The 144,179-nt window shown below is 39.8% G+C and overlaps 4 protein-coding genes across 4 annotated transcripts; all 4 read right to left on the reverse strand.

The window, feature by feature from the left end:
* Positions 1–695: 695 nt before the first annotated feature.
* si:dkey-34e4.1 (carboxyl-terminal PDZ ligand of neuronal nitric oxide synthase protein) lies at positions 696–59,546 on the reverse strand. Its single transcript, XM_034122658.1, has 11 exons — positions 59,081–59,546; positions 57,661–57,732; positions 31,240–31,332; positions 30,960–31,018; positions 29,111–29,219; positions 27,556–27,697; positions 25,758–25,933; positions 19,659–19,820; positions 16,093–16,285; positions 13,701–14,028; positions 696–2,779 (listed from the first exon to the last, which is right to left on the reverse strand). The coding sequence occupies exons 1-11, from the start codon at positions 59,183–59,185 to the stop codon at positions 2,257–2,259; spliced, it is 1,962 nt and encodes a 653-aa protein (XP_033978549.1). The 5' UTR covers positions 59,186–59,546; the 3' UTR covers positions 696–2,256.
* An 11,723-nt stretch (positions 59,547–71,269) lies between these two features.
* cacfd1 (calcium channel flower domain containing 1) lies at positions 71,270–77,380 on the reverse strand. The gene is made up of 5 exons (XM_034123525.1): positions 77,011–77,380; positions 74,914–74,986; positions 74,062–74,187; positions 73,791–73,898; positions 71,270–73,343 (listed from the first exon to the last, which is right to left on the reverse strand). Exons 1-5 carry the CDS (start codon positions 77,120–77,122, stop codon positions 73,253–73,255), a joined length of 510 nt encoding a protein of 169 aa, XP_033979416.1. The 5' UTR covers positions 77,123–77,380; the 3' UTR covers positions 71,270–73,252.
* A 631-nt stretch (positions 77,381–78,011) lies between these two features.
* ptcd2 (pentatricopeptide repeat domain 2) lies at positions 78,012–81,831 on the reverse strand. Its single transcript, XM_034122691.1, has 10 exons — positions 81,688–81,831; positions 80,715–80,807; positions 80,489–80,618; positions 79,843–79,960; positions 79,628–79,706; positions 79,452–79,543; positions 79,206–79,319; positions 79,028–79,102; positions 78,826–78,939; positions 78,012–78,606 (listed from the first exon to the last, which is right to left on the reverse strand). The coding sequence occupies exons 1-10, from the start codon at positions 81,797–81,799 to the stop codon at positions 78,385–78,387; spliced, it is 1,149 nt and encodes a 382-aa protein (XP_033978582.1). The 5' UTR covers positions 81,800–81,831; the 3' UTR covers positions 78,012–78,384.
* A 14,103-nt stretch (positions 81,832–95,934) lies between these two features.
* map1b (microtubule-associated protein 1B) lies at positions 95,935–115,649 on the reverse strand. The gene is made up of 7 exons (XM_034123261.1): positions 115,287–115,649; positions 113,287–113,388; positions 105,955–106,037; positions 104,671–104,811; positions 99,216–104,358; positions 98,895–99,133; positions 95,935–98,151 (listed from the first exon to the last, which is right to left on the reverse strand). The coding sequence occupies exons 1-7, from the start codon at positions 115,468–115,470 to the stop codon at positions 97,996–97,998; spliced, it is 6,048 nt and encodes a 2,015-aa protein (XP_033979152.1). The 5' UTR covers positions 115,471–115,649; the 3' UTR covers positions 95,935–97,995.
* Positions 115,650–144,179: the final 28,530 nt, after the last annotated feature.

A 144,179-nucleotide genomic window follows, 5' to 3' on the forward strand; every position in this document is an offset into this window, starting at 1 on the left:
GCAGCATTAATAGGCGCATAAATGGACGATGGCCATCTTCTTAAAGAATCGATGTAAAGCCAAGTCTGAGTCAAGCTGTGATCTGGGTTGATGGCAGATCACAGGTTGGCATCGAAGGCCACGTCTCTCCTGAGAGAAAGAACAAGAGAGCAGGGGAGACGCTCTGCTTTCCTCAACTGCACGGACATCTTGCATTATTGATGATCCAGTGGGAGAAGTTGAAAGAGGGCGTGAAGTACCACGCACTTCAACAACTCTCCCGTTTAGCCTGTGCCTCGGGTGGTGTTTACACTCCTGAGATCTCGGAGTCTTCTTGGAGCTGGAGGATTTCCTTTTTTTCCGTTTCTCATTACTGCTTCCCACTAAACACATTGAGCTTGCAGTCACCTGAGAGAGCCTCTACGCTCGGGGAGAAACAGCTCGGCTTCAAAAGACACATTGGAGCAGAACAACTCGGAGAGAGTGACAGAAAGTCTCTACAATGTTACGCATGTGGGAAATACATGAATATCTAATGCCAATGTGATAATGAATGCAGAGTAAAGGGAAAGAGGAGGAGAGCGTGTTCCCATTCAGATTTAAATACTTTAGAATTTTCTCCATATCCAGCAGAAAACACCAGAGTGTGATTTTGCAAATATACTCTGGATTCAGTTTAGTAGCAAGAAAGAAAACAAGTGCGAAAGTACTTCAACTATTCCTCTTTATTATTATTTTCTTCCACGTGTTATTGCTGTTTTAGCTTCCTGCCTCATGCGATGGTGAGAAAAGCCGCGTTTCTGGGTGTTAAAAGCTTGGCCTCTGGGCGTTTAACACCTGCACCGTCACACCGGCCCTCTTATCTCCTGCACTGCTTTTCCTCTCCTATCCATTTATTATTTCTTCTACCTGTCAAGGGTTAGACCTGCGCTCAATTGACTAAAACACTTTACAGTCAAATCTTGCCACATGCATGTACATTCAAATAAAATAGCTTATTTGATCAAACACAAGCAGTAAATGATTACTTTCATTATCTGCCAATCATTTTCTTGTGGTTTTTTAACACTTAATCCATGAAATATATTCAGAGAAAATAAAAAATTAGCCAAAAATTCAAGTAATTTTGACATTTGAAAAGCTAAAACTAGTATGTTTTGGGGCATTTGTGCCTAAAGTCGGACTTTAATCCGACCAATTTGTCTTACAGTAGATTAATTGTCTTTAATAACGACTTATTGACTAATAGTTGTAGCTCTATACCGATATACGTATATATAAAATGTCAGCTTAATTGATCCCTCTTAATGAAACATTTAGCTGGTGCTTCAGGATTTCTCAAATTGAGGCAGTGCGAGAAAATCTATCTGCCAAGCTGTCTTTCTCCAAGGCCCTCTGTGATTGCCCAATTATCGTCCCATTGTGTGTGGGGGTGCATTTAATAACCCACTCTCCACACTGACACATGTGCAATACAAAGCTTTCCTGCATGATTTTTGAGGGTTTGTCTTCCCACTTTGTTGTTTCTCACAACTAAAATATCATAAATTAAATGCTTTTGAAGGATTACAACCATCCTAAATACAAAATCTATTCGTATATGGCATTTATTTTCTGATTTAAAGCATGCAAGTCAAAATCAAATTAAAATACAAGTAGCTCAAAACATTCCTAAACCATCTCAACTCTGAATGAAAACTAAACACCCACACAGCCACAAATTGATGTGCATAAATAAAAACACTGCTTACTTCTATCCTCTCTTTTTCTTTTATCCTGACTTTCTGTTTCTTTTCTTTCCCTCCATACTCGGGTCCGGTGCTTTTCAGAAGGCGAGGCTTATCCCAACATCCCTGTGATCACTCTGTGAAATCTGCAGAAAACAATATTTCCCACAATAGTTTGCACCACAGCAGAAGCATCATACAAAATAACACTAAGGTAGACTACTAGCAAAAATAAAATGTGTTCCCTTTACTTTCTAACGTACATGTGACCTTAACAGTGCAAGAATTGCTACATGTATTCTGCTTAACATTCTAGTCACTAAAAAGTAAAATAAGATTAGAATTCATTACAAAAATACTAAATCTGTCCATTGGCTAATAATTTATACAATAGATTATTCATCATTAACTGGTATATGCTATGTTTGGACTGTGTCAAAGTGGACGGAATAATGAAAGGTCCTGATGTGGAGCCCAGTGCAAAGAGAAGAGGGTCTGACAGGAAGTATTGCATTAAGAGTTGATTGATACGTGAGGGGTCTTGGTCCTCCTAACTCCTCTGAGGGACGCTGAGCTCCTCCTGGCTGATGTCCAGCAGCTCGTCCTCGGAGAAGCTGATGTGAAGGCAGGTGTCGTTCATGGGGGGGGAGAAGGGCGGAAGGTGGTCGTTAGTGTCCGGGTGTGAGGTGGGATCAGCAGGGTACGACTCTGAGGAGAAGAGATCATTTCTGTCCTCCAGGGGACTGTCGCAGCCGCTCGAGGCCGTTAGAAACGTCCCGCGGTCACCGAACAAGTCGTCGTCGTCGCGTAAAGGAGACAGCAGCGACTTGGTTTCGGACCGGACCCCCGAGTCCTCGCTGGCCGAGCAGGAGCTGCTCTCGCCGTTACAGAGGGAGTGGAAGTCTGCGGAGCACAGGGAGCTGGGGGTGATGTCCGGGAAGGAGAGGCTGCTGCTGCTGCTAGGGGCCCCGTCGTTAGCCGTGACCTCCCCGGAGCCCGGAGAGAAGGTCCTGCTGGAGCGCTTCCGGATCATGGAGGGCGGAGGGTCCAGTTTAGGGATCGTCTGTTTATATCTGCCAGAGAGGGAACAGAGGGGGGAGGGTTAGGGAAGTCGGACAAGATGCCACAAATTCAAATCAGTGGCATGATCATATTGGAACACAGCATGGCTAAGGAACATTGAACAAGAAGCCTGGAATAGGGGCCCCTTCAACCCCCCTTTTATGGATGTTTACGGGATCATAATTATGTCATTGGATTGTAAAGACACCCAACAAATAAGCAAAGATACTGTAGCTTAATATTGCTGTTTGACATAATTTCAGACTACACCAAATATATTAAAAAGGTCTGTCTTAAAGTGTGTCTCAGTTGTTGTCTCGGGGAGACTGGTAAAAACGGTTGAATTAGCCAAAACGACATTATCTTTGAACACCATCTTTAACAATATCACACACATTTACACACATTATTAATGATTCAATCTTCAGAATTGACTGTATTTCCAATGTTGATTCATTGGAAATACATCACCTTGGTTTGCTAAATAAATAAATGTACCTCATCTATCCACTTCCATTCTGAGCCTCTCTTTAAACTGTTTGGCTGAGATCGACTGCAACACGTCTTTCGGTTTATTAAAAGCAATATTTATTCTACAGTATTGCCGTTTGTATTATTCCTTATTTAATACAAGAGCATAATAACAGCTTGTCAGACTTTTCCCCATCATGGATAAATGATATAGCTATATAAATGCTTATATTAAAAGGCTTTGAATCTGCGATTAGGCCTGACAAAGTGCTTTGAAAACACAAGCGCAGGTGATATATACTTATATAACGTAAATACTGTAAGAAAGAAATCTGATTCTGAATATTTATATATATGTATATTCAGGTCTAGCACTATAAACTCCTTCGTTGTCCACGTTATAATAATACAGATTTCTCTCCACTGTACATGAGAATCAGTCTACAGCCAGTTTTCCTCTCCATCAATCACATTATTACCCCATTAACCTGAGACGTTCTGTGACGCGAGCTGTTACTAGACAAAGCAGAAACTCTCTCCTTCTCCCTGCTCCTGCTGTTCCTGCTGTCTGAGGACTTATCTACATCCCACAGCTCCCCCAATGAGAAAGAGAGAGGAGCGAGGGAAGAAAGGGAGCCACAGAGTGTGGGGGTAAGGAAGCGATTAAAGAGCTGCAGGCTTTCCCCTCCTCACACCAGAAATAGCTACACTGCAGTGTCTCTGAATGCAACACAGAAAATCCACGACAAGCACCAGCTCCCACAACCACACACAATTACAGTCATTGTGTTGGCAATGAGGCCCAACACACATTTGCTAACAAGCCTCACTTCCTCCCGGACTCCACCCATCTACATTATATTGCTAGATGCTAACTTTGTTCCCCCGTGAAATCCAGTCTGCGGCTGAATCCTGCTCTCTAATGAACTTATGCGATGTGCCGATGTCTCTACTGTCTCTGTTTCTGTACGGATGGGTGTTGATAGCTGCAGTAATGACAGACTCGTTATAATGGCGCAGGGAAACCATCACCAGAGATAATCATACACTATTTCCCCGGCGAACAAAAGGAGAAGCACAGAGCATTGTGGGGGAGAAGTCAAGTTCACTAACTCCAAGGTCACCGGAAGCATCAGTGGTTTTTATTAGCCTCGGCCCTTAGGATGACAATGTGATACAACACTGTGGTGCAAACTGAAATATGGCAACCACTACTGTTTGGATTTTAATTAAATGTTGTTCAGACATTCATTGTTCCTACTGACTTCCTGGACTTCATGAGGCGGATGTTTTTGATTTTAAATTCAAAATCTTTTGGATGGATTAACATAAATCAATGGTGCGAAATCCACATTTCTTTCATGATTCCTGTGATTTCCCCTCTAGTGCCTTCAGCAGATCAAAGTTTCCCTTTTCCTGAGAAATACTTTAAAAGGCTCTATTGTATTTTTGGGGATTATTTCTTTACTGTAGTGTGCTATATAGGTTTCTGTGCATGTAAATGTCTAACTGGAATATTTTAGCGCACTGACACACTGTGTTGCATAACTAATGAGGTATGTAAGAATATTTGGCATTGCATTTTAGAGCTAATTAATGTCAATTACACGTGTGCTTTTAAAGCCAACGCCTGTGAAAACAGACTGAAATATAAAAATATTCAACAGCTAGTACATACTAGCAAAGATGCTTCTTGATAAATGAAAATATACTCTTTTAAATATTACAATTTATGGCCCACAGTCTGCATTATGACAGCCTTGGATACATGTACTGTTTTCTCCGCTGGAGCAACTGTTTCTTTGAGGCTTTCAAAGATAAACCGCCCAGTCTGAATTGTGATGCAGCTTTGGTTTCTTGTGCTGTTCTCTCTCTGTGTGTGCTGCCAGGTTTGAGGATGAATTTGCAGCTGGATCAAGGAGCAGGCTGCTCTCATTATCATAACTTTGACTCAGCACTCCTCTCTCTGTCACACTGACACCCCACACACCTCCCTGCCTTATCTCTCTCGTCTGTGTCTTCCCTTAGTGTTCTACCTCTGCCTTTTATAACTTCATAGTTGTCTTTCCATCCATCTCTCTTTTCCCTTTGGTTTTACGTCCCACATTCTTTTATTATCACACAGATATTTGACAAACAAGAAGGCAACTTGACAAAAAGGTAGATAATACCTACTTTCTTTAAGAATTTAAACCATACTTGTGAAATTGTGGATGTCTTTCCAAGAGATTAAGAGTATGCATGATCATAAAAGCCATACAATCCCAGACATATTGGATTTCTTGCTGTGACTGGGTGATTTTATGTTGCCTACAAACTTTATTAAACCCCTGTCTGTCTTCTGATAGAACTGAATATTTCCTCAGTAAATGTACAAGCAGCTCTCTTACTGCCAGTGTGGGACTGATAGGAACGACCCACAGTGCTCATTAGTCCCTCATCTTGTGCTCACTGTAGCAGGTTGTCAGACTAAAAGAGATGATTAGGCCATTTTACGACAGCTGCTCACGTACACTTTACATTACTGCTGAGGAATGTCTAAATGGCCCGTGGCTTCAGTTCATTTCAGCGCGGAATACAAAATGGACTTCCAGAGACTTGACATTTACTAGAAATACTGTATGCAATCCATCAGGGAGAAATGTATGGGGTTTTCTTGCTCAAAGTAAGATTATTTTGTTTAGTGGAAATGCAGTTTAAGATACATTATTTCATGTCTTTCAGGTTTTTAAGTTATAATTTTGTTTCAAAATACAGTCACTAAATGTACTCAAAGCAGTGTTCATTTCTAAAGAAGAATGTTGACTCATCGGGTCATCACTTACGACTCTTAAATAACTAAAATAGGGCAATGACATGTCAAGACAAAACTCGATTCAACACCAACTGTGTACTATTGTAGATAGCTTTAAGTTATAGTTTATAATATGATAACAGAGCATGGGATAACGAAAAACAAAGGGATCATTTTAACTACATTAAAATGAACCGAAATGTTCAATATAATCTGATGACTAAGTATACTAAAATAGCTACTAACTAAGGAACTAATAAGGCAAAGACTTGTAGTCAAATGTAACTAGAATGGATGAGTTTGATTGAATAAGATAAAAACTGACAAGGACATCTAACTCAGGACTAAGACTTGGTAAATGTGAGATCTCTGATGGCGTTTGCCTGAGGCTGTAAAACGTTTGCCTGAGGCTGTAAAACTGTCATTTGGTCAGACTCAGTAAAGAAACACATGCACATGACACCAAACACACACTCACACTTAAATACAACAAAACCTCCCGTGTAACACAGTGAGAGCAGACAGGTGCATCCTAGGTATTCTCCTCTGCCTCTGAAGTGACAGCTTTACTGTTCAGGTGGAACCTCCACTGACAAGATAATAGCAAATACTGACAGGAATATTTCTCCTAAGTGTGCGAAACAAAACAAGTGCTCACAGTCTTGCAAAAGTGCATAAATCACAGACAGAGCTGCCGTGCATTACACATGTGTGGCTCCCTGATTACCTCCTAAATGGAGGAGAGATTATGCAGTCATTAGCAGAGAGAATCACGGGTGAGCCCTGAACATGAACCAGCAAACACCCACACTGTTCACCACCACATGCCCAGTACACAGTCCACATGCTGGATGTCATGAAAATACTCACATAGAGGGAGGAGAAGGGGCAGAAAGAGGAAGAGGAGGAGAGGAAGGGGCTTAGGCAGTGGCAGAGCTCTAGGGACAAGTAGGCTGGTGCATGGGAGTGGGCAATGAGCTATGCACTGACAAAACTAAACCGTTGACTTTAATTAAAAGTATAATGCCAGCAGATTTCTCATAACTGTATTAGGTTAGTTGAGAGCAATAATATTAGGTTTGAATACAAATGTTAGGTTCAACTTAATAACATTGCTTTGATCTAACCTAATACAGTTATGTGAAATCTGTTGACATAATACATTGAATTAAAGTCAACGTTTCAGCTTTTCAGTGTGGGTTTAAGAAAGCCTGTCGTGTGGGAGTTATTTAGGTTTTTTTTTTTTTGTGTGTTTGACTGACGGGGAAATGAGGGGTGGTTAGAGGAGGAAGAGGAAGAGCAGGAGAGGGTCCTCACACCTGTACCGAAGAGAGGCAACAGTTAGAGTACAGAGGAGCACCACACTATGTCAGGGAAAAGGGAATTAAAAAGCTTACTGTATGTCAGTCATTCTGCACATTTTAGCACATTTAAATTACTATGTGTAGGATTTTATACAACTAAAACAGATTTGACAATTGAATACTACAAGGTGACGCAGTTGCAATGGAGAAATCGGCAGTATGAGGATGAAATTGAAGTGGTATACACAATTCAAAATGCTGTGAAGGTGTATACAAAACACTATGCTAGTGCTACAAAAACATAGGGCTGCAATCTGACAATTGCTTTGTACATTATTAGTTATAGTTTCCTCTATTAAGTGTCCACCCCAGTTTCTCAAAGTCCATGGAGAAGTCTTTACAAGTCTTGTTTCGTTAGTCCTACCAAATTCTAACCAAATTATACTCAGTTTAATATGATCGAAAGAAATAAGCAGCAAACCTCAATATTTGATAGGTAGAAAACCACATTTGTGCCATTTTTACATGAAGAACTACTTTAATCATCATGTATCATCATTACAGCTCATCAACAATCTTTTAAAATATAACAACATTGTTAATGCAAATTCTTTTTTTGTTTTGTTAAAACCACAAAATCTTAAGCTGCTGCTTCCAATATTACCATACATTATTATTGACATAAGATAATTGGTATGTGGTTGTTTTGATTGAAAAGGGACACAGGCCCTTGTTTTATAACAACAAGTTTTTTAAATGAAATAACCAGATATATCGAAGCTTGATTACGACTAAGATGAATCAAACCAGGGCTTTCAAAAATTGGAAAATATTCAGCAGAACGTAGTTAATTGGCGAAAACATAATTATTTACGGTCATTGATGTCATTGCTTCACTTTCTTTGTTAGAGATGTGTCAGACTACACTGCCAGAACGTATTCAATGTTGCATGAAAATCAATAAAGAGGCAAACGCGGCAAAGGTGTTAAGGAAAATTAAAAAGGAACCCCCCTCTGTGTCTGCAAAACAAATGACTCATAATCACAGCATGCTGATTTACTTCAACATTCAACACATAGGAATAACTCAGGCAATCAGGACGCTAGCAGGAAATAACAGCACAACACTTTCTTATTTAAATAACAACCAGTGGGAGCTGATCAACAGGTGGAGAAAAAAGGGAACATCTCTGTGTTCCTGTTTAGTCATGTCTAAAATCATTTCCACTGTGAGATAGACATAAGTAGGAGGTTTGATCTCAGGAGAGACACTGGGCCTTTGGGAAAGCGTCTTGCTTTGGTAAAGAAATGAACACAGCACATTAGAGAGATGTGTGTGTGGGATGGTTAAGTGTGTGGATGAACATGAGAGTATACCAGGACCCGCAAAGTGACTACAAAACCTTTTTTTAAATCAAACAATTGAATCCTAAAGCCTGACAAAGTCCCTGTCGAACATGCAGTGTAGCAGAGTCAGGCTTGCAGACGCCTGCAAACATGGTCAATTAAACTCATATCACATCGCTGCAATCAAATTACGACGATCTCTCATGATGTTGATGATGAAGATGGAAAACAATGAAGCATACGGGGGAGGAAGAAGACTGGCAGATAGGTCAGGAAATGTGATTATGCAACATACAATACTGTCAGAGAGAAGGAGAGCAGTCCATAGCATAGCAGAGGAAAGCATGACTCACTGGTGAATAATTTATAGTCCGGTGTTCTTATAGTCACCATATGTGTTTGTTTTTGCCCTGTGTGGGCACGCTGCTGGTTTAAGATACAAGTCTCTGAGGATTGCCATGTTGGTAAAGACAGAAATATCTCAATGAATACTGGATACATCGCTCTGCAACACATTTATACAGATATTTATGTGAATAGGATTTCTCTGACAGATTTTATTTATAGAAGGACAATTCTGAATATATGTAGCGTAGCTTTGAATGAAATATCTCAATAACTTCTGGATAAATTGCCTTAAAATTAGGAAAATACATTTACGTCCCCCTCAGGACTTCACCTTTCCTTTATTGCCATCATCAGGTCAACCTTTTAAATTGTCCAAAACCTTTGTTTATGACCAAAACTAGTATAGTATTTGCAGAGGATAAAGAGGGGTGATGACTTAAAAAAGCTGCAGATTCCATAGTCGAATGCTCTGCCCACAATGTGTATTTTAACTGTTACACCACGTTTGATTCTGCCTTGCCTGTTAGTCGTGTAAAGTGTGACTCACTACATGGTTAGCTTTAGCGTTGTAAGGAAACATACCATATGCAGTGTTCATATAGCACTCGACTCAGCGAGCCAGCTGGAGAGCACACACGGATGTGAACCATGTCGGGCGTAATAACTGTGTGATTTAGAGCTAAATTGCACTAATAATGTGAAATGAATGGATTCCATCGCCCTGCATCAACAGCTCTTGACCCAGAGCGGAGGTCAGCTCATGGAGGAGGAGAGAGAGAGAGAGAGAGAGGATGGCAGAAGAGTGTCTGTCTGCTTTCCAGAACATAAAATAAGGCCACTCAGGCTGTAAACATCGATTCCGTGGAGAAATCCGGAAAGCAAAAGCAAATAGAAGTAATAAAATGTGCCGTGTTGCGGGGGAGGGAGGGAGACTGACGAAGGTAATGCAGAGGAGATTCATGTGGAGACAAAATAACATAATGAAGTTCCCATTTACATAACCTTCATTTTGTGTTGTTGTCCCTAGGATTCACTGTGATTGAAGATGTAGAATTGAGTCACTTAAGTAGCATAAAATACAAATTATGACCATCGAAAGGTCACATCAGGAAATAAGTTATTTAGTTCAGCAGGAACATTTTTAGACAAACAACATCCAATAAAAACGAGGGGGAGGATGGCAGGGAAGGGGAAGTCCCTTTGAAAAAATAAACAACTGTCCCGCTGGTATTTTTCTAAGCTATTAAATCTTCTGTTAAGCGTTCGAGACAGATAATTGAAAATGTGGTGCTCAGAAAGAAGAGTTATAGGCAGAAAAAGTAAGGCAGGGGAAATTGGGGGTTTCAGCCGGGCACACAAAACATTCCCAGATGAAACTGATTTTCCCATGGAAATGTAGGGTCACAAAATGCCTCTCTTCGGAGGAGATCTGAAGTTCCCTTTTGTTCCCTCTCCCTCACATGCAAAAGTAAAAAAGATATTCTGACGTGGACTGGGGTAGAGTTTCAGGCTGTGAAGGGCTGGGAGTCTGTGCTGCAGGAAACCACAGGATGTGAGTCTGGGAGGAAAGCCTCACACACAACAAAGCAGACCAACAACATCCACAAGCACGCCAAATACACACTACACCACTGAGTCAACTCCTTACTTTTCTCACTGTCTGCTCTAAAATCTACTTTAACCTGCCCTCCTTGGAGAATTAGTTGGGGATTGCTTTCAGAGGGAGAGCAAAAATGGAGAGGAGAGACAAATTAAGTGCGAGGATGAGAGCGGGGGGATAAATAAGAAAGGACTTAAGAGTTCGTCCTGCTGGATCTAACGTAGTAAATCTGTTCTTTTTATTTGGATGTTTGCTATTTCTGGTCTTTGCGATGGCTTTAATGAGATGAAAAGCTCATTAAAAAGTGATTAGATGCTGTGGCTCCTATATATGCATTCAAGGTAAGAGCTGCTTGTGTTTGTTTCAGACATTACATCTAAAGTACAGAAGGGGAAGCACTTTGCAAGATAACAGTGACAAATTAAAACTCACTAGAAATTATGCCTAAGAATACGTATTTTCTCTGTCAACGCGTGTTTGAATGGCTTTTCAAAATGAGTTATTCCATGAAATAGAAACAGTGGGAGTTAAAGCTGATAGAGTTTCTGTTTTTCTCTTAAATCTCATCCTCTCTCACAAGCTTCTCTGATTCCCTTTCTCTTTCAACCTCAAACCTGATCCCCTCTTTGTTTGTCCGACCTCGAGCCTTTTTCTCCTGTGTTCTGTAATCCCCTGATTACAGTCACACTTTCATTAGCTGCAGGCTGTTTCTGCTGAGTGTAGCAGTTCTCCACTAATAACACTAAAAGCTACAGGCTGTGTGTCACTGTCATCTCAAATACAAACTGACTGCTACCACATTAGGAACATGTTTGCACACTAAAAGGAATAGTTCGTTCATTTTCAGACTTATTTGCCTTCAAGCTAAGAGTAAGATGGAAAAACATTGATTCTACTTCCATGTTTATCCATAAAAAATGAAGATATGGCCAGCAGGCACTTTTCTTAGCACAAACAGTGTAATCATGGGGATAGCGTTAGCCTGGCTCTGTTCAAATGTATCAAAATGTAAGCTATCTGCCCCTTAAAGGTTTACTTGGTTATCTTTTTTTTGTTTTGTTTTTGGGTTCATAACTCAAACTCTAAACACAAAGATGAAACACACAGATTTTTAGAATCAGTGTGACTTACAGTTTAAATGTATTATTCTATTTTTTTCAGTATTTAAGTTACCCAGTGAAAGTGTCTGTTCATCCCAGGTTATATAGAGTGGTGCAGGGATGACGTTTTTACCCGAAAATAAGCTGCGCATGGGTTCCCTCGACAAAAAAGCAATGGGATTTCTCCATAGGATTTTGGAAAATAGCTCGAAATAAGGTCTGTGGAAAACGAACCTGTTAGATAAATGCATGTTTTGTTCAGCCGGATAATATCCACATGTCTACCTGACTTTTATAATTTTCGAATCATAAATCGAATCGCCAGAAGCAAAATGCTAACGTTATGCTATAAACGAACTACAGCAGGGTCGCTGCTTCAACGTCACGCCAACTTAAGATCCATATTCAAAAATACAGATTCAAAATTGTACAAGTTGAAGCGTTTGTTTGAACAGTTTGCAGGAGGCAGGTACTTGCTTTCAAGCAGAACAGGGAAAACAAACTTAGCGGGAGTGTTTATGTGTTCGGTCTTCGGTGTAATGACGTACAACGTCCTCGACAACTTCTGTAGTCCTATTCAGCCACTTGTTAACAACCATCGTTTTTCAGACACGTAAACTCTTCAAAAATCACCAGTGCACTGCTGGTGTATTTAGGCCGCCGTCCACACAGAGACGAAAACGAAAATGAACCGAATTCAATATCAAAAAAGTCTTCCGTCCACACGGAATCGGCTCAAGAAACGTGTCCGTCCACACTAGACCGCTCGACCCGCTGGAGAAGCTGTAGTACATATGCCGGGCCTGTAAGTGGCGCTGTACTTCCGCAACAAAATACACCCAAAGCAACGAATAAGACCGATGACGATTATTATTATTATTATTATATTATTTCATTATTGTTGCTGATGGTTGTGGTAGAGGAGCTGTAAATGTTGCACTAAAATCTGTATCATGGTCAGTAGCGTCTGGAGCACGAACGCAACCCTGTGATCCGCCATTGTTGTTGTTGTTGGCGAAACGCATCAGCAATGACGCGGGTGACGCGGGAGTGAGCAGGAGAGGTGGGGAGAGGCGGGGCTATGGCGTCATCGTTTTCAGGGAATGATCGTATAGGGCGCACACGGAGCCGCAAGCATTTCGTCCTCAGATCTACCCACTTTTTGGGAGCCGTAATCAAAGGGTATCGGATTCGGGCTCTGAACGAACCGTCTATACGATAGAGAACGTTAGCGGATTCAACTGATATCGTCTCCGTGTGGACGGGGCCTTAATGTCATAGAACAAAACGTGATCCGTCTCTTAAATGTGTCTCAACCACAGACCTTATTTCCAGCTATTTTCCAAAATGCTATGGAGAAAGCCCATTGGCTCTGAGACGAGGGAACCGGTAGTGGTCAAATGCTAACTCACTTCCGGGTTTTAGGACTCGTCACTGCACCACTCTATTGCAGACAGGATATGCCAATAGCTGATTCAGTATACATTTAATGGTGCCAATTTTCAAAAAACATTCAACAAATAAAAGGCATAAAATTCCTCAGGGCTCAAGTTGTAGCCAAGAGCTAGCTAACAGCTAGCTAACTGCATTGCAACATTAAAGTTCCTGTTTATATCCCCTCCCATCATCCCATCATGCAAACTTAAGAAAAACCTCCCAAATAGAAGTAAAACTAAGAATAATATGGAGGTAGAAAAAGGAGTAACAAACTAATTTACACTGAATGTTTAAATGTTGCATTTTCAGTTTTTTGGGCAGTACTGACACCAGAATATACCATCAATATGTTTCTTATAGACATAAGAGAAACTCTCTACCAGAAAAAAAGGCCTATTTTTCAAAATGTTGAACTATTCCTTTGACGTATAATGGCTTTGTTACAAAATGTTCTTCATCTTCATTGGACTCACTTAGTTCTGGTACAGTACTTTATATTCTATTCTAAATAAAAAAGCAAAGTGGTATTACTTTTCATCTATGTTGGCAGAGTTCCTCAGGGTGAATGGGACGATCTCATTGCACGAGCCCTCCTTGTTCTCTGCGCTCCCATTGGCCCTGATGAAGAGGTCAGCGTCTCCGTTCACCAGTACTGCAGGCTCGCTGCTGTTCTCCAGGTTGAGCAGGTTCAGGTAGGACTCAGCACTGTCCACAGTGGAGGGGGAGAGGGGGGAGGCTTGGAGAGGCCATGCAGGTGTGGAGGTGATGAGCTGGTCCAGCGTCTGGATGTAGTTCTTCCTCAGATTCAGAGTCAGAGCCTTTGCTGATGTTACTGCGCCGCACAGGGACTGAGGACCATCTGGAATAAGCAGAAGATAAATCAACAAAACGCCACTATAATAAAACATGCAACTGCTGAGCATTTAAGAGTTAACCATACGGCTGCACTATTTGGAAAGAAACTCATTTTGCAATTGCGATATGTATCACAATTTTGGGGGGATTGATCATTTTTGTGTCATTATTTTCATTATCATTCAAAGATATATAGCATAATAGGGCCTCTTTCAATTCAAATTAATAGTGCAGCCCTAGTCGACCAAAAGTAAAAAAAAAAGTATATTTCTTTTTTTTCTGAAGATCTCTCATAGCCCTGCCTCTCATTACAGAATGGAGAAGTTGGCTCTGTGCCAGAGGAAGATTTAAGTCCAGCCATGTCTGAGATTAGCATTTTTTATCAGAGGGACTAACATGATTAAAACCAGCATTAAATATAATGTGGCATTTTTAAAATGTACACACTTCAAAACTCACACAGCTCTGCCCACTGTGTGTCTCATTATGATTTTGGCAAGAATGGTCGTTCTTTTCGCTCCTGTAAATACGTGCCTCCTCCAAAAATCCTCCCTTGGGACAGTGTGTGTATGAATGTGTGTGTGTGTACCAAAAATAAAGGTTTTTACACAATGGAAACTCTCAGTGAGAACACAGTCTGAAAGTGTGAGATAATGTTGACAGAATGTGGTTTTAAATCCACTCTGATTATGTAATCTGCTCTTAGTTTAATATTGAGATGCTATTGTTTGTAAGAATGTTGTTTTTACACTTTGTGTTGCAAAAAGTGATATGGGTGGGGGGAGAAATCAATATAGTTGGCAGTAGTGTTTAACAGGACTGCCATTCTTTGGCAATTAATGAGCAGTGGTTTAAATGTTTTTCACAACCACATTAAAAACATCTGGGAGAAAGCTCATTCAAAAAACATTTCAACACAATGCAGCTAGTACAACAACACCACTAACACTTCAGTAATAAACATATAGTTAAATGAACACATCGGTAACAGTGTAAACTTTCGAATATTCTTAATTTCAAATGTTATAATGGATAAATGTTAATTGGCAAAGCAAATAATGTAGCTTCATGCATCTGTTTGTTGGACGGTCCAGTGCTTTGGTGCAGACTTATTAATCCAAAAAATATTCCTCTAATGTCCTGACCACTATTTTACGAGGTTAGACCGGAGCACTCTTCAGTGCACTAGCCAATCCTCAAATTGAATGCAGAGTTAGATCCCAGGTCAAATGTCTAGTCTAGAGGGTCTTGAGCATGTTGTCTTCAGTGATCGTAATGTTATGTTTCCTTGTTTCTTGTCTTGGAATATGTTCTTGTTGATGTAGCAAGTGGAGCTCCTGTGACGCAAGAACATTTTCAGATTTTAACTGACAATAAAGTATTATCGGATCAAAAATAGCTGCAAACTAATGTCTTTCACATTAGCCTAAGCTATAATTTGTATTACCGGTACTTATTATCCAATTAACTAATGTTGGCATGCTAAACTGCTTCACCTTTTGCTACTACTATTATATACATTGAGTGAGTGAATTAAACCTTTTTTACACAAATGTGAAAACTCATATGCTTATGTAAAAATGAAAGAATCATCTCTAAAAACCATGTTTGAGCACCAACTCTCTCCCATTTCACCTCATTCTTTCTCATTAACAATATCAAGGGCTTTTAATCAGTCTTCATTAACCATGACAAAAAAGCCTCCTTTGATACTGTGATCAAGAAATCTCAGCAAGAAAATAACTCACTAGAATTTACACACTGCTTAAACCGTTTTAGCTCACACCAGGAGGATAATCTTATTTTAGATAAAGGCAACAATGCTCAATTACAGCTGCCCAGATAGCACAAAGGGAACAACTTCACCTGCAGGGCGGGGGTTGGATCCCCGGCAGCTGTGCTTCTGCCTCGTCAAACACAGCTGAGGGTGTTTGCAGGCGGGAGGCCATGTGTGTCATGAGTGACTGCACTGTCCCCGGGCCAGCAGAGGAGCGAGCAAAGACCCGGACTGCAGAACCCGGGGGAACCTGACCTGACATCAGTTCATCTGTTCCCAGCGGTCACTTACCGAGTCCATTAGCCTGCAGCTCCGGTCCTGCTGGTGTTGTTGGGGCGTCGGCCTCCAGCTCCTTCAGCTGCTGCACCAGCAGAGCCAGGTGCTGCAGCAGGTCCCGGTTCTGCAGCAGCAGCTGGCGGACCCGGGCCTGAGCCTCCAGACGGGCTGCCGACTCTGCAGCCATCTGATCCTTCAACAGCTGCACCTGGAGAGGAAACACGGAGAGAGGGGGGGGGTGATGCATTATGGATTGAACTGTTAGAATTAGAGCATATGGATAAAATAAAATATAATTGTGATTTAGACTAATGTTTTTATCGCAATATGATTTCAATATTTTAGGGAATGATCATAGACATTTTTTTTTTTCAGGAACTGTACTAAGAAAATATGTTTTATTATGTTTGGATAATAAAAATGTTAGGGCGACACTACTTTCACACCACAATGCAATATTCAAATCACAGAAAGGAATCTGAATTAGGATTCAAATTGCAAAACAGAGAAATATTGCACTTCCTGTTATTTTAATATTACACTAATCAATATTGTGATTTGGATAAATGACCAATTAATTGTACGGCAAGAGTTTTGAAATACTTTTTTTTCTGTCTCTTTAATTCCACTTACCTCCCATCAGAGATATTATGTGATTTTGATTAATTATATTATTTGGATTACATCTAATTCATCATTTCCCATTGCTATGATTTCAAGACTGAAACTCAAATGAATAATGGGATGGCTCTTTAGGTGCATCATTAACTTGCGGGTCGATTTGGCTGTGGCATTGCAATAGACCACATCAGACTTTAAATACTGAAGTAAATATGCATTTGTGTTGTAGTTCCTCAGATTACGCTATAAATGAGGGTTAATGAATCACTTGAGATGCTCAAATGTTGAACCACATGTATTTCATTCTGCTACACTTATTGCCCTTCCATTACTTTGTTGGTGCTGCCCCCTAGTGGAAACCATAGGTAAAAGACACATATTTGGTTGAGGGAGCGATAACTCAAGATGAAGATCATCTCTATAGGACTGCTTAACTGTGCTAAAATATTTTCCATATAATTCCTGCTGATGTGTGATTGTGTGCAACATAATAGAGTGAATTAGCCTCAAGCTACAAAAAAGTGTGTGAAAGCGGACAACACTACTAATAATAAAATAAATGCTTTGCCAATTAGTAATTTGGAGGACAAATAGATAGATGAAAGTAAAATAGGACAACAATTAAAAATTGCTTGGAAAATTGACATGATGCTCCAAGATATACCAAAAATCATATCAAAATATGTTGAATTTTCCTGTTAATATTAGCACTATTTGTGGGTGGTTTGTTTGATTTTTTATTTCTATTAGTCATTTAGCTTGAACACATAATAATATTTAAATGTGGCAGGATGAATGACGAAGACAAAACTGACAATAATAAATAAATAAAATGTGATGATCTGTGGAGCAAAAGCCTCACAAGTCTCTTTTACTAAATAATTCCATTTTTATTTCATGACATAGTGCAGGTTTTCAAAAGCTTACTGAAATAAATATGAGGCAGAGTGAGAGAGAAAGATGTCATCAATGTCAATGAATGAGCAGAATGATATGAAATATTTCATGACACGCTGGATGAGCTAAATCCACAGCGTGAGTCAGGATCAATCCGACGAGCTCAGCTGGGCCAACAAAGTCAATTAGAAAAATAAGAGGCACATGCTACAGGCTTTTACTGAAAACAGGCGAGCATCAAATGTAATTTATGCCGTACTGATTATTGTGTTCCCCTTTCTAAAAAGAGACTATTGATTTTGATTTAGCCCTTAATCAATAAAAGATTGTACAAAGGGCATAGACTAGAAGAAATGTTAATCTCATTCATTGAAATGCTTAATAGGAATGGCTGTGCAGTTAGAGAGAAGAACCAATCAGAGTGGAGATGCAACGACTATTGGAAAAAAACGATTACATTTAAATCAGTCAGTAAATGTTAAAGCAAAACATTCTCTCTGGTTTCATGTGTTTAAATCTACGATTTTCTTCCTGTCTTTGCAATAAATTAATTACATATACTTAGTTTGCTGCCTTTTTCTAAATGTACCAAAGGTGGAAACTACCTGGCGGGATCAGGAATATTTATTTTTTAAAGTATCAGCTTTAAAATATGGATTTAAACTTGATCTTAACGTAGGGTTGTAGAGAAAAGTTAAAGGAGAGGTGTCATGGCCATTTCCACTGATCATAATTCCATTGTTGAGGTCTACTAAAATAGATTTATATTGTGCAATTTTCCAAACTCACATTGGTTTCTCATACAGCATCTCTGTAAACTACGTGTATTCACTGAATTTCACTCTCTGCCTTTAACGGCTCGTTGTAGCTCCAATAGCTCCAGCCCCCACCCTCCCTGTGAGCACAGTGTGCTCTGATTGGTCGGGACGTTGTGAATCGCGCTGAGCTCCGTGGAGGTGTTGTTTCCTTGTTAGCGATACACAGCGAAACACAGCGAAACTCATCCTGAGCACACACAAAGTCACAACCGAATTAAAAACAATAAGTGTGGCTTGATATTGAGTAAGAAAAAGGTTGATAAACGCTGTGAGAATGGGTCTGCAGAGAGAATTTTGCCGCGATCCCAACTGTCTGTTATCAGCCTGCAGCCAGGGAGGAGAAATCAGCAGAGCTCCCTGCACACAGATGTGCGTGTGAGGAAGTCCGTGGATTGGTCAATTTGGACCAATCAGCGGGGGCTTAACGTAACGGCTCCGCCAACGTAACGTAACGGCTCCACGGATTGGTCAATTTCGTTCCGGGTACGGCATGACATCATCCCGTACCCGGAAGAATCAAATGGACAATGACGTATCTTCAACGAGGCGTTTTGGGGAGGTATTTTCTGTGTTAGAGTTTTACTCGCTACAGGGTGTACTTTGAGGGTTTTGACTCTGCACACCGTTTACATGCAAAAAAACCTTCATAACACACAAGGGGACGGGTAATAACCGGAAAAGCATGACACCTCTCCTTTAAATGTAATTTTATTGATACAAGAGTAATGTAAAGGGAAAATGAGTTCAGAGCAATATGAAAAATAACTATATATATATATATATACATATATAAAAGAAAAGACAAATAATAATAATTATATCATATTAAGTCGTTGAATATCAAAAAATAAAGTTAATACGAAAATGAAAAGGAAAAAATGTTCAGAGCAATACAAACATATATATGTTTTTTATTAAATTATAATAATGAAAATAATATAATAGTAAAAACTGAAATAATACAAATTATACCATATTTGGACTTTGAATATCACAAACTGTTAAGACTTTGAGGGGATCGTGTTATCAAATCAAATTAATCCATAATGAAAATACATTAGATGCGTTAGATGCAGCCCTAAATCTGAGGCTGTAGGTGTAATAGAGTAGATATTTTACAATTGGTCATTATGACCTTCTGCCGTGTTTACCCAACCTGCACACTGTGTATGAGTTTGTGTGTGTGTGTGCGTGTGTGTGTGTGTGCGTGCGCGTGCGTGTGCGTGTGCGTGTGTGTTTCCTTACCTGTGCGACGGCCACCTGTGTGTGCTGCTGCTGCTGCTGCAGCTGCTGCTGTAGGAGCTGCAGGTAATGCTGCGACGCCAGCGGAGTCAGAGAGCGAGAGCAAGGGCTGCTGGGAGTTATTCCTTGGGACGTCACAGTGAAGAGGGACCTCTGATTAAAGTCCTGAGCACACAAAGAAAAATACATAACATTCATGGATGGAAAATGGTAGTAAAGACATTAAAGATTCCTTGGACATCATTATTGGCCAAAGGGCTGCCAGTTATATTACCTTGCCTCATAATAGGAGCTATTTTTAAACCTTGCACACCAGAGACATGCAATTAGGGAACCAGAAGGATAGAAACCACCCGAGAGACTGAGACCAGGAGTGAGACCCACTGATCTGGAGCCTGAGTGTAACCCCTCATCAGAACTAAAATAATCTCTCAGCTCATTTTCCAATCATTTATCTCAGTTTCCAATCCTCCTGGATTTCAAGATCATTTTCCAGATGGTAGCAAAAATCTTCCCTGGATAACCTCCTTAAATCTGCTTTTTTTTTACCCTCTTCTTATACAGTAGATCAAGACAGTCAGATATTATTATCTAAAGAAGAATCCCATGAAATGTACACTCTCGTTTTTAAGAGGGTCCTTGACCAAATCTTAAACAAACGGAAAACAAATCAACACAACACTAAAAAAAAATCAAAACATCAAAGTATAAATGAAGAAACTGTGATAACATTAATGAAAACAGAGGCAGTACAATATTTACAGATAACTTATATTGGTACAATGGTAGATAGAATATATTGCAACTCCTACATCACACCACTAGAGGGCGAAGTAACACTCTGCAAAAGGTCTCAGGGTATCGGGGTTGGATTGACAGTGGCTAGGCAAGAAAACAATCCCACAACTTTTATTAGATTTCTATTGAAATGTTGCTCCACCCTGATTGGTGTACAGAATATGTGACATCACTGTTTTCAAACTGAGCTCCGCCAGTGAAAGGAGCTCAACAAAAAAACACAACACATGTGCAGTATCTGAAACTGTGGCATACCTTTTCATGCTCATGTAGCAACACATTGTTTAAAGAGAAGCTGATTGAAAATGTAATTAAAGGCCTTGAGAAATTGTATCAACCGCCTTTCAAACTATCGCCTTAAAACATTTTCAACTCCTCTGGTCTTGGTGGTGTTTCTGTTTTTGTGTCCACCCTCGTGTTGTCTAAACAACCTGCATTGTGTAATCCATATCTTTTGATCAGTCTTTTTTTCTGTTATCCTGATCTCTAATTAAACCTCCCTCCATCTCTTTCCTTCCTTCCTTCCTTCCTTCCTTCCTTCCCTCTCTCTTCTCTTATCTCCATGGAGCAGATGTTCATGAACCCCTCGATGGGATTAAGTGTCCCCCCTTTCACAGGCAGCAAGAATATTCAGGTTCGCCTCTCCTATCCATCCCCTCTCTCTTTCAGCAGCACGATAACAGCTGTGTCTCCTGCGCTCTCACTATGGTGACAAATCCAAAGAAAAACATTGTGACACACCAGAGCCTCCTCATCCTGCCACAGCCGAGTCAGTACCTAACTCCGTAAGGATTTAAATTATACTAAACCTCAAGCACAACTGAAACAAAAATGTCTTTCTTTTCACCTAATGCATGTGTGACCGTGTTTTTTCACACACACAGTGTCTGCTGCCAGCCTTTGTTAGTCATGCAGAGCTGCAGTGGATGATCTGGTCAGGTACTGCAGAACATGATGAAGCACTACACTGTACTTCTCTAGCTCAATGAGCCATTTGGCAACACACTGCCTGGATAATAGCATCAAAACATCACTAAAGATGAATCAATGAAACACAGTGGAGGTCATTTCCTGCAGCTTCAAAGACAGAAGCAGCATAATAAAAACTGGAATCATTGAATGTGGATGCTGCTGAATGCTCAATTCTGCTGCAGGTGTCAATAATGAAGGAGAACCTTCACTAGAAATATGATGGAAACAAAATGCCATACAGGGTGGTGTTTATGATGCAAGTCTGTTATTATAAGGCCGCTTTTACTTTCGGTTGTTGTAAGATTCAACTATATATCACGACTGTCCGGAAACATAAGATTGATGAATTGATTGAGGTATGCTTGAGAGGTAAAGCGCATGTTAATACATTCACCCATGACAAGGGAAAGAAAAAGTGTGATTTGAGATGACACAGACTTGAAACAGCTGTGATAATCCACCAGTGCAGTGAGATAGTTAGAGTTTATAAGAACAAGCTTCATCATCTTACACAAGCAGCTCTTGGGTAGTAAATTATTCTCAAAACATGTTCAGTTAGAATGTATGGCCTGATATAGGATGGTAAGTCTTAGCAATATCAGGAGTTGTTGCAGTGAACCACTTATTAAAATTGTTTAAAAAAACATCACATTAATTTCAGCGATTTTGCCTCAACATTTTTGACACCTACAGTGTACTGTATAGTGACTTTTTTTTAAAATAATATCCCAAGTGACAAATCAACAAAACCCTGTTTCCTTTCCCTTAAAGGTAGGGTAGGTAAGAATGGAGAAACCAGCTCGAGTAAGCTAGAATTTGAAACTACGCAGCCGAAAAGAATCTGCCCCTTCCTTCAGACTTCCTTACAGAGCCCCTCCTCCAACACACACAAACGCGCACATGACCAATGAGGGCACGAGATAAGTTTGTGCACGAGATGGAAGGCTGACAGGCAGGTAGGCCATCCAACGGCTAAAATAATTGGTCGTGCTTTTTACAGCGCCACGGCTTCCACAGATGAATTTTTTTTATGTATTTATTGTCAAAGCATTTCATATATTCATTGCTATCGGGATGTTAAGAGCATTCGATGGAATATAACAAAAAGTGTTTCTGAAGTGAATTACCTACCCCACCTTTAAATGCACAATATGTTATTTTATACCACTGGGGTTCTCAGTTGGCTCCACAAGTTTTTCCTAATTTAGAAAGTTTGATCAAATTCTCTGTAACATCTTATCGCTACCTTTTGCGTACTGAGCCACTGGTTTTTTCACAACTCTTAAAGAGAAAAATATATTAGCATTAGATAGTATCATTTTACATTTCTTCAGAGTTTAAATTACACAAACACTGAGAAGAAATGTAATGTTTATGTTATGTAATCTCCATTATCAGGTTGTTTGTCTCTATACTGGGAAGACTGAAGACAATTATAAGATATCAAGTGTTAAGGAATAATTCTTCTAGATATCTAACCTTTTGCTCTGTGACGTTTTATGATCTACTCTGACGTCTGTTATTTCCTTTAAGGAAAGGCCTTGGTGCCATATGTGTTGTTGTTACCAGTTTGTGACCGGTCAACTTGTCTGGCACGAATGGTACTTGTTGTGAGAACGCTGAGGCACTTCTTTGTGAATTAATATACATTTAGAATCATTGAGAAGGGGTTATATCCACAGGGACAAGCTCACCTTTAACTTACAATAACATTTCTCTGCTATGGACTGATGAGTATATGATTCTTGCATGTTCAATGACTAACACAAACCTTCAAAATGATAATGTGCATGTGTCAGGAAGGCTCCCAAATAATTCTGAGGGGCCTATCCTATTTTTGTAATTAAATGATAATGTGCTAATCCATTACTTTGAGTTGTCTTCACTCAGAAAAAACATCCCTATCAAGTGTTAACCCAATAACTAGGACAGCTCTCAAGGCCAAGGGTCAGAAAGAGAGGGTCACACTCTCCGGGTGCAAGGAAGCACGAGGTCGTTCGAGATGGGATGCTTCTCTTCACCTTTCTGCTGAGAGGGGGTTCTTCTCTTCATCTTTCTGCTCGGTGGGCTCTAGCAGACAACCCTGCAGGACGAGCGAGGGCTTCAGAGGCTTCTATAATACAAGGTTCCATGTTTCTTGGAGGAGTTTGATGTCTTCCTAACCTCTCCCATCACGGGGGGGACACCTGGATGCATCAGGAATACGCAGTTGCACTGCTCTCAAGCAGATATCAGAAGGAATACAGGCAGATGAGCCTCCGTCTCACTGGGGGATTAACTACAGTGCTCACTGAATGAGCCACACAAAAGCAGAGCAATTGGGGGGTTGAAATATGGCGCTCTGATGAAGAAGAGTTTGAGCCAATCAGCACCTCAGTGCTAATCTACAGTATCAGGATGCCTTTACACACCAGACACTTGGTGTCATAAAGGGAGGAGGAGAACGAGTCAGGAAGCCTGACGGACATGTTCTTCCAGCTCTCGTACAAAGATGAACTTTGATTTGAATGACCAGATGTTTAAAGATGTACAATTAATGATTGTTTTTTATATTTCCAATGACCAGACATGTGTTAAATAGTGGTGATAAATATATGTTGTCAGATCAGATTACACTTTCACACTGAACAAAATTAATAAATAAATATTTTCAGATTATAAAGTATTGAATAATAAGATATTTCTAATATTATCACAGATAATGTTAATATCCTTAATCATCGAGCAATCAGGCTTAACAACACTACTCTTTAATGTATTGTCCATGCACAGGTCAGACCTAAAAAGATGTTTCAAGTACTGGATTAATTTCAGTTTTGGCCCAAAACAAATATTTATAATAATTCATATAACAATTATGTAGCATATTTGATCCTCAAATTAGAGAAGTATAATTTAAAGAAATTGATATTCTATATTCAACATTAGATAAACACAGAAGAACCCTTTCCAAGTACCATAAGTAGATTTTCAGGTAAGTATGGCTAATAAGAATAATTGATAGACTTAATTTGGTACAGATCAGTTGTAGCATTTACAAATGTATGAATTAAAGTTTTAAAAATGTTTAATCTTTCCTTTCCAGGTTTTTACAAAAGTCTTTGAATATTTGCCTAACTTTTCCTTTTCAGATTTTGAACAATGTACTTGACTAAAATGAATGTATTGATTTTACTAAGACTAAGTGCCTTACTCTTGGCTAAAGCGTAATGAAGTAAACGTAAAGTAATCCTAAAATTGAGGACACTGCAACTTTGCCGATTACAGATTGATCAAATCACCACTGTGAATGTTATGCCTTAGCTGGATCTCTTATGATCCTAAGTTTGAAATGCTTTTAACTAGTGATTGCCTTAAAGCAAATCTTTAAGCTGTTTGGTTTTGATTTTATAGTTTGATAAATGACATTAACTAATGGTTTAAATGATAAAAGATATTAGTTTAGAACAAATATTTTTGCTATTATGTATCTGTGTTTTATGTGTGTTCATTATTGTGCTTATTGACAAAAGATGCTCCAAACACTGATGAGAGATAATTGTTCCTATTATGATTGCCTGTATCAATCATTGTGATTGAATGTTTCAATCTTATTCTACTTTGTGATGTAATTGAATGTAAGGTGAGACCACACTCAAATTTGAAGACGCCTATTGATTTAAGTATTGACCAGAATTATTATTAGACTAATGTTTTAAGTTTATCAAAAATGATAAAAAGAGAGGAACTGTTAAGGAATAATTCTTCTAGATATCTAACCTTTTGCTCTGTGACGTTTTATGATCTACTCTGACGTCTGTTATCTCCTTTAAGGAAAGGCCTTGGTGCCATATGTGTTGTTGTTACCAGTTTGTGACCGGTCAACTTGTCTGGCACGAATGGTACTTGTTGTGAGAACGCTGAGGCACTTCTTTATCGGTGTTTGTGGACTCTAAGATGTGAAATCTTTGAAGCCATGAGTGTCGGACGCAGGTGGCTCAGTGTTCCCAGCTGTTTAGTCTACTCCTTCAGAGATGTTGATTACTCTCTGTGAACCAGTTAAAAGGTCTAGCATAGAGAGAGGCTCTTCAGAATTGACGTGGCAACTCTACCGTGTGGTCAGAACCTCTGACTCTTTGACTTGTGATGTGAATCCTCCGGCCGAATACTCTGAATAAACCCATCAGTGTTTGACATCAAAGCTCCAACTCTCACCGTGTCTCCTTCCTGAGTCGGTGACTCCATGCATTGCTACACAGAAGTTTCCCCCACATCAAGCAGAGCATAGTGTCCCTGTCCTTAGCAATGCAGTGTGTGAGTGTTTGTGAGTGTGTGTGGTAGTAGTAGTCTTACAATGATGGTCTGTCCAGGTTTGACCACGTTCAGTTCGGTCAGGCTCTGCAGGATCTCACTGAGGGCCTTCTCACACATCGAGGCGCCGGCTGAAGAATCTTCTCCTCCTCCTCGTCTTCCTTTCAGCTCGCTGTCCTCCTCTTCCTCCCCCTGCTCTGCCCCCGTCAGCTTACGACCTGATAAGGAATACACAAAGACAATAAGCAAAAACATCCCCTCAAGGGTTTTATGTAAATGACAAACCAGCATGCCTTTATTTAGATAACCAAACCCTGAATTATTGCTATTTTGAGCAGATACACAGCACCTCTGCCTGTCTATAACTGTAGCTCAGTGCCAGAGAAGTGTTCATTTACTGAGCTAATTACTCTCATTACTGGTAACACTGGTAATCAACCTCTTCTGTTGTCCAATGACGTGAAAGTTGTAATTACAGGGATTTTTCCCTTTGTTACCCTCCTTCCTGCATGAAATGAACACATCACGGGGCCTCAGAGAGCATTCACTTCAACATGAGCAGGATGTTGTTTCTTAATACTGTTTATTTGGTGTAACTGGGCATCTGTGCTGATGCTGTTTGACCGCTGTGCAGAATTAATGAGCTGGTGAGGTTTGATGGCTTCATTTAGGTCCTAAAGAGGCGTGAAATTAAAGGTCAAGCTTTAGCCAGGAGAGAGAGGTTGGGCCAATTAACTGAAATGACAAATAAAGGCTCATAAACAGAAATGTTTTTCACAAAAACATTGTCCAGAACAGAATTCAGAAAGGTCAAATGTGTGTTGCCATACACAGCTGTTATTGCCGTTGTTTAAATTCCTTGTAAAGTACCTTTGCGTACTATTTAAGTGCTTTACAAATTTAACATTTGTTATCATTCTTGGTGTAACACATCCATATTTCGTTTTCAGATATTTAGCTTTTTTATGCATAGTTTATCAGAGGTGTAGAATCCAATCACACAACTCAAAAAACCCATCTCTGATACACACATATTGGTTACTCTACTATAGGTTAAGATGTTAATATTGCATTTTAAACTTATTCAATGCACAGTTTATGATTGTTCTATGTTTTTTATTGTATTGGAAAAGTGCAACCATGTATTAAAAACTCAATACATATTATAGCATTTGGCTTTCTACAAACTAATGGAGTTGAAGGAAAACGTTTCAGTTAATTATCCAATTAAATTAAATATCTGGGTATATGCATCATTTAATTTGAGAAACAGTCCATACAACATTACTTTAGAAAAAGTAATTTAATGTTTTTATCTAAGTTTGTGTTGTGTTTCTTCTGTTTGGCTAAATGTGTTGTTGGCTAACAGGTGGAAGGTGCAGTAGTTGTTTACACATTGCTTAACCAAAGCAAACACAATAAACTTGCACAAATAGGCTGTGGCTCACAAAGTAAGCTGGAAACAGAGACCAGGAATAAGTGGACTATTGTCAGCAGGATTATAAAACATTTCTGGCAAATTGTCAATGAAACTGGTGTAGCATGGGCCAAGGAACAAGTCATTGAATTCTGAAGCGGAGCCAAGTTAAAGGGCTGATACATTATCTTTCACCTTCCTAAAAATGTGAAATGCATTTGACCTTGGAGGAGGTCTACGCTCTTTTAGAGCCCTTCTAGTTCGTTTCAAGGATTTGATTGCAAACTTGAAATACCTTATTTAACTTTTTCTCGCACTCACACTATAATAACACTAAATATGTATTTACTGTTATCTGCTTACATTTGCTTGTACCCAGCAAATGTAAGCAGTTAACAGTAAGCTCTTTCAGGTAGGCCTCACCTTGACTGCTGGACTCTTCAGAGGACTTGTCGCTCTCTCCGTCCGCCTGTCCGTCTGCGTCCTGCTCAGCGTGCTGCAGACTCATCTTATGACACACCTCGAAGGCCTGACCCACTGTACGCACTATCCTCATGGCCTGCGTCTGACAGGGGGAGACAGGAGGGAGGGTGTAAGGTAAAAGGTCAGTGATTTTATTTGTATTTAACTTATTTCAGTAAATAGTTGCACTCATATTTTGACATACAGTACAAGCAAATCAGAAAAACATGAACAGAAATAAGAAGAATTAAGCTGAAGATGAAGAAAAATACATGAAAAACTCAAATCCAAGCAGTAATATATATACATTTAGATTAAGGCTGATAAAGCAATGGCTCATATAGTCCAGTTATAGGTCGAACACAATAGAGGGATGATTTCACACATTTACATACACGCTTACAAACGCCTGTTCATATACTTTCTTGTAAAGAATAAGAAAACATACTCTGTACTTTAGCCCCAATACCTAAAATAAAAAAGTTCAGCGTTAACAGAAGAAATATTTAACAAAAAACACCCAAAAAACAGGTCATTTCGCTGATGAGTTCCTGCTGGCTGCTTCAAGAGGAGTTCATCAGTGAAATCACTCGCTGCAGTCTGTGAAAGCATGAACACTCGCAGTCATTCTTTGGCACGCAGTTGAATACCTCCATTCAGAGACTAATAACTTCCCTTCTGTGGAACAATTCTCATTACAGCTGACTGATAACACCAGACCTGTGAGCCAAGACTGCAGCAGATACTACAGCAACAACTGCAGCAAGATGCTAAAGATCAAGAGTTGTTTGGGGAAATATGCAGTTTGAATCATCTCGTCTGTATTCACTGCAGGCTTTTTATCCACAGGGATGAACCACAGGATATCAACTAAGCCACCGGAAATCAAAAAAATTATTAAAACCACATTTTAATTAACTCAGCTGACTGAATAAGAGATAGAAATTGAAAAACATTTAATATAAACAGCCCTCAGTCACAGGTGGAAACAGAAAACTGATACCACATTTGAGTCTGCATATATTCAGTCCTGCAGCGCACCTAACACTGCATGAAGCAGCAGGGGACTTATATCATGAGCTGTGACAGCAGCAAATTGGGTAGTGAGAGGAATAAGTGCACAGTTCAGAAAGCCTGACTCTGAATACAACACGTCTTATAGCTGTTAGATGAAGGACTACTGCTGCAGTTTCTACCATTTGTTTTCTTCTCCCTTTATGATGGGTTCATTCCAGTATGAACCCATCATACCGCGTCCATGGTCAGTGTTGTTTATACAGGAAATATCAAGGATGATGAACCATTAAAGCTGCAGGGATGTTGCATAAAGCCTATTCCCCAGAAAAGTGTGTGTGTAATCAGTTGTGTGTGTGTGGTGTGTGTGTGTGTGTGTGTGTGTGTGTGTGTGTGTGTGTGTGTGTGTGTGTGTGTGTGTGTGTGTGTGTGTGTGTGTGTGTGTGTGTGTGTGTGTGTGTGTGTGTGTGTGTGTGTGTGTGTGAGTGGACTCCTGTGGTACCTTCTTCTTTGACTTGAAGACGTTACATCTGAAGGAGTTATTGGATCCATCTCTGGCGATGTAGCTGAAGATCTTTAAGTCCTGGGAGTCATGAGACACGTAGAAAATCCTGAAAACATGAAACTAGATTTGAGTACACAAATGTTAGAGTTACTTCACAATATAAAACGAATGATTAGGGAGAATTTTGACTATACTTTATGGTATCAAAATGGGTATTAATAAATGGAATTTCACTGGCATTGGTATTAACTACTCAAATGATGTCATCGTGACATTCCTGAAAAAGCATCTTGGATTGTTTTTCAACAATTTTTGTCACGGTTTTGTTCTGTTGAATACATATTGTTATGACCCTGGGTCCTTATGTTATGTGTGTTTTTGTCATATATTTCTCTCCTCCTGTGTGTGAGTGTCTGTTGGCAGATTTGCTGCTTCCCAATGCCTTATTTGTCCAGGTTAAATGTATATTTATCAAGGATAAAGAATTTCTTTACACAGTATAATACGTGTAGTATTATACTGTGTTTTAAGTACGCGTCCTGTCTGGTTTTCACTCTGCCATAAACGCTGCGCTCTCTGCAGTAAACCGTGAGAGGGTCAGCCTGCATCTCCTCTGCTGTAAAACATCTCCACTGGGAATGAGGCAAACTAATTATGACCATCAACTCATGAAAGTCACCTGATACTACAGGGTGTACTACAGTACTGCATGTGTTTCCACTGAAAAACCACACCCACAGAATCACAGGCAAGTGCAATCATTCTGACCACACAAACATAAACGGTCCTTTGATGAGGTGTGGCTTTGCAAAATGAGATCCTCCCATAGGTAAATACATAATTTACAAACACACATCGCACACGAGCTGAGATTCACAGATTTCTATTTCTGTTAAGAGGTTGCATTATTAACCATAATTGCTCATTTTGAAGAGAGCCAAAAAAAAGCAGTGACTGGCAGCGTCAGAAGCCTGTTATGATTGGTTAATGTAATCATGTAAACAGGGGGGGTATGTGATAGGCTTTTACACACACACACACACACACACACACACACACACACACACACACACACACACACACACACACACACACACACACAGAACATAATGTGAGTAGGATGCCTCCCTTGGAAAAATCACATACTGGCAAACATATGCTCTACCAACGCATGCACAAGCTATAGATTATTCATTATACAATTGAATGCATGTACAGTAAGTACATTTAGCACATACAGTAAAGTACATTGAAGCACATTAGTCCTGCATGGTCAAGCCAATGTGAGGGACTAAAAAGTACCAAGACTCAGCATCATCCACTGAGGGTGAGCTGCAGATAAGATTTCCACAGAGGGACATGCAGTGTGTTTCATCTGCAGTAAAATATAACTTATGTTGAAGCTTATAAGAACATGCTGAGTTCAGAACACACTGGACTGAATATCAGGCAGTTTAATCCTCAGCGTGTGTTACAGGGCTGCACAATAAATCCACATTTGTATTAATAGTTCATATATAGTAATGACATATTCAAATTGCAGGAAGGACAATATTTATTAAGGGCTAAATATGTGGTAAATGACATTTTGAATTAAGGAATGTGGGGCCGGAGAAATATTCCAGCCTACAAAACGTGATCTATAAACTATTTCTTTGGTACAGATCATCTTAAAAATAATCATTTAAATAAAAAATGATCATCTGTTCTAATATCTTGACTCTATTGCAAAATCAGACAAAATAATTGCCATTTTTCCAAATCTTGCTGCCATAGTGTGCAAAGAAAGCTTTATTTTGTTTAATACAAACATACAGTATGTCATTTTAAGAGATGTGTGACTGACCTGTATATAGGATCCTGCATGATCAGCATCTTGCTCTCATCCCATGTCCATTGTTTCCTCTGTGTGTGAGACGGATGATTGTGACAAAGCATCAATAAAACATCATAACAAGACATATTCATGTATTATCATTCATATGTATTGGTGTGTAAAAACAATATTTTTTAACTAATTTAGAGCTGAAATATGTTCTTCTTCGCTCAGCCTAACTGATTACTTTCTTAAATCAAGTGGAAAACAGTTCTATGTTATTCCTCTGCGTTGTTCACAGGTGACTTACCTTCTGTTTCTTCCTCAGTAACACCTTCACTCCATCCACAGACACCACAATGCTGACCTTCTTCTTCTTGATGTTCTTGGCCTTGAATTCATACTAAAAAAAGAGACAAAAGGGAATAACATCAGGATAGCAGTATTACCTATTAACAGTATTTTATCTTCACTGTATGAAACAAGTCAAAACGTAAATATTATTTGAGTGCAACAGGTTTGAGATAAACTGCACTACAGTAAATGTAGCTTTCATACTGTAGTTTTGTTAATTTGATGGAGTATATTTGGTTCCACATAACTGAAGAAAAGTCCAAAAAGTATCAAAACCTTTAACTTTACTGCAACCAATAAGTATATTTATAATAATGTATTGTTTTAAATACTTTGTTGACCAAATGCCCATCAAAGGCTCCCACAGCCCAAAAAGACTTATTTAAAACGCTTGTTTGAACCAGTAATTAACCAAAAATATTCTTTATAGCGTTATAAAAACACAAAAAGCAACAAATACTAACACTTGATAGTCCAACACCAGCACAATTTAAGACAATGTATGATTAAACATCATAAATTATCCAAATTGTTGCCCACTTAAGTATTAGTTGTTTCACCTGTACATGCACCACTCAACCCTTTCGACTTCTTTCTTGCAATGAGCGTGTATGTCCTGAATTATGGCATAATTGGGATCAATCTGAAAGTATTATTATAACAGGATCTGTAGTGCACTTTAATATATCAGCATCTTTACTAGCTTGGCAGCTCACTATAGCAGCACTGATAAAGTCTGTTGAGATTGGGAACAAAGCCAATTGAAAAAAAGTCTCCTCTGCAGTGAGAGGACATTTTGATAACAGAGATGGTTCACCTAACTTAACCTTGACTGTCACGAAAAACGGTATCAACAGGTCAAAATACTACATTTATCCTTTCAAATGTTCTAGACTACTACCTGTCACATGGCTGATAGGAATCCTGTTGTCATTAGAAAGTGTTAGAGAAATGATCATGTGGCCACATCTCTGCCTGACAGGAAAACAGAACATCTACCAGCTAAATGAACACTAAGGTAAAGGCCCAGGATGCGAGTTTGTCTCTCACTCTGTTCTGCTGAGGGTTTCACAGCAGCTGCGTCGGCACGGGGAGACTAACATGTTTCCACCTCGTCAGCTGAGGAACTTAGGAAGTCTGGCCTGTCGAATCAAATCAACGTCACTGTTAAACATGAAGCATGGTTCCACGCTCTTTAGCAACAGGCATCCACCGTGTGACAAAATGCAGGTGTTTGACAAAAAGCTGGTTTCATACAGCTTACAAAGTCGATGAAAAAACGACAAACTGCAATGGAAAACAGCTCTCTGGCTTTTAACGCACGTGGAAATGATCAGTTTGACATTGTTTAAAAGAAGGAAGCTAATTTGTTTTCTTGTCACACATTTTGTGAAAAGAGTGTTACCCCATTGACTCATGGCTTTCTACGTGTAACATTTAATTTATATTTCAAAAGGTTAATTATTACAGTTTTATTTTATATTTTATGTGAAGCACAACGTACGATGCTGTTATAATAATGTTCTTTATCAGCCTTTGAAACAGAAACCATTTTGGGAGAACATGTTTGGGAGAAAAATAAATAATATCATATACGTGTGACAACTAATCGCCTGGATTGACGACTAATCGCCTGGATTGACGACTAATCGCCTGGATTGACGACTATTGGTCGACTAGAAAAATCTTTAGTCGAGGGCAGCCCTAGGTCGTTGAAAATATTTTGATGATTGTTTGACATTTCTCTGGCAGAAATGGTAAAAACAAATCCAATTTTCTCTGATTCAGCTTTCAAATTTAGAGGATTTTCTGCTTCTCCTGTCAAATATCATTGTATACAAAAGAAAATTGAACCAAAAAGACGTTTTGAGAAGTCACATGTTATATTTTTTAAGTTGTGATGGCCATTTTTTGACAAGCCAAGCTAGATCCATCCTGCTTCTAGTCTTTTTGCTAAGCTAAAGGTGTCCTGGTTGAGCTTATAATTAGAATGTGCCCCATGAGTGGTACTGATATACAATTTATCCGGTTTTATTACATCTTGTGATCATGAACATAACGTTATGCGACCAGTTTTTTTCAAGTCTTTCACGCACAAAATATATACAACAATAATATAAAGGATTTAAATATCCAGCCTGCCGTTTACTATCTTCTGCCAAATGTTAATATAGAGCATTAGTGGACATATTTAATGTTGTACTCCAACTGCAGCCATGTGAATAAGTGTAAAAGTGTAGGAGTACGTTGTTTAAAATGCAAGGGTAAAATAAATGTCAGTGGAAACAAGGAAAGGGTAAGAGGATGAAAAATTGAAGATGAGAGGAGAGGTGAGTGGATAGGAGGAGACAGCTGTTGTTACGTAAGGACATCCTGCAAACTGTGACCTTTTAATCAAGCTGCACAATGCTGCCAGGGAACAATTAACTAAACATTATGAACAAGCCAAGACCTCACAGACATGATCATGGAATAGTTTGGGTTGTCTTTTATGTACGCAGGCTAAGTCCTCACTGTGTGAGTGTGTGCAAAGACTCACAGGAAATAAGTGTTATACTCTAAAAGGAAGCTTTTTGGTCATATCCGTTCTCCACACTTTCTTCAGGCTAATTTCCTGCTTGTGTGTCTATTTGAAATGCCCTGCTCTCGCTGCCCTGGATCCATGGTGATTAAAGTTTCAGTCTTTAATTATACAGAAGCGAATCCTGGGAGAGCTGATTAAATGAAGAATAGGTTGAGGGAGGGAGGGAGGGAGAGAAGGAAACGCACCACAGAGACCGAGGGAGACGACGGGGTTTAAAGAGGAGGAACGGGGAAATACTCGTGCTGCAAAGTGAAGTGGGACGTTGGTGAGATGAAAGGAAAGTGTGAACCCAAAGAAAACTGGTGCTAAGTTTAATTAATCTCTATTGCAGTGTGCTTATGAACCCTGTGCAAAACACACTGAGACTGAGAGGAGAATATTTGCTCTGGGGCAAAAACTGAGAAGAATACATTCAAAGAAAGGTGAATGAGCAGAATTGGATGATTTTAGGGACGTGAACCTGACAAAAACACCATCAAAATCGAAAGAAGAGTTATAAGACGAGAGCAGAATATATCGGAATATTTAAATGAAAATGAGTTAGGAAACAAATATAAACCAAAAGGGGCCCTATGATACTCATTCTCAGGTTCATACTAGTACTTTGTGCCTCTTCTCTGACATGTCTCCAAAAAGCTCTGTGTTTCTCATACTGCCTGTGCTGCAGCACCTCTTTTCCCCCTCTGTCTGAAACCAGAGCCCAGTCTGCTCTGATTAGTTAGATGGCCTGCTCTGTTGTGATTGGTCAACTGCTTAGGGATGTCACGCCCCTTTGCCTATCACGTACAATGTTTTGGAGCCAAGCCAATAGCAGCACGAGCGTTACATAGTAATGTCACTCAACAAAGAATCCAATGGAGGTGTTTCAGGGAACACAGGGATTGTTGCCTTTGCAGACCATTTACATGCACAAAAACTCATATCTCACACTACAGGGAAGAGAAGACCCCAAAAAGCACAAGACAGGCACCTTTAAGATGTTTCCTCTACCCTCCAATCGAAGATACGTGTCCTGCATCTTTGAAACACCATGCTTTTTTAGCTAGCTAACAATCTATACTAACAGCAAGCACCGTTAATATTAATAATCCAAATACTGTGTTTTAATACCACTAAAGAGTCAACATATCAACTCTTGTAACAAAGTCTAATAAACGATAACAATGTATTTTGTTTTGTTTTGACTGCAGACAAAAAGTAAATGCTAAAAAACGTGACCTTCAAAGTCTAACACAAACATGCAAAGTGTTATGAAGCAACTAACTACCTTTCCTACCACATCAGTGTCAAAACAATTACACAATGCGCTTTCATAAAGCCAACATTCTGGTGAAGCAAACTGGGATTTGGGAAGTATGCATTTTTTATATTTTCTTTGCTTATCTAAGTGCGAGGTGTTTTGAAATATTCAAGCTTGTAATGCACTTCTATTGTTTTGGTTTTCCTTTTATCAACAGCAGGAAAAAAAACAAAGTTCATGACATGAGTTCTCCCGAAGCCTCAACGTGTTAGAAGTCTTTCAGCAAGGCAAAGAAATACTCCAGAGAGGAGCTCAGTTTACTTTAGTCTGCTGTTACAGATTCTGAAACTTTCTGATTTATGTTAGAGACATTTAGGAGGACAGACTAGGGGAATAACTCAGGTGGAGTTGTAATGAAAAGCGTATGATATATGTGGATTGAACATAAACACAAAGGAGATGGCTTCATATTGAAAGAGGCACACTTCAAAGATTTGCCTTAAAACGCTAAAACTATACCTCCAATGCTGACTGTGACTGTTTCAGTAGTACAGCAAGGCTCAAGCTTAAGAGTGAGACGATTTATTTCAAGTCTTTCTCTGGATGTCTGGATGTGAGCATTTAGGCCGTCAGACTCATCAGTCTTCCCAGACAGCGTAACAAATCTTAGCCAGCGTTGCTCTCTGCAATCTATAATGAAAGTGTCAGACAGAATAGCGATGGCTGTTGCTATGTGCACAGAATGAGGAAGGGGACAATTGGTTCTCAGTGGAGTTTGTGTTCCCAGTATTGTAAATGTTTAGTTAGCTGCTTCCAAACAGAGAGAAACATATCACAAGATCCAACCAGAAGGGGCCACTCACTTTTTATTAGCACTATCTTAGCGAGCTAAGACAATAGAATTTGGTCTGACAGATTCAGAGCAGCTTCTTAGAAATGTTTTTGTTTATAATATATTCTGCCAACATATATTAGCTACAGATACACTTGTGGTATGGAAATTAGACACCTGTGATTGGAATTTACCATGCTTGCAGGGAGTAAGGTACGCTTTTATACGTTTATTTCGTTGGTCAAAGCTAGGTAGCTAGCCTAGCTGGTTACACAGCTTCCAGTCTTTATGCTAAGCTAAGCTAATATCTGTTAAAGTAATTTGCCTGTTAGGTTTGGACATAGTAAATTAGCAAATTTCCCCAAATCTTAAACTATTCCTTAAAGTGCAAAGAGTGGAAGGAAGTCAACATTTAAGGAAACACATCTGCCACCATGATGATGATTAAGCCCTTGACGAATAATCAAACCCTACACACACGTAGAAATGTGGATCTCATGATCCCGAGATCAATATCTAATCTTGACCACCTACCCAGAGTGATATAGAAGGGCAAACTTTAGAGGACGCCCCAGAGGACATGAGGGATTTTAGTGAGCTACACGTGTACATGTCCTTGCAGGAAAAGGGCTCCAAATGATTATGTGGAAGTAGCTGGGGATACTGTACCCCTGGCTCCAAAAGGGAACATGTCAGCAACCTCTTAATGAAAGGTCACAGTTTCCTTTAGTTAATGTTATTTGGTTCATTTTTAGAGGTCTCGCTTAAAAAAACTCATAAAATGGAAAAGTTGAAAAAATAACAAATTAGTTTTTCTTCTTGCCGTTTACGGATATTTTTTTAGTGAATCATTGAGTAGGATTTAAATGATGGGCAACCCCCCCACTCCTCTTCCTCGATTCTGAAAAGCAGAGGAATGCGGGGTGCATTGTGGGTCATTGATGCTCCCTGTAGTACCATTGAATCCATACAGGAGTACACAATAGGCCCCATAGATCGCAACCTAGCAACCCTTCATTACAATTCCCAGGATTTGGGGAGTTCCAAGGAATTTCACTGCTTTTTCCCCCAATTTGCTAAACAAAGAGATGACTGTTGGGAGCTGAGATCACAACAGCTGCCCAACATCTTGGCAAGGAAGAAGGCTTCTCGGAAATCAAAGTGGAGGGAAGCAATTTCACGCAAAAAAAACAAACGTATTATGTAAAACTCCAACTGCTAATTTTTTGGGCAATCAAGAAGCTCTTCTTCTTACACTGTCCAATTAGTAAAAACAAAGATTGAAATCACTGCTGCTCAACTAGTTTCTGTGAGGGGTATTTTCAGACACCACGAGTGGTACTCTTAATTGATCAACTTTATTTCCTTCAAAATAAAAGTGTCACGGTCAGGATAAAAAGCCATCACAGATGAAAATAGTAAACATGCTGCAGGATGAATCAGCTGCTAGCTTTGCAGAGGAATCTATACTCTTAAAGCTTGTCAGGGAAACAGTGGGAATCAAGCTGCTCTGCTTCTTACACTGTCCCATTAGTAAAACTAAAGACTTAAATCACTGCTCAACTAGTCTCTCACTGTGAGGGGTATTTTCAGACAGGCCTCTGCCCTGTAGCTAAACGGGGAGGACAGAGTGACTCCCATGACATGAACTGGCACACCTCATCATTAGTCAGCAGGAGTGTGATAAGGGAGCAATTACCTCGAGAGTCGCCACAGACGACGACCTTGGCTTCGACCAGACACAGACGGGAGTTTTGGTTTGTGCACGCTGGGAGTGTTATGTGAAAGAAAGCATAAAGATACAGGAGCTAGATAGGCAGACCACATTTTTAAAAACCGCTTGCATTTGGATGCTTGCTGTGCCCGTCTGTACCTACATGAGTGGTTCCCGCCTGAGTGCACATATTATGGATTGGGTCTGTTGGCAGCCTCCAGTGAGTGAGCAGCAGTCTGGTCCTGTGGGGGAGACGGTGCTAACAGGAACCAGACAGCTTAAAGGGCTTCTTAACGGGGACTGCACCAACACAGCAGGGTGACACTGCAATATACTGCATTGTAGCGGCCAAATTCATAAAGAAATAAAACAGAAGAATAACTCAAAGTAAAACTGCAGCAGAGGCACAGGTCAGTGAATCTTACGCAGAGGTTAAGTCCAGGCAAGAGAATCCTTTTCGTACATTTATTTCCATGGTCCAATATCAAAAGGTACACTAAACACGTTTCCTATATATTCTTGCCTTGCAGCCTTTCCTACAGCTTTCACTTGAATCACCATGGTAATAAACCATATGCCTATGCTGGTGCTCTTAACCCAACTACCACCTGTCTCATGATACATACATGATCACCAGGTGCCCCCAAACTGCCTTCAAACAACAAAGAATAAATAAATATACATTACAAATAAACAATAACATCAAGAAAGTAAATGTTGAACAATTCAATTATATAGAGCAATACATAACTCCAACAGACATAGTATAACTTTAAGAAGAGGTTGGGACAGTTTTAACTCAAGGTCCTCTTTTTTAGGCATATTTATTCTTAGTTTTAGTGATACTATTCTGGAAGACAGATAAGCAACCACAGCTGGCACCGACTGCCCCGCTCCATCTGGGAGCTACAGCGGTGTCTTGTGTAGATAAATGACTTTCATTACTAGCACTGCAAGTGTGTTTATAGAGGCTGACAGAAAGAATTGATCAGTCCTGTGGTCTGTGTTAATACGTCTGGTTGGAGGCAGGGAAGAAATCAAAGCCCCTGAACTCAGACAACAGACTATGTGGTACTCTTAATTGATCATCATTGTTTCCCTCCATATGAAAGCAGCAAGGTCAGGACGAAAAGCCATCACGGATTAAAATAGCAAAACGTGCTGCAGGATGAATCAGCTGGGAGCTTTGCAGAGGAATCAACTGCACTTTTTGTGGAGAACAATAACATGAGGGGGTGGTTACAATGTTATTTCATGCATGCATATGGTATCATGATTTACTCCATAACATAGATATACTTTCATTATTATTAAATGATTCTATGTTTACCTCTTCTTAATGTATTCTCCATATCAGTTGCTCTTTATTCTTACAAGGGGGAGCAGCAGAGATAGTTTAAGTCGCGGAATTACCTTATGGAAGCCCATCATCTGTTATCTACACTGAAAAAAGTGAAAAGTTGACTTTAATTAAATATATTATGTCAACAGATTTCACATAACTGTATAAGGTTAGTTGAAGCAATAATATACAGTGCACCCTATCAACATTTGAAAGGGAGGAGGCAGCTTCTTCCATATTTAACAGATTGAGAAAGTTCTCCAGCCGTTTGATTAAGTTAAAGCAGTTGGGCTTTCTGACTTTCAATTCAGTAGTATAATTGTTAGTTGAGAAGCATGCTAGAGCTATGGGAATCAAGTACACTTAAAGCTTGTCAGGGGAAGCAGCACAGCCTCATGCAGGCCCGGGCAGGCACTCCTCCAGCGCTGCGCCCTTGCAATGGACCCACGCCTGAGTTACTTTCTGACAGGCAGTGAAAGGACAGCCAGTCCCAGGGCGCTGACGGCGGATACTCAGGGTTAGTCACATGGGACGTGGAGGAAATACAAAGGAACGACCTGAGCATGCCAAACACACACACTCAATGAGAAGGTGCACATGGATACACACTACTTACATCCACATGTGCGCTCATAAGATTTCCTTAGTCGGTTATTAACAGTATTTGATAACCTACAAAATGTTACACATTTTTAACTAATTAACTGAATCTTAAGAAGAAAAGCATGCGCTGGTTGCAGTTCCTCCAAATAGAAAATTAGGGAAAAAACATATATTTGAGTTTTGGAGTGACAAAACTTCTAAAGACATTGCCTTGGAAGGGCATATTTTTCAAAGTTCAGAGACCAAACGATGAATTGAATTATACGGAATAGAATTCTAAACTGCAGCCATACAATATTTAATAATACATGGATTTACTAAGTCTCGTAAAATGGTTATTTAAATTATAACATATACATCCAATCCACCGAGTTAACAACAAAATAAGTAAACCCGCAGACAGTCTGATATAAAAACCCTCATCTTAAACCTCTTCCAAGTTATTACATCCAGTGAATGGGTAGTGTCTCCTTTAAATGCAAATCTGTGTCCTTAAGTGACTCCACTGAAATTAAAATGTGAGGCACAATATATCAGATCCATTTTGTGTAAAATATCCCAAAGCAAAGTACACTGATGAAATCTATAACAATAAAGTGACTGATATCTTTAGATCTTTTTAAGAGGACTTGTGTTACTTCGATTGGATGTTTGACCTTCACTTTGCAGAAAGGCTTATAAGGTGCAGACTTTGACACTGTTCTGATGAAGAGGACCACTCTCTGTTATTTTCAATATGAGTTTAAGGCGTGCACCTATGACCATCTTTTTTGACATCACAATAACATTGAAAGCCAATCATGGTCCAGAGCTGAAACTGGTGCATTTACACTGAGAAGTATTTGTCAGAGATGAAGGACAATTCATATTTGTGTATTCTTAGACTTTGCTTTTTGAGTGCGAAAAGGAATCAATGTATTTTTAAGGTTTTTTAATGCAGAAAAAAACATACCAGGACATCAATTATAATTCAAAACTGAGTATTTAATGCATTTTGAAACAAGGCACCATCTTGTTTAAAACATCTCCTAATAATCCCGTAATAGTAGTGGATAAAAAACCTGCTAAGCGAGGTATGCCACTGCTTTTTATAATGCTTGTATGTAGTTTCATTTCAGTAAAGTGCTTAATTGGCCCAACATGTGAGACTGCCTGGGTTTCATTCAACATTGATCTACTAAAGAAGAAGTATTTGTGCCTCAGTTAGTGTGTACTGATGTGGAAAAACCTTTTTAAGAGATCAATTAAAACTGAAAACCATCTGTTTTTATAAAAGTGGCCTCACTGGGAGGCTGAGGAATAAGGAAAAGCTCTGGGGCAACAGGGCATCTTTCAGCTGTAGGTGAACCTAGGGACCTTGGTGTTACAGAGATGCTGAGCAATGCTCTGTCCATTCAGGAGTCTGTTAGAGCAGCAGTCAGAGTAATAGGATTACAGACCAACGCTGTCAGATCACAGGCTCTAAAATCCCCCCCAGGAGCCAGTGCAGGGGGGTAACCGTCAACCATCTACACCCATATACTGTAAACACACAGTAATGGCCTCTAGTTAGGGCAGGAGCTTCTAGGGTCTTGAAAAGAAACACAGCATGTTAATGTTATGATATATCATTGCCAGTTAATTTGCCAGTCAAGCCGAAGTTCTTTCTAAAAATGGTTTTGTTCATTTTTAAGAGGGAAAACTATAACATGCTCTGGTTGCTGTTCCTCAAATTAGAAAATTCAAAAAATGTCTGCGTTTTATGTCATTATAAAACCCAATATATTGAGGTTTCGGAATGTTTGTCGCACAAAACAAGACATTTGAAACCAACACCTTGAATCAAAGAGAGACAAAATATGAATCAATTAATAAGGGATATCATTTTAAGGTGCAGCTACAATACCCTTAAGGTTATATTATTTTCCAAAAGGCTTAAATAAGGAGGATTTTTTAAGGATAACCAGTTTATTCTTTCAGTGCTCAAATAAAGAGATCAACGTTAACGAGTGACTTTAGTGTATATTGACATATAAAAAGGATATATAATGGATTTTTAACGTAACTTATATGTGGACAAGAGGAAAGCACAAATGTGAACACAGGAAATGACAGACTACAGCTGGTGTGAAAGAGGTAGGTGATGAAAGGAAACCAGGGAGAAGGAGTAAGTAGGTGACGAACGGTTTACTAAAACAATGACAGGTTTGAGGCCAAATGCAACCGCATGATTAACCACACGTTAACCCTTTTTTCAGGGGGTAAACACGGGGTGTCAATCAGGGGCGCCATCTGTGCCTTACATGCAAACCTGGCCCCAAAAAGCCCCTTAGAAGAGGCTTTAGGAGTGTGAGAGAGCTTTCATGAAGCTCAATGATGACTGAGTAGCTTAAATCTGTGTCTGAGAGGACGGAGACAGCTCTTCCAGTATTCATGTAGGCATGACAACAGAAGGTTGGGTAAAGTGTGCCACCACATGGCTCTGATTGATGACTGTCAGCTCCCCTCTACTGACAGCTGTCTGTCTTTTTGTCCCATATCCAAATGTGCATCCCTCCATGGTAGGGCTGCACAATATTGGAAAAAACTGACATTGCGATTTTTCCCCCCCTGCGATATATATTGCGATATGAAGAAATACAGGAATTGAAGAAAATACTTTTTTTTTTGTCCGCAAACCATCCTTTCTTCAACTTTAATGCTATACAATTGGTATTTTTTTAACTATATTTAACCGGATGAAGGATTTTAGTCACGGACGTCTGGATATCAGAGCAACAAGCTGAGCTAGCTCGGTTAGCAGCGCCGAACTGCCCTGGAGAAACACATGAAACTACTTTATACAGTGTTTTTACATTTAATCACCGGGTCCGTTTGCTTTGGAGATTTGATTGTGATTGGTGGTTTGCTGTGCATGCAGAGCCTGCATGTCACTCACTCAAGTACCCCTGACATGAGAGCCGTGCAAGTTTTCCTTTTGTAGCAAGCAGCAAAAGAATTGTAACATGACGTGTTTGAGTTCATTTGCCTACTTAATATTGCACGTCCTGCGATGTGAATATCGCGCATGCGCATATCGCGATTATCGTCACGACACGATATATCATGCAGCCCTACTCCATGGACCAAAGTAAGATAAATAATGGTAAAACTCACAAAATGTCAACAACAAAAAAACAAGCCAAGTAGGTGGTAAAGCTGGGCAATATATGGACATAATCTAAATATTCTGATATGAGACTAGATATTGTCTTAGATTTTGGATCTTCTTAAATGGGAATTGTTGTCTTTTTCTGGTTTTAATGGCTACATCACAGTAAAGTGGTATTTTTCTGAATTAACAGACTATTGTAGCTTCGGACATCACAGGGGGATTTTTTAATGTCGTATTTTATCTGATAAAACAAAACATGAACATCTCGTAAACTTGGGTTAACTAGAGATGTTATTTCAGGCTTCTAATCACCAACACCTCAAAAAAAAGATGAGGGAATCAGAAGTGATAAAAGTATTTTCAGGGTTTAAGGACTCATTACTGCACCACTCGAGGAATTGCCTTTACTCATTAAATCAATATTACTGATGATTAGTTATCTCAATTATAATTGTGTATATATTTTGTAAAGAAATAACAATCAAAAATAAAATATTGTCACAATATCGATAGTGGTATTTAGTCAAAAATATTGTGATATGATTTTCTTCATCTCGCCCAGCCCTAGTTAGAAGGCCACCAATTAAAATCACTATTGCTGAGGCTCTGTGACTTTCAAACAGTAATGCATTGCAGTGAATTAAAGGCAATCAAATAGATCAAAAGCACTGAATTCCTTTTGTGCAGAATCAAAGGACTTGAGAGATGAACAGTAATCAGGACGCAGTGCGATAACAATGATGATTACTGTACGATCTTCGTGATGTTATTACTCAAAAACAAGACTATAGAAGCCGTAGACCCTTCAGAGATATTAAGCTGGTGTCATTTAGTCCAAAAGTGACAGACGTTTGGTGACAGAGATCTCTTTGTCTCATATCCTTTGTAACTGTGGCAAAATGTTGTTAGAGAAGGTCAGCTCAGTAGCATTTTCAGCTGGGATAATGGAGCCAGGATAATGTTGGGAAGTCACGACACACTCCTATTTGATGTATTGTAGGGGGGTGGCAAGGGAAGACAGAGACAACCTGACAGAAAGACAAGAAAGAGATCAGAGGAGCGCAGGCTTTATTATAACCCAAAACGCACAGAACCAGACAAGCAAAAGATTATAATGAAATCCAATTGGGATCAAAATATTCAAAGGAAGCAAAAAAGAAAGATGAAGAAAGTACAGAGTTTGGGCAATTGAGATTCCACTCCAAAAATATGCTAATGCCTCCAGTGCATATGATTAGATGGTGTATGGGTTGTCTCCTCCCTCGTTATATATTCAGCTTTTCTGCCCTGACGGGTTGATGCAAATGAAGATAACAATGAATTCAGCAAAACAACTTCTAAAAAAAATGCTGAGCGGTGTGTTATATAAATAATATAAAGTTAAGTATTTAAAGTCAAAACTGTTCCACCAGTTGAAAATCTTGTCAAAGATTGTAGGTCAACCTTTTGAAAGACTCTATAAACCAGACTACCATAATAACATATTGAGGCAACATCGTCTCTGACCCCAACCTTGTCCTGAACAGTGAATATGAATTGTTACCATCAAATCGGAGATACAAGGTCCGGCCTTTTGCAATAAAGTAAGACTGAAGCATTCTTTTGTGCACCAGTCAATCCTAAAATTAAATACATAATTAAATCCAAGGTCTAAAGTACAATAGAAGGTCTTAAGCTTGTTACTCTTCAGTGATCATGATGTTATGCTAAATGTCTGTTCCCTTGTATCCTGTCTTAATATTTGTCTTTGTTAATCTTTCAAATGGAGCTGCTGTGATGCAAGAACAATGTCAGAATAAAAAAACCTGGAAATGCAGCTTTGATTGAAAAAACGATGCTGCCTCAGTTTCAGACATTAGTAATTGGACAGAGTTTGACAGACAGGGACATGGTCCTCTGTGAGAGCAAGGTTCTGTTCATCTGAGTGACAGTCACATTAGCCCTGTCATCTGGACTGCAGAGAATACGTTATCCTGTTAGCGGCTGTGTGGATGGAGCAGTTTAGAGTCCGTGGGGTGAGCGGCAGCAGTTTGCTCACATCATGTATCCAATTAGAGGATAACAGGCAGCAACCATTGTGTGTCCCCCAACGGACTGAAGCCAAAAACACAATCCCACTGACAAGTCATGGATTCCTAAAAGCATCCAGGAACCACACATCCATCAAATTCAACAGATAGAATGAAGGTTTTAGTGACAACAGAAAGACTGAGTGGCAAATAGTAGATGTAGAGTGCACCCAATGTATAAAAGGTTAATGTATTTACTCTTTACACCTCAAACTTCAATTTTAGAAACAGCTTACTTTGACGCAATGGTGAAAAGTACAATTCAGTCATAGATAAATAAATATGATAGTCTTTTTTGCATCAAATCTATAATTTTGATAAACCCAGCAAAAAATCATGACTAGAAAAACACAATGGAAAATCAGTGGCAAATCAGATACATCTTTTTTGTTTGCCTAGCCAAGAAAAAGTCCAGCACATAATCTCACAAAAACCCAATGTGTCATTGTTACACAATGGCTTTTGTAAGGAACAAGCAAGATACAAGTGACAAGTGAGAAAACAAGTGAGATAGTTGTGAAAATGAATGTGTGTTTGCAGAGTCTCCATTATGTAGTGTAGTTAAAAATGCCATCTCTTTTCCATTTCTTTCCTGGGAATCATTTAGATTTAATTATTTTTGTTAGTACGTTTACATGTATTACCATCCCTAGTATTTGTAATAAGCAACCATTATGTCATGCTTGTGCACTTACAATTACAATTGATTGATATCAGGACAGCAAATATATCTGCACTTTTTTTGCTGTTCCAAGTTTGAATCTTTATGGTTTATTGCACTTAGGCTAAGTTGTTTTGGAAGTCTAAGCTAAACGAAAAATGTAATGTAACTAAAGATACTGGATGAAAATGTGCATCTAGGATTCACATCCATGTAAAGTCTATTCCAGGTCATTATTCTAGAAAAATGTAATATGAGGGCGCTGATCTAAGATATATCAATTCTCGCCAGAACATGACGCCCATATACAAGATGGCGATCCGTAAAAACAAAGCTGTCTTTGCGGTCCAACGGTCTATTTGACAAGTTTTTCATATTTTTGGAGTAATTATACAGTTTCAAACTAACACAAATATTGTTTTCTGGAAAAACAACATTTTACGGTGAAGATCTGCATTTTGGCACGAGGGCGCACACCGAAAATAAGAGGCACAGCGCCCCTGTTACCCGGTTTAGACAAAACCCTGTATTCACATCCTTGTGAGGAGGGTCAGGTGAGGGGAGGATCAGTTGACTATCAATTAGGCTTCTGCTGTGTCTCCATATGAAAAACATGATATTGCTTCACTAAGGGTATTCCAATAGTCAGTAGGAAGATGTTCCAGCTATAAAAGTATGGATTGAATGACAGGTTAATGGAGGTGTTGACAAGAGGAAGTCAGTAGCAAAGCTTTTAAACCCTGACTGCTTCCTGCATGTTTAAACCAACACAGAATTGACACAAGAGAAGGGGAACAGAGTAAATACAGCCACAATGAAAGAAAGTTGAAGGGGAGAATCAGGAGGGAGGATCGGAAGGTTGAAGGATATCAGAGCAGGAGAAGAAAACTTTGAGTGTTGCTATGTAGCACGCTGGAACGAGATGAGAAGACACTACACACAAGACTCCAAAAAAAGTGTAGAAGTAGGGCAGCCTAACTGCCAGCTCAAAAGCCTGCAGCACTTTTCTCAATCATTATCCAACAAACGTAACCATAATACAACGGGCCTAGATGATCTGTCTACTCATGCTAATAAAACATGCCTCCAGGCAGAGGAGTGTGACTTGCTCACCTGCTCATGTTTATTTTGATTAATATGGAGAATAAGTGAAAAGTGCTTTAATTTGTGTGAAAAGGTATACAAATAATGAGTGTTCTGCAAAACTGAATACCAACAAATAATGCTGCTTCTATTAATGCTACTGTGCAGCTGTAATCACATATATCCATGACAAATCAAAACAGGGTTAGTTTCTGTATCTGCAGCAAACTTTAAGCCTATCCCAAATCTGAAAAAGGAGTTGAGAAACATGTTTTGTGGCAGAGCTGGTTGCCAGGGACACCTAAGGAGCAGCCTGACATTTGTGGTTAGTTCAGATTTGCAGGATAATAGCGAGAGGGAAGACATGCTCAAGAGTACCATCCATCAAAAGACAAGCTGAGGAAAACCAACATGAAATTCTACTCCAATTCAAATCTGTTGGGACAATCTCGGTGACCGAGTCAAATTTGTAAATTTACAGACCGGAGAATTACCTTGTCTTAATATAGACACAGTCACTAGAAAGGAAAAAGAAAAGAGACACAAACAGTTATGGTTCTTATAGTAGCATGTCAAGCACTGACCTCTGTAGGTTTGGCGCAGATTCAGCTAATGTTTGTATGTTTACTCACTTAGTTGGTTAGCATGCTTGCATACCAGCTTTTGCCAACCAGCTTTATACAGAAAATAAAGCCAAAGTATTGGGCAAGATGTTGCCAGGGGGAAAAAAGCTGATCACTGTAGTCATTGCAATTCAGCCAATGGGAAACATGAATGTTATAAGAACTGTCCCAGGAATATGTCTCATAATGTCTCGTTTGACAAATAAAGAACCTTGAACCTTAATGCTTGAGATGTTTCACCTAAAACAACAAATGTCAACCTCTTGGTCCATCAAATCAATAGTCGGGGGTTCATAAAAGGAAGTAGGATTCATCCTCTGGGTTACATGAATGCCTATAGAGAATGTCCTGGTAATCCATCACATAGCTGTTGAGATATTGCAGTCTGGAGTAATGCGGTGGATGGACTAACCGACCAACCTTTCTTTCTCGACAGATGCCGTTACAAACAAATACACTGCAGACCTAACAGAAATATCCAAATTAAATGTGTAGGGAAGATGATTCTGCTTAGCATCGAATTGTTAAATGTTCCTATTTGTTTGCCCACCATTTGTAAATATACACACCTTTTCTGCCTTTACAGTTCATAATCCATTATTCTGTGCAAACCCAAGGACATATAAACACTCCAAATTGCACTCACATAACTGCAGATATAATGTACAGGTGAAGGAACACACACAGTACACACAGTACACACACACACACATGTCTGGTCTGTTGATTTAAGTTGTGTTTGTACTCAAGATAAGCTACAGCAGGCTGTGCAGCTGGCAGTAACAGATGACTGTTCATATAATCAGTTTCTGGCTATGAGCTCTTTTGGGACCTTTACACTTTACACAACTATAAGCTTTGACTTGCTGACATATTGCAATTGTCCAAAACAGAGAACAAATAACACAGCTGACCTGGTTTGACAATGCCAACATTAGATTTGGAAGGTTTTATCCAACATCTGTGTTGTGTTACTTTTAGAAAATTATATTTTCAAGTCTGGAAATACTACAAATAACAACCTTTATGTTTATGTATCCAATACAAAGATCCTGAGATTGCTAAGGCTGAAGAGAGCGATGGTCAGGGAATGTCTTTGAAGAAATGGTGCCTTCAGGCTGTGCAGCAGGATGGAGTTCCTGGCTTTAGAAATGTCTTGTCCTAAGCATGGGTGTCGTTTTGGGTGAGCGTGGGGAGATCCGAGTGTATAAGACTTGACTAATTGTTGGACTGAAAGACACAGCAGCGCCTGAGGGGAGATGATGTAAGCATAAGCCTGTGTGTGTGTGTGTGTGTGTGTGTGTGTGTGTGTGTGTGTGTGTGTGTGTGTGTGTGTACGTGTGTGTGTGTGTGTGTGTGTGCAACATTATGCTGGTTATGGAGGCAGGGACCACTCACCACCTGTCTGTCCATCCATGTGAGCAAAGACCTGCTGTCCCTTCAGCGTATTTATCCAAAACACACATACACACAACAGTTTGAAAAAAACCTTATGAAATCAGCACAAAAAAATAAGATACACGATGAAACATTAAAGCTCCCATGTCATGCTTTTCCGGTTATTACCCGTCCCCTTGTGTGTTATGAAGGTTTTTATGCATGTAAACGGTGTGCAGAGTCAAAACCCTCAAAGTACACCCTGTAGCGAGTAAAACTCTAACACAGAAAATACCTCCCCAAAACGCCTCGTTGGAGATACGTCACTGCCCATTTGATTCTTCCGGGTACCGCCTGATGTCATGCGGTACCCGGAACTAAATGGACCAATCCCGAAGAGCTATGGCCACACCAGCAGCGGCGTGTTCCTCCTCCAGAGGTTCGAAGAACCGGCATTTCACAGACGAAAGCTTCCAAAACATTGCCCAGTTTGAGGCCGGATATGCACAGCTTGTTTGGACCGTTTGGAGCAGGGGAAGATCCGGGTACACAACCTGTAAGTTTGCATTGTTATTTGTGTATTTATCAAACAAGACTGTTTAAATGTGTAAACTGTGTTGGACTGCTAAGCCATTGACACAGTGCTAACTGTGCTAACTAAGTTGCTAGAGTTTCCATATATCAACTCTAATATCAGCAGATGGCCTTGCATACATGTATCTCATAGCAGGAGAATGTCTGCATTCACACACACGGAATACTCATACAGTATACTGTACTGTGATTTACCGTACATTGTGACCGTACATATACTGCATGTAGCTAACGAGGCTAGCTGTATGCTAGCGCAAAACAATGTATTCATGCAAGTTACATTGTATGGTAGCAGAATACCCGTATACGATTGCAATTATAAACACGTTATTGCTAGCCTAATATGAACCACTAGCTTTTGTTCATAGTAGTTTTATTACACTGCATTATAGTTGCCTTTCCTCCAAGCTAACGTTCATATCGTGTTAGCTACCAAGGTAAACAAAGCTAGGTTAGCATATTAGCAGGCAAGCTGTTCATTACACAACTACTACTAACGAATCTAAAACAACTAAGTTTCTCTAATATTTTGTGATTTGCATTTGATTTCGTCCAGCCAGATCCTGGCGGACAATCCATGACGTGCTAAAAGGCACTTCTACTACTACTGAGGCGTCGTGCTAAAAGGCACCACACCGACTGTGCGCAGGCAAGATGCGAGGAGGAGGAATGGATGATATACCGTGTATATATGTATATTTATGTTCATTTTGTACATTTCTAAAAATAAAGTTTAATGGAAATACTTAGTAGGCCTATCCTTTCTTCCCTGAATTCATATATAGTAAACCATGATTTGATTTCTCATCAAACAGTAGTAGTTTATAACGGGTAAAAATAACTTACTCTTTGTTATGAGCGGCTCGTAGGCCACAAAGACAAGGAGACATACACGAGTTTACAAAACCACGGCACATTTATTGTGGTAAATGCAGAGATAGGTGGTTGAGAGGATCGCAGAGTTAGTCTTCCTGCAGCCGCTTTGGAGAGAGACTGGGGCCGTAGTGTCCGGAGGTGTCCGTGATCGTGCTGATTAGCCTCTTCAGCTCCACCCCATCGTAAGACAAAGGCCCTGGGGCCGTCACACTCTTCTATAACAACAGTTAAAAATATATATGTATATAAAATATACGGCTGTGCCGACGCCATGATAAGACTGATGTTACGCTGAGAGCAGCCGGGAAAAGCACTGTTATGGCGCATTTCCATTGCAGCGCGTAGCTCGCTTTAAGCGTGCCGTGTCGTGCCGTCCCCTTTTTTGGTTGTGCTTCCACTAGGCCTCGTTCCGGCGCGGCACGGCGCGGGGCCACTTTTTCCCCTCTTTTCTGGCCCTAGAAAATTGTGGTTCTATCGGGGCCAACAAACAGGGCTGAGTCGGGCTGAGTATGCTAAACTAGAGAGAGGAGCGCTGGCAAGAGGGCTAGAACTACAACAAGATGGACATATTTGACCGTGATTTAATGATGATGCCGAAGTAACAACATACTGATACCGGTTAGTAAAAACCATGAATTAATGCTTTGTCAAGTCTGCAGACAGACGGCAGGCGAAAAACCTTTTAAAATTCGTGTTTTTCTAGATGGAGATTGGCTAAGCTAACGCAGTATATGCCCCGACCGTCCACACTCACAACAACGGCCTATACAGACATAAATAAAGCAGCGACTGTATTCACCATGACACAGGCAGTCTGTGGTGTGTACTTGTTTAACTTTTGTCGAGTTTCTGATCATATATAAGGAGCTGTGAGCTCTGAGTGCTCACAGCTAACCGCTGTGTTGTGTTTCTGGATTTCTCATTGAAGATGACGTCACGGCTCCGCCTACACTGCGTTACTATAGTAACTACCCCAGTTCCTAAACTGTAATGGAAGCGCAGCATGAAGTGAGTCGGCCCTGTTAAGGCCCAACGCGGCCAAGCCGTACCGAGCCGTACCGAGTGTGGCCGAGGCCGACCGTGTAGTGGAAATGCGCCATTAGACATGGGCGCAGCCTCTCTGGTGGTTGACTAATCAGAACGAGTGGCCGAGCTGACCAATCGGAGCACACTAGGCTCACAGGGAGGGGGGGGCAAGAGCTCCAACGAGTGGTTTAGTGGAGAAAGTGAATACTGCTGAATACACATGCTTGACAGAGATGCTGTATGCGAAACCAATGTGAGTTTGGAAAATTGCACAGTATAAATCTATTTTAGTATACCTCAACAATGTAATTATGATCAGTGGAAATGGCCATGACATGGGCCCTTTAACTTAAGTGGAAATGCACCAAATGCACTTTAAAAAAAAGTTACAATTAAAAATTCCACCTCAGCAGGAATGCATTAACTGAGGTCATGTTTTTGTGACTCCACTGTCTGCTGGCAAAATAAAATGGTGTTTCCCATACAGTAGAGTGCGGGTGTCGGCTAATTTACAGTGTGCAGCATTAGGTTTAAAGTAAAGTTAAAATAGGGGGCTGGGTCACACCAGCATTTAAAAAAAACAATTGTGAAGAAATCTGTAGATTACAATGGAAATGCTGCAATTGAGCATGTTGGACTGCAACTTACAACATGTTCTTATTGTCAATTAATCTGTTGATTGTTTTCTTGATTAATGGATTAGTTGTTTGGTCTATGAAATGTCAGAAAAAGTTGGGAAATGTTGATCAGTTTTTCCTGAGTAATTTCTCTTATAAATTACTTCAAAGTAAAGTAATTAAAGTAGTAAAGTACTTCAGTGCAAAGATTATAATTCTAATAATAGAGAAAATAAATAGATATTTGAATATGTACACCGTTAAAGTAAAGTTGCCTAAATAAAACAATCTTCAAATTATATTTCCTAAAAAGAAATTACATCACACATTTTGGGAAATGTTCCTTATAATTTGCTTGTCATGATTACTTTAGATAACTTTATTGAATACTAAAATCTTGAAATATACTGAAAATATTGCCAAGTCCACATACATATACTGTGCCACTTTCTGGTGTGACCGGGTCTTAACAGAGCAGATCATGCAGCACTTCACTTTAAAACACTGATCATGTATTGTGAATTAATTATTTGTAAAGAAGAATGGGGGCCCCCCCTTTCTCTGGGGGTTCGGTTAAACAAAGAGTAGCTGCGCCCCTTTCAAAGCTAAAATCACGTCTGATCCAGTACACATATAGGTCAGCCACTATGCTCTTGTACATCTGCCATTAAGCTTCCATGAATACAAAGTGAAAACAATGCCCCCCCACCAAATATGTGTCATGCCTCCCCTAAATAGTGCATATCCCACTTTCACACATGTGAGTGCACATAGAACAACACCCTTCCATTCGTCCTCACTTTGCTTAAGATCTGTTACCCCCCACGAGTTAATCTGTGCTCTCATTTCTCCCCCTGGTTTCTGGGACATGCAGGATGTGTCATTGTTAAACAAAAATGTGATTGACAGTAAACATAAGGTGGGATTATCGTTCACCATATTGTTTGGCACCGATAATGGTCAATACGAGTCCACGATAACAGAAAGATATTCAACTATGCAACAGCTGTTAGGAAATTTAGCATATTCAGTCTCCCTGAGTGAATATAAAGTAAGACAGTTTGATACCTAGAGAAATATTGCCTACGGTGAAAGTGAAATATGGATATTTCTCTGTTCCTCTGGTGGAAGTTATTTATTTTGTCTGCAGGCAAATAGAGTTGACTGCTGCCACAGTGCTGTATGAGTGAGTGACAGGTGGTCCCATAGAGAAGAGAAACAAGATGGTTAATATTAAACACACATGCCTTAGCCTTGCTTGATTATTTGGCTGTTAAAGCATCTCATGGGGTTTTAGTTGACAAAATCCTCAAGCAAAGTATACAATGGAAAGATGTTATGCCAATATTTGCATGCCAGAATTTACAAATATGTAACTGTATTTGCTTCTCTGAGCTGTTTTTGTCCACTAAAGTTTTTGAAAAAATTGACACAAAAAAGGTAAAACTACTGCCTGTTTTCTCACTTCATTCCTCTTGGCAGTCAAAGATCTGCTCCTGACTTCTGTGTCATGACAGTTCTCTAAAAAAACTGATACAGGCTCAACAGCACTATACTGAAATAGAGGAACCCTAAAAACGGTATGGTTTGCTTTTTTCTTGCACGACAGAGAAATATTCCAACTTGAGATGTCCGGATAACCAATGGGACCAAAGGGAGCCAGGCAATTTCCAGCAAGACTCTTGGCAGCGAGAGGACGGAGGCTGCATCCTGACGGACACGAGGGAGGCTTAAAATCCCATTAGAGCCGATGAAAATTCAAAGGGAGGCATGCACAGCCTGCCCTCAGCCTAAATCTATTCCTGTCAGCACTGAGGAGATAGCAGAGATGTGCTCAATTGAGACAGTCTATTCTGGTAGGAGGAGAGTGAGGAGATGGAAAGCAAACATCGATGGATGGAGAAGGGGTTTGAAAGGGGTGAGGAGGCGAGAATGTCCTTAACATTTTTTTGTAGAGGAGACATCGGCCTGCTTGTTTCCCAAGGAAATTCCAGGACATGCCTTTTCCAAAGCAGTGAGCTGTGAGCGACTACACCAAATCTCTCCGTGTGGGATGCAGCTCTTATCATTCAGCCTCGTTAATCAATTGTGGAGGTCGTTACAATGCAAGGGGTCTCTCTATTATAAAGCACTGGAGCTCACACACACATTCATACGTGCAAATACTAAGTGAACTCACTACTGGGGCGGTTTCTAAGCCACCGGTCAAACTGAATGAAAGTGATTATTATGAACCAGCACAGTAGGACCAATCAGACATAATGGGAGAAGGTTTAACAAAACACAACTCTGAAAAGATCCACAGGATACAAAATTGTGTCTTTTTCTCTTTGTTCGCTGTGGGAATGGCAGGTGTGTGAGGACTTGACTGAACTAGCACTGTCAAACCCAGATTCAGTGTTTGTTCAGCGAGGATCAGGCTGCTCTGTTTCCTCACATCCACTGAGACTAAACAGATTAGTTGAGGGAGATGAAACGACTTCGGCTCTGCCAGCCAACAACCCCTCTTGATTTCAGGACTCTAGTCTCTCTCCTCAGTGCCATCAGTTCATTCCCCACTCTCTTTAATCACTCTCCTCCACACTCAGTCCCTCAGCTAAATGGTTGTGCTTCTTTTTTTAAATAAAGACAAGGTTTCAGTGAAAAGAGATGAGGCGAGAGTCAGGAAGGCCAGTCAATATTCAGCTGCACAAAGCTAATCACGTTTAACTTGGCAGCCAACGCAGAGCGCACGCCCACCCTCTAAATGTGTTTGCATTCACTCAGTGTAGGCACAGTGTGGGAGGGGTCACCCTAAAGAAGAGTTTGGCCACAAGAAACAATCTGTGCTTCCAATGTGTTTCAAAACCCGGGGCCACACACAAACACACACCAGGCGTACTATTGATTCTACAAGGCAGTACCTGACTGAAGAAATGAGACAATGCAACTTTCAAAAGAAGTTATAAAACCACAGTTTCCATCTTTGGATAAAAAACTTGATTCACAAGAAATAAAAACAGACCCGTGTTCAACTCAATGTTGATTTAGCCTTTTTATTTACTTCTCAATGTTCATTAGATTGATGCCTTTACTCCTTAATCTAGCCTACAAAATGTAGGATGAACATTTCTCACTTTTTTTTGCAGTAAAAATATATTTCAATATCAGGAAATACATTTCTACATTATCTTTTGATTGCCACTTGTAGCCACAGTAAAAGTAAAGTAATTCAAAGATAACATGACACAGTAAAAATGCCAATCCACTGGTCCAAAAATAGTAACATCTCTCTAGTAAGCAGAGAATGCATTAAACACACAACTCTATATATACACATATATAATACATGAGGTTGTTTTTTTATAGATCGGTCCACTCAGGCAGACTCTCTGTTCACATTAGTCACAGGGGACTCTATGAAGCAGGGTTCTGTTTGACTTAAAAACAAAGATATTCCATACAATAGCCTGAGAGTTGCAACCTCAGAATAGAAACTCATTCATTATTAATGTAGGCTTTCTTTAGACCTCAAGAGGTACTTAAGATACAGAACATGTATGCATCATCATACTCGGACATATACAAGCTCTAATGAGAGTATATCTTTGAATAGCAACATCATGTAAATAAATAAATATAAAAAGCCTGTAATCCTTTCTTGCAGCAAGTCAAAGCAACTTTTCTGCCTGCATATACCTGCACAGCTGCTTTATGTTCTGCCTCGCCCTGCCGTTTATCACCTCCATGATCATGTTTGGTTTACAACTTTATTGATTTGTCAGCTTTGGGAGTTTTAGGAGATAACACACACACACTATCTGCCCACACACACACTCATAAACAGTCTGGCCACGTCTGTCTCTGCCTAAAATATCTCTCTCTAACAGCAGGGTTTCTCAGATGTTATACACAGTCTCACACTGCCTTCTACAACCTCAATCCTTTACACTAGAGGAGCCAAAACAAAGTGTTGAAAAAGAACATGGGAGGATTCCCCAAAAATGCTGTAAAAAAAAAAAGTTTGAATGTTGTGCCTTAAATGGGTCCTATTATGCTAATTTTCAGTTTTCATAATTATGGGGCTGCAACATTTTGAATAAATAACTAATTGCGAGTGTTTTTGAATGATTTTGCAATTACAATGATTCAAAATAGAGATATTTAAATATATTGGTGTGATCTTTTAAAGGGCCCATGTCATGCTTTTCCGGTTATTACCCGTCCCCTTGTGTGTTATAGGTTTTTCTGCATGTAAATGGTCTGCAGAGTCAAAAACCCTCAAAATACACCCTGTAGCGAGTAAAACTCTAACACAGAAAATACCTCCCCAAAACGCCTCGTTGGAGATTTCTCATTTTCCAATGTTTTCTTCCTGGGTATCGCTAGGTAGGGATACCCAGTAGCCACGCCCAGAGCTATGGCCGCACCCTCTGCCAGCCTTTCACGTAACAAAGCTTCCCAAAACCTTTCAGGATTCATGCCGGATATGTACAGCGTAGGGCACTGAAGAACGATGCTGTTCCTACTTTGTTTGGACCAGCGGGAGATTCGGGTACACAACCTGTAAGTATTCATTGTTGTTTGTGTATTTATGATGTTTAAAACAAACAAGGTATCTACCACGACTGTTTAAATGGGTAAACGTTTTTCGGGCTGCTAAGTTGGGGTCGCGGAGAAATGCTCTCCGCAGACCCATGCTCACAGCGTTATAAACCTTTTTCTTACTCAATATCAAGCCACACTTATTGTTTTTACTTCGGCTGTGAGTGTTTGTGTGTGCTCAGGATGAGTTTCGCTTGTTCTCCTGTATCGCCGAGACGCCGACACGGAAGCCTGTCTGCTCCTGCAGCAGCTCACACAGCTGCAAGGAGCTGCGAGCAGCAACGAGCCTCTCAGCTTCGCGACCAATCAGAGCACACTGGGCTCACAGGGAGGGGGGGCAGGAGCTCCAACAAGCCGTTTAGGACAGAGAGTGAATACACATACTTTACAGAGATGCTGTATGAGAAACCAATGTGAGTTTGGAAAATTGCACAGTATAAATCTATTTTAGTAGACCTCAACAATGGAATTATGATCAGTAGAAATGGCCATGACATGGGACCTTTAAGGGATCTGTAACAAACAGAGACCTTTTTGTTGTGCATTTTGGGTGTAGGAGATAAAAGAGGCATTTTTGCCTTTGCAAACCATTTACATGCACAAAAACATATAATAAAATACAGGGAAGGAAAACCCTAAAAAAGCATAATAGGGCCCCTTTAAACTCACGCATTTCTAAGATGATAAATGCACATTATGGCTTTGCTGAGCTTTAAAAATAAAATCATGCTGCAAATTCACTCAGCTATGGTAAAGAGCCTTGTCATGTCTGAAACAAGCGAGTACAGTGAGCCACACTTAAATTACAGAATACATCCAGGTCTCTGATACCACTGTGCTCCTAGAGGAAAACGCTGACCCACTGGGACATGAAAGGGAAAAATGATTACAGGATCCCCATAGTAACACTACTGACTGCTAATGCTTTATGGGAAGAAGAAAAAACAACAAGCCTGGCTATGATATGATAGTATGAATAAGAATGAGGAAATGCCAGACGAGAAATTAAATTAAACTCATGAGTTCTAAAAAGGTTTGATTTGTGCTACTACCCTCTCCACAGGAAAGAAACAGACTGACTTTCATCAAAGGTAGCCATAACATGCCCACACACTGTGTCCTTGAACTTTCAAAAACATTTATAGAAAGGGTAACACAGTATTCAGCCAATAAATCTCTTACTGCTTTATCTTTCTGCAGAATTCACCCCTGCATTGCTTTCTCTGAAGTCGTGATCTGTTGTCCAGCCAGTGAGTGCATGCGTCACTACGGTCTCAATATAAATGTCATCTGACAGACACAAATACTCTTTGGATGTGTGTGCTTAGTGCATTATTGTAAAGAGAGTTCAAATTAGATTACCACAGGACTGTGGAGTGTGCGCTCTTAAACACACATGACATTGTGTTTTCATCTTACCCTGATTCTCCTCATGGCCGCCACGATCTCCATCCGACTGTTGGGCCTGGGCACGTCCAGACTCCCCACATACTGCAGTAAACAAAAACACAAAAAAAGAGTCAGAGATGTAATCCCACACACTACAGCTGAACATTTAACAGCTTCTAAAGAGGTAGAAAAAAAACCAGACCATTCACAAAATAAGATGTTTTCGGGGGGGGGGGGTTTATTAATCCGTTTGATGGTTTAGATAATAATGCACTTTTTAATTAATTGACGATCATTTGATATAATATGTACATGCTGCCATAGTGGCATATGGATGTATTATTTGAAATAAAGCCATATTGAGAAAGAAAACCAACATGGATGAGCAACATAGTTGATAAACAGTCCTACTGTAACAGCATAGAAGGTACAAGCAGTTTTGTGATTGAACTTTACAACAGTAACACTTTTTGTAACCCTTTCTACCACTGCACTCTTCTTTGCCCTCCTCAAAAAAGAAAGAAAAGAAAAACATCAAGAAAGCCCATAATAAAGTAGCAGATTGCTGTGTGAATAGTGCTACTAAAAACAGAATACTGTCAAGCTTTCTTCTCGGAGATGTTAATAATTCAATGACTAGGGAAAACCTGAAAATACACTCAATTCACTTCACTTTGAGCTGCAGTGGAAAGTAACTAAGTGCATTTACTCAAGTACTTTAGACTACTTAAATTCTATTTTGAGGTACTAGTACTTTTGAGTCTTTCCATTTTATGCTATTTATACTTGGACTCAAATACCTTTTAAGGCAAATATTGCACTTCTACTTCCCTTCATTTATACTAAAGTATTTTTTAGGTTAATATCATTAATACAAATCACCTCAAATATATCAAGTCACATAGCCTATGTTGATATATTATTATTGGGTAACCTACAGTACACAGCCGTAGTTCAATTCAGCTCTCTTAACAAGCTGCATCAAGAAAGTGATGAACACATTAATGCTCTGTAAAAGCCAATAAATGAAATATATGTATGATTTTAGTCCTTTTTGCATAATTAGAACTTTTTGAACATTAAGTAATTTTGTGCTAGAATAATGTATTACTTTAAAGTACAATTTTGAATGCATGAATGTTAGCCTCCTTCAGTATTTCTAGAGTAGAACTGCTACTGAATCCTCTTCCACCAGTACTGGTAAGCACCACACAAAAAAGACAGATCTAAATGTTTAGGGATTACATAAACTACAATCTCCATAAAACGTGCAACAATATACCACATGTGTGCTGTGCAGTTAGTTAAGTACAATGCCATGCGTTCAAACTTCATGCTGGGTACCGGATGAAAGGTTCCAGTGCACCTGCCACTCCGCTCCAAAACAACACTATACTGAATTCCCTGTGTGGTCACACGGTTCCAAAATAAGCCCTCTTTTTTATTTCACCTTGGCTTGGAAAGAAATCCCATGCTGGTACGCCTCCTCGTTATGCAGCGGCACCCTTGAGTCCGCCAAATCATCCACCAGGTTGTACCTGTTCCTCGCCGGCATCACGGGCTCCAACCGCCGACCCTCCTCAACGACACAGTCACACCGTTTAACAACTAAAACACACGAATGTCGTCCGGGTTTGAAGCGCTACAATCCCATATGTGTGTCTCCAAGAGAAAGTCCCCGGTGGAAACGCAGTCCATTGTTGTTGATATTCAACAACAAAAAAAAGGTCCCCCGTCCTCAGGAAGGACAGATATGGGCGCCGCTTTTCCTGTGACAATACACCGATAAACACACTTAGGGATTTCCTTCCATGCACAAATCACGCAATAAACACGTGGACTGTTCCAAATTTGCGGGGGAAATCCAATCCAGTAGTGTTACCTCTCCGCGGGTGATGTTTCTCATGTGTGGGTATTTTCTTTACTCACGTCCTGTTGATAGCAACGCTGCACCCGCCTCCCTCCAGAGCACAAAGCAAGCCCCTTATTGGAGCAAAGTTCCCAGGCATGATGCAACCCGGAGCTGGGAGGAGAGCAGTGAGTCCTGCCCTCAGGAGATACTTTCATTCACTTATACCTGGGAACCGGGGAAGATTCACTGTGGGGGAGATACACTGCACAGTGGAATTCTATTTCAACAGAGTAATTATTTTCAAAGTTGTATATTATTCTCATTGCGGACTATTTTTGAAGTAGAAGTATAAGGTATAAAATGTAGCCTACCTGAAAACTGTGTTTGAGTACAATACTTAGTTAAATTACACCAATGTAAGTAAATAAACCTAATGGAGATATTAATAAAAGACTAAAATGAGCTGTGGGGGAAAACTTCTAAAATATTATTCTTGTTTACATAATGATCAGTTCATACAATCTGACACATTGTTATAGATGTATCTTCCCAAAATAACTTAAAACAACCCAATAATTGTATATCACAATGGGAGGGACAATTCTGCATAATGGCTACGTTTACTTTTGATACTGTATGTTCATATTGTATAGTCAATGCGGCTGTATTTTGTATTTATTTATATTTGTACTTGATCCAAGTACTTTTTCCTATAGATTGAACATTTCATGTCATAAAACATTCCCTGAAAAAAACAACATATTTTTCCCTTTCAGATAATAGACTACAGTTTTCCATAATTGCATCATGCAGGGATTTCACTGTAGGCCATGAGCCTTAAGTCAGGAGGATAATAATCAAGCAGCTCGGACTCATCACACAAACCTCATTTGGTCGTTTTCATCATCCTGGTTTTCCCCACTGGAGCCCAGTAAGTCTATTCATGGATAACAATTCAGAAATTGAACAGCCATAGTTTCCATGAATGCATTAACGTTTTTATATAAACTGCTAAATTAATCTCTGTTCAGACAATAAAATGCTGTTTGGTTGTATAATGGAAATGATGTTCATTCTCAAGATGCTCAGCCTTTATGAAGCTCCCACCTCTCACCATGTTAGTCATATTACTGCTGTGGGTATTAACATTAAACCTATGCATGTTCATACCAATAATAAGCCAGGAAGTGGAGCATCACATGTTAATTTATCATTAAAGAGAGCACTCTCTTTGTACGAGTATGTCACATGATTAATTAAGTACAAGGTTAAATACTTAATTAAAACTAAAACATGTTATGGAAATAATGCAATGGCGCCCTCTATTGATCAGTCACTAAAGTTAAGAATTCAATTTGAGATGTTTTCAGATGTTACACCATCAATAGAACATACAATAGTAGAGTACTTTCATTGGTCCGAAAATATACAGTTCATATCTAGCAGGTGGGACATATTTAGACAAATACTTGCAAATTAGATGAATTAAGAACTCGTGATAATATGAGAAAGAAGCAACAAACTCCCTACAAGCTGTACTCAGAGAGTTAGATATTAATATTGACAACTAGTAAGCTTTATAAGCAAGAGAAAATGCCTCACAGGGAGGGATATTACTGACATAATGACATATTAATTAAATGCAGAGATGAGGTTATAATTACATTGATTAATACATCAAACAGGCACCACCAGTAAAAAAAACATTTAAAATAATCTTTCAGAATCACAGATAAACAATGTTTTAATACTGCTTGCAATCAATATGACAGTGGTGCAATATAACAATACAACTAAACTCACTCCAGTCATCCACATACAATAATCCAAGTGAGAGTAGCGTAAAACTAAATGTGTTGTCTGTAGAATAAAACCTTGAGACAACTCAAAGAATTGCAAAAGATAAGAAAGAAAATTAAATCTGTCATCTGTAATCATATGGTCTCTTGAATAAAAGTTGTTTGATGAGGGAGGCATTTCTGATTTCTATATTAAAATATTAACCTAGGAAGGGTTCCATTAAAAAACTAGACTTGAAACTGATGTTGTAATCCACTCCACTGGAGAACATGTGTTCTCAAAAAACACAACATTTGTAAAGAACTAGGCCTAGTTTGACATTTCAGGAAAAAAAATGCATATTCGCTTCCTGTATATAAATTAAATACACTAGGGGGAACCTGGATTTGTGTGATGAGGCTGACATGTTCAGCACTCAACCTGAAATCCACTTTCAGGTGTTCTTTCATCATTAATAAAAAAGGACAACCATGAAATAAGTGTCTTGACACTCAGAAGTATAAACCTTTAAGAAGATTGTGAAGGTACTCGTTGCAATGTAACACTTACTTTAAAGAGTTTGGTATTTCTGTATGTTTTGTGGTCTACTCCAAATATTATATAACGTTACAAAAAGGCACACATGGCTTTCTTCTATAACTGTTCCTCAATAAAGAAAAAAGCGTTGTTTATAAATGCATTTACCAAAGTGAATATTGTATCTGTTCATAAGACAGTTCTGTGTACAGTGATAATATCACCATGAAGCACTGGTATTAGATGTAGTTACTCAAACATAATTAGTATTTGTCTGATGCATAATATCAATAAAGGAATACCTTTCATTGCAATACTGTTCTTCTGTTTAAAAACACAAGTTAATGAAATGCTTTACTTCAATATTCAAGGCTATCTGTTCCAATAACAGTTGGAGAAATCACAGGTCTGTTTTTCAAGAGCAATTAATGTATAGCGGTTTTATGTAATAATAAAAGCATCTCATTAAAAAAGGACCACCTCTGAAGTAGCCGAATTTACAATTACAAACACTGTGGGTCACAAAAGGCTGAATGCCAATTAGTTGCATTTATTGGCTATAAAAGACATCTAACAATCATCACTTTGATATGCAAGTTTTCAAAGCAACAAGACATGACAACTACCAGATCAGAAATAACTGAATTAGTGCTCACATTGCAGGTTCATTCATTTTAAGACACATAAGTCAAAAGGCCCACTTAACTCGAAATTGCTCAGTTTTAATGGGATTTTTGTGGAGTTGTAGTAGTATCGTCATTGTCATGGGTTAAATTATTGAGAAAGACTGGATGAATTGTAGAAATGCTAGACCTTGTTGAAATAAATCATATGACACAGAATTTGCAATACAAAATATGCAGAGGATTACAAAAATTAAATCTGTCTATCTGAACATGTTGCTCAGTAAATATGACAAATAATACCAATCTAAAACACAATATCCTTTTATGATAACACTTTTACACTTTGGCATCAGTTTTACTTCAATGAATGGATTATTTTTTCATTTAAACATTTTACATTTGAATATTATCACACATTTGAATGCAATGTATCACAATGGAGACTTAATGGAACTATGCTTCCTCTGTAGATCATTTCTCAGGTAAACACTCAAATGTTATTAAAATAAAACCCTGACTGTTGTTGATACCAACATATAATCAAGTCCACATCATATGAAGGGCCAATTACATTATGTATATTAATTAAAGATGGTATGTTCACTTGCTCCCCTTCAGTTTTAGCCACTATAGCACTTGGAGATGATTTGCCAGGACAATTTTGGTAGTTTTTGGATTAGCACCAATTCATTTTTTTATACGAAAATGTATTTAACAAGTATTTATTTATTTTACGTATGTAACGTCCGAGGTGTTAAGGCTTCAAGAATACTTCTGTGTAACAAAAACTCAGGAATTTAGTACTTTTTGGAGCGTCACAGATGCCTCCGTTTATTTATCGTCGAGTCACACCACACTCTTCCCCTCACCACTCCAGAGGCCTGTACTACGAAGCTGGATTTTCGCTTAGCCGGCTAACTTCAGGGAAATCTCGGGCTTTCCGGTCCTACGACGCTGGTTCTCTTTTTAGCAGGCTAGATTTCCATGGTAACTTATGCTGAGCGGCAAACCTGCTCCGGAGCAGGTTAGGTGGCAGGCTAAGAGATCAACTCAGTGAAAGCACCGCCTGCTGACCAATCAGAGCTCCGTGTGCGGAGTTTAAAGCGATCAATTCATATTACAGGATAGAGGAAATACAGAAAAACTGCCGTTGCAGGAAAGACGGCCGGCCAAAATCAACTGACTGTGTGAACGTGAAAATTAATAGAATATCCCCTCCCATCTTCAGAGCAATCTGACTATTATAATATTAGCGTTAAGAAAGCTTACTTAAATATCTGCCACGACATAAGTAACCGGATCAGAGTAACATTAAGTACAGTCCGCGGCACTGTGAGTGCAGACGTCGATGTGTCCCATTATCATTCATATCATATCACATCATAATGTATCATATATTTCCTTATTTGAGTCAGCTTCTTGAGCCGTATCTGGCCGTGCAACACTCACAGTGTCACATACTGTATGCAGAAGTATTATTTTAAGCAACACATTAAGTTGACGAAACACTCGAGTCAAATTCTCCTAATTAAAGTCAGATCCACTCGTGTCTTGGACGGGGCAGTGATTTCATAAACCTGTTAATGTACGCATTCAAACACTTTTTCTTTTACCAGCTGTATTCACCTTGCAGGTGCAGCTATGTGGCTTTTATCCTGGATAAAGTGTTTAAGTCATGGATGTTTAAAGTTTAACTTCTTCATATTTGACTAATATTAAAGTTCACTTTTCATTCAGGAAGTATGACGCTGCGCTGTCAGTACGCTTGTCCGTGTTTGAGATTGGTCGAATGCTCCAAATACCACCCCTTTCATGTGAACGCGCACCTAACTAGATAGGACACGGCTGGCTTGAGCGATCCACTTGATAACCAGCGTCGTAGTACAGTTTAGCCAGAGCGCGTATGTTTTGGATTGGGCCAACCGGCTAACTCAAACATATCCAGGTTAGGTTGAACCAGCTTCGTAGTACAGAGGCCTGTACTACGAAGCTGGATTTTCGCTTAGCCGGCTAAATTCAGGGAAATCTCGGGCTTTCCGGTCCTACGACGCTGGTTCTCTTTTTAGCAGGCTAGATTTCCATGGTAACTTATGCTGAGCGGCAAACCTGCTCCGGAGCAGGTTAGGTGGCAGGCTAAGAGATCAACTCAGTGAAAGCACCGCCTGCTGACCAATCAGAGCTCCGTGTGCGGAGTTTAAAGCGATCAATTCATATTACAGGATAGAGGAAATACAGAAAAACTGCCGTTGCAGGAAAGACGTCCGGCAAAAATCAACTGACTGTGTGAACGTGAAAATTAATAGAATATCCCCTCCCATCTTCAGAGCAATCTGACTATTATAATATTAGCGTTAAGAAAGCTTACTTAAATATCTGCCACGACATAAGTAACCGGATCAGAGTAACATTAAGTACAGTCCGCCACTGTGAGTGCAGACGTCGATGTGTCCCATTATCATTCATATCATATCACATCATAATGTATCATATATTTCCTTATTTGAGTCAGCTTCTTGAGCCGTATCTGGCTGTGCAACACTCACAGTGTCACATACTGTATGCAGAAGTATTATTTTAAGCAACACATTAAGTTGACGAAACACTCGAGTCAAATTCTCCTAATTAAAGTCAGATCCACTCGTGTCTTGGACGGGGCAGTGATTTCATAAACCTGTTAATGTACGCATTCAAACACTTTTTCTTTTACCAGCTGTATTCACCTTGCAGGTGCAGCTATGTGGCTTTTATCCTGGATAAAGTGTTTAAGTCATGGATGTTTAAACTTCTTCATATTTGACTAATATTAAAGTTCACTTTTCATTCAGGAAGTATGACGCTGCGCTGTCAGTACGCTTGTCCGTGTTTGAGATTGGTCGAATGCTCCAAATACCACCCCTTTCATGTGAACGCGCACCTAACTAGATAGGACACGGCTGGCTTGAGCGATCCACTTGATAACCAGCGTCGTAGTACAGCTTAGCGCCAGCGCGTATGTTTTGGCTTAGGCCAACCGGCTAACTCCAACATATCCAGGTTAGGTTGAACCAGCTTCGTAGTACAGGCCTCAGGCCTCAGGACAGACTGCGCATGCTCACAACACATGACCTCTCAACCCAATGCTTACATGCGTCCCCCCTTACTGAAAGAAATGTCCCCATTTCCACACACATGGTGAGAACACAACAAAACATAAAAAAAAAACAATACAACCACGAAAAAAAACCCAAAACATAACAAACTACACACCACCCGGTAGAATAATACATGCATAAAAACAATGACAAACAAAACACATCCACAGCCCAAATAAAACATCAAACTAGGTATGACATAACCTATTCCCCTGTCCTGCACACCCGAAACATGAAAAAAACAATTATGCAGCATAGAATACACAGGAGAAAATAATCACACAAGCACGTAAACACCAGTCATTCAGCCCATAACAAAGTCCATAAAGCGGACAGGAGGCCGCGCTAACCTCCCAGCCCGGGACACCGTCGGTGCGGCTTGTTCGAGCTCAGGGGAATCACCAGCCCCAGAACCCGGCCCAAGATCACAGCCACTTTCCCCATCGGAAAACCTCAAGCGTCCAGAGCTCTGTGGGGAGACTGCATCTTGCAACGGAAGAGGCTGAGAAAGGTGTAAGAGAGACCTTGATGGTCCCTCCAAGGGAAAGGCTACCGGCAGGTTGTATTGCTGTAGTCTGTCGTAATGGACAGTTTGGAGAGAGGCTTCATCCCCAAACGGGCTACTTAGTTGGTACGTGACCCCCACTTCATCACCCCTATCCATTCGCCTCTGCACCAGATAAGGCCCCTTCCAGTGGGGAGCCAGCTTACGGCGGCTCTCAGTGGGATCATTTAACCACACCAAATCCCCGACTTCATACGGGTCGTGCCTCATTCTGGCGTCATAGTACGACTTCTGTTTGCTGCTTGCAGCAAAATTGTTATCCCTTGTCTGATCAAACGCCGTGTCCAAGCGTCTGAGAAGGGAACCAGCAAAGTCTTCCCGGGGACCCTGCACCAGATCATCCCGCTTTGGAACCAGTAAAACATCCACAGGAGTCCTGGCCTCCCTGCCATGCGTGAGAAAATACGGCGTGAAGCCTGTGCTGGAATGTACACTGGTATTGTACGCAAATGCGACCTGTGACAGAAAAGAGTCCCACTCCCCCTCACATGATAGAAGAGATTTCGCCAACTGATCGATAAGTGTCCTATTAAACCTCTCTACCATGCCATCAGACTTCGGATTGTAAGGCGTGGTGTGCGTCTTCTTCACACCTAACACGCCGCACAAATGCCTCACAACATCTGATTCAAACTGTCTGCCCATATCAGTGTGCAGAGTTTCCATTACCCCATGCTCCAAGATGTAGTTCTGGAAGAGACACTCCGCGACCGTCGGGGCTTTTTGATCGGGGATGGCATACAGATTTACAGATTTTGTGAAATAGTCCTCAACAACCAACACATACCGGTTGCCTTTTGATGTGACCGGCAACTCCAGTATGTCAGCCGCCACACGCTGGAAAGGTCTAACTGCATGTGAAGTTCTCATGGGGGCATGGTGTTTAGGCACCGGGGACTTCCTTCTCTGACAGGCATAACATTGGTCACACCACGAACGAATGTCACTGTCATGGAGGGCCAATAGCACACACTTCTTGCGCGTGCCAAAACGCGATCATACGCCAGGTGAGCAGTCAGTGGAGCACCATGCAAGTGTCCCAGGACCTCTGGAACTAAGACAGCAGGAACAACAACCTGAGTAGACTACTCTGCCTCAGACAGCCAAACAACTCTACATAAAAGTCCCTCCACAAAAGTCAGCCGGGGAAACTCATGCCAAAGTCTCTTCACACCCCGACTAGCATCTTTTAACCTCCATCTAGGGGGCCGTTGGCCATGCTCCAGCCAGGCCAAAACTTGTCCGATGTCTGCATCCTTTTGCTGGAGCTCCCTAATACCGGAACCATCATGTGACAGAGTGAAGATTAGGGTCTGGTCCACTGAAGACCCTGAGTCAGGAGAAGGAGGGCCTGAAATCGGTCCTTGAGCTTGGGCCGTGGCAGGAGTCCCCACAGCACACACATCACTAGGACCACTGTCCCCAGCGCCAGGGAGAATTGTACTCAAGGGAGCGGATGTGGCATCGAGACTGCCTGAGTTCTCCAAAGCTTCAGGGGTGTCAGGCCTGCGTGAAAGGGCATCTGCATTTGTGTGTTTGGCCCCACTCTTGTGCACAATCACCTAGTCGTATGGGTCCAGCTCCAGAGCCCAACGGCTACGACGCCCCGTCCTGTCATTGTCAACCTGAAGTCGTCGCAGACCCAACAAAGGTTGATGATCTGTGATAATTGTGAAGGGGAGAAGACCCAAGTAATGCCTGAAATTACGCACTGCCCACACTATCGCCCACAGCTCCCTGTCGTAGGTGGACCAACGCCGTTCAGCTGCTGTGAGGGAGCGACTAGCGTAGGCCACCACTCTCTCCAGGCCATCCACTTCTTGTGACAGCACAGCCCCCACAGCAATCTGCGAAGCATCTGTACCCAGCACGAAACTCTTGGTGAAGTCCGGGTGACACATGATAGGTTCGGCACAAAGACCATCCCGCAAAAACTCAAATGCCCCCTGGCAATCCGCCGTCCACTGAAAAGGGACATCCTTTCCTGTCAGATGGTTGAGGGGGGCAGCACGCTGGGCAAAACTCCTCACAAACCTCCTATAATAAGAGCAGAGACCCAGAAAAGCACGCACCTCTGTAGCGGACCGTGGAACTGGCCAAGTCTTCACCTTATCTGTGTTACGGGGGTCAGGACGAAGCTCCCCGGCGGAGACGACGTGACCAAGGAATACCACATGATCACGGGCAAGATGGCACTTCCTGGCGTTCAATCTAAGCCCAGCTGCCCCAATCCGAATGAAGACCTCCTCCAAAGCAGACATGTGGGCCTCAAACGAACTACTGTAAATTAGTATATCGTCAAGATACACCATGCAGATGTGCCATCGGTGATTCCCACAGGGACGACCGCAGCAGGGGCCGCTCTCCTCAGCGCAGACCGCAGGATGGTTTTGGTGCCAGGGAATGGTCTCCACGTGAGCGGGGAACCCGAGACACCTCTGCGGACTTCTCACCGCGACGACCAGGCAGCGATGTCCCGCAAGGACCACACAGCCCTGGGGAACGTCAGCCAAGGCGTGGAGTGAGGTTTTTGTCTCCCTCTCGGCGGTCAACATCTCCATCCTCACACGGACGGCTGCAGGGAAACTTCCAGTGACTGGCGTCGAGACCCAGATGCCGGTTTCACCACTACAGGGTCAAATGGACTATTCTGCTGGGAAAGCGCCTGCTCGTGCATTGGACTCTTGTTCTGTGGGTGAGTCTAAGCCCACAGCCTATGTTAGAGGACTTGTTGAGGGTGTTGATGTTACTGTTTTGATTGACTCTGGGTCCAATGTTTCACTTATTTCTGAGGACTTCAGAATGTCCACGTCTGCCTTACGTAAACGTGTGCTAAATACCCAGTACACTTTTTCACGCACAGTAAATGGTCAATTGTTGGACACTCTGGGTACTGTGACTCTTCCCATACAGTTGGGGGGCAAACATTGGGAGCAGGCTGTACATGTAGTGCGAGGGGCAACACAAGCTATTCTGCTGGGGTTTGATTTCACGTTGCAGGCTCGAGCTGTTATGGATGTTGGTCGTGGTCTGCTTCACCTGGGGGATGTTGATATTCCTCTCATGCATGCCACAGATTTCATACCAGAATGTTGTTACATCTCTATGTCTGTTGATGCTATTATTCCCCCTTTCAGTGAAATGATTGTCCCAGTTAATGTGGATATTCCCCGTACTGCTGGTCTGCCCATTGACTCTTTCTTAGGCTACCTGGAGCCTGAGGTGCGTGATAACGTGGGACTTGTGATTGCACGTACAGTTGCACCTGTGAAGAATGGATGCACTGTGGCAAGGCTGCTCAACCCGACAGAGAAGGAGTTAAAGCTGCACACCGGTTCCCATTTAGGTGTGTTGCACCATGTTAAGGACTGTGATCTACTCACCCCCGCTGAGGTTTTCCCCTCTCAGCAGGGGGCTACCCCTCTGCCAGATGTGGCTGGCTTCCCGTTGTCTGCTGAACAGAGACTGCAGCTGCAGGCCTTGATGGGGAAACACCAAGGGGTGTTCGGCTCTGGGAAGGGCAGAACAGGAAACACCGGTCTGATCAAACACTGCATACAGACAGGTGATCATTCCCCGGTCAAGCGTCGGGCCTACCGTACTTCGCCAGAAAAACGGAAGGAGATAGGCAGACAGGTTCAGCGCCTGTTGGAGGATGACATAATTGAAGAGAGTTGTAGCCCGTGGTCCGCCCCAGTGGTCCTCGTCAGGAAAAAGAACAACACATGACCTCTCAACCCAATGCTTACACGTATATCAGAAATGACGCCATGTCTAATTAGTTACTTTACTTTACGATTTAACGTTTGAAGCCATGGTTATGGCTCTCTATCGTTAGCATGCTATCAATAACAACGCTAACTCTGATAGTACAAGTTAGCTGCTAGTGGTTAAAACATTATCAATGTCAAGGGACTTAAGCAAAAATTGAGCCTTATGTTACAATATACATACAGTCTTAAACAAAAATGTGGTGCCTTGGTGACATGTAAAGATAACAAAAAAGACCTAACTTACTTGAACCGCAGTGAACTCCACCATCTTTTCCCCGTAGCGCTACCTGTTCCCCGCTGTGTCGCACACTCGAATTTGTGGTTGTGCTGAGGCAGGGGCGGACTGGGACTACAAATCAGCCCGGGACTCGACCGGCCCACTTCGGTACTGCCGGCCCACCTCGGTACCGCAAGTAAATTGTCAACGGGGGGGGGGGGGTGTGCTAGTGAGTTATCCGAGCGGCCCACCTCGGTGCCGCAAGTAAACACCGCGAGGAAATTGTCGACGGGGGGGGGTGGGTGCTAGTGACTTATCCGACCGGCCCACGTCGTCCGACCGGCCCATCGGGATTCGTCCCGAACGTCCCGATGGCCAGTCCGCCCCTGTGCTGAGGCCTAATTGGCAAGTGCACTAAGCTCGTTCATTTTGGTTAAGATAAAAATATTTACATTATTGGCTTGACCTAAGCAAACAAATGTCAACGTTTAACCAAGCTCTTATCACAGGGGAAAAGGTTGAACCCAAACTTATTTATAGACCAATTTATTTAATATCTTTGGTGTATTTTTCCACACGTGGAAACATGGAAACCGGTTCAAAAACAGCCCAAGCTATCAAATCCCGCCCAATCAAATGGAGAGAAGCTGAAGATTGGCTCTATTTGACAGCTGACACTAAGAACCGCCTTCTTCAGATTGACAACCAATAATAAACGACAACCTGTGACCAGAATTAGCTAGAATTAGATATTCACTTTCACATGTTTACCATCTTTACCATGTTCTTATGTTTACATTTGCAAGTTAGCACTGAACATAAAGTGCAGCTAGGCTTATAGGATTGTATTTTTAATTTTTTGGCATGTGTATTGTTGAATTGCATCCCCTGTGGACCATGAATATCTGTAAACAATTTCAGATCAATCCACCCAAAAGTTATTAACCTATATTCATTTAAAAAGTAATTTATAGCAGCAATTAATATCTATGGATCTATACCCAAGAATGTGCAATTGATCTGGTAGATGAAATTAAGGAAAACCAGAAACTGCTGTTGGCACTAGGAAAAGAAAATGTCATGGTGGTGCTTAAGGAAATGTCAAGGCATGGAAGAAATGGGTGATGGCAGTACAAAACATAAGAAGCCAACACCATGGTAGTAGTAGCAAGTTTGTTTAATTTACTAATTGAGAACGGGATCGTGATTCACATCACAACACTCATTATACACATATCCCTTACAGCAAAAAATATGCATTCAACACCTGAAGATGTAAAATAAATCAAAGCAAGGGAGTCTTCGATGCATGTCACTGCAAAAACAATAAAACTGGATGGATGGCTATGGACGAGAGAGTAGTGTTTTTTTATTTTACATCCTATTAGAACTGTAGTGTAAAAGAGTGTAGTCTCAGACTGTAACATACTGCTGGTGTGGTTGTAGTGTTTAATCACTTGTGCAAGTTTTGTGCAACACAACAGTTTTCTCATTGGCTCAAATTATATAGTTATTTTTGTAGTTATGCTTATGCTGGTTACCATATACATATGCATAAACCACATTGTATCTGTACGCTGAGCATTGTGAAGTATGACACCTGAGAGCTGGTGGTAATGTGTGAATAATCCACTCAGTCACTGAGCAGCCAGTCAAAGACTTAGGATAGAAACAGCTGTAAGAGGTACGGGTAAACAGTTATTCCCAAAGCATCCTTGTTATTATGATACAACAGAGGGAAAGCAACAAAACAACACAAACACAAATTGTACATTGCTGAACACAGCAGACCTCATTTGAGTGACAAAAGGCAAACCATGGCTCTGGTGATAGTGTGGGATACTGACCAATTTGTCCCTGCATAGAGACACTTCCCCTTAGGGAATATTTCATGGGCTTCGTTGATGTGTACTAATTAAGACTCATCATTTAAAAGGAAACAATATTTTCAGTAGCAACAACGTTTTAAAAAGAGAATAAAATTAGCGCACATTCCACTTTTTCCATTACAAAATTTACCACGGAATCTGCAGCCATAACTTTGCTACCGGCTGCTTGTTCATGAGGAAATATAATGAAACAAAGTGACACATGCACTGAACATTTTGCATTCATTCCCTCCAAAGGTTTAGTGCAGAAATGTCTGTGCTGAGCCAAATACAACTGAGAAGAAAATATATATAAGTAATAACTGTCTTTATCTTTGGGTATACCAGATACATTCCCCAATGTTACAAATATCCCCAATGCCTATGTATGTATGAAAATGCATTTAGGCGGCAATTCAGACTTTTGTTTTTGTATTTGGATGTCATATTTTAATACTTACTATTTTCCTTAGTTAAAAGGAGTCTAATGAAGGAACAATTGGATAAAATACAGGCAAAAACTTAAGGAAAAACTTAAGGGAATTTACAGATCTGGGGTTGTAACTTTAAGTCCAAATTATTTAAAAAATGCAGTTTCTTTCAATACAGATAAAACACAATTTAATAAGCCCTCAGATCATAAATGTAAATAGAGCTTTTGTAGCACTATTTTTCAAATGTTAAATTTGAGTACATTCACTTCTTGATAATACATTATTTAAATATAATGCAGCGCTCACATTAAACTCTTTGGAAACTCCACTGCCTAAAACTTTGCAATGATAATGAGTTGAGAGCTACAAAAGAGCTGATATCGAGTCAATTATGTACATTTTACAATCACATTGACTCCTATTGGGATTTCCTGAAAGGCTTTTGGGCTAAAAAGATGTACCTCACATTTTTCCTGCAGAAAAAAGGGTTGACACAAACAACATAACACAACAAAGGGTAACAAATAATATACACAACCCAGGATAAGATAATAAATCATAAAAACCATAAAAACAAAACGTACAATCTAAGGTATCGAGTCACAATGAGAGATCCCATTTACACGCCAGGTAGCAAATACTGGACTGAATCCAACATCAATCTGTTAGGATACTTTCAGGTCAGGACGATAAGAATGCAGCAGTTAAAGGAAATAAAAAAAGTCAGTACCATAAGTATGGGGGGACAGAAATGGGAACAAGCAGAGGAGCATGGAAGAGGACGTTGGATGGATGGAAGGCAGTAAGGACTAAAGAAAGTAAAAGGAGGTCGCAGATGTCTCACTCCGGAGCCCCGTTTGCCTTTTCTGTCATCCTCTCTTCATCCCCCATTTTCTGATGCTGCAGTCTGGCATAAGTCACCGCCTCTCCTCTGAGGAAAGAAAAAGGGAACACAGGAGGCAAGAGGAGGAGGGTAATGAAAAGTTATGACCAGGGAGAGGGGGGGTAGAAACAAAGAGAGAGCGGGTATGACAGGAGAGGATAACATTGTTAATTGCAAGGTTATGACATGGCTCACCTTGTCAGAAGAGCATTTGCATGAATTAAGAGGCTCATTATTGTTGTTAGAAGCATAAAATAAAGATCTTATGAAGTCATTTTAATGTTGAAAAAGGAATTTAATGAGAGCCTGTTATAATATGACCTTTTAGAGGAGTGATTTGATGAAGGAAACATCAAGAGATATGAGTAATTGCAAAAGGTCTATATTGCACAGCTGTTCAAATAGATTCAAAGAAATAAGTTGTGTTTTAAGAAATAGATGATACATTATAAGAGCATATTATATATTACGTCATTACATGTTAAATCATCTTACTTTTTGCCCAAAGATGCGAGGCCGTACAGAACTCCTGTAGCAAAGGCGATGGCATTTCCAAACAAGGTTGTGAAGGAGAAACTCAAGAATACGGGAAACAGAGCCAACCTGTAAATGAACAATAAAAGGGAAGAAAAGTCAGTAAATTATATTAAGTACATGCTGGAGATAAAACAGCAACATTCCCAAGAGTGTCTCCAAATGCTTATGCAATATTTTTTCATAAAGTAAAGTACAGACTCCGTTGACATAAATGCATATTAGTTCTTACCCGCAGTAGAAGAAGGCTTTCTGCCAAGGTTTGAATTTGTCTGCACGGGCTGCTATTGCATTAGCAAACTCTATGAACTGGCAACAGAATGGGACTTCACACAGGAACAGCACAAAGGCAGTCAACCTTGAGAGAGAAGAAAAGGAAACACATACAGCAGTGAATATCAGCTACATTCAGGATTCATTGTTTTTCTCAACTTATTAAAGCCTAGGTGACATTGCAGCTAAGCTTTGACTGCAGACAGTATTTTTTTAATCTGGGAAGAAAACCAAAACCAAAGCTGGCTGAGGCTTGTGCTAAATTCTTCAAATTCTGGACGAATCAATGCGGTCTTTGTTACAACATGTATATTCTCAACAAGAATGTCTGAACGCCTCCGTCATTTGAGCAGCAAGTTGTGTCAACATGTCTACATGATAATACTATAAAAGATACATTTAAATGAACTGGTGGTACGAGTGCATAATGCTTGTAAATGTTAATCTTCATAGAATTGCTCCCATGGATCATGAAATGTATTATAGTTTGTATGTTTCCTTTCAGGAGATGTCTAAAACAGTAACATCTGTGCCTGTAACTTATTACAAATTTAGTAGAACAAATAAAGTACTGTCTTGTTCAAATAATAAATTATCATCGTGCTGTTTAAAACCACAACTTCACTGTGCATTGTGGCAAAATGGACCTGAGCTTGAATGAAGCACAGTATACAGAGCTTTGTACAGTCTAAATAAGTGGTGTTATAGTATGTGTGTTGTTGTTTTTTTACTGAATTCCAACAGCCTATAAACCAAAAAGCTATTTTTCAAAGTTACATTTAAGTAAGCAGAACAAATGCTAAAGACTTACACCATCCATACTCCAGCAGCGATGTTTAAAGGGTTGACAGTAACACAGTTCCACACTCCTGACACGGCACAGGCTGCACAGAGACAAGACAAAGTTAAAGGTTATGAGTAAGATAAGACATATGACCGATAATGAAAACATTAGACCGGACCATTAGTTATAAAAGCCATGATAACTAAATACTAATTTTAATTTACAGTGCTGGGTTAGTACCAGGTTAGTACAGGCTGTGCGCTAAAAACAGCAGAAGAAAATCAGCAATGCAGAACATATGGAGAATGTACAGTATGTGGATGAAATGCACAACACACAAACATATAACATATCTTTCAAAAGCAGCATACGACTGCCTGTTAATATAACTGTTTTTGAAAACATCTGAAAAACACTGAATACAATCCAGGAATCCAACATTTATATAAAGAGGCAGTGAAATTACCGCAGGCTTTATTTCCCTGCTATAGATTACTTTATGATAATGTCAGCATTTTCAATGCAGGCCTTTTCTAGCTTTCACCATTACTATTATGTGTTTAAAAAAAATGTCATTATGTTACTGTGCCCCACATGCAGGGCTAATGGTACCTGCCTTAAATGTGTGAAAAGTGTAATATGGGATAAGCCTGACCTCAATGCTGGTGTTTTCATAAGTGGTGATAAAGATGTGAAATATTTTAGTCAATGTGTGTGTGAGGTTCTGAAATAAGGTGTGATTTGACAACATCACACATTTTGGAAGTGTTACAGTTAAAGCAATTTACACAGCATCAGTAAGTCAAACTATGTTGCCAGTCCTAGAATATATAAAATGCAATTATCAGTTGTTTTCAATCTAACACGAAGTAATCAACCATGCAACACTTCTGTGGTATTTGTAGTTTTTGCAAAATAAAAAAACAAGATTAAAATAATTGCTGTCACAAAAACATTTCCGATGATTTACTTATAATTTCAGCTTTAGAACACAGATAGATAATGTTTCCCTTTTGCTTTTCCTTCTCTAACAAGTCAAAAGTCAAAAAGTCAAATGTGAGACAGATGTTTTCAACAGAGTAAAATTGCCCAAATGCCACACTTATTTATTTCACTACTGAGGAGTAAAGGAGATGTTAAAAAAACATTCCTAACATTTGTGCCTTGGCATTTCTTTCTTATTTACCAGTGTCAATTATTCCTCATTTATAATTATATGGTACTTAAAGGCACACATTTATTCAACTAATATGCTAAAACCAACACAAAGTAAAGTATTTGTATTTGAGAGTTGACAATGTACAGCAGTTTCAGGCTGAAACTCAGTGAGAAGAGAGGGTACATTTGCCAGTAGTGTGTATAAGCGACCTGTCAGTCGAGACTAGCCCACACTATCACAAACAATGGAAGAATAATGTAGTATATATCCAGCTTCTTTAGACAATCCAGCCTCCTTAATAATACAGAGTCCATTGAATATGCAGTGCCCCAGCTGGTTAATGTGATACAGGCTGTGTGGCTCTGGTGTCACCTGTGAAGGAGAGCTGCAGTGCTGCTGGAAAACTGCAAAGCCAGCAGTAAAAATAGCCTGTCTCGCACTGAGGGGAAGAGTAAACATACCAGCTATGGACTGTTTGTTCATATCATACAGATGAAAATCAGGAATATCATAGTGTTATGGAATGAGCAAGCCATGCAAACAGGCGGTGCCCAAAACTGTCTGCTACAGGGAGGGGACAATGGGCTGGGACAAAGCTGTAGTCTGGCATGGCTCAGCATTACAGTTAGGTATATATAGTATACACAACATGTTGTTGTTTTCCAAAATATTAACCTGATCCCCTTTCTGTCCTGTTTTATATTAATGCAGAAAGTGCAAACAGTATAAAAGTATGCTGACAAGACAATACATTCACCTGCTTCCTACAGAAAAGAGCACATAAAGTATTTGTAAACTGGCACCCTCAATAGTTGTATTCACTGTACATTAAATAGACAGATAGATAGCTATATAGATAGATAGATAGATAGATAGAGAAATAGCAATGTACTACAGATAGACAGTGTCTAATACATACATTACATTTGTGCAAAGTAACAAATTGTACTTTGATATTTACTTACATACTCCTCCTAAAACTCCAGCTATTTTGCAGAGCCATCGGTACCACCATGTCATGCCATCATCCTCTGGAGGGGTTGCCACGGGGGCGTCTGCCTTCTCCTCGGTGTTCATTGTGTTTGTATATCGATGTTAGCTAAAAAAGCTAAACCGTATTTACAGATGTGAAGCCTCTAAGAACCTAGCACAATTAAGTTAGCAAGTCTAAACAAACTAACTGCTCACTCGTTTAGTACTACAAAGCGGTCCCTTTCAGCACTGCTGTATGAAATTAAAAATGTAAAGTATATTTAATTAGTTTTTTCCTTTGTTTCTTTGTGTTTTCCAGCTGAGCTGATGTTGCCAGCAGCTTCTCCCCGTCAGTTGGTACCAGCTAACCGGCTAGCTGATGCTAACAGCAGCGCCACCAGCTGCCGCTAGGAGTGGATATCAACACAGAATCCGTTTTGAATTTCCTTTAGTAATCAGATAAATGAACAAAGCTTCCCTAAACTCTCTTTAAAAAGATTTAAACAATCCCCTCGTTTTGTTCGGGTTCAGGTAGGGTAGTCTGCTCCGTTGTTCTCTTCCCAAGTACCCATTCAATAATGTCTGAATACTACATAACAAGTAGAAGTCCTATTATTCAAAATGATTAACAGCAAAATAAATGTTTGAAGTGTGTACAGAAACCAAACTGAGTGCCCATGCAATGAAACAGGTTTTGCCTGTTGTCATAATTCCTTCTGTAGTAACCTTTAATAAATCCCTTCATAATGTACTTTTATTGGACTTGCTGGAGAACAAAATCCCCAGTCTCCGTCTTTTCTCAAAATCTAAAACAAATATACTGTAAATAACAGTGTGATTTTCAAGTCTCTATCTTCAGAGTTGTTATAGTACATCATTCCTTCTTTATGTTTCCCGGGAAAGTGTTTCTTTCCTTTATTTCCTGAGAGGTAACATTCTTGATTATTAAAACAATTTCCCCCAACTTCTTTACAAATCAAGGCAAGAGGAAGAATCTTTTTCCATTATTAAATGTATCTTTAATCACTCATTCACACTTTTATATACAACACATTCTTCCCAAATCACTCATTATCCATTTCCTTTCAAGGAAATGCTTCATAACCATGAAGATTTTGCATCTAACATTGTCTTTTAGCAGCTTTGTATTTCAATGCCTGCTCCACAAATATGAACTGTTTTTCAACTGAACTTCTTAATCAAATTGGATAGACAAAAAAAAAAAAAATGGGACAAAATTCAGCTCTGCAGATAGATGACTGTCTGTTTTAGGAGTGGTAGATCAGTTATTTCAACAAAGTCTGCTCTAGCCAGAGTTAGTGTTTTTGGACTGATTGCATTCAGCCTTTAGTGAAAGCAGGCTTCTCTCACTCCGACAGCAGAGTGGCCACTCGTGGGCTCCAAGTCCTTCGGCCGTGCCTCCTCTCCTCCATCAGCAGCGACGGCTTCCTCTTCCCTGTTGGCGTGTGGCAGAGCATGACATCGACGGTCTGCTGGGTCACCTGATCAGCCTGCTCCAGATCTTTCACTATCTGCTCCACCTTCAGCATGTGTGTACCGCCTTCAATCCGCAGGCGCAGCAAATCCACCTGAAACAGGTCATAGGAGGCCACTGAGCTCACTAGCGGTTTTTCAGAGATTTACATATTCATATCCGTAGATTTTTCATTTTTTATCTTGGGTTAAAATCCTTTAAACCACAGAAAAAAGCATTGACATTAATATTAATTGAAATGTGTAAAATATTTAATTAATGCACCCATAGATATCTGGATTTATTTTTTTAAGTTGATATTGAGCAAACTTACCACCTCCTGCGAAAATTCAGGCTTCTTGACAAAAGAAACGCTTTTTGGCGTCAAGGCTGCAGACAGCAAGGATATGACGTCTGTCACTTCTCCTGACATTACTAGTATCATAACCTAAATCATCATTTAAAAGAAGAATATATTATGAACTCAACATAAACCACAAGTAGTTAAGTACACCATAGTTAGGATGCAGACTTGCCTTTAAATTTTGCCATAATAGGATGTCAGGAACAATTATTTGTGAGAACAACGACTGTGCCTTTTCTATGTCGTTCTGGAACAAAAAGAAAGGAAAACATATACTGTATTATGAATGACAATTTTATATTTTCACATCTCTGTGCATGACAGAAAGGTGTGAAGAAGATCTTACTAACCTGTCGAAGTGCTAACGCTACAGCAAAGTAGAGAGCATGTCTGGGGACGTTCATCCCATCAGTCAGTCCCTCCTCGATCATAGCAGTGCACATCCTGTAGGACTCTTCCGTGTTCTGAACAACATAACACACAACTAAATAACTGCAAAGAGATTGTACATCTTACAACAATAACTGATGTATATTGGAACTGTAATGTTCATTTTTTAAAGAAATTATCTGTACATGTTGATTGGTTTGTTTTACCAGCTTATAGAAGGTGGCAGATGCCAGTGTCATTGTGTTTATGTTGAATGGTACAGGTTGTTTCCTCATGGTTGTTAGTACCTCTAGGCAATCTGCAAAAGGCAAAGTTTGATATATTATATGTGATTGTATGAAAAATAAAAAATAAAACACTTGAAGGTTAATCTGTCACCTACTTTCATAATAGCCTTTAGTGAATAACATGTCTAAGGTGATGTTGAAAGATGTTACATCGCAGAAAAATCCACTTAAACTCTGTTCAGAAAAGTAAAAGGAAATGTTATTATTCCAACACTGTCTGGTTTAAACTTTGTCAATAGTACCATAACAAATGTTTTTATCCAAGTTAGACAGCATATCGTTTTTTGTTTTTTTTAATGTTCTTTTTTACCTTATCCATAATTGTAGCAGCAGCGAAGTCCTCCATACCCAGCTCATAGCACAGTCTCACAAAGAGAGGACCAAACCTGAAGTCTTTCAACATTGAGTTCCGGTTCTCTGCGTGATACCTAGTGATTGCAAATTAAAGGATAATAACAGGTTAGATAAAATAATAAAAAAGGGTATTTATTATTTATACGGATATGAATGTGCAGCATTTGCATTACAAAATGGAAAGATTGAAAATATAAGACAAAAATAAGGACATGTAATAGCTACAATTCTAAAATTAGTGTAAGAGCATATGAAGGTCAAATAAATATGCTTGTACAGTATCGAATTGGAGGTCTGAGTAGTGTAATAGTAGGAGGACATGGTTAAAGAATAATTAATTATATATATGACATTGCACTAATGTCATATTATGTCCTACCAGTCAGTGGTAAAAAGTTGAGTTGTAATAATAAAATATACATAAAATTGATGATGATAGTCAAAGCCATTGTAGACATATTTTATTAAGTGAAGTTGGTAGCATCTGGTATTGTTCAGTTTAATATTGGTTACGGCATTTTGGAGAATAAAAAGAGGATAGGAAAATTATTTGATACTGTAATGGATGCTTGAAATAACTATCAATAAAGGATGTATCATACCTAGAGATGGCATCTCTGGCGATCACCATGTCGTCTGCGGATTGGCACAAGTGAAGGAGAAGCTTCAGCTCTTCTCTCAGAATCAGGTCATTCCTCTGTAGCTTCTGACTGAACAGCTCAATATAATTTCCTGTAAAATAAAGTAAAGATATAAGCTCTTACTGTGTGGATCATAATGCAGGACATAAAACTGCAGCTTTAGAAACATTAAGAATAAATAGTTCACCTTTAGCTCCAGTGAGAAGGTGAGCCATAGCCAGCTTATTTTTCTGGAATTCTTGTAATTTGATAACATCTTGTGATAACAGATGCCTCTTAGCTGCAAAGAAAAAATACAGTGTTGAAAGAAGAATTCAGATATTTTAATTAATAAAAGTAACACAACTACAGTTTAGAAATACCCCTAGATTCCAAATTCAAAAGCAAGTATTAGCACCAAAATACTCAAAGTAGGCTACCAAAACATTTCCCATATCATACTGTAGGATTATAATTAGTGATGCATTAATGTCATTTCAGGTCTCCCTTGAAAAAGAGATCAATGATCTCAAGGGATACACCTGGATAAATAAAGGCTTGCAATGAAATTAAATGTGCGTATCATTTTGATATTTCTGCTAGTAAAGGTGAAACTCATTTAAACACATTTTATAAATAGGTTGTTAGCTTGACCTGTTTTAATATAAATTATGTATTAGTTTATTCATATGTTGTATTTATTGTATATTATGCTGTTATTGTATAATCTGTATGTAAAGTACAATATAGAATAGAGTAGAAGTACAGTAGAAGTACAGTTTTGCATTAAATGGAAATACTCAAGTGAAGTAACGTTTTGCCTACCAGTACCTCACATTTCTACTGAAGTACACTACAAGTTAATGTACTTTCCACCATTGCCAATAACTCAAAAAAATGAACTCTATGTTGAGTAAGCTTGTACCTGTATTACGAATGTCCGAATTTAATGAATGAAACGGACATAAAACTGCTATACAATGCAAGTAAAACTGCAGGTAGTACACCGTGTTTTGGTGGGTTTTTATGATGCATTAAAGACATTTACAGGCAGCTGTAGTATCCTTGCACACACATGTGGGTTATTTACATGCTGCCAGTGTAGCATCTCTGTCTGTTAAACCAGCTAGTTTTGAAGGTCACCTGACAGGAAACATATTGAAAAGTTGTGTTTAATTTACCTCCTGTGCAGCATTCAATCCACCCTGGCTGTAAAACTCCAACAAACAGTCCTTTCGAAGGTTCATGTACCAACGACCGACATAATTTACCAATCCTGGCCAGCGCCATCATGGATGTATAATTCTTGTTCTAGGCGAAGTCCCTCCCCTTCCGGTTCTTCTTCTTCTTCTTCTTCTCTTTTTAATGGCGGATCGCAAACAGCTTTTGGTTGCATACCGCCACCTACTGTACACGAGTGTGTATCATGTCATCCCTCTAATAAACCAGCATATCGAAAACATAAAACTAAGAAACCATAAAATAAATAAAACAAAAAACAAATCATCCATGATCTATTCTAACCTACTGTTAGATTATTTTCCCTATCCCAGTTTCCCTCAAAAAGGTGAACAGTGCCTTTCTGGTAGCTTTCTCCTTCTCCTTCTGTTCCCAGAATACCAGCTACATTCCACTCCCTCTCTGCCTCTAAAACTTTATCCCTTAATTTTCCTCTTTCAACTCTATAGGTGACACAATGTAATAAAATATGTTCCACATTTTCCCTAACTCCACAGTTCCCACATTTGTCACTGTCACCTTTCCCCATGACATACAGCGTACCATTCAATGCAGTGTGATTTAGTCTGAGCCTAGCTATCATGATTTCCTCCCTTCTGTTTATTTCTTTATAAATATTAATTGTAATTGTCTTTTGCACTTGATGATACTCTTTGCCTTTCTGGTCTATCTCCCACCTATTCTGCCAGATCTCCATCCCTTTCTTCTTAATTACTGCTTTTCCTTCTCCTTTTCCAAGTTTAACTGGTAATGTGATTTCCTTTTGTAGTGCACTTTTTGCTAATCTATCAGCACACTCGTTCCCTTTCACCCCCTCATGAGCAGGCACCCAGCAGAACTGCAGATCTATGCCGCTTCTGTGAAGTCTTAACAGGCTGTGATTGATTTCTATGAGTATGTCTTCTCTGGCAGTTGTTGTTGACTGTATGCTTTGTAGACTGGATAATGAATATGTGCATATCACCACCCTATCTGGTCTGACCTCTTCCACCCACTGTAATCCTATTACTACTGCCAGCATTTCTGCTGTATACACTGAAAGTTGGTCTGACGCTCTTTTTGATATTGATATTTAAAATTCTGGGATATATATACCAATTCCGACACACTCTTCCTTGTTCTTAGAACCATCTGTGTATATTTTGAGGTAATTGTGATAATTACTCCTGAGGTACAAACTTGTTTTGAATCCTACTTCATTTATTTGCCACTCTCTTTTCTTTTCTACAATACTCACATCTATATTTACTATTGGAAAAAGCCATGGGGGTACACTACTGAATGGATTTGATGGTGAAAACTCTAACTTATGCATGCCGTATGTCCTTATTTTTCCTTTACTTGTCCATCCAAACCCACGCCCCTGAAACTTGGAATATTCCGAGCACTCCTGTAATGTTTTGTTTGTGACATTTCCTTCCCCACCTGACCCAATAAGCAAGAGCAATTTTCTCTCTTCTTAGCTCCAATGGAGTCTCTCCTGCTTCAACTAATATTGCATTAGTAGGGGTTGACTTAATTGCACCTAAACACAACCGTAACGCTTTATATTGTAACCTATCAATTTTTAGTAATGACGTTTTTGCTGCTGCTGCATATATTATACACCCGTAATCCAGAGTTGTCCTCATAATTGCCCTATAGATGTCGATTAATGCCTGTTTGTCTGCCCCCCAGTCACATCCAGCCACTGCTCTTAATAGGTTCAACACTTTTTGGGATTTTGTTTCCAAATGTTTAATATGAGTTTTCCATGTACATTTACTATCTAACCATAGCCCCAGATATTTAAATTCATTGACCTCATTCATCGGCTTTCCATATAATGTAAGCTTCTCAGTCTCCATCTTACGTTTATTTGTAAATTTCATGAAGCAAGATTTGCTTGCTGACAGCTTGAAACCCCAGTTGTATGACCACTTCCTTTATAGCTTTCCCTATCTTTTCAAACACATATGGAACATTTCTTCCCCGTATCCATATGGCCCCGTCATCTGCATATAGAGCAGATTTTATGCCTCCATCCAAATTACTAAAAATGTCATTTATCATAACGTTAAATAATATCGGGCTGATTGAACTCCCTTGAGGAATACCATTTTCTATACTACACTCTTTTGAAACCTCTGCCCCTACTTTAACTCTGAATTTCCTGTCTGATAAAAAAGCCATGATCCAGTTATACATTCTCCCTCCAAAACCCATTCTACTCAATTTGATGAGCAACCCATCCCTCTACATAGTCATACGCCTTTTCAATATCAAAATATACTATTGCCATAACCTCTTTCATTTTCATTGTCTTTTCAACCTCATTGCTTACTCTTACCAAAGCATCTATTGTGGATCTTCCTTTACGAAAACCACTCTGAAAATGACTCAGTAACCCTCTCTGTTCTAAGACGTGTGATAGTCTATGCACTATCATCTTCTCCATCCATTTACACAAGTGTGATGTAAGTGCTATGGGTCTGTAGTTATTGGGATTAGCAGGATCCTTCCCTGGTTTATTAAATGGCAATATGACTGCCGTTTTCCAACTCCTTGGTAAAACTCCATTCCTCCAGATTTTATTAAATAGTCTCAGTACTAATTTGAATGTTTCCACAGGTAACTGCCGGAACATGGCATAGCATAACTGATCTTGTCCTGGTGCTGAGTATCCTGTACCTTGTAAAGCTATTTTAAGTTCTGCTATTGAGAAGTCTACATCAAGAGCTGATTTATCATCCCGTCTTTTTTCCCTCACATTTTCATTTTCTCTTAATACACACTCTTTTTGCTGTCTATGTTTGTCATCCAGGTGCTCCCCACTATGCACCGCGGCAAATGCCCTACCTAAACATTCTGCCTTCTCTTCATTTGAAACTGCCACTTTATCCCCATCAATCAAAGCGGGAATTTTAACCGACTTCCTTTTCCCATTCATCGGTTTAAACATAGACCATACATCCCCTAACTTTACTCCTCTTTCAATGGTGGAACAAAACTCTCTCCATGACGTCTTTTTTGTGTATTTTATTGTTTTACGGGCTACTGCCCTTTTCCTTTGATAATCTGTAATATTGTCTTTCTTTCTTTAAAGACCTAAATGCCTTGTTTCGTTCTTTAATAGCTCTGCTACATTCCTCATTCCACCACGGCACCACCTTCTTCCTACCCTCTGTTGTTCTTTTTGGTATAGTTTTATTTGCTGCTTCTTTAATGTGCATTGTGACTTGATTTGAGCACTCCTCTATACTTCCTTCTAATGCTAATAATTGTGCTGACTCCTTACAGTAAAGCCTAAATGTTTCCCAGTCAGCTTTACCAAAGCACCACCTGGTAAATACACTCCCTTCCTGTCTACATACATTTGTGTTGATGATTGTAAAAACTGGGTAATGATCACTTCCTATGGTAGAGTCACTTTTTACATACCATTCACATGATTTAACTAAACTATCCGTCACCAGTGTGAGGTCCAAACATGATTGTGTCCCCCTATTCACGTCTATTCTTGTTTTTTGTCCATCATTAAGGCAAAACAGTGATCTTTCCTCTAGCATTTCTTCTACGACATCCCCATTACTGTCTGTTTGACTGCTTCCCCATAGGCTGTTGTGAGCATTAAAATCACCACACCATACTTCCCTTCTATGAGCCGTCTGTAAGGTTTCAATGTTCAGATTTTTGCACGGGTTATAGAAATTGATAAGCTTTATGTTCCCTTCTTTCCTTGGGCTGCATATTTCTACTATGACACATTCCTTGTCTTCCGGGGATGGGACTACCCTATAGGCCAGCCCATCCTTTAGGAAAGTAACACACCCTCCACCATTTTGATTGCTAACTCATATCTTATAGAGCTGAACCCTGGAATCACAAAGTCTAGATGAGGTTTTAACCAAGACTCTTGCACACAAATTACATCTGGCAATGTTTGTAACTCATAGACATATTTGTTAAACTCCTGTCCATTAGCTATGAGGCTTCTAGCATTCCACTGGAGTATGTGAATTACCATTAGTAACGTGCTAACCCTCATCCTGATTGTCCGTTTCTCCCACATCTTTTGTTGCTAGTAATTCATGTATCTGGTCTGCTTTTATATCTCTAATGTTAAGGAATTTCCCCGCTGCCTGCACTATGGTTTTGATTCTGTCACTTTTCTTCTTCAGCTGTGCTGCAACATTAATGGTATGGCAGATGAAGGCCATAACATTGACTTTCTTTACCACGAGAATGCTATCATCTTCTTTATTTTCCACAGGTACTTGGCTTTGATATGTAACCTGACTTTCTGTAATGCTGCTACCACTCTGTACCAAGTTTCTTTGAACCCTTCCAGTAGGAGCCTGATTGTTTGCTTCCGTTTCCCTACCCTTCTTTAGAGCTTCTGCATATGAGACTTTACTGAGTACTTTGACCCTCTGAGCTTCTCTGGCTTCTCTCTGCACTATACATCCACCAAACGCCGCACTGTGCTCTCCTCCACAATTACAGCATTTCATCTTTGCCTCTTTTTCACATTTCCCATACTCATGCTGGCCTCCACATCTTGCACACCTTAGTTTTCCTTTACACTGCATTCAGGGTTCTTACACCTTTTCCAAAGTCAAATTCAAGCACTTTTCAAGCATTTTCAAGGTGCATTTTCAAGCTTTTCAAGCATCTTACAGCTGTTGTAAATTACATATTTATATACACATACTTATACTCAAATGATTATTTCCCTACCTCACATTAAATCAGATGTTCTTTATGCTATAAACAACCAAATGTGTGTTTCATAATAGCATTCTACATGAGGATGAACAATTTAAATTTTTAGAAAAGAAAACTAAGTTTAATATTTCAAAATGTGTGACCCATCTGTACGTAGACTGGGCATCCCATATAACCTGGCTGAGCCAATATAAAACAATCAGCCAAATAACTTTTCAATATATTATTGATTACTATTTTTGAGGTACTTTTAGGTTGGCAGTAAACACAAGTCAGAGGTAAATGGTGTACTTTGACTCCACTACATGTATTTAATACCTTTAGTTACTTTACAGATGTGGATGAATGATGTGAAATATAATCAAGTGTTAAATCAGACTTTAGTTCCACCTGGAGTAAATTCACAAGCTACTCTGTAGTATACAAAGTCATTCAAACTAGCTGCAACTTTACCAGCTTTGAGAACACTTTCATGATCAATCATTATAAAACATATCATATACAATTATTAGGGATGCTCCGATCGCCAATTTTGGAGCCGATCGCCGGAATCAGTATCGGCCGATACCATAGACTGTATATATAAAGGCCGATACCGATATCGCTCTCTTTTCCTCTCTCCCCCTCTCTCTCTCCCCTGACAGCCTGTCAGTATCTCCTGCAGCTCACTGATCCAGTAATGAGCGACCCGACAGTGAAGAATACATATATTTATAACTAGTTTAGCTTGTTCCAGAGGTAGATCAAATAGCTAAGTGTGTTAGGTCTAACTCTTAATGTGTGTTCTGCTCCGCTCACCGGTCCGTCACAGCGGGTGGAGCTGCAGGATTTCTGCTTCACACACACGTTGCATACCGCTATTTTATTGTCATTTTCGGACACTTAAAATACTGCCAGACTAGTGAAGCCATTTTGGCGAGCTTGTTTTGCCGCGCACAGAGAAAAGTGTCATGTATTTTACATGCAACGATAGCCTAATCTAAAATGCTCTACTATGGCGTACCTTTCGTGTGGTGAGTGGCTCGTCAGCGCAGACTCTCGCATCGTTATTGTTGCACACTTTGCAGGAGGCTACTCTTGGGCTTCGCTTGACCCTCGTCTTAGCCATGGCTTGTATTTGTCTTCTGCTAGCCAACGCTCGTTGAAACGGCAACCTCCTAGCATACTGTCATCTATCACTCTCATCAGAATGCCCAGGTCACACACGTAACAAAAACACTTGCCGGTCACGCGCATTGCGCGGGAAGGCCGGAGCGGAGCTGTTTTATGTAAAAGCAAAGCAATTAAGCGCGCTCCGACTTCTTTATTTTCTTTTAATCTAAAAAGCGAAGTAAAGCATTTACAATTTCAAGCACTTTATCCCAAATTCAAGCACCATTCCCAAAATTCAAGCACTTTTCAAACCTTGAAAACACCTCGTACAATTTCAAGCACTTTCAAGGATTTCCAGCACCCGTACGCACCCTGCGTAGGTTTGAGGGAGCTTTTTGAACGTTGTCTCAATGATTTTGATGTCAGGTACTTTGCTTTTTGAGCTGAAAAGTGCTGTAAAAGTCAACTTACCTTGAACAAATAGTCCATTGTGTAAATGTAAAAATTAAAGCAGGGGTCACAAAGAAAAGTACAGAGGGTTTAACAAATACAAATATTCTTCTTTATTTAATTTCTGACTGTCTAGAAACTGTAGTGTAAAACATCCATATGCAATAACAAAAATACTATTCAAAATCTTAAACTTTATTTAAGTTTCAGGGGGCGTTTGTGAAATTCTTCATACAAGTAGCAATATGTTACGGTAATGAGAACTTAGCAGCATGTTCAGGGTTCTTACACCTTTTCCAAAGTCAAATTCAAGCACTTTTCAAGCATTTTCAAGGTGCATTTTCAAGCTTTTCAAGCATCTTACAGCTGTTGTAAATTACATATTTATATACACATACTTATACTCAAATGATTATTTCCCTACCTCACATTAAATCAGATGTTCTTTATGCTATAAACAACCAAATGTGTGTTTCATAATAGCATTCTACATGAGGATGAAAAATTAAAAATGTTAGAAAAGAAAACTAAGTTTAATATTTCAAAATGAGTGACCCATCTGTACGTAGACTGGGCATCCCATATAACCTGGCTGAGCCAATATAAAACAATCAGCCAAATAACTTTTCAATATATTATTGATTACTATTTTTGAGGTACTTTTAGGTTGGCAGTAAACACAAGTCAGAGGTACATGGTGTACTTTGACTATACTACATGTATTTAATACCTTTAGTTACTTTACAGATGTGGATGAATGATGTGAAATATAATCAAGTGTTAAATCAGACTTTAGTTCCACCTGGAGTAAATTCACAAGCTACTCTGTAGTATACAAAGTCATTCAAACTAGCTGTAACTTGACCAGCTTTGATAACACTTTCATGATCAATCATTATAAAACATATCATATACAATTATTAGGGATGCTCCGATCGCCAATTTTGGAGCCGATCGCCGGAATCAGTATCGATACCGATATCGCTCTCTTTCCCTCTCTTCCCCCTCTCTCTCTCTCCTGACAGCCCGTCAGTGTCTCCTGCAGCTCACTGATCCAGTAATGAGCGACCCGACAGTGAAGAATAAATATATTTATAACTAGTTTAGCTTGTTCCAGAGGTAGATCAAATAGCTAAGTGTGTTAGGTCTAACTCTTAATGTGTGTTCTGCTCCGCTCACCGGTCCGTCACAGCGGGTGGAGCTGCAGGATTTCTGCTTCACACACACGTTGCATACCGCTATTTTATTGTCATTTTCGGACACTTAAAATACTGCCAGACTAGTGAAGCCATTTTGGCGAGCTTGTTTTGCCGCGCACAGAGAAAAGTGTCATGTATTTTACATGCAACGATAGCCTAATCTAAAATGCTCTACTATGGCGTACCTTTCGTGTGGTGAGTGGCTCGTCAGCGCAGACTCTCGCATCGTTATTGTTGCACACTTTGCAGGAGGCTACTCTTGGGCTTCGCTTGACCCTCGTCTTAGCCATGGCTTGTATTTGTCTTCTGCTAGCCAACGCTCGTTGAAACGGCAACCTCCTAGCATACTGTCATCTATCACTCTCATCAGAATGCCCAGGTCACACACGTAACAAATACACTTGCCGGTCACGCGCATTGCGCGGGAAGGCCGGAGCGGAGCTGTTTTATGTAAAAGCGAAGCAATTAAGCGCGCTCCGACTTCTTTATTTTCTTTTAATCTAAAAAGCGAAGTAAAGCATTTACAATTTCAAGCACTTTATCCCAAATTCAAGCACCATTCCCAAAATTCAAGCACTTTTCAAACCTTGAAAACACCTCGTACAATTTCAAGCATTTTCAAGGATTTCCAGCACCCGTACGCACCCTGTGCATTGCTGTGTGTCCCATTATTTGGCATGCATAGCATCTAATGGCGCGTTTCCACTACAGCGCGGAGCACGGTTATTATTTAAGATTGACAAACATCATATGTGTAATTCGTGGCACAATTCAAACGGGATCGAAAGATAATCTTTCTCTCTCCATTGACTTCAATGCAAACTTTTTCCGAAATAAGGTCCCATGAGTCCCCCACGGCATCTACTTCCGACCCATGGGACCTTCGGAATTCGGAAAAATTATGTATTGAAGTCAATGGGGAGAGAAAACTTATCTTTCGATCCCGTTTGAATTGTGCCACGAATTACACATATGATGTTTGTCAATCTTAAAAAATCATTTCCATGTCAAAAAAGTCACAGTTTGTCATAACACTGTTGAAATATAAGACTAGGAAAAATACACAACTAGAAAGACTACAAATCCCAGAATCCCGGTCCTGCATGCTGGCTCTTACGGAACCGACTAACTCCCCTTGTGTGTATGTACAGCTCTCAACATGCCCAGACTTGTAGTGATTTTCACCTCGTTTACTTTTCGCCTCATTCTGAAAGAAAGAAGTGAAATGTGCCAACGTGACGGCAATGTTTTGACTGAACTTTGTTACTGTTCACATATAAGTAAACATTACGTTAGAATGATTTAGTGGGCTGGTGTTATTTTTTTCAAACCACAAACCGCATGTTGGCTATCAGCACCACGCGCTGTCCACCTACTTATTGATCCACTATCAGCGTCAGTGCACCCCGCTGCCAGATTGTGCCTGTGTCATTCACTCTCAACATGGATAAAAGTACAATAAGCATTCTTCAGGTGTAGGTAGATTCTCTATTCGGACATTATAGCCTATATGTGCGACTGTCGGTCCGATATTGTAAAAAAAAAAAATGTATCCTCAAAATAATTTTCCGGGTCAAATATTATTGCTGGCGGGCCTATTTCCGACCCATGGCCTAGCCCTAGCCTATGAGCCTAGCAGAGCTGACAAATTGTTGTTAGCAGACAGTGAGGCTCGTACCGGTCACTCAAAGTGACCACGCCCTAATTTATGCATAACTTTAAGACTGAATATTAATTAAAGGTAGGGTAGGTAAGTTTGAGAAACCGGCTCGATATCGCTAGAATTTGAAAATACACAACCGGAGAAAATCTGCCACTTCCTTATAGAGCCCCTCCTCCAACACACACGTACGCGCACATGACCAATGAGGGCACGAGATAAGTTTGTGCACAGATGGAAGGCTGACAGGCAGGTAGGCCATCCAGTTATTTTAGCCGGGCCGGCTCAGATGATTGGTCGTACTTTTTACAGTACTACGGCTTCCACAGATGACATTTTTTTATGGATTTTTTGTCAAAGCACTTAAGATATTCATTGCTATCGGGATGTTAAGAGCATTCCATGGAATATAACAAAAAGTGTCTCTCGAGCCGGTTTCTCAAACTTACCTACCCTACCTTTAAACAGATGAGCTGTGAAAAAAATCACCCCCTAGACAATTATCATGAAGGGGGAATCTAACTATACAGAGAATATGGTTTTTTGAACCAGGATGTAAATATGTTTATTTCTGCGTTAAAGTTGGTCATTTTAACATGGGGGTCTATGGAAATTGCTCCCTTCTGCAGACTGCTCCGACTGGCCGATGAACTGCAGTTTGAGGCACTTCCTTATTGGCCTCCCGGCTCTGCCCCAGAGTTTGCCGCTTGAGTAAAACACAGAGTTGCAAACTTACTCAAAATGGAAGAGTTTGAAATCAGACAGAGGTGGAAGAAGTACTCAGATCTTGTGTAGGAATACTCTGTTACAGTAAAAGTCCTGCATTCAAAATGTTACTCAAGTAAAATTAGAAAAGTATTATCAAAATATAGTTAAAGTACCAAAAGTAAAAGTAGTCATTGTGCAGATTGGTCCATTTCAGAATAATATATATGATATGTTTTATAATGATTGATCATGAAAGTGTTCTCAAAGCTGGTAAAGGTGCAGCTATAGTTTTAATGACTTTGTATACTGCAGGGTAGCTTGTGAATTTACTCCAGGTGGAACTAAAGTCTGATTTAAGTGTTGATTATATTTCACATCATTAATCCAGATCTGTAAAGTAACTAAAGGTATTAAATACATGTAATGGAGTAAAAGTACACCATTTACCTCTGAACTGTAGTAGAGTAGAAGTACAAAGTAGCATCAAAGTCAAGTCAAGTACAAATATTTCAAAATTGTACTTAAGTACAGTACTTGAATAAGTGTACTTATAGTAACTTCCCACATCTGAAATCAGATATGACTTCAAGTCATGTGATAATAATTCTTAGTATTTGATCCTTCAACTTGGCCTCAGGAAATGCAAGGACTTCACAGTTTTGGCAACAAGTTTTGGAGAAAGCAAATCGGAGGCTTAAAAAGAGACAGGGAGGTGCATTTTCATCATCTTCATCATCTAGCATGCAAGAAGTGTAAATAGAGGACAGTGAAGGAGACACTGAGGAGGACCACGCTTCGTGTGGGGTGAGTACCAAACGCTGTCTCCTGGTACTCATATGAGTAACTCACTAAAAAGGTTATGTGCACCCCTGCTTATACTCTTTTACACAAACCTCTCTTCGTGTTTCTGCTATGACATGTTTAAAGTTTTGTTTTATTTTTTATTTCATGACCAAAGGGGTTCTTCTTTTAACCTACAGGTGGTGCTGTTGTACTTTACTGTAAACATGTCTGAGGAGTTTGCTGCTGTCAGGAAATGTGGGACTATTGGCCTTCTTTTAACAGGTTGTCAGTTGCAATACACAACAATATGTATTATTATTTTAGTGATATCGTTTTGCATTTATTTTTCTCTACTACTTTCCACTTCTGAATAGAATAGATGCTACACTGCATTTTTTTCAGCACCTATCGCAAAGTAAAATGTTGTCTAATCAAAAATAATAATAATTCTACACATTTTCATTGAGAATATACCCCCACATCTTCCAGACTCACATCTTATTTAAACAGAATTGCATTTGTACCTCATCTCCCATTTAGTATGGGAGTCTGAGACGCCAAACCCTGCCACCACTGTACCCATTGACCTGCAGCATTACATAAGCAAGGACCTACTGTACATCCTTATGGAAGAGTTCAGTTGCATTTTCAATGTGATGCAGGGGTCACACATTTGCCTTTTTCTTGAAATACTTTTGCAAATTCAAGGACTATAATATTATAAGCACAAAAGCTACAGCATAGTTGTTAGCAATGAAAATCTTAAGTCCCAGTCCCCTCAAACAGTACAACATACAGTATGATAAAGATATAAAAAGAAAATAAATACATAAAATAGTGCAAATGACATAATAGTGCAAGAAAAATAAGATGAAACAGAATGTAAAATAAACACTGTACAGTAGATAAACTTCCTGTATTTTGTATGATATATAAATATGTAGACTATAGCCGATGTGTGCTATAAACATAAGCAAGTGAAGAGACAGAGTTTAGGAGCTCAACAGATTCTATTTATTCATTCATCTTTTGTTAGTTGTAAATTCTTACCCAGTTGTTCAAATGTGCACCATGAATTTGTTAATATCATCATATAATCTTATGGTATTTATTTAGAACTCTGTGGAAACATATTTGCTAAACCTGCAGCCATTTGGAGAATATTCATTACAATTATCATGGTGTTTCTTAAAGGTACTCCTAAGATCTCAGCAGAGACAAAATAGGGCTGGGACAGGGAGTTCCCTGCTGTTGCCCTGGCAACAAGATCTCAGCCCATCCTGTTGAGATTGCCTGCTGAGCCAATCAGAAACAAGGCCTTTGATAATTTATGGCATCCTGCAAGGTGTATGTGTCTCTGCGGGTTTCTCTCTTTCTCTATATGTATATTTTGCATTATTAAAAAAAAAAGGTTTATCAAACATAACGTTTATCTAAAGCTACAGGTTTAGGGTTTAGTGGGATGACAGCTCCTGCATTGCTGTAATAATGTATTTAATCAACGGGGAAATATAGCACTGTGTGTAGGGGAGGTTTATTTTAGCACTTGCAGACAGACAGTAGCTCTTTCATCTCCTTCGATTTATCCCTGCGTGCACTTCCCTTTGGTTTTGGAAAGTGCCCGGGGATGTCCCATCATCATTAATAAATGTCCCTGCTGAAACAGTTTCGGCATAGAAAAAAAAGGAAAAAACAGCTGCTAGTGATTCCTGTGTCAGACACTGTCCTTGGAATACAATTTAATAGGTTAGCTTCAATATAGCAAGATTTTCAACGTAGCATACATTTACATGCATGTTTATTCACTCAATTATAGCCTGGGACTGCATGTTGGTTTTGGGAAGGGAGGCACTCTCATTTCCATAACTTGTATATGGTAATGTAATACTATATGGAAGGGAATCTAAAAGCTTTCCACTTACTGGTGTGCAGCCATCACCACTCTGTGGGGGTGTATAAGTCACCAGACATGTGGCTTTGTGATGCAACACTGTACAGGAAATGGATATTGGATTGAGTAGAAATGTCCTCTCATCCTGCTCTGCTTTTCTTAATTAGTCTGTCACTTTTGTCTCTAGGGAATCTGATCTAAAAGGGCCTTCAGTTTGCTCCATACTGGAGCAGCTAAAAGTGTTAAAAATTGATGGATTATTTTTCTCAAGACATGTTTCATGTTCTGCATATCTTAATATATTATAAAGATCGGTTCATTTGATAGTTCACATTAATTTATTATATTTTCTTCACTCTGCTTTGCATTGTAAATTGGCTGGGGTTAGCATGGTCTTAAGTTGAAGCTAGTGCTGATTACAGCCAGTTTACATGTTCTCCCATTGCAGGTGTTCTCCTGATATCTACATAAAAGGATATGCACATTAAGTATGTTGTAAGATTTGTACTCAAGTGTTTTCCACAGGTGCTGAGTTCTGGCTGCCCACTGTTCCTAAATAGTTATGATAATTGCATCCTAGCTTTTGTCTGCACCAAATTGTGTGGCAATCAATCAAATAGTTGTCAAGCTGTATCATTAAAAGCCAACAATGTTATTTTGCTGGTGTTGCTATACATTTTTTCAGTGGCTCACAAGAGTTTGTAGGATGCATAATTGACCATGAATGTCTGTGCAAAATGTTATCACAATCCATAGTTGAGTTATTTAAGTCCAGTGGACTGACCACCCGACACAACTTCATGTCAGAAAATGTAACATGCCAAGCCAGGCGAATAGCTTCACTTACAGAGGAAAACAGTGTCAAAACACTCACAGACAGCTCTTTCCTCGTAGCTTAGCCACAGCTAAGTCTCGTAGGATAAATCCCTCTGAGGGAACATACAAGCCAATCTATTCTGTCTGACTCTCAAGGACGCTAAGACAGACGACTTCCTCCCTGGATGTTGCTTATAGCCAATCACCTGTGTGCACATGACCTTTACTTGACAGACGGGCAATGTTGTGTTATTTATCTTCACGACGGAGGAGTTTGTTGTAAATGTTGTGGTGAAATGATCCATACATTTAGTCTGTACTGAAATATCTCAATACATTAAGCTATGACATTCTGTAAGAACGTTAATGAAGAAGATGACAACAACTACCTTATGTTTTGAGTCAAATACCTCAACAATTGTTGGATGCAGCGCATTTATTATAATTTGACGATCACCTGACTTTAAATCTAGTGACAGTGTCATGTTTTTTTACGGAATTTGTATCTAATTCTTTGGTTTAGGTCCAAATACCTGTACAACAGATGATATCGACTTGATATCGGCAAAATGTTGTGTATTTAGCAAATGTTAGCATGCTAACACGCTAAACTAAGATGGGAAACATGGTGTACTTTTTACGTGCTTAACATCAGCGCTAACATGAATTAGCATTTAGCTCAAAGCACCACTGTACATGCTCACGTACATAGCTGCTAGCATGGGAATTATGGAATTATGAGATATATTTGAATGGAAGCATTACTGGTTTCTGTGAGATTTGGACATGATATTTTTTAAATATAACACAAGAATAAACACACTTTGTAATATCACACAACTTAAAGCCTTTAAAAGGATTAAGTAAGACAAATAAATCCATATTTTTTCACAACAGATTTTATTGTGGTTGTTTTTGAATGTTTGTTCTTTAGTAGTGGTTCCTCTTACATCAGATTCGCCATAAGGGTAGAGGAAATATTGCACACAAACATCAGAAAGCACCGAGGAATACTTTCACTTGAAACTAATTGCTAGAAGTTACATATGAGTTTGGGAAAAGGGCAGAGAGGATGCAAGATCACAAGACAAATTTACCACACAGCTGCAGACAGACATAGTAAAGTTCTCCCGAGAGAAAGATAAGGAGTAAAAGGCAGAGAGAAAGACAGGGAGTGAAGAGATAGAAGAAAGAGGATAGAGAAATGTCAGTCCGGTTTGTATGTTTGTTGTTGGTTATGGTGTTGGTTTAAGGTTCCCCTGCAGGAAAACTGATCTATAGTGGTATTATGAACACCTGACATTTCAGAAATATTTAGTGATCAACTAAAGCCTGTAATGATTGAGTTGTTAAATGTTTCTCCAGAAGGTGGCCAGTCAAAGTTCACCTGTGGCCTCCGTACTGTTAGTTTTGTTTTGTCATGTATGTGTTTAAAGTGTCTTTGTTTTACATACTTTCATTTAAAACACCTAAGTCACTCACTCTCGCCTCTGTGTGCGGCCCCTTTCAAAACTACACCTCTACTCTAAGCTGTTATCCTTTCATCCCGGCTAAAGAGCACACTCTTTTGTCTCAAGAATTATTCAACCTGAAGATCCACTGTACTAAACCCGAAATCATGTTGTATATTCCTACAGTGCACATTTGTAAGCCATTTGAGTTAATGTAGTATACAATGTCATCGCACAACTTGCAAAAATTATAAAATGCTCCTTACATGTATTTATGTAGCTTAGCCCTGTTGTTGTTAATGCAAGTCTGAGCAAAATCTCCATGGACAAAAAATAACAAATTCTAACGCATCATGCATGTCTTCCAACCACTCCATCGGCCACAAAGCTATTTATAATTATAGTACAATGCTTTAGAAAAACAAGACATTTAAGGTCTATGAAAATATCCTGCCTCACCAGCTTTACAATGGGAAAAGGCTAGCTCCCCCATTGCTCAACGATTACATGAAAAAACAGAAGGATAATAAATAAGTTCAGATTTTCTCTTCGTGAAATAACTTAAAATATGTAAATAAAACAGACAATCTGAAATAAAAGGCCTTACACGACAAAAGGCAAGGGAGAGCATTCTGAAGCAGCTTCCTGTTGTGCAGTGTAAAAGGCTATCTGGACAATCAAGCATAATACATTAGAAATAATACATTAATATTCATACATCAGCAGCAACATAAAGCAGATTTTAAGACATGCATTTTAAATCAAATACTACCCGGCCCACTTTAAAAACACAAGGTTTCAAAATGGTAGGGGGCACTTTGTATCCCCCGTGATGAATATGAAGTCAGACATCATATTAATGCTAATCAGTGTTGAGTATCCTTTCAAGTTATTTCATCCACCATCATTCGACTATGTAACCGTTTAACAGTAGTTTTTGGGATTGACCTCTGGTGTGAAGAGCTAGCGGCCCACTATTCTGCGAGTTGTACCATTTCTTATACATTCATCTTGACTCCCTAAGGCAATAACAGAAAACATTTTCTTTTATCCTTTGGTGTGGATAACAGCCATTATCCAAGAATATATCATTATGCAGGGATGTTTTTTCTATTGACATCCGTCTATTTGATCTAGGGATGCAGAAGAAACCCAATACATCCACAACAACATCAGAGTTACTTGTTAGAGTTGGCATAAATGGACAATCATGGCTTTGTTGGTTTCTAATTTCCTCCCGGCACCATCGAATTATACCTACAAATCAGATGAAATGTCTTACTTTATATAGAAAGCATTGTCCCTTGCATGAAGCCCCTCAAAGCTAATTTGTTTCAGTGTTAGTTCTCATTGTACATATTTATTTTCTCAGGGTTTAGTAGTAGCTTTTGAGCATATAAGTGTTTAATTGTAAGTTTCAGTGCTACATGTTTTGTTCCTCAAAGAATGATGCCTCTCATTGTCAGTAGACCTCCTGATCTCCAAGATAGAGCCTACATCTCTATCTTGCATGCGGGGAAGGACTCGTCCTGCATGACGACAGTGCTACTGCTGGCCAGCACCATGATGTTGAGCTCCTGCTGCTTGTCGTGGGTCTCCTGGTACCACTCCCTCATCACATCAGTGTCATGGGTTGGAATCAGAGTGACCTGACACGAGAGAAGAAGGTCTCTTAGCTCAGAGCATTCAGACAATTCATGTATCATCCTTCAACTAAAAAATATATTTCCCTCTTATGATGTTTGCAAGTAGAATTCCGTATTATATTATTACTAGCAAGGCTTTAACAGCAACATTGAACTATGGGAAGAAATGTATGGGTCAATGACCTATTGTTATTTTCAATAGGCCAATTTTATAATATAAGAAGTAAGAATATTTATTTATGTATTGTGTGCAGATATGTTCACATTAAACATTTTATATAAGGTATATCTATATTTCTTTATTTGGATTAGTCCTTTAAAAGTGTCACTTCTGACCATGATTTATTCTAAAAATTAATAATTTCCCTAACATGCTTAGCATTTTTACTAGTTAGTAAATGTCATAATGTGTCATAATTTGATTGTAAACAAAAAACCTATTTGAGGCTGGTTAATTAGATCCATTTGTTTTTTTCATTGAGCCCTGCTTTGTACTACATGCAAATACTAAATGCAAACTTGATGAACAGAGGACCAAAGTTCATTTATAAATAATTGCAAAATATGTTCAAACCTAACAACTCTATTGAATATTGTCTTTACATAAATTCAATCCCTTCTTGCACCCTAACATGTGGGCAGTGGCATTACTGAAATTGACTTTAAAATATCTTAAATTGCTCCCCACAATTGTAACTTTAGTCTAGTTAGTTTTACAATATCTCATTAATTATATAAATACTCACCTGCAAATTGTTTCCCCACTGAGCCTTTCCTTCCAGCAGAGCATCAAGGACTGACCTACTGGGCTCATGAGCAGTGGGATCATTGCCACTGACCACATAGTAAGAGGAGCGCACCCGCTTAAAGAACTCAGCATCCACATTCTTGGCATTGCAGTGATTAGGGATGTAAACCAAATCCATGTACATGGGAGGACAGTTGGGCAGAGCTGCCCCACCTGATACCTTTCCACTGCCAGTACCTGAAAGAAGCAAACATATACCTTAAATACAAGCAAAACAGATATGTGATATAATTGATGCTAATGAGTAAATAGTACTCACCTGATGTGGCACTTTTTACACCTCTGGATGCCGAGGTATTGGTTGCATTTTTAGCGTCCTTCCCTTCTCCGACACTCTTCTTTGGAGAGGCAGTCTTGGTGTCCTTTACTTTTGATAGAGTAGTCTTCCTGGCAGGTGAGGAAGACTTCTTGATCAGCTTTTTCTTCTTGGGATTCTCTCCTCCATCTGTATTAGCATTGTGGAGGTTTTCTTCAGCCTTGAGGGCGTCTGGGTCCACCATGCAGACATCATGGTGGCCTGAAGATGGAGCGGAGTCCTTCAGTGCCACCGGAGGAGGATCTGCATGCCGATAAGTCAGCGTTCTGTCAGTAGGCAGAGTCTCAGAGTCATCTTCAGAGTCAATGTTAGCATCTGCTGTGATGGAGGGGCACTCCTCGGTCCCTGGTGGAACATCTGAGTCTGTCTGGGAGGGGGCGGATTCACTGATGGATGTGGGAGGGGTCTCCTCACACTGCTTCACGGAAAGCTTACCTCCTGGAGGTGGAGGCCCTCCTGCTGACTTGGTCAGAAGCTTCTCCTCCTCCATGGCGTTTTCTGCATTAATGAAGTATTCCATAGGGCTAGGGTTGATGAAAGATGGGGACAGTTCTGTCTTAGGGTGACGATACTCACATGAAGTGACTAGGCATAGGTCGACATCTGTCTTAGATGGAGCAAAGGGGCTCTTCTTAATAGAGTCTGGATCTCTGGAGCCACAGGCCGAATTGTAATGACATGGATCGGAGGAGAGAGGTAGATATGATGGACAGGGGACTTTAGGGCTCACAGGGGATTTTGCCTCAGGTGTTGAATCCTCACATTTAAAGGGATTAGTCTCCTTTGCAGGGGAAAAGGTATCTTCTTTTGAATAGCTAAAAGTCGATGAGGGGAAAGCAGCTTTGGGAGGTGAGGGTGACTTGTCATATTTCTGCTGTGTGTCAGATGTATTAGTTATGCTCTCTGCAGATGGTGAAATGGGGCTGTAGCTGCCTTTAGCCGAGGGACTTCCCAGCACTGGGGATGGCTCATTGGAATGGGGAGAGTGGGTGAGAGAAGATGCCTTTGTGGTGACGGGAGACTTATCCGTCTGCTCAGGTGCCGCATGTAGCATCTCTGTCATCTGGCAAGGGGTTGTAACAGAGGGAGTGGACTGAGATGCATCTGATGGGGTTGCAGAAGTGGCAAGGATTGAATAACTCTCTTCAAAAAGAAAAGGCTTCTCTGCTGCAGAATTACGGTTTTCAGATGGTCTTTCATCTGTTCCATCCGAAGGGCTATAGTCGACCTCAGTAGGGCCATTCTCTGTAGCACGTGAAGTGCCCCCAGCAGATAGATGCTCTGGAGATTGCTTACTAAAGTCCAGGGCTAAGGAGTGGTCAGAGGAATCCTGGCCAAACTCTATTGACATGGTGGAGTGCTCTGGGGATTTTGCATCCTGTGTTCTGCTTTTCATCTTTGGTGAGATGTCTGGGGAGATAGACATGGGCCTTGGGCTATCTTCCTTGGTTGGAGATCCCTCAGCTTCTTGAAAGGCGGTTGGAGTCTGAACCACGGAGACAGAGAAAGAGTCATCCACTTCTGTTGAGTGAGGAGATCCTACCTCCGCATGAAGGGAAGGAGAGCCTGTGGTGGGTTCTGGCAAAGAGCTGGTGGCCAGCGAGGCGGTGGATGCTGAAGCTAAATGTGAAAATGTATCTTCTGCTACCACCTCCTCCAGAGGAGTTTCGGACTTGTCTGATGTGGTACCCTCTGAAATTGACATTTTACTCTCGTCTTTAAAAGCTGTAAAAGGACTGGTGTCTGATTCCTGTTTGGACATTGGTGCTGAAGACAGGATTGAATCTCCAGTTTTCTGGAAGTCTGACTTCTCCATCTTTGTTGGGGAATCTGGTTCAGTTGGAGGTGGGCTTTTTGAGGAGGACATTACCTTCTCTACAGCGGAGAACCTTTCTGGTTCAGGGGTACTTCTATTGGAAGACTCCTCTTTATCACTTGTGACCTCCACAATGACTGGACCCTGTGCTTTATCCTCTGACATAGGTGGTATAGCTCCGGCTTTTTCATCTACTGGGGACTGAAAGTAAGGTGTGTGACCAGAGGACTGAGGTGAGTTAGCTCCTTCCAAGATCTTGTACTCTGGGCTAATGAAGGGATCAACTGGTGCTGCTGGAGACCCTGCCATGGTGGTGGACAGCTCAATTGGAGAAGCAAACACTGATGGAGAATCAAAATGGTCCTTGCGGTCCACTGAGGGAGAACGTACAAGAGGTGATGTGGTGGAAGTTGAACTCAGTCTAGTGGAGTCTGTGTCACATGACTCTTTAGCTGTTGCAAACCCTAACCCTGCGGTGAGAAACCCTTTATTGAATTTATCCTCTTCTAGAGGTGAAGGGGGAGATATTGTGGAAGCTGAGTGGTTGTAGTCATGGCCTTCTGTTGGATCACTGTGAGAGTGATCTGACAATGGCAAACCCTGAAGTGGAGAGGGCTTCTTCCTATCGAACTCCCCAGATGCTGATTTACCAAACCTGCCAAAGTCCTGTGAAGGAGACTCATCATTGAGGTTTTCGTCGCTTGCAATGTCCTTAGGAGTTGACATATCATCCATTGGAGTAGGCACACTAGAGATCTCAATAGTGGACTGAGTAAGGCCAGAGCTGACCGTGTAATCTTCAGGGGGCTCATCTCTGTTCTCGTCATCCGAGGTTGTGGAGCTCTCAAAGCCAACCGGAAACATTTCTTCATGGATAGATGCAGCTGGAGAAACAGGTGAGGATACTTTGGGTGATGCTGAAAGGAACTGATACGGTTTCTCGGTCTGTCTCTCACTGATGTGAAGACTTTCCTCATTTGTATAAGTTACATCATCGTCATCATCTTTAACACTATCCACTTGTTTAACTGCATCCTTTCCGTCTTGGTGTTCATCTTCACTGGGAGTACGCTTCTCTTTATTTGGTTCCCCTCTTTGTGGTTCATAAACTTCTTCCATCTCTTCCTTCTCTTCGTAATCCCCTCCCTCTGATGTCTCCTCCATTACAGTGCCTTCGTCTTCAAACTTCTCACTTACACTGCCAATGAGTTTCCCCTTAACAACTTGTTCTTCTGGAGTCTCCTCGTTGTCTCCTTCAACCTCTGTTGTCGTTATACCCTCATCCAAAGACTCCAACGCCTCAGGTGACTCTTTGTTCTGCATGATTTCTTCACGGTGGATCATCACAGCCTCTTCTTCCTCGATGTGTTGCACAGTTGCATCGTCCTCCACAAGCTCTTCAGCTTTCAGCTCCTCAAAGTCCTTAGTGAGGTCCTCTGGTGTTGACATCAGAGATCTTACTACTTCTGGATCCTCCGCAACAGCAGCTGCACTCACTGCAAGTGTGCCACTTTCCCCTTTGGCATCCTTCTTTGTCACCTTTGGCTTTCCTTTGTCTTTTAGTTTGGATGGTGTTCCTGTATCTTTCTTTGAAGCCTCTTTTTTCAGGGGCTTTGGTTTTGGTGTTGGGCTCTTTTCCCCCCCCGCAGCGGATGATTTCTTGATGTCTTTAACTGGCCTTTTGACATCTTTCTTCAAGTCTTTCTTTTCTTCCTTCTTCTCCTTCATAGGCGAGTCTCTTCTGATATCCTTTTTGATAACCTTCTTTGCCTCCTCTTTCTTGACTTTTTCATCCTTCTTCACTTCATGTTTGGGTGTGTCATCTTTCTTTGCTACTTCTTTCTTAACTTCTTTTTTCTTTTCCACAGACACTTTGGTCTCCTTTTTCACAACCTTTTCCACCTTGGGTTTTATTTCAGACTTCTTTTTCTCTGGAGTTTCATTTTGGGCCGTTTGCTCTGCCTTTGCCTTTGATTCTTTCTCGGGTGCCTTTGCCTTTTTCAGCGGGGCTTTTTCTTTTTTCTCAGTCTTCTGTGAGATTTTCTCATGAGAAGATTCTGCATCTGTCTTTGCCTTTTCCGGCGCTTCCTCCTTTGCATCCTTCCTGATGCTTCTGCTTGGTGATGGCCTTGGGGTAGATTTGAGGCTCTCTTTGCTGTCTGTTCTGTGTTTCATCTTAGCTTGCTTTAGTGTTGGTGTTGACGGCATATTAGAAGACATCGCTTTCTGAGTGACAACCGGCTGCTTCAGAAAGTCCAAGTGCTTCAGTTTTTCTAAACCTTCAAAGACATGATGCTGGGTGGTATTTCCAGGAAAGAGAACACGCACAACCTTATCTGAGGGATTTGCGGGATGCCACACAATGAGCGAAGAGATTGAAGTCAAGTAAGAGACGGGGAACTCGGATTCTTTTCCATTTGGCAGCAGAATGGAGGCGGTGTCTTTTTCACTCCCTGTCCACTGCTTCATAAAGTGCTGCATCTCCTTGCTGTTCTTTGATGGATTAAGCACATACATCTCAAGTTTCCCAACGCCCATTTTCTGAAAAAGTATCAGGGGTTCTATAGTGTTTCCAACAGGCCTCTGCAAAGGCTCTAACCTCAAATTCAGCTTGGTGAGGAACTGCTGAGTGAAGGCTGCCTCCTCAAAGCTCCTTCGCACTCTGTAATTCGGGTCCGGGTTGTCCAGGTTTTCAGGAAGATTCACAAACACAATACCAATATCTGGAGAGATCATGTTCTTCACCCAGTCGCTGTTAGCTGTGGAACCCTGTGACTGCTCCTCTTCCTGCTCTGCAACCTTCCTCTGCAGCATGCTATTGATGCCTGGCAGGTTGTCGTCACCAACGTGGGTCATGAGGATGGAGTCCACCCGGTCCAGATGCCTCACCAACTTCCAGAAGCACGACTTCCTGTCCGAGCCACCATTAATGAGCATGTTGAAGCCGTTGACGGCAAAGAGGGCAGAGTCACCGTTTCCGGCAGGGAAAATGTAACAGCATGGTTTGGAGAGTTTGAGGAATCCACCTGAGGTTGGTGGTTCTAACATTTCAAAAGGAGTCGGGATCTCTACGGATTCAGATAAATACTCTGTGAACTCTGAGAGGCCCTCCATTTCAGGGAGTATGAGAGTCGAGTTTAGTTTCATGTGAATGAAGTCCTGCAAGTTGTGTTTGTCCAGGTTGGAGTTTTTCCACTCCCCTTGTTGAGGGCAGGAGAGTGTGAGGTTGGCTTTGTTTGCCGGGTGAATGGTGCTGAGCAATTCACCAATCTGTTCAGGAAAGAAATGAAGGGACTATGAGTGAGTAACTTTGAATAAGTCCATAATGAAATGAACAGTGCTTTGCTATCAGTTTTAGTACGTGTATATGTATGTCAAGTTTTAAGACTATAATGCAATGCTTGAATTAGAGCTTTTAGGGATGGCAAATACCATGCATTTGTTGGAAGGGTTTGACTGAACATTCTTTTGTTCTCATTATAGACCCTGACATCTTTCACTAATGTAAAACCAGGCAACAAAGGTCTGCACATGGGGCAATGTCATAGTTCTCATAAAAAACTCATCATCATGTTTGCTCACCTCTTGGTCGGTGAATATGTCTATGAAGTTGAAGAAAGAGAAAGCTCCAGACTGAAGGATTAACTCTCCACTGTTTTCAGAGCATTGCCCAGAGAGAACCAGAAGCTTGTGTCTAGCAGTGTCTGAGACCATCAAACGAGCCTAGAGAGTAAATGGACAATAAGTCAAAGAAACATTGAGACAAACATGTATGACACTTGATGTAAACTGCTTGATAGTACACAACAGTGGCGAACCGTGTCTATCACAACTGGACCTTCTGTAGACACACACACACCCGCCGCCGGAAAGAATACGCCCATTGGCTACAAATCAATATATGATTGGTTGATCAAACTGTCAATCCTAAGGTACGCTCTCATTCAGTGCAACGGCCAGGGCATCAACGTAACACTGTAATATTACAGATCAACAACACAGATACGATTCTCATTTATTCATTTTATATACATTTTATTACATTTGATTTATATAATTAAATCGATTTTTTGTTTGTTTTATCTGAGTGTTCCAGGGTATTCTCTGAATACCTTGAAGGCCCTGACGGTTCGCCACTGGTACACAATCATATATAGTACTTATTGGCTACAGAGATGGGGACTACAAAGCTTTGCGGCTGCAGCAAACAGCCTAATGATTTAGTCTGTTTGAAACCTCACCAGTTTTTGCGTCAATCAAATCCATTAGCTAATTAGCTGACTCGTTCACTCTGCTCATTTTCCTTTCATCCCTCTAAGTCTTGCCTCTCCCTGATGGTCTTTTATTTTTTCTTGTTCAGCAACATCAGCTGTTCTGGCCGCTGGTCAGACCCTGCTGTGCTTTGAGATATTATTAATGCACAGTTTGACTGCAGACATGGCTGGGGGGTGGAGGCGACGCTGAAGCAGTGTCACAAGAGAAAAATCATGTGTCATCTGTACTGCTGACCCTTCTATGTCTTTCTTTCGGTCAAAATGTAACAACAACTTTTCTGCAAAAACAAAAGAGGTAAAAGGCTGCACTTTATTCTAACAGTAAACAAGACATGAGGGTAGTCTCTTGAGCTCCTAATTGCTCCTATCTTTTTGTATTCCCACAAATTGCACCGCGTAGCACTTCACATGGAGGGATAATTAGCCAAAAGTGGGGGACAGCTGAGGCTGGATAATAATCCTTTTCAAGCTGTAATTGCTATGTAGCTGTGTATTCATTTAAAGCATGTGTGACTCATACCTCCTTGATTGCAAATACAAAGTTAAAGAATAAGAAATAATAGATTGCCAACACCATTTTATCTCACTTTACCTCGGTGCTGACTGCTTCATCTGAAGGGTTGATGAGCACCACTGTCTCCAGTATATTACTCTTATGGTGAAGAATTCTCTGTCCTGTGAAACAAAGTAGAAAAGTTGTTGAAAATATCAATTTAATATCACATAAGAGGAAGGAAACTATTACATCTTGCCATTTCAAGCTGGAATGAGGATTTATTCGCTTAGAAAAATGACTCAACTGATTGATTTTAAAACAACTTGGTGACTCATTTTCCTGACAATCAATTTATAAATGAATCAAACAATTGTTTCAACTCGATACTTGACTTCGGACAAACAATACAGACATGACATAATGATTATTGGATAAAGACCACATAATTGTTTGTTCTCTGTGTATATTATGAGGACTGGATATGCTTTATACTTCCAATAAGTAACATTTCCCCTCATATGACAGAGCTGTTACACAGAAGATGAACAATGGGGTGTGACAGGCTCATAATCAATCATCCAAAACCCAGCATGATTGATTATGATAATGACTTTGTTCCCAGTGTGTGAGTGTCTGTGTGTGTATAAGGGGGTTTCCTCTGGTCCAGGGGGTCTAGCGTTATTATTCACCCGATCACTCAATCAATCTGTCTTTATCTCTTCCCCTTGTTATCTAATTTATTTTCCTTTACATTAATCAATACATTCCCCTTGAGCCACCTGACTGAAAACCTGTTTTCTTGTTCATTTGGATACATTTCCACTGGTAAAAACAAAGAAATAGTCTGCCACTCATATTCTGCAAATAACACAAACTAAAAATATGCTCTCTGTGGGGTCCAGAGGGCAGCGAGGTGTTGAATATTATCTTAAAATTCAGAGGATAGGGTGTGCCTCGTCTCCAGAGACATGAATCTGGCTGCTGGGCCGATTCCTCCATATATATTTCATACTGCAGATTCTCATTATGGAGCACATAGCCATTAACCTTGCCTCCTGCTCTCAGAGGACTGTCTCTCCATATGGAAGAACTCTTTCAATCACTGCTGTTAATACTGGGCTGGCTGCTATCTAGTACATGCCATTATCTTATAATACTCTCCGGAGTTCAGTTAATGTTGAAATAATAGCTCTTCCCCAACTTGTCAACCCTTGAGTAGTTATTGCACTTCGTTTGCTTTATGGAGTAAGTTGTCTGGAGGGAATAATATTCCTAGTGCGACTTTAAATTTGAGCTTTAATATATTCAGTATCATGGCAGATTTTTAAATTACAAAAAAGACATCACGTTTTTCTCTGGCAGTAGTGTTTTATTTGCAGATGTTTTGTTAAAGACTATTTTTAAATGAATAACATGGTTGTGGTTAAATCCAAAATTAAACTAAGACATTTGTTTTGCTTTGACGGAGTGATGGGGGCTATAGTTTTAATGCTTTGATTTCAAACTTTTCTCAAGCCTTTGAAATATTGTGATTACTCGCAAGTCCCAATACCAAAAGAGTCTTGTCTTCATTTTTGGTCCTTTTTTGTGAATTTGTATTAACAATTTGAAGCAGAGATTAGTATCAGTCTTATCCCACCATCATCAAATTCCTGAGAAAGCAGCTTGGCTCAGCTTGGCTCAGCTTGGCTCAGCTTGGCTCAGCTTGGCTCAGCTTGGTTCTGAAGAGGCAGCAGTCTTAAACTGATGACAAGAGCTCCTCCTTTAAAACAAGAGACTGAGGAAACGTTTTTTTAAAGTCGTCTGTGAGACGGGAGAACAATTGATCCTGGAAACCGTACCTCCTGTCATGCTACTATAAACAAACCATCGCTAATGTAATAGAAAAGCTTTTTCTTTGTTGTCTCTCGGTGGGTCACGCCCTGCTTGCTGGGATGTTGTGTGATGAAGCAGAAATGGTCCGTACATGTAAAGGACTGGTGGAGCCGCCACCAGCACCATCACGCTGCCAAATTACCATCTAAGCCAACTCGTCAAAAAATGACACATGTGCACTGAGGCTTGGTGGACCCTGACAATTACCTTGTTCGATATAAAAATTCTTAATGCCCAATGCTTCTCTGTCTCAGCTGGAGGAGAGGTAATGTGACATGCATCACTAAGCATTCTCCTCCTGGCTGAATAGAAAGTGCAAGTCTGGTGTAGCCTGTATGTCTGCCACAGACTGAACCAGACACATCAATGTGGATGGCACCACACCAAAAATAGATCAGTGGAACAACTAAATGCAGTGTCTCCTTTTCGCAAAAAATACCTCAACATGTGAGAAATAAAAAGTAATCTCTTTAGGTGGATGGCCAGTATGTGTCAGCACCTTTCACCTTCCTGTCATTTTCTTTTCTACTGCAACAGAATAATTGACCAAGGTGACTTTCAGTGACAAAAATGGGGACCCCCTGAGCACAGTTTTCAATGTCACTGGTTCATTGTCCCCATATAACTGGATTAAAAAGGGAGCTGGTATATGTAATATGTCTGGGCACAGAGCTAATTAACTCCTACTGCTGTTTTTCCGGCTGGCTCACTGAGCAGTAATCATCTGCTTGGCAGTATTGATGCCTCTAAATAATGGTAAGCTTCTTTACAGCCGTTATCTTCAGGAATTAGCTTGTCAAGACAGGACACAAGCTAGGAGAAAGAGCAACAATTATTTGGTCTTCCCTCTACTTATTTCTTTCTTTCTTTGGGTTTAATAGACATCGAGGGAAAACAGGATCCTATGTGTGCAATATATCTGGAGGATCTTTATGGCTTAACAAATAGAGTGGTGCAGTGATGACGTTTCTTTGTATGCAGACCTGAAAGTAAGCATCGCCAGGGGGTTCCTTGGCAAAAAGCAATGGGATTTTTCTATTGGAGTTTTTATTATTGCAGAAAATATGCTCTATGGCAAACACACTTTTATGCAGGGCTGCCCCTGGCCCCACGCAAAGTTATGTGATGAGGTTCCTCTGACGGACGGGGGGGCGTGGGGTGCTAGTGGAGCACGCACATGAACTGCCACTGGTTCATTTGTTCCCACATATCAGCGGCGAAACTGTGGCGCTTAATTGCGCCGCATTTGCGCATCAGATGAGGCTCCCTCTGCAAGATGAGGCCCCATGCAGTCTGCGTGATCTGCGTGTAGGGAGGGGCGGCCCTACTTTTATGATACTAACACATTTTGTTCAGCATGATAATCTCAACACATTAACAGGCTTTTATAATAGTTGAAGCATAACCGCATCCAGAAGTTAAAAGCTAACGTTAGGCTATAAACAATCTGCATCACGGTCACATGACATCACGTCAACACTACTAAACTCAAGGCGGCTAATGTTCAATGTGATGACATTTAGTAGTGTCATTTAGCACTTTTTTTGAAACCATGGTTTAAAAGTAATTTTTGGGGAATTCATGAGTTTGCTATTTGCTTACTTTTTAATGTAGCAGAAAAAAACGTGAACATCTTGAAAGCCTGTGTTAACCAGACATCTAACCGAAAACTCACTTGAAAAACAAACAAAAAACGATGGTACATGAGTCTATGCTAAAATGTTGACTCATTTCCTGGTATAGGTCGCATCCTGGCACCACTCTATTCCTTTGTTAAAGTCAACACAATTCTTAATTACTATTGATCACAAGCGGCAATGTTTTCTTACAGTAGAAGAGTCTCGAGTGGATCTGTGGTTTAGAGAGAGCCTTTTAAGACTTCAGTGCAGTCTGCATTGAAGTACTGAGAAATCCATACATAACCAGAAGTATAATATCCAGAAGGGACACATTGGGGGTCTCCTGTCTTGCCCCTTCTTTCCTCCCTTCTCTTCCTCCCCACTGTGGGGTCCATACTTCCTGTACTCTACCGCGGTGTGATGGATGGCATATCATTTGTCAAGCAGACAGATAATTGCATTCTTCCCTCTCTGCCCGATACTACCTGCTGGTTTGTGTTTTCCTGCAAGCGCTGAGCCATAAACGATAAATGCACTACAAACTGAAGGTAAGATTTTATGCAACAAAGGTACAATTATATCTTACATAAAGCCAGAAGCTCAGTTTGAAAAAAATGCAATGTTGCATTATGGTTGGAATGAGCTGGACATTTGGAGAAATATACTTGTTCGCTTTCCTGGCAAGAGTTAACTGAGAAAATTGATACCATACTCGAATATCTTTCCAGTAAACATAAGGCTACAGCTAGCAGCTACATAGCTTAGCTTAGCATAAAGACTGTAAATAGCTAAATCAGCTAGCCTGCTAAGGGAACAAAATAAGCCATACCTATCTACCAGAAGCAATGACTTTCCTTATGATAAAGACTTTGGGAAGATCCAGCTCCTGGCCAAGAAATACTGCAACACGTGTCATTGTTTTTGTGTGGATTTAACAAACAAAATGTAAGTTCGTTGAATAGTAAGCTTTGGCGATGCTTATACTGTAGGTGAATTTGATACCGCTAAGATACAGTAAGCTCGATGCAGCTTCATACTGTATTTAGCTCATAGATACGAGAAAGGTGAAGTTTAAAAAAAGCAAATAACACATACCAAAATGTCAACATTTAGATTTAAGGGATGCTTATTTTGGATTTAACACAACGATATAAAGGCATGTTAAAAGTTAGAGTACAATTCCATGAAGGAAAAATATTATCTTTATGCATGGGAACTGCACCTCATAAACATAAAAGCCCTGGAAGTGTTTCTAGAAAGCTCTTGATAAAGCAGTTTCTGTATTAAAAGTTCAAAAGATAGTGAAAATCCTCCCCTAGAGATATAGACTTAGTAAAGACCCTAAGGCGTAGAATATAACAGAACCATATTATTCCAGTTTTACAGATTACTTCTCATAGCCTCGGCTTCATTCATTATCTGATCAGAGCTGCATTTCTGTTTCTATCTCACATCGAACTTCAGCCTATTCTTTCATCCATAACTAGGGTTGGGAACCGAAACTCGGTTCCAGATGAGAACCGATAAGAAAATGCCGGGTACCGGGTACCCATACAAAATACACAATTTCGGTTCTGTTTAACGGTTCCTAAACGCGGTAGACCCTGTATTCCACCGGCTCCCCCCGCCCTCCCGTAGACAGTTCACGAGCTCAGTCACTTCATAACACCAAAGATGGATCGCGGTAAACGCTCTACACTAAAAAAGAAAAAGACAAGGCACAGTGTAATGCCTGTTAATAGCTTGCCACAGGCATAGCTGAGTTAAAATAAAGCACAGCTATTGTGCAATACATTTGTATTGGATGTATATTTTTTATTTGTAAAAATGTCAGTTAAAGCTTAAAAGAATAAAGATATTTTTGTTATCTAAACGTTTGACCTCTTTCTTTTACAATCGAAACGGAGAATCGATAAGAACCGGAATCGATAAGCAGAACCGGAATCGGAATCGATACATTTCAAACGATACCCATCCCTACCTCACCCTCCTCCCTCCTTTACGCCCTTGTTTGCTTTTGTTTCTTCTTTCTCCTCACAGCCATTCCCCTCACCCTCTCTGTTCCCCAGCTCCTCTCTGTTCCCCTCCCTTTTTGATTTTCATGAACAGACACTTTCCACTGGGGATTCTGCACAGCTAATTACTCCCAAATCTCCTGCGCATCTAGGACTGGGTTGCAAGGCAACAGCAGACATGGAGGAAGAAGAAGAGAATGGAGGCTGGGTGAAGTCTCTTTGAATTATATCATATACAAATCTCCATGTTTCACCTCTCTCGCAACATATTGTATTACAACCCTGCAGCCCAATTCGGAGATTTGATAACACTGCATTCAAATACATCCTGATTAAAAGCAGCAGCAGCAGCAGTTATTGTTGGCGGGATCAATGTATCGTGAAGTCTAAAGACCTGCTGTTCCTATCCAATGTGGAGCCAAGCAGAGATTGAACTGCTGCTGAGCGTCAAGGCCATACTGCCCACTGACCGGCAGTCACATGTCCTGCAACACTGGATCCTCCATCTTCATAGAGCCGAGCCTCACCTTGCAACAAAGGCTGAGAGGGCGTGTCCTGGGGCAGGTCATAGAACCCTCTGCTTAGGGTACTGCATGGACTTTATAGATGAGGGTGTGATAGTGCAGACATGTGCAGCGTTGTGATACAAAGTACTTTTACTCAATTAAAGTGTTTTGAGGTAGTTGTCCTGTATTTGAGTATGTCAGTTATCTACTACTTCTTAACATTGTACCTAACATTTGACTATCTGTCTTACAGCTCTAGATACTTGTTACTTTACATTACAAAACAAATGCATCTTTAAAGTGCAGTTTTCATTATTCAGTCAAATACATCTCCTTCTTATGAAGTCATTTTAATCTGGTATTTGTGTTTTATTTTATCATAAGAAGTGTAAAGGATCTCATAATATTTGAACTTATTTAAAAAAGAAATCAGAGTATGAAAAATGATAATGCTTCAACATGCCACATGTGTCTCATTTCAGGACTAATAACATGTTTCTAGGGCATTATGTCAAAACTCAAGGCCCGGGGCCAAATCCGGCCCGTGGTAGATTTAATTTCGGCCCGCAGGATAATTTCTAATTACTATTAGATCTGGCCCGCCGGTATATTGCACGCACACCTTCACTCAATCCTGAGGATTTCCTCAGCTCAGAGCCTGACCCCAAACATTGATGAACTTGCACCCAAGATGAGATGCCAAGTATCTGGCTTTAACTAGCATCACAGAGCAGCACACTGAGTTTCAATGGATGTTTCCTTTTGCACTTTTTCTCTCACGACACCAGGGCATGTTTGGTTTTTTCTTTGAGGGAAAGAGTTTTTTTGAAGCTGTTGTTGGCCTGTGGAGAAATGTAATCATAAGAAATGACTCCGGAAAAGAAAATGAATGCAACTGATTATTTAATGTTTAATGTTGTTTTTATAGGCAATAATTTAAGCTTTGTTAGTTCCAGGTTTAATATGTTTAATAAGTTAATTTCAATAAGTTTTGCAATAAACATTGAACCAGTCCGGCCCTCGACTAGTACCGATTTTTTTATTTTGGCCCACTGTGTATTTGAGTTTGACACCCCTGTTCTAGGGTATGTAAATATGTAAAAAAAAGTTGACATTTTAAAACTGCACTGCAATATAAGGGTTGTAGGAATCTATTTTTTAAAAACAGAGCAACACGTAAAAATCTCTGAAATCAGGTGCTAAACCAATAGAAGTGTATTGTGTGCAGAGCTTTTTTGTGTTTTCATAGTATTTTTATATGATTTTAGACAGTAAAGTCATTAATTATTAAGTGACACAGACCGTATAATACGGTATAAAGTATGTTTCCTAGGCTTTGTTAATGCAATGGAAGCTGTTTTCAGATGGCTAGTGTTAAAAAATGAGTGAAAATGTCTGTCATTCACAGTTTACCTTTGACATCTGCAGAGAAACGAGCCGAGTGTCTGGAGACAAACAGCTTTAGCTCCTGGTCCAGGTTACAGTCAATGAGGTTGGTGTCCCATGAGCGGATCCCTGCAAGATAAACAGAGAGAGATCGACAAGAGATTAATAAAGATCAAAGAGGTGAAAGGGCGAGTGTGTGGAACACCGCGTGTTTCCCTGTCTAAAATCAATGCAAACAGCAGACAACACATTGAGAACTTGGCAACAGGTCTACCCAACGCGAAAGTCTGTCCCTCACCCCCACATCTATTCCACTGATTCTTTGCCCTCAGTTCATTGGAAAACCTTAGACTGAACAGACGATTTGGCATGAAAAAAGAAATCTATATTAGGAAATATCTATAGTACTTTTTCTGTTTAGCCATGGGCCTGGCGCATGATAGCATCCACAGAGCAGCTGAGTCATGGTGACATCATCCTCTCTGATCATCAGGCCGAGAAATTCATAATGAAGGCCTGTGTGAAGCTACAGGGTGATATGAACTGTAATGGAGACAAAAGGTCTTAAAAGTGTTTATCTGTGAGGTAAATGATGTACAAAGATGGACATACAGGTTATTCTATTCACAATATGACATGTTGAAAGGTTTTTATGAAAGTAGGCCTAAACTAAAAACCAAGGGTGTGGCAATATTATGAGATTAAAATGAGCAACAGTGACAAAGATGATAGAAAAGTGCCACATGTAAATACAAAATAGATTAAAAGTTTTAGCATGTATAAATATAATAATATATATTGTCAAGAATAAAAGACATGCAATTAAAGTGCTTGTAAATGTAATGCCACAGACACCATTTTAGATTGTGTGAATAAAATAAAATGTGTCATATAAATAACAAAAAACCTCAAGAACAGCCCCTGTAATGTTTTTGTTTCCAAGGTCAATTCTTTTAGTCTCGAAATGGTCTTTTGGTCCAAAAATCTGACAGTAATGGCCAATAAAAACTCAATTTAATTAACATAAAATAAAAATTAACTGTGACTCCCACTGCTTAAACTCTATTTAATGGGGGGTAATAACCAAAAGTAAACACTTATGATCATTTTATTGATTGCCAGATTCCCTCACATATAGGCTTAACTGCGCCATATTCCCCTCTTATTCTCCTCTCTGCCAGACACAAACAGAACTCTCTGGCCAGCAGACCAATACAGCAGCTGTGGCTTTTCTAAAAACGCCCTGCTTGGTTTGAAAATCTTTCCCTCTGGCTTTCCGTAGGGACCGCAGTGCGGACCGGGCCACGCCCACCAGCCGGCGAAAGATGAGAGAGCTGGATGCGGGGAGATGATGGGGAGATGCACTCAGGATAAAAATGGGAAATAATCTACTCTGCATACCAATCATCAAGTCAAAACACAATGCATTCAGCTTTTTAGCGAAGCTTATTCCCCACAATATCCCAACCAGAGAGAATAAAGCTACTGCTATCAAATCGTTTTCTCTTCCTGGCTGTAAAATGATGCCTGGGACTCTCAGGAAACAAAAGCCTGACGCACCTGATTAAGATGCTGCAGGAGAAAAACATATATAACGCAACTGCTGCACACTGGAGCCAAAGAAACACGATCCGCTGCATTATTTGACGCATAGTCCAGATCAAATGCTGAATCACTGGCTGCATTAGGATCTGGCCCACGTGTTTGGATGACAACAGTTGGGCCTACTGACAAAAATATGATAATCACCCTAAACTAAAGCTCTTAAACACAGTGGGGGGTTAGAAGTAAAGGGTTAAAATGTGAAGATTATTGTAAGGTTACTGGGAGGGGCTGATCAATATCCCCTATTATGCAGCATCACTTATAGATTAAATACCGTATACACATTTAATTGTTGTTATGCGTAATTGGCTCAGGCGTAATGCATCCAAACAGGTGCATGACTTTACAGCTATGAGACCAACTTCTAATCTATTACATCTGCTCAAGTTGTTATACAAATGCTTAGTTCAGCGCAGTCTTACCTCTCTCTATGTCCGCAATGGCACACTTCAGATGATCCTCCGTTATGATCTCCCCGATCACCACCAGCAGGTAAAATTTGCTGTCGTTGAAGTGCTGCGAGGGATTGGCGGATGTGGGAGACGTCCCGGTGCTGCTCTGACCGCCTAAAGTCTCCATTTCTGCGGATTGTACCAGGGTGGCCATCCTGTCCTCTCCACTGTCTCTCTCTCGCTATATCTCCCGTTTCTGCACTCAGCCTCCTCCCTTTACGCGCTACAGAGCCCCGGAGTCTCCAGACACACAGTAGAGCCTCGATAGGAGTGGCCCTACCTTTTTATACCAGCTGACATTGTGTCATGTTCAGTAACCGGGGAGAGGAGAGGGCGCCGGGGTTTTTCTTTTTTTTCGCACACTCACTGCACAGCTGATGTCATCCGCAACGAATCAAACGCGTCCGGAAGTCACCGAGGTCTGATGCCTGGTACTGTATTCATCTCTGCTGTACTGCTACTTGTTACTTTGTACAAACATAACTTAAGTGCAGTGGTGGAAAGTAACTTACCCAAGTGCTGTACTTGAGTAAAAACATTGACTTTACCCGAGTATTTTCATTTTATACTACGTTATACTTCTACTCTACTACATTTTTCGAAGCCAATTTTGTATTTTTTGCTGCAACACATTTATTTTTGATATTTAGTAACTTGTTACTTTGCAGATTTAGGTAAATACAACATATAAATCGATTCGACACACATTATTATATAGGTTAAGCTTAACAGCAGTGTATAAAGTAATTCAAATAAACCATTTACAAAGTACAACATTGAAGTGATGAACACATAAAACATCAACAATTTTAATACAATATATCTGTTAAATGTGCCTTAAAGCATAAAGAGTACTTTTACTTTGGTAGTTAAAGTATTTTTTTTATTTTTTTTATTTGTACAATTTTGAATGCAGAACCTGTACTTGTAACTAAGTCATTTTACGCTGTAGTATTGCTTCTTTTAATCAGTACGTCTTCCACCTCTGGTACAAATACAAATACATTTACAACTGTAAATAAAACTGTGTTTCTCAGCCGTAAAAACAATAATGAAATGCAGTTTTAACACTTTAACCCCTCCTCTTTTTAAGAAAGGACTTCATTTAAAAGGTTATTTTCTGGTTTTAAGAGGACTCAAGGGGTTTGTTGGCTCACTCTGCTCAGGAAACTGCTGTAGATGATGCAGGCTAATGGTTCTCTTTATTCTGTAAAGATTGAAACAAAATCTAGCTCTGTTAAGACCTTTTGTTAGATGAATATCACTTTAAATAAGACTTTTCTGCATTAATTCTGCAAGCAAAAACTGAAGGATGATTTCTGATATTTGTATATTTATGACATTTTATGAATACAATAATACTTAATGTAATCTTTCTCTATCTGTCGCTTACACAGAGAGGTGAGCATTCAGCAGATCTCAGGGGATTATTCTCTGCGTGTGAGGATTGCTTTGTTCTTAGAAGGTTGACACAAAGGTCAGAGGAGGGGTTAGGTTTATGATACTCAACTACTTTAATGCCACAGTTTTGCAGGCCTACATTCTATGCAATTTGCCAGGAAATATAGCAGGCAGTTGGAGAAGGTTTGTATAAATAACAAAAGCTGAGTTTTAATAAACCATAGCTGATCCCGAAAAAGTTCAACATGAAACTGATGAAGTATGGCTATGGTAATACAAAAGAAAAGGAGCATAACTGAACGACAAACAACCAGGATGGAAAGGCCATAACTCCACGAGTGAACAGGAGGAATAATCCATATTAACACAGGCAGACCCGGTTATAGACGACAACCCAGAGAACAAGCGGTAACACAGGAATATATACACACACAGACCTCATCAGATTAATAAAACACAGGTGGGTAGAATCAGGGCGGGGCAAACAAAGGAAAACACAAAGACAGGAAGTGAAAACAGACTTATGAGTGGTTTACGAAAATAAAACAGGAAACAGAAATAAATCACAAGGCAAGACACCATTCAGAAATGTGGGAAATAGTATTTATTGCATGCAAAAGTTGTATCTGTAGTTAAGGAGGGACATGTAATGCTTTTATTAGAAAGTTCATACCAGAGATGACATGAAAGGTTGCTAATCCCTTAAACACCTAAAATAAAGCTTATTTTATCCAGCTTTATTTTTGTTCAAGAATCTTTAAGAGTAAGCAACAACAGTATTTACAATCAGGATTTGGTGTAAATGGTTGCTAAAAACAACTACTAACTGAGTGTAAGTATCCACTATAGTTGCTGATATTTGTCTTATTGTTTATAAATAATATGATGGAATTATTATATCATTATATCTAGCATTTTTGGTTTAACAATAAATATATAATAGTATTTTGTTCTTCACACACAACAAATCAAATAATTAGAAGAAAAAAAATTGACCAACCGTTTTCCAAGCAAGCTATTACTGTTTTTTATTCACTTATATGCACAAAGTATTTGGCCTCTAACTGTACTACCCTTCATGCATAAAGATAATTGACAGAGAAGTCTGATCACAGTGTGCATCTCTGATCTCACTCAGGTGGGTTCCTCTCAGTCAAACAGAGAGTTTCAAGAGATTCACTTGAAACACAGAACACAACAAAAACTCTTTGATTGTGGAAAGTCTTCCATCTAACAAAAACACAAGTCTACAAATCAGAGGGGGGTTAAAGAGGAACAACTACACATGAAAAGCTACTGAAAAGCACAGAGATAAAAGGACTCCAGTCTGTCATATTTGAACAGAAAGGTAATGTGGATGTGTGGTTTGTGTAGATGTTAAATGCAATTGGCAGAGAATAAAAAAGGCCTTTTATCTGATGATGTAAACATAAAATATGTTTCCTGGGAGGATTATCTAAAGTAGCAGCTAAAATGTGGCTCTTTGTGAAAGACTTCAGTACTGCCGCCGACTGTTGGGAGAACACACGTAACAAATTTGATGGCACAGTATGCATAAAAGGTACACTGGAGGACCCACACACCAGCCTAAATAAATGTCATTCCAAGTGGAGAATTTGGTTTCTACTTATTAAACAGTACAAAAATAAAACAAAATGTGCTTTAAAGGTCTTTTACCATGGTATTTTTCCAAATGTGCTTTGTACATTTTTTAAGGTAATTGTCAAGAGAGTGCTTGCATCCTTGAGTGATGTCTTCTTATCAAACAAACATCACAAATTGCACATGATGCATTAAAGGACACACTAAAAGGACAGACACACACACAAGCCTAAATTACTGACAGTGCACTATCACTAGTGCAGACTTCCGTTTGTAATCATTCAAGAAATACAAACAAATTACTTTTAATGTCTTCTATGATAACATTTCTTCAAATGTGCTTTCTACATTTCTGTAAAAAGACGCTGCTAAGAGGGGACAGCACAGGATGCATTAAAGGATACTCAAGAGGACACACACACACACACACACACACACACACACACACACACACACACACACACACCACACACCCCCCCCCCCCCCCCCCCCCCCCCCCCCCCCCCGGCCTGCCTCATTGATGTGATTGGGTGTCCTGGATGGGGCCGCTGCAGGTGCATTATCGACTTTAACAAGGCTATCAGGAGCAGGAGTCCACTCAGCGGCTCCTGGATGTGAATATTTCAGAGCCTTTGTGGCCTGGTGGGCTGGGCTTGGTCATATTCTCCTCAGGCCACGGGAGGGCAAATCAAACATTCATCATACACAGCTGGGAGAGGAGGAAGGCATTAAAAATACAACAGGCTGACACCAAAAGTCTCCCGGACAGAAACAAGGATCGGATGAGCATGTGTCTCTGTGTGTGTTTTTTTTCTTCATGAGGATTGATGGATAAGATTTGATCTGCACATGACTTTGTGTCAATGTGTAGACAGGCAGTTCAAAAATGAAAATGTAAGGATTTTAATAATTCATAAACCCTAAACCCTTGAGGGTTTTACAGAACATCAAATCCTGTGATTCCCCAGGTCACTTGTAAAAGCACCAAAGGAAAAAAAATGCTCTGGGTGAGTCTGCAAACCAGAGAGATGTATTCAGAAAAGACAGAAAAGACAGCATATAAAAAAGAAAAACGTCACATATAAGGACATAATGATAAAAAAAAATGATTTTATCAAATTGACTTATATTGCAGTGAGTTGAATTCAACTTCCAACCTTTTATACACCATAAATATATTTTACATTGTTGATTATTTGTCTGGTTCTGATGTCCTAATTATAGCAAATTATGTTGCAGATGTTTTAAACAATGCCGCTCTTGTGTCCGAGCTCTCTTTGTTTCTCTCATATTGCTTTTTAAATTCAGATATCAAAGTGCTGCTGACCACTTCTCTTTCAACTGCCAAATTCAACCTTATGTGACATGCACAAAGGTAGCAGTGTTTTCGGATTCAGCTACTTTTGTGATAGCAAAGTAAAGATATCATGTGGATACTACTTCAAGGCTAGTGTTTTTCTTTTCTTTGTTTTCAAAACAGTGTTTTTTGTTCCTTTCCCAGCACCCAAACCACTCATCACAGGGAGTAAAAGGGGTGCTTTCTGTCAAATCTGCTTAGTTTTTAAACTGTCAACCAACATATTGATTTAAGTGTAAGATCAGTCCATACTTTATTTATGATATTATTCCAACAGGATTTTTCATTGCATGGCCTCAGATCTAGAATGATAGAATTGGGAGGGATGAAACCCTCTTTAATGGTCACAAATGCAGAGCACACAGCACACAGTGAAATGTGTTCTCTGCTTTTAACCCATCCTAGTACCAGGACTAGTACTAGGAGCAGTGGGCAGCTATTGTACAGCGCCCGGGGAGCAATGGGAGTGAGGGGGGAAGAGGGATGTCCGGTGCCTTGCTCAAGGGCACCACAGCAGGGCAGGAGGTGGACTGGGACCTCTCCAAGTCGAAGTCCACACTCCATATTTAGGTCTGGTCAGGGACTTGAACCGGCGACCCCACGGCTCACAATCCAAGCCCTTACTGACTGAGCCACTACTTCATACTGTATAGTAAACAAATCTCTTCACTCAGGTGTTTTTCCACAGGCCCTGAAAACTGCAGTCATTAAACCGCTCTTAAAAAATAATAATCTAGATGCTTCAGTAATGAACAATTACAGGCCCATATCAAACCACCCATTTGTAGGTAAAATCATTGAAAAAATAGTTTTTCAACAGTTGAGTAATTTCTTGCATTTAAATAACTGTTTGGATGTGTTCCAGTCAGGCTTTTGTCCAAACCACAGCACTGAGACTGCTCTTGTAAAGGTCTTCAATGACATCCACTTAAACACAGACAGTGGCAGAACTTCAGTGTTAGTATTATTAGATCTCAGTGCTGCGTTTGACGCTGTTGACCACAACATATTACTAGACCGACTGGAAAACTGGGTGGGACTTTCGGCAACAGTTCTAAATTGGTTTGAATCCTACTTAAAGGACAAAAACAACTTTGTTTCTATAGGTAAATACACATCTGAGAATATGACATGTGGGGTACCTCAAGGCTCCATCTTGGGGCCTCTTCTCTTGGGGCTCAGATAATGAAAAACTACAAAATAAGTTACCATAGCTATGCGGGTGACACCCAAATGTACATAACCATTTCACCAGGAGACTATGCCCCAATTCAAACACTGAGTAAGTGCATTGAACAAATCAATGACTGGATGTGTCAGAACTTTCTCCAATTAAACAAAGATAAAACTGAGGTAATGGTCTTTGGAGCCAAGGCAGAACGTATAAAAGTTAGCGCTGAGCTTCAGTCTGCAATGTTCAAAACAACAGATAAAGCCAGAAATCTAGGTGTAGTGGACTCTGACCTGAGTTTCAACAGTCACATTAATATCTAGGATTAAAAGACTAATGTCACAGCAAGATTTGGAAAAACGTGTCCATGCTTTTATCTTCAGTAGACTCGACTACTGTAATGGTGTCTTTAGGTCTCACTAAAAAATCCATTAGAAAGCTGCAGCTGATTCAGAACGCCGCTGCTCGAGTCCTCACTAACACTAAGAAAGTGGATCACATTACTCCTGTTCTGAAGTCTTTACACTGGCTTCCTGTATGTCAAAGAATTGATTTCAAAATACTGCTGCTGGTTTATAAAGCATTGAATGGTTTAGGCCCAAAATAGTTTAGTTTAGTTTAGTTTAGTTTATTTTTTTCGAGCGTGTAAAACCAAAGAAAATACAAATGAAACAAAAGGTGATACAGACATGATACAGTACTATACAAATGAATGCAATAACAAAACGAAAAAAAAAAAAAAAAAAAAACACATTTCTGACCTCCTGCTAAATTATGAACCATCCAGAACTCTCAGGTCTTCAGGGACTGGTCAGCTTTCTGTCCCCAGAGTCAGAACTAAACATGGTAAAGCAGCGTTCAGTTATTATGCTCCAAATATCTGGAACAAACCAGAAACCTGCAGGTCCACTGCAACTCTGACTACTTTTAAATCCAGGCTGAAGACTTTTCTTTTTGCCGCTGCTTTTAATTGATATATTCATATCTTAAACTGCACTCTAACTTTTATTATCTTTGCTTTTGATCTTTGCTTTTAAATGAGTGTTTCTAGATATCATTTTATAATATGTTTCTTAATGCTCTTAATGTCTTTCATTTTTGTAAAGCACTTTGAATTACCTTGTGTTGAAAGGTGCTATATAAATAAACTTGCCTTGCCGTGCCTTGCCTTGCCTTACTTTGTTTTTTGAAATATCACTGTTAGAGTTTGGAGGACCTTCTTGGTTCCTGCCTCAATAAAATGTGGTGTCCCACAAGGGTCAAGTTAAGGTCCTCTTTAATTCTCAATAAATCCTCCAAATAGTTTTGTACATGTGCTAGCTAATCTTAATTAATAAAGTCTGCTAACAAAGGTATCATTTACTTCAAACCTCAAGTTTGACAACAAAGTATTCAAGGTATCATGTTAGCTAGTTCTGTTTTTAGCCAATTTTGTTTTAACTGTTTATTCCAATGATCTACCTTTAAAATGTTTGATTATTTTAGAATAAGTATTCTGGTTTACCATTTGTTTTACTGTTAAAGGCAAAATACTGGATTTTTTAAATTTTGCTGTGTTCAGGACATTTATGGGTGTTCCTCTCTTTAAAAACAGAGCAACTAGGTGTTATATCGTAAGCATGCATGCAGACAAAACCACAAAAATGGCTGACAATAACGTAAATATAGCCAAATTAAAGGCCAAGTGGACAAAGCTCGTTCCAAAATGAGAATTAATGTGGGGTTGGCTTTCAATTGTCATGAACATGAAAATAACGTTCGCATTATAATTATATTGAATCAAATAGAATTGGCTCTTTATTTACTGTAAGTGAGGCACAAGATGTCTAAATCATGGGAATTAATGACAAACATCTGATATGACAGGGTTAATGTTCATTATTTGTTGGCATGGAGACAACCATCTGCCCTCACTTGGCATGTTGCCACAATTAAGACCTCATTGCCATGGTGAGGAAGAGAGTGGGTTTGTGGGTAAAACATATTTTCCACTCTTCATAATGCCACTACTGCATGTGCACTACAGCTGTTACATTTACATTCATTACAACATCATATACAGTTATTGTCTCATGCACTTCAATCGTTTAATTAGTACAAATCTTTAGCAGGAATTATTAAGAACAAGTTTAACTAACAAAATGTCATCTAAATGTCCTTCTAAGTCATGTGAGTGCCAACCTCCCCAGTAAGAGACCCAGCAGGGATACAGCCAGCCAGCGCTGTGTGTGTGACATGTGAACTGCTCACCTTGAGCAAGGTTGATTTGCAATCCATTTTTATATTAGAGATTTCACATGAACGTTCGAACTGTTCAACTTCCTATACATTATGTAATGTTGTTATTCAATTAAGAAAATTAAAGCGAAGGGGTAAAAAGTATATCAAATACTGCAAGAAAGAAAAATAGGCTTAATGAGTTTGCTTTTTTAAACAACAAAATGTAGAATAAACAGTACTTAAAAAACTATAGCAATACAAGAGGATCAAACGACAAACACTAGAAAGATAAAAAACAACAACATCCAAATATGATCCCTAAACCTTTTCGTATTCGTTGTTTACCTGCATGTTTAAGCAACCCATGTATTGCATTGTGGAGCTCAAATTAGTGCCACCTTTACCAGCTTCAACATTCAAATGCAACTTTAATTTTAATCTACTTTTAATCTTTAAGTATATCTCTCATAAAATATTTCAATTACTTTACTTTAATTAAGGTTTGGAATGCAAAACCTTTATTTGTGATGAAGTGTTTCTACAGCATGGAATGGCTGTCTTATTTTGACGTCCTCCATCCCATGTGTGTCTCAGTTTAACAGCTAAATTAGCCTTTATATAACTTCTAATAACATTTACAAAATAGAGCAGTGAATGTGTGTGTGTGTGCAAGATAAGGGCAAGAAGAGGACATCTATAATGGGGATTAAACAAGTTACTGAATGATGTGGTGTGCAGGATTGTGAATTAGAAAACAAATACTAGTACTGCAGAATTTTGTGAAAAAGAAAATTATTCTACAGTACATGTTGCATTAATTATTGAAAACAGGTGCAGTGAAACAAAAATGCACGCTACTATCCTGCAGAGGAAAGGTCAGGTGCACAGACTCCATCACTGAGGTGTCCCTAGCTCTGCCTGGTATCTCTGTGGTATTTCTCTGGGCCAGCCTACACCCTGCTGAGCTGACAACACCAATGTGTCACCCGTTGTGTGTGTGTGTGTGTGTGTGTGTGTGTGTGTGTGTGTGTGTGTGTGTGTGTGTGTGTGTGTGTGTGTGTGTGTGTGTGTGTGTGTGTGTGTGTGTGTGTGTGTGTGTGTGTGTGTGTGTGTGTGTGTGTGTGTGTGTGTGTGTGTGTGTGTGTGTGTGTGTGTGTGTGTGTGTCTTTGTGTGTGTGGTATAGATAGAATGTGCGGGTGGCAGCCATGCAATTGAGTGCAATTGAGAGGGACAGACACGGAGAGGCAAAGAGTTCAATCAACCAGTTTACATGAGCTAACAGAGTTGTACACGCAGTGTCATGACAAGTACAGGACATACAGTACAGTACAGCACAGTGCAGTATAGTATTGTGTATATGAGAACTGAGATTTCCCTTTCTAATATTGTCAAATTGTATCTCGCAAGAGCATTTGTAATATGTCAGGCAGAAAAATATCAGTTTTTTACCTCGTTTATCAGGACACAGCTCACAAAGACAACAGCAGCAATGTCCTGTATTTGTGTGTGTGAACTACATAAACCCTGTTTCCGACTGCTGTGAACTAAACATGGCGGCCTAGATTCTTGTCAGTGTCTGGCTTAGTCTACTTTCAGATATTAGTGTCTCAAAGAAGATGAATCCAACGTTGATGATCCAAGACTTTGACCTCTATCACCACCAGCAAGAGAAAATGTTCTCCTGCAAGTAAAATATCCTAATAACAGAATGTGTGCAAAGTCATTGTGAGAATGTTAGCATGCTGGTATAAGCTTTTAGCTCAGGCAAATGCTTGTGGACACAGTCACCATGACATCACACGGTTTTGTTCTTTTTGCAACAAGAAGTGACACGAAAGAGTGGAGCACCTTTTTTTTTAGAACAACTGAATGCTAAACCAAAGAATTTTAAGCAACCCAAAAAAGAAATTGATAAACTTAAAACTAGGAAAATGTTAGAGTCAAAATTGTAAGAGAAAAACCCAGACACCCCTTTTTCGTGAGCTGTCAATCACAAAGTTGTCATGTCCTAATACACTGTGCATTATCTTCTATTTTAGTATACAGTAAATGAAACAGACTTGAAGCTAGTGATTGAGATCATCACCTCATTACAACAATGGTTAGTGAGGTAACAAGTCAAGTGAGAAGAAAGGTCATTTTCTCATAGACTTCTATACAATCTGATTTCTTTCTGTCGCCATCTGCTGACTATTTGAAATAATGCAGGTTTTCTGAACGTTACATGTGAAAAGAACAGATTGTTCTCACTCTACAGAAGCTTCTCTGTTAGCCCTGTTAACACTCAGTACAATACTGAGGCCTTTCTGTTTTTCTTTGTTAGTTCTGCCTAAGGTTAGTGATATATTTAAGCTGGCACAGAAAAGGGAGGAGACACAGGGTCACTCCCTCTACAACACTCTAATCCTCACTTTACTAAGTGATTTTGAGTCCAGACGGCGAAAGGCAAGGTATTATTGGCTGTGGCTACAGTAAGTGAAAAGGCTTTTTGGGAATGATCCCAGGAGGCATTAGCTCTGATTTAAGTAACAGAGTGATATCCAGATATCAGAGGTTTCACAACTTCAAAGAAAATGCATGAATTGCAGTGGTGCACAACTCCTGTGAAATTCTAGGATGACACGGCAGAAAAATAGGGAGTTATATTTCATCTGTTTTCAACATAATGGAGATTGATTTTAGTTTATGTTCGGCTGTTCAGATGTTGCAGATGAGTGCAGGAGAGGCTGTTCATCATTAAACTGACAGCTCCATCTAGTGGTGATGCAGTGAAAAGGATATAAATGATGAGTTCTGTTAAGACCATATTTTTTATTGGCTATTGTTTAGCATTTTATTCACTGTAATGCTGCCACTATATTGTACCCTTTTAGTTATTTGTACTTGCATTTTAATAGAAATTATTATGATTTTAAACTATAGCTTTGGAGTAAAACGTTTTTTTTCTCTGAACTCTAGTGAAGTCAAAGTATAAAATTAAATTGAAATGCTTGAGTTCCTAAAATTAGTATTTAAAATATGTAAATGAGTAAATGTACTACAGTACTTTGTATGACTTCTTCTGCACATTCTTTTGTGTAGACTAAATTATTAAGTCAATGTTGGTAAATAAACATACTTTACCCTTTTTGGCCCATCTCAGGTAAAGAGCTTCCTTGTCATTTTGTCCTGCACAGAAGAAATATATAATAATGGCCACTCAGCTCACTGTCTCTGTGTCTGATCTGTGTGAGTCACCGTTAAAAACCTTCACCAGTACCACTGCATGTCATCGCTGCACAAACCTGTCATAACCTGATGTTCACACACACACACACACACACACACACGCACGCACGCACGCACGCACGCACGCGCGCGCGCACACACACACACGCACGCACGCACACACACACACACACACACACACACACACACACACACACACACACACACACACACACACACACACATACACACACACACACACACACACACACACACTGGAGGACAGTCAGTGTGAGGTCTTGTTTTTGCACCATGCTATGCTTGTATTGTCAGCCAACTGTATGTCAGCTAATTTTTCACACAAGCAATTCAACATCAGCCTGCTTATTATCTTAGTTTTTGCAGTGGGCCATTATTTGAAATTAAAATACAACCAGTGAGTGGAGCTGTGGTGCCATAACATGCAGAAATAACCCCCACATCTATCATTTTGAGGATCAGTTTTGACTTTTATAGGGTGCAAACCATAGACTGTATGGCGCAAACCTAGGACATTCTTGGACTTGCTTTTATGGCTTAGGATCTGAGAGTTAAAGGAAATAGTTTTGGTCCATTTTGGAAAGCAGCTTCATTCACTTTCATGCATATAGTATACAGTTAGAAAATAAGAACATCTGTCCTTAAATATATCCTATAAATATCAGCTAAATCCAGCTTTGCAGGAAGACTTGAAAAAGGGAATACAAGCTAGCCTGGTTGTGTGCAAAAGAAAGAAAGTCTCCACCCAGCTGATTGCTATTTCATATTATCTTCCACTATATTTAAGATGCAAATATCGTATTTTTATTTATTATTTTCATTATGAGTTATTAGATGCATTAAGATACACAGCAGAATATATATGTTAAACATCCCATCTTGATTATAATACATGATTCATTAATTCATTAATTAATGAAATGAGCCATAGTTAATACTTTACTTTTGCAACTTTAAATGTATTTTTTGATGCTACTTGTGTATGTTTACTTTACTTAAACATACACTATGCTAATGTTACATTTAAACTATTTGAATTTTGCAATACTGATTGCAAATAACCTCTTGTATTTACCCTTATATTTCATTTACAGATTAAACTAACAACATGTAAAATCTTAATAATTGAGATAAACATATGCTCGAAGGCATACATTCTTTGTTTTACCCTAGCAGAGCCAGGCTGAGTGTTTCCCTCTGTTTTCAGCCGTTATGCTAAGCGGTATCAATCTTCTCATCTATCCAAGAAATGTGGGATATTTTATGTATTGCCAATCTACTCCTTTGAGATAGGAATTAACATTACATTGAGATTATGTCATGCATTTAGCGCTGGTGTTTATGTTTTGGTGTAGGATCTTCAAATTTCCCCTCTGTGGGACTAATAAAGGTATTCTGAGGAGAATGAATGTAGCTTGCATTAACATACCTACACATATGTGCCAAGTGTTTCCATTTCAACAGGGCAACAGAGGGTTACAGTAAGTCCACCAACAGCTCTGAGTGGAAATACTTGGCACCTGCAGGATGAAGTCACACATGGCAGGCAGCAGAACTTCCCGACATCTCAGAGTCCTGCAGAGCTAACAGATCTGCTGAGTAAATGTGGGAGAGGACAGAGGCCGTGGGGCACTAAAGGATAGAAAAATAAATACTGATTGGTACTCTTAGATGGATGCCACTATATATCAATTTAATGCAGCAGGACTTCTTGCAAATATCGGTTTAAATAGTGAAAATTCAATGTCATTAAAAATCAAATGTAAATAATCTCTTATGGACCTTCACATTCCCTGTGTTAAAACCTGCCTATTTACATTTTATGTAAAATATCTACGACCCATACTGTGGAAAATGTAAATCAATGACGTTAATCCAAAAATATGAAATAACAAAATATATATACATATATATTTATCTATATATTATAGATAATCCGGAGAGTAAATACTGTATTCAATTATTTATTTGAATTATGATTCTATTTCAATGTTTGATTATTTATTTCTTGTTATGTTTTTATTCATTTTGAATGGATTTTATGTCAACTGTTATATCATTGTCAAGTTTCAGATGATTTATTTTTATTTTTTGTGTGATTTCAAAGAATACAACTTTATGTCTTAAATCAATTTTATTTTATTGGATTTAGTTAATTTGATCTAAAAGTATGTTGTTTCCCTTCAGGCTTTTGGACTTCGCTTGCATATTCTACTGTCTGTCTGAAGGTTATTTTTTATGTGCTATTAATAATAAATCAAGTGGCATAAAAAGGGCCACTTTGAAAACATCATTAATCAACTGAGTATTTCCCATCAAGGGAAAATGTAGAAATGCAGCCCTCCCTGTTCCCAGTGGAAGGCAGAGGCTTCTCTGGTTATCAGAGCGCTCCTTCCTGTGGTCAGCTCTGAACATGTCGTTCTGTTCAGAGGAGACTCTCCAATCTGTGCTGTTCTCATCCATCACTCCTCAACTGTTCCTTATCCATCACCAGGTCCACTGATGTTCATCCAAAACTCCAAACTATACTGTAAACACACACACTCCTTTGCCTGACTTAATTTTGACCTGCTCTATGAAATAGTATAGACATGTATCAGTATGACTGGTATGTTCATTTATTTAAAATGCAGTGCTTTCACAATAGTTACAGCTTATTGGTGCCAAAAAGTCATCAACTGCTCTTTTTGTAAATTTCATTCTAATGTTTCTGTTTATTTGTATGTAGTTTTAAAGTTTTTATCTTCAGTTTACTTAAAATACATGTCTTTGTGAATTTGAAATAGTTTTGTTCTAAAGAAATCCTGAAGATTGTCTGTTGTTTTATCACAAAACTTTAGAAAAATGAGGATTGAGATATTTTTACATCAGGAAAGTGACAGTAATGTAAATGCCAGTACCAAAGAAAAAACAACTCAAGGCTGCTTCAGACTGCACATGGGAAACGTTTCCCACACAGTCTTAAGTTCACTTTGGCAGAGAAGATGCTGTTGTACCTGATACAACTACATATAATAATAAGGGACCATTTTTAATAAAAGTATACTTTTATAAAGGGGCAACAGGCACTCTAATGCAATATTAGCCCTACATGTTCTACTTAACTTATCTATGTAAATGGAGACTATATCAGGAGTGCATTCCCACATCCAACCTAATGTGGACGTTGCTGAGCTCATCAACTTATCATATTTCAATTGTCTGTTTACAGCTTGTTCTTCTGCCCCTAAGTGGCCACACAATCTGACAATGTGGGTTTAACCAAAACATATGACTGTCATTATCTTGCCTTTTTATGCACTAATACTACAATAAAGTATCATTAATACTGTTAATAAAGTATACAGTTAGATATTTGTAAAGACAAGACCTGTAGAATAATCTAAAAGTATAATAAAATACTGTTTTAAACTTATTTTCTTCATCATGAATGTGTGACGGAAGCTAAGATGTAGAAAGGTTTTAACGTTTTCTCAATGCTTAGATAAGAGAATGTTGTTATTATGGGCTATAACAAAATCAGCAAGTGTTTTCAAGCAAAGCTAAAATGCTTGAAATATATTTTATACTTCATTTGTTATTAAAAAGCCAAATATTGACACTCATTCATGACTTTCACTAAACTTCCCCGGGGTTTTCTTAATAGGTGGGTTACAGCAGCATCATGTTGATGGAGGAACATGGAAGGACATGCAGTATTTATAAAACGTACTCACGTTTGTGAATGCAAATAGCCCTTTCCCTTTTGCAGGGAAATTACAGTAATGTGTCTTTTCCTGTTTTTTAAGCCACATATCGAGACATGAGAAAGTCTGTCAAACATTAATGACTGTTACGCGCATCAGGTGAATCAGTAACAGACTGTCATGCTGCTGATGATTATTGAGCAATTTTTTCCTCAGTGACTGATTAAAGCAGACGTGAGCAGAGAGTATCTGATGATGCAGTCACCACACAGGTCTCAGGACTCAGTGACGTGAGGCTGATGATAGCGGTGAAGTTTCTGTGGCCTTTACTGGAAATGTTGTCCTCGAAAAGGTTCAACTAGAAACAAACACATGGCTGCACATATGGCAAAGTTACAGGACGGACAAACAAGTATTTCCAGTAACACCACCCTTTAAAAAAAGTATAGAAAGCCATCTGAATCCCTCAAAGAGGCCTTTTAACCTTTTTGGGGTATTTCCCTTTCCTGTTATATAGGTTTGTGTGCATGTAAATGGTCTGCAAAGGCTACAATCCCTGTGTTCCCTCCAGAGGGAGAGAAACTCGTCTCCATTGGACTCCTTTGTTTACTTTCAGAACCATCACCCCCACAACACACTCCACTCTCTCCAACTGTCTCTCAGAAATAAAAGCATGGATGCAAACAAACTATCTCCAACTGAACAGTGCCAAATCAGACATCATCATCATCGGCCCCCCATCCCGTACCAAAGCCATCCGGAATTTCAACTTCACCATTGACAGCCACACTCTATCTATCTTTTGTATTATTTGACTTTAACTTTAACTATATATATTTATTTGTTGTTCTTTTCTTTTCACTATATCTGTAAAGCGTCTTTGAGCACCTGTAAAAGCGCTAACAACATAAATCTATTATTATTATTATTATTATAGTGACATCATATGTAACAACACCTGGCTCGTATTGGCTAGTACTCCAACACACTGTACGTGATAGGATAAGGGGCGGGACATCTCTAAGCAGTTGACCAATCCCAACAGAGCCGGCCAGCTGACCAATCAGAGCAGACTGGGCTCTGGTTTCAGACAGAGGGTGAAAAGAGGAGCTGCAGCACAGACAGTATGGCTGCGTTTCACTTCGATTAAATGGATTCCTTGCGTCCCTCACTTGCGTCGTTTCCCTGCGACTAGTCCCTCCCACCAGGGAAGCATGGAGAGACGCAAGGAAACCACGAGAAGCAGGGAAATGAGTTTTAAGAGCAATGGGACGTCGTTTCCTCCGGAGCGTCACGTGAAGCGACGTCCGTTTGTGATGACGCTGCACAGCTGATCGTCTGACAGCAGCTCTGTCCCCGTTGTTTTCACAAACACCCCCGCCTCTGTTAGTACACATTTACTGACACATACATTTGTATCATCTGTTGTAGACCCAAATACATAAAATCAAATAAGAACTCATTCTCAAAAAAGATAAACGCCATTCTTAAAATGTATAAACGAACAATAGTTAGATTAATATTGATTAGAGTGCACAATAGAAATAAAATCATTGAGAGAAGAAAAAGAGATATGTTATCTATCAAAACCCAGTTAGATTAACATTCATTGGATTGCACACTTTGTTTGTTTGTGTGGATATGTAGCAAATTAACATTTTAAATAGCACTTAATGACTGACTGAATGGAAATGACAATAAATGAAAATGTAAAACGAAAAAGCGATCATGAAAATGTTTCCAATAAATGAATAAAATGATTTTTGACCACTTTGTTGTTCAGATATATCACATATTTGTAACTGAATGATGCATTCATTGAAACAAAACACAGTATAAACTGAGGAGTGAGTCCCGTGAGTTTCATGTGTTTTCTTCACTCCGCTGGGAAACTGCTCTCATGTCAAGAAGCATCAGATCATTGCATACGCTGCATCGTCCAATCAGTGAGCAATACACAGTAAGGGGGCGGGGCGAGTGTCTGAGGATTTCACCGGAGGATGGTCAGGTGGTTCCTCGGTTATCGCTCCTCCGTTATCGCTCCTCGATCCTCGATCCTCGGTCCTCCGGCAAAAATAAGGCCACTGGGACGCTACTCAAGATGGCGCAGACAAATCAACTTCCAGTGATACAGAGACCGAGGAGCGAGGAAATGAAAAATAAGAGAAGTGAGACGCAGCCCATGAGAAAAGAGCTTTTTGAACATTAAAGCATGGAGACATGTCACAGTAGAGGCACAACATACAAATATGAACCTGAAAATGAGCAGAAGAGGGCCCCTTTAAAGTAACCCTCCCAATCCTTATGCATATACTGTACATTGCAAAGGTAGCTGCTGTCCTTACAGTGGTAATGCATGTCAAGTATTTGATCCTGTAAATCGCTGTTGTTGCTTTTTTCAATATTTCATCTCAATGCCTTGAATGTCAAAGGTTAATCTCTGTGTGTCCTCTGGTCTCTCCTTCTCAAACAGCCCTGGTGTGTGTGTGCAGAGTGTGTTCTGCTCAGGCCTGCTCAGTGTTTGTGTCTTCTGCCAACAGGTTTGCCAGCCTGTGACTGGCCTAATCTCCTTTCAAAGCACACAGCGGTTTTTGGGCACAGTGTTTACCAAACCAAGTCAAGCCAGCTTTTAAAGAAGGCCAAGAGGACAAAGCATGCTTGGGAATGTTTTTGAAATCTTCAGGGCGAAATCCATCACGAACACTACGTCACATGGGAGCGAGATGTTGTCGTGCAAAGGCGGTCAAGTTGATCCCAACAAATATCTAATCTAACTTCCCATCTAGTCTCAAAAGGAAGCCAAAAAGATAATTACTAGGGTTTTATAATAAATGACGGCTTATCTGTGTTTCCCCCCATTATTCCGTTCAAAAGCGATATGATCTGAGCTTCTGCATATTGCATTTATAAAAAAAAGATTAAAACAACATCCCAATTGCTTCCCCATTTGTCTTATTCCAGCAACATGTGCTGTTTAGTATCTCATTGATGATGTTGCATAGATGGTTTGCAGATCTCTGGTTTTGAAACACAGTTGCTTGGAAGAAGCTGCATGTGTTTCCGACTTCTCAAACCAAACAGCTTGATGCTTTCAGATGTAAAACACATTCAGATTCATAAATACGTCTGGGCATTGTGTTTGCAATGTAAAGAGACAACATGTGGTGCACGGTGTTAAAGAGTTTTAAAGGACTTGTTGGTGCAATACAGCTGTCCTGTCATTCCAGGGGCATTACACACGGCAGAGAGCCTCTCACAGAGATGGAAACTAAACGCTCTCTCAACAATCCCACAGAGTCTCACTCCTCTGAGACAGCGGTGCAAATGAAGAAATGAAAACACAAATTAGGACACGGAGAAGTCACACATCTGTGGATTTAGATGTAGACTTAAGTGTCTTCCCTTTCTCTGGGAAAGCATTTACTTATACAGACCACACAGTAATTATTTGGCCCCGGTCAGGAGGGGACAGGGCCTTGCATCACAGACGTAGTCCGGCCGGGGTCAGGCAAAGTGCCGCTCAACTCCCACGAAAACAAGAAACAGTAGCTCAGCATACATGTAACTGACACTATCTGCTGCAGGGTTTTGCAACGATCACTCCTTTTTAATATCATATGAGGGTGATTAAAGTGCTGCTGGTAACAATTTTTGTAGATAACACCTTTATACTGACAATAATATATAAGATTCCTCCAAAAATATATTTGTGCTGGTGATAGAACATGTGGAAAATAATTTACTGTTTGATTTATTTGGAATATGCATAATTGTGTTCTTGCAGAGGGTTAGCCGGTTAGCTTAGCTTAGCATGAAGAATGGAAACAGGGTGAAAAATAACAGAATGTGCAGATCAACACCTGTAAAGCATGGTTTTGATGTTTTATCTGTACAAAAACCAAAAGGTATAAACAACAGTTTGGGGAAAAGACTGCAGAAATGCATTTAACCAAGAAATACTGCCATCCCACCCCAGTTTATTTGTTTTTGTACTTGTTTGTGGAGAGCTATGAGAAGCTTGATACATATATAAAGCCAGCAGTTATTAATGGATGAATTGGGAGTTGCTTTTAAATGAGCTGACAAGGAAGCTGTGGGAGGACACTATCTTACTTCCTTTGGTAAATAAAATGGTCCTGTGTTCCCATGCTTAAGGAGATAAGAAAGGAAGCATTGAAGAACTGTTCCTCAGCATTTGTAGAATTCGAAAAGCTCTTGCCATGGTGGCCAATTATGATATTTCCAAGTAATTTCACTCAGTTTTAAACCTTTGCACGAAAAAAATAAAACAATGTCAGCGCAGCATGTCTATGTTGTAAAAGAAAAGGCTTTCTAAATTGTTATGCCACTATATGTTCCTCTCATTATTGTAAGCAGTCATAATTACTTAGGGTTCAAAAGCAGAAAAAGATGCCCCTAAAAATGTCTAAGAATATGATCATAAATAAATAGCATTTGATATTGCAGTTTGGTTACTTTTTATTTGAACAACATTGTTGGAAATTAAATGTATCAATTTGTAAGTCATTTCCCACACAGTCTGCATCTTGATTTGGCAATCACTAATGTTTTCAGAGGAACACAGTCTTTTGTTTAATTTCACATTGATGTGGTTCATCTCAACACAAACTACAACAAACATGGAAAGAAGTGTTTCAACATGTTGGAATAAGTTACATTTCTAGGTTATTTCACCAGAAGTGATTTTATCTCTGCAGTACATTCCTCATTATATGGCTCATCTCCAGAACGTATCGTCCCACCTACATCCTTTCTATGTCACATAAATGTGGGGCATACATTCCCTCTCATGTCTCGACTGGTTATCATAGCAACAAAAAAAAGCATTTGATCATCCCACCACCAATCTGCAAACATGCATAAATTAGCTCAGGCCATTAGGTGGAAGGTATGTGGATTTAATGTTACTGACGAAAGAAAACGAGAGTGTTTCCACATGAAAGTGATTGCTGATAGATGGAGAAAACGGGTACTTTCCAAAGGTTAACTAAAAGTGCTATTTTCTGCTAAATAAACCTGATCAGTCTACTCTCTCCGATATATAACAATTTACCTCCAGCTAATGATTGTTGCATTAATTTCCTCTCCTTTTCCGGAGAAAAACGTATCACCATTATATCCTCTTCATCTCCCTTTACCCTTTCCTGAACTCAAACAGAAATCTTTTTTCTTCTGTAGTTTCATTCTTGTTAATACAAGTTGCAGCTGCTTTACATGGTCTGTTTGAGACTTTTCCACACTTAAGCAATCCCAGAAGGATATGGCACAAGAATTAAAAAGGCTCTTGTTGATAAGATAAATCACAGTAATTACCATTTGGGTTGGATTGTGCTGAAACTGATATTCAGCAGATGGTGCCGCCATGAATTATGTTTGTGATCCAAACAATACTGAATACTTAGGTTTTTCATTTTTCATTATACTGCAAACGTATCATTCCTGGAATAAAAACGTCCTAATGTCTACTTACAATTCTCTCAAATATTACATTATTTTAAATTCTACACTTGTAGCCGTCACAATATTTGTATCCACATTATAGCGGTGTATCTCTATGACAACCGCAATGGTTCCTTTCTTAGGCCAAAAACATCTGAACAACTTCTGGAAGGATATTTATGTACAGGAATTCATGTTCCAAAGAGGTCATCTTTTTCTCTTTCATCAATGAGGTTGACATAAATAAGGTTGACGTGTCTCGAAGAACTATTGGATGAATTGCTATGACATTCTTTTTTACCTTGCACCATTATTATGTCAACATTTCATATTGAGAAAATCATTTGTGGCCAAATACATGCAAAACCTCTAGGTGGTATCAATGCCACCGTGATAAACATGGTATAAGAGCTGCTGAACAACAGTGTGATTCAGTCTGAACTGTGTGTTGTGCTGGGTTTGGTGAGAGTGGTTTTATTTGCCCGTGCCAAAGAGAAATGTTCCATTGTATGTAATGGACAATAAAGTAATCTGAATCTGAAGTTGACTTTAGCAATTAGCTCAAAATGTCCTGTTACTCTTAATATTCTTTTTTGTATTTTTAAGCCTTTGGTTTTTCCACAATCACTGACTAACAGAAATATTTGGCTGGACTAGGTTTGCATCATTTTTCACTTAGTAAAGATTGGATTCATATTGGTTTACATGCACCATATTGACAAGAAAGTATAGAAACATACTATTTAGAAAATACTTTTAAAATAGCATTATTTCATGTTTTCTATGATCAATGTTACAGATGTTAAAGCTAAATCATCAGGCATGTATTCTCTATATCAACTTTTAGATGACCTAGAATACACTGAAAAAACAAATCCAGTACTGCATAGCACTTATAAACATCCATGTTCAGCATCCATCACTGCCCAGGGCATACAGCTCTGTTTAATTTGAAGACAAATAATATCCAAACAAACCATTGTCGTATTACCATTATGTTTGTAGCATTTATAAAGTCAGGCTTATGAATTAATCTGTTTTAAAGCCCTTTTAGGGAGCAATTCTTTCCGTTCCACTCTTGCTAATAAACATGCACATCCCCTTCAAAAGATTGTCTGAAGCAGCAGAAGTGGGTGGTCATATATCTGCGTATAACAGCCTCAGCCTCATTAGACTGTTTTCTTTCTTCCATACAAACATTAACCCTTAGATGCATAAGTGGGTCTTTTTGGACCTGGTGAGGTGGTATTCTTGAAGTATCTTTGTAATTACATTTTTTTATCATTTCATATTCCAGCTATTCCTCCAAAAACATGTTTTGGATATCATGCCATTCAAATTTTTTATTTTAATTTTATACATTTTTGACCCCATAAGTGGGTCAAAAACGTTTTTTTTTCAAAATGTAAAAAAATTATAAATTATAAATAGTGAAAAATTAAATATAAAATATTTCTAGTGTGAACCAAAATATACAGTAATAGTAAATATTATACAAGTGATTTTTCTTAACCAAAATGACATCAAAACACATATGATTCTAATACGGGTCCTTTTTGACCCACTTATGGAAGAGTCCAGTCACTCGTGCATCTAAGGGTTAAGTAAATAAACACAAAAGTTAGGTTTTTTACAGGGCGTAATGTGCCCAAAACTATTCCTATGCTGGAAGCAGTGATTCCATTTAAAACTTGACTCCCTTATTTGCACATTTTACGTCCTTTTAAGTGTGATTTGGTCCATATTCTGATGATGTTATGTAAAGCTTTACATTTTCCCTCCTCTGACTGTGAAACTGAGTTGCAAGACGCCACTGGATTCGGAGTGAAAGTCTGCCGAATATCAAACTTAAAACCAACTTCACTGCGGTATTCCAAGGCGGCATATTTTATACTAAATATGGAACCAGAGAGTGCAGATCCTAGGCTCTGACCAATTGGCAAGGCTGACCACAACTACTTCAAATCACTACATAACCTTAAGCAGCCATAAAGTGAGGGTCTTTCCGGGAAAAGCAGTGGGATTCATTAATCAGACACAGGAACAGACCATGGGGAATGAGTGGTCGGGGGGCTTGTGGGCAATGGTTCTGGGATTTTAAGAAAAAAAGTGATAAGGCACAGACAATCTTACATTCTTGGCACTAGGAACTACTAGGAATATCAGCCATTTTGACAGGACACTTTTCACATTTGCCTTTTACCCTGTGTAAAGAGACATTTATTTGTATTATTCATTGTTTTAAGATATCTGGTGAAGATTCCCAAGCCCCACAGACATGCCACAGGGCTCAGGAATGTTGTCTCGCAACTGCCCAAAAAATGAAAAGGCCCAAGACTGTCTCTCTTAGGACTTGGTGCTTGGGAAAAGTTTGCATGGTAGTAATATTATCTAAAAGAGTCATTAGTTTAGGCTATTAAAGACAAGACCATTTGTTTGGAGTGCGTGGGAGAGAAACTCCCTCTGGAGGGAACACAGGGATTGTAGCCTTTGCAGACCATTTACATGCACTAACACCTACAGTATAGAACACACTACAGGAAAGAGAAAGACCCAAGAAGCACAATAGGGCCTCTTTAACTTAAGGACTCCCCAACAAGTCAAACAATATCCAAAGTGGTGTAACATGAGTCTTTCCACGAGGGGTTTTAAGGTGAGGAGAGTATGAGTTGACGCGTGCACTCACAAGATTGATGAGATGGTAGAAGGAATGTGGAAACACTGAAACATGTAGGATTACATTGAGTGCTATGCCTGCTCCGTATCCTACATTTCATCACTCTAAGTTATAGAATCTGTCAGAATGGCTATACAGTAAGAGAGATGGAGTTCTCATAGAAAGCCTTGTTTCTATATTTGTTTTAAAGGACCCTATACACACAATCACTTCATTCACACACAAATACATCTGAAAATATACTATATTTAGTTTATTTATGCTTTGAAACTCATTTTAATACAGTCTCTCTTAACTTATGGTGTGTATTAATCTTTTTTTTGTTGTTGTATCCTATGTTTTTGGTTTTATTATTTTTTTCTGAGATATAAATGTGTTGTTTCATGATGAAAATCTTATCATGGCTGCTGTAACGGCTGAACTGGAACCAAACATCGCAGTCAAATCTTCATGCTGCTTTAGTTCCTTTCCCTTCTGTTGTTCATCCTGTTTGTTATCAGCGTTATCATTATCTTCAATCTGTGTTTGGTTTGGAGTCACAACTCTGAAAAGGGGAAGATAACTGGCAGGTGCAGGGGAGACAAAAAGCAGAAGAATATTAGAAGAATATTAGTTCTACCGTTAAAAGTAAGTGGAGTGAACAAAGGACACGCTTTAAAGGCTGCCACTAACCAGCTTGATTTAATTCACCTGTGCTAGTTAATGAGTGGAGGGAGGAGATCTTAAAGTTGCCAAAAACTACCAAAAGATTGAGAGAAAACTAACCATTGTTTTCTGTTTCTTCTTCAAGTATGTGTTATGGAAGGCTGACAAAAGGTCCAAAGTTCATGATCCGACTGCAAACAGGGATGTGAAACCTTTGCTACATCAAAATGGAACTCCTCCCACGTGGGATTTTTATAAAAAATCTTTCACTTACATATCTGCCGCAGCCTTCAAATCCCACGTGTGTGAACATGACAGAAATCAAAATACTCTTGTCCTTTTCTCAAGTCCTTTATCAGTGAACATTGTGACCTGTCATGACAGGAGAAGCGTCAGGTGCTTACAATGCAGTATGTAGCTGTTGACAGGAGGCACTAATGCTGATTAGTTACACTTGTGTTTGACATTTACAAATGTCAAAGTCATTTTGTGTACAATTGTATGTGTTGCAAAGCTACACAAGAGGAAGAAAATAGTGTAAGGGGTGGAATTGAATGAATGTACACTGTGTTATTCCCTTACGTGTGTGCAGATAAGTAATCTTCAGCAGGTGGGATGGTGTGTTATCTAAAAACAAACTTGTGTCACAGTTTCAGTCTGTTCATTTGAACTCCAACAGACTGTGAGAACGAGCAGGTGCTCTGCAGACTTCCAGTCTCTATGAGCTCAGACATGCATGTAGCTGAAGCACAGCAGGGAGATTAGCATATACACAAACAGTGTATATGTTTAAAAAAAGGCTGCAATTAATATCATTTTGAATATCGACTGCTTTAGTAGTGATACAAAAGCATTCGGTTTCTTTCTTCTACTCGACGTGAAATGTGTTTTTCCTAGAAAGCTTGTTTTTGTTCACCTTCATTAACTTTTATTTATCTTTCTTTCTTTTCAATGTCTGTGCTAACTGCTAAGTATCACCAATAGTAATTTCTCGGTCTTTAAAATGTCAGGGAATAGTGAGAAATGTCCATCTCAGTTTCTCCAAGGTGATGTTTTTGTCTGTCTGAAACCCAAATATATCAATTTTGATGTAACATTAATCAGAAGAAAGCTCATTTGGATATCAGAGAACCTGAAATGAGCACCTTTTTGCCGTTTCTGCATGAAAAATGACTTGAACAATTTATGGATTATCAAACCACCCAGCGATTATTGTTCTGTGGATTCTGTAATTGCTGCGCTCGAGTTTAAAACAACAGAAATTGCAGAAAGAAGCGTGTTTTTCTTGTATAATGTTGCAATCATGACTAAGTGAAGGGAGAGCCAGTTCTGTTTTTGAAAGAGCTCAGAACTTGTTGATGGAGCGTGAAGCCGCACCGCTCACCTTCACTGAGGCAGAACCAGAGCCTCCTGCCCTTTTCTTGAATTCACTTGCTTGTTTTTGTAAAAGCGGCCTCAGTGATGAGGATGGATGACGCTCTGCTCAGCCTCGCTCTTCATCTTGTGTTCATTTTACGAGTTGAACCTGGCCTGGGCTGGTGTGAGGATCAGGAAGCCGCCTGTTCGAGTTGCCCGCCTCAAACAGGAAGTGCTTTATTTTCATCAGCAAATATTTCATCAGTCTGCCTGCAGGCCCCAACCGCCCCCATGTTCTGAAGAGGACACATGAAAATAATCACACATGCATCTGTCTGACGATTCAACTGTCTTTTTTTCCCACAGATTGTGGGTGTTCTGTAACCGCTCCTTTGTGTTCACCGTGTTAGCCTCAGCAGTTTCGTTGCATTTGAACTCTTTAAATGTCAAATTGGAGTTTCACTTCAGCATGAATGTCCTGTATTGAGCAACATAGTCACTATAAGGAAGTTAAACATGTATTCATGAAAGAAAAAGAAATCCTAAAACATGAGAATGACGTATTATTAAGCCTTCGGGACTACATTCTTTTTCATATTAAGCCATGAGCAATAAACAAGCAATCAGAAGTGCAACCGCAGGATTGTAGAGGGAGGGACTGACTAGGATTCAGAAGAAGGTGACTAACAGTTTACTAAAAAAGCAAACATGATTATTATTCTTGTTTGTTGCAACCACAAACACAAAAACACTTAGATAGCAAAAGAAGCTCATTTAAATCAGAATCAGAATCAGGTTTATTACCAGCAGGGCCGTCCCTCCCTACAGGCCGATCATGCAGACTGCGTGGGGCCTCATCTTGCGGAGGGTGCCTCATCTTGCGGAGGGTGTCTCAACTGAGCCGAAAATGCGGCGCACCTATGCGCTTATGCGGCGCAATTAGCGTGGCGCGGCACGATTTCGCCGCTGCGAGGCTCCACTAGCAACCCCCCCTGAGGTAAAGTGTCAGTGGGGGGGCCGGGCCTTGTTTAAGAGGCCGGTAGCGGAGGGGAAGAAACTGTTCAGGTGGCGAGAGATTTTGGTCCTGATGGAGCGCAGCCTCCTGCCAGAGGGGAGGGGGTGAACAGTTTGTGTCCAGGGTGGGAGGGGTCGGCCACTATCTTCCCGCCTCAGGGTTCTGGAAGCGTGCAGGTGGTGGAGGGATGGCAGATTACAGCCGATCACCTTCTCTGCAGAGCGGATGACCCGCTGCAGCCTGCCCTTTTCCTTGGCTGTGGCTGTGGCTGCAGCGTACCAGATGCTGATGGAGGAGGTGAGGATGGACTCCATGATGGAGGTGTAGAAGTTCACCATCATCGTCTTTGGCAGGTTGAATTTCTTCAGCTGCCTCAGGAAGACCACCCTCTGCTGGGCTTTTTTGATGAGGGAGCAGATGTTCTGCTCCCATTTGAGGTCCTGGGCGATGATGGTGCCTCAAATGGGAGAAGAACATTGGCTCACAAAGCTCACAAAAGAAGCATTAGTCTTGTTAAAATGTCAGCAATGTATTTTTTCATTTTAATTGAATGGACTTATAGATATGATTTAAAGCGTAATAGGTTGTTCACTGCTTAGTTTATGAGATTTGTCATTTTTATGCAGGCTTTATTCATGCATGAAAAGAAAAAGGCATGCATGCGGATACTTTAATTTGCTTTAAAGCTGCAGCAATTAATATAAAATAAATGAATGGGTGATTGCTAGATATTAAAGGTGACACTTGTAATTTTTTTATTAATATATATTTGTACAACTGTATAATATTTTAATCATAGTACATTTTAAAGATCATACTTTGCAGATTTTGGAGGTACTGTATAAGTCCACTGGCCCTTTGAGGATACTGGCTTGAAATCATTGAGTGTGTGATCAATTAAAACACAGCACTGCCCAAGGAATGTTTTTGGCACAAAGTTAATTAATTTCCTTTTTCCAGCAAAGCTTATTTAAATTCATTCAGACACAGAAAGTGATTTGTCATTTGCCTTCCCGCATTTTCACGGCAACTTCTAGATCCATCTCCTCCTTTCTGGGACTCGTTCCTCTCACTTTTGACTGGTAACGGCTCCAGATTTGAAGGACTGGGGAATAAAACTGTATATCACGACATCATTTCATCCGCAAAAAGAATGCTAAAGATGAAATAATTCATGTCACATTTAAGCAAGTCATAATGGAATTAGATATAATGTTGAAACAGGGTTAAAGATGTTTGTTTTATTCCTATTTGATCAGATTTGTTCGACCAAATTGTGTCACCTACTCTATTGCTCTAGGATTTGTTGAAAGTGGCATCAAGCTAGGAAACAAAACACGGCCATTTTGAGTGATTGATAGACAAACACAGCCCAAAGAACACAGTGTCCTAACGTTCTACCTATGTACTGTTCCTTTGGTTTGAGGGGGTGTCAAAGATGGATCATAGTTTCACCCATTCATACATATCCTGTACACGCACGCACGCACGCACGCACGCACGCACGCACGCACGCATTTCCCTTTAAACTGATTATTCCCTTTCAAAGAGCTGTGGAGAAAACTCAAGTTAGTTGAAATGATATAATACGCACACGATGTGGTGTTTTCGTAGGGGATGCACCGAGATCTTTTATCCAGTTTGACCATCAGACCACAGCCTCCATCTGCCTGCCGCTCAAATATATTTCGTCATTGTGACCTTTATGTAAAACCACTGCAGCTTTAGATATCACAACTGAAATACATGTTCAACAAATAGATAAACAATCATTTGTAACACAAGCCTCTCAAATATAATAACAAATAGTTATTTGATTAGTTCAAATAGTTGCACAACAGTCCTTTTGTCATGCAAAAGGGATTCCTCATCAATCTTGTGGAGTTCAAACAAGGTGTGTAGTTTGTGGAGTGAGCACACAGCAGTGTTGTAGTCAAGTCACCAATTCACGAGTCCAAGTCACTCTCGAGTCACCACTCTTCGAGTCCGAGTCCAAGTCCGAGTCACCAAGGGAGAGTCGTAGTCGAGTCCGAGTCCAAGTCCGAGTCACCCAAGGAGTGTCCGAGTCGAGTCCGAGTCCAAGTCATCATTACCTGTGTTAGAGTCCGAGTCCGAGTCCAAGTCATCGTGCGCGAGAATTTACGAGTCCAAGTCCGAGTCGCGTCAATCAGTGAGCGAGTCCGAGTCGAGTCACGAGTCCCGAAAATCGGCACTCGAGTCCGACTCGAGTCCGAGTCCAGGACTCGAGTACTCCATCTCTGGCACACAGTTGAAGTACTTTTTTTTTAAATCAGGCACGGCTTATCTTTCCTGTTCTTGAGTACATCTACTTGCTAAAGAAAAACCACAATCGACACACACAGGTTACCGAAACCACAAAGATCCCCTGAATAAAACTGAGCCAGATAAAGTGATGTTCCTGCAGCTCGTTTGCCGATGAACTTTGCAGGTTGATGGATGTGTGGAAAGACAAGTGCCCGAGGAAAGAATCTGGAATTAAAGTGCTTAATTTAAAGTGCCAGGTATTTTAGACAAAGGTCTCTTTGTGTCCTGGTGGGCAGAAGCAGCCATTTTATCTTGTTTTGAAACCTGCAGGGTGCCTGAGACGCAAAGGTGTGCAGACATGCATACACCTAACCACGTGCACACACACAAGCACATCTCTTAGAGGTCTAACTGCAGGTAGCACAGAGTTTTGTTGATCAACCGTCTTCATCAGAGCAGATTTTATTGTCCAGGAATGCAGAAGAGGACAGGTGTGGTTCTGGATCACAGCTGCAGACTAATGATTATGATATTGAAAGACAAGGAAGTAAACATTTCACTGTTTCTCAGAAGCAACATCTGCCGCTCAATTAAGCAAGGAAATGCACCCCAAAATATAAATGACAAATCCACTGTTGTAATGATTTTACCCAATAGAGTCCATATTTCCGGTAAAAAGGCCCTGTTTGTACCTGGCATTAAAGAGGTCCCATTATGCTCATTTTCAGGATCATATGTGCATGTTGTGCCTCTAATGTGAC

The sequence above is a fragment of the Trematomus bernacchii genome, unplaced genomic scaffold, assembly GCF_902827165.1.
Source record: "Trematomus bernacchii unplaced genomic scaffold, fTreBer1.1, whole genome shotgun sequence".
Taxonomy (NCBI): Eukaryota; Metazoa; Chordata; class Actinopteri; order Perciformes; family Nototheniidae; genus Trematomus; species Trematomus bernacchii.

Coding starts and splice junctions, on each gene's coding strand:
- map1b (XM_034123261.1), bottom strand. CDS start 115,470: ATGGCCACCCTGGTACAATCCGCAGAAATGGAGACTTTAGGCGGTCAG. Junction 106,038..113,286: donor TTTCTCTGCAGATGTCAAAG/GTAAACTGTGAA, acceptor TTTGTTTCACAG/GACAGAGAATTCTTCACCAT. Junction 99,134..99,215: donor TGTAAAAAGTGCCACATCAG/GTGAGTACTATT, acceptor TGCTTCTTTCAG/GTACTGGCAGTGGAAAGGTA.
- ptcd2 (XM_034122691.1), bottom strand. CDS start 81,799: ATGATGGCGCTGGCCAGGATTGGTAAATTATGTCGGTCGTTGGTACAT. Junction 80,808..81,687: donor GATTGAATGCTGCACAGGAG/GTAAATTAAACA, acceptor TTTTCTTTGCAG/CTAAGAGGCATCTGTTATCA. Junction 79,103..79,205: donor TAGCGTTAGCACTTCGACAG/GTTAGTAAGATC, acceptor TTTTTGTTCCAG/AACGACATAGAAAAGGCACA.
- cacfd1 (XM_034123525.1), bottom strand. CDS start 77,122: ATGAACACCGAGGAGAAGGCAGACGCCCCCGTGGCAACCCCTCCAGAG. Junction 74,987..77,010: donor TGGAGTTTTAGGAGGAGTAT/GTAAGTAAATAT, acceptor GTCTCTGTGCAG/CCTGTGCCGTGTCAGGAGTG. Junction 73,899..74,061: donor AAAGCCTTCTTCTACTGCGG/GTAAGAACTAAT, acceptor GTTCATTTACAG/GTTGGCTCTGTTTCCCGTAT.
- si:dkey-34e4.1 (XM_034122658.1), bottom strand. CDS start 59,185: ATGCCGGCGAGGAACAGGTACAACCTGGTGGATGATTTGGCGGACTCA. Junction 27,698..29,110: donor TCTTCAAGTCAAAGAAGAAG/GTACCACAGGAG, acceptor TCCCCCTGTCAG/ACGCAGGCCATGAGGATAGT. Junction 25,934..27,555: donor TGAAGAGTCCAGCAGTCAAG/GTGAGGCCTACC, acceptor ATTCCTTATCAG/GTCGTAAGCTGACGGGGGCA.